General features: G+C 43.1%; 6 protein-coding genes and 1 pseudogene across 10 annotated transcripts; 1 reads left to right on the forward strand and 6 right to left on the reverse strand.

The window, feature by feature from the left end:
* Positions 1-1,344: 1,344 nt before the first annotated feature.
* On the reverse strand, positions 1,345-7,109 carry ELOF1 (elongation factor 1). The gene is made up of 4 exons (XM_045853305.1): positions 6,988-7,109; positions 2,468-2,601; positions 2,274-2,344; positions 1,345-2,029 (listed from the first exon to the last, which is right to left on the reverse strand). Exons 2-4 carry the CDS (start codon positions 2,581-2,583, stop codon positions 1,965-1,967), a joined length of 252 nt encoding a protein of 83 aa, XP_045709261.1. The 5' UTR covers positions 2,584-2,601; positions 6,988-7,109; the 3' UTR covers positions 1,345-1,964.
* A 4,112-nt stretch (positions 7,110-11,221) lies between these two features.
* Positions 11,222-14,982, reverse strand: ACP5 (acid phosphatase 5, tartrate resistant). 4 transcript variants are annotated; one of them, XM_045852834.1, is made up of 5 exons: positions 14,865-14,982; positions 12,838-13,098; positions 12,515-12,642; positions 12,052-12,397; positions 11,222-11,660 (listed from the first exon to the last, which is right to left on the reverse strand). In XM_045852834.1, the coding sequence occupies exons 2-5, from the start codon at positions 13,096-13,098 to the stop codon at positions 11,409-11,411; spliced, it is 987 nt and encodes a 328-aa protein (XP_045708790.1). In that variant the 5' UTR covers positions 14,865-14,982; the 3' UTR covers positions 11,222-11,408. The 4 variants fall into 4 exon arrangements, with proteins under 4 accessions (XP_045708790.1, XP_045708791.1, XP_045708788.1 ...); XM_045852835.1 differs by lacking the exon at positions 14,865-14,982 and adding an exon at positions 14,486-14,844 and having other exon boundaries at positions 12,838-13,134; XM_045852832.1 differs by lacking the exon at positions 14,865-14,982 and adding an exon at positions 14,486-14,841.
* A 9,233-nt stretch (positions 14,983-24,215) lies between these two features.
* On the reverse strand, positions 24,216-70,166 carry LOC123828181 (zinc finger protein 791-like). 2 transcript variants are annotated; one of them, XM_045852830.1, is made up of 8 exons: positions 70,011-70,166; positions 64,878-65,137; positions 41,192-41,321; positions 37,229-37,301; positions 36,920-36,957; positions 35,086-35,126; positions 33,075-33,125; positions 24,216-26,032 (listed from the first exon to the last, which is right to left on the reverse strand). In XM_045852830.1, exons 2-8 carry the CDS (start codon positions 65,094-65,096, stop codon positions 25,940-25,942), a joined length of 645 nt encoding a protein of 214 aa, XP_045708786.1. In that variant the 5' UTR covers positions 65,097-65,137; positions 70,011-70,166; the 3' UTR covers positions 24,216-25,939. The 2 variants fall into 2 exon arrangements, with proteins under 2 accessions (XP_045708786.1, XP_045708785.1); XM_045852829.1 differs by lacking the exons at positions 24,216-26,032; positions 33,075-33,125; positions 35,086-35,126 and having other exon boundaries at positions 35,133-36,957.
* A 3,743-nt stretch (positions 70,167-73,909) lies between these two features.
* On the reverse strand, positions 73,910-76,813 carry LOC123828527 (annotated as a pseudogene).
* Positions 76,814-80,919: 4,106 nt separating this feature from the next.
* On the reverse strand, positions 80,920-89,791 carry LOC123828416 (zinc finger protein 709-like). The gene is made up of 4 exons (XM_045853362.1): positions 89,644-89,791; positions 83,707-83,833; positions 83,448-83,508; positions 80,920-82,811 (listed from the first exon to the last, which is right to left on the reverse strand). The coding sequence occupies exons 1-4, from the start codon at positions 89,644-89,646 to the stop codon at positions 81,131-81,133; spliced, it is 1,872 nt and encodes a 623-aa protein (XP_045709318.1). The 5' UTR covers positions 89,647-89,791; the 3' UTR covers positions 80,920-81,130.
* A 9,934-nt stretch (positions 89,792-99,725) lies between these two features.
* Positions 99,726-110,234, reverse strand: LOC123828417 (zinc finger protein 709-like). The gene is made up of 4 exons (XM_045853363.1): positions 110,102-110,234; positions 102,753-102,879; positions 102,485-102,545; positions 99,726-102,088 (listed from the first exon to the last, which is right to left on the reverse strand). Exons 1-4 carry the CDS (start codon positions 110,102-110,104, stop codon positions 100,528-100,530), a joined length of 1,752 nt encoding a protein of 583 aa, XP_045709319.1. The 5' UTR covers positions 110,105-110,234; the 3' UTR covers positions 99,726-100,527.
* Positions 110,235-117,379: 7,145 nt separating this feature from the next.
* On the forward strand, positions 117,380-131,523 carry LOC123828619 (zinc finger protein 791-like). The gene is made up of 4 exons (XM_045853697.1): positions 117,380-117,525; positions 127,367-127,493; positions 127,690-127,762; positions 128,403-131,523. The coding sequence occupies exons 1-4, from the start codon at positions 117,523-117,525 to the stop codon at positions 129,391-129,393; spliced, it is 1,194 nt and encodes a 397-aa protein (XP_045709653.1). The 5' UTR covers positions 117,380-117,522; the 3' UTR covers positions 129,394-131,523.
* The last annotated feature ends 11,783 nt before the right edge of the window (positions 131,524-143,306 follow it).

Here is a 143,306-nt window from a genome sequence, read left to right on the forward strand (position 1 = left end):
GGACCTGCCCCAGGCTGGTGAGTGTCACGACCTCCGTACCCAGGAGAGCATCTGAAGGCAGCACGCAGCACCCAGATGCTCACCATCTGCCACACTCAGATGTGGGCCTTTTCCAATGCTACCAAGCAACAAACTCAGTTCTCACCCTACCCACCTGCAGATAGTGACGGATGCCACAGAATAAAGGCTCAGTCCTACAAGGCGGTCTTCCCCACTTCAGCTGCAGCTCCAAGTCCAGGTGCTTCTGACCAATGGGTTGTAGATCGTGTTTTCTTAGGATTCCCTCCTTGGGCTTGATTAATTTACTAGAGTAGCTCACAGAACTCAGAGAAGCGTTTTATTTACAGACTATGGATTTCTTGTAGGAGGACCGTGACTCAGGGGCAAGCAGATGGAAGAGCTGCACAGGGCCGGGCACAGCCTCTTCGTGTGCACCACCTTCCTTGCACCTCCCCGTGTTCACCGACCCAGAAGCTCATCAGATTTTTTCATTTTTTTAAGTTGAATTTATTGGGGTGACACTGGCTAATAAAATCATATAGGTTTCAGGTGTCCACCAAATCTTGTTGAAGTTTTTAGGGAGCTTAATAGTCTTCCCTATTCCCTTCCCAGAGGTTGGTGGTGGGTGTGGCTCCAAGTTCCAAGCAGCCCCATCTGGGGCGACCATCCTGGAAATTCCAAGGGTTTTAGGAGCTCTGTGCCAGGAACAGGTACAAAGACCCATATATATTGTCTCACACTCCTGCATCTGGCACCACCTCCAGCCTTGGACAAAGGTTCCTTTTGTGGACCCTTACTCCAGAGCTCCCCAGCCCCCACAAAACCAAGAGCTGTCCCCTTAGCCTGGACCCTAGGTTGTGAAGCCAGGTGTCCGGTGTCCTGTGTTTAAGGACCAGCTGTGCTGCATTCTGGCTGTGGGACCTTGAGCCAGTGAACGCCCGTCTCAGGCCTGTTTCTCATCTGCGAGCCTGGGGCACTTGCCTTGCAGGGTGGCTGTTGGGACAAAGGGGTGAGGCAGGCGGGCCTGAGAGCAGCAACTGGCACAGGGCAGCCCTTGGGTGTTACCTCCTTCAGGCCAGGAAGCCCTCCCTGACCACCCTGCCTTCCACCCCCAGGCTCTGTTGGCCCTATTTCTCACTGGAACTAAATGCTTGCTCAGATGCCTGTGGGGTCACTAATGTCCCCGGCACCCAGCAGTGGCCTAGTTTCACCCTGAATGCTTGACTAGTGGACAAGTGTTGGGCAGTTTGGAGGACCGACCACACTCCACTTCCAATGGCCTGCCAGGTCTGTCTTCCTCCCTCCGCTCGCTGAGCAGAACCCAGGAAATCAGAGAGCCAGGAGTTTCAATCAGCTGCTTTATTTAAAGGTTCGTGACTAACAGTTGACCCAACCCAGCTCCTTCATCCTCTATAAAAGCAACTAAACATGAACCAGAGCCGCCCTTCCGAGGGCGCAGACGAAGGGCCTGTGGCTTTGAATCCCAGGCCACAGTCCTGGGAAGGCAGAGGGCAGGCAGTCCAGTTCAAACGGGCAAGTTACTGGGGAGGTGGGTGAGGAGGCTGGAGAGTACTGAGGCTGTCTCTGAAGGGCTTGCCCTCACCCAGGACGTTAGGACATTGACCCCTGGAGAAGCCAGGGCCCTAGAGCCAGGGCAGTCAGGGGCTGAAAGAGGGAGCAAGTCAAAGGCTTTTGGACCCAAAGGAGGTAGTTCAGGCTCCCAGAGTCCAGCAACCCCTCAATTCCAGCGCCTGCCCATGAGCACACCCCATGGCAGCCACACACTCACACTCACATCCACTACACACACACACACACACACACACACACACACACACACACACACAGAGAAGGCTGTAAGGGCCCTGGACCCACACCCTGGACCTCAGGAATGTCTCTGGAATGGTACCCAGCGGGCCGGTCCATGGCAACCGGGCTGCCAAGGGGGTGGGTCCTCTGCATTGCTACTGATTGGCTGCCTCGCAGGCGTCTATCCAATCGCTGTACACGTCCACTGGTTCTGACAGATCTGAGCCACTGAAGTCAAGGGTGACCGCCAGCATCGGACCCCTGCCCTGCACACTGTCACCCCACCTAAGCAAGCAGGTTGCACCCATTCCTATGAGAGGCTGTGGCCTGGCACAGAGCAGGGGCAGAGCTGCACTCTACCCCCTTCCCCTTAGCCAGGTGCCCTCGAGCAGCCTACCCTGGGCAGGGCAGCCCTGAGCACCCCATCCCCACCCCTCGGAAGACAGTAAGTTTCCCAAGGATACATGTGATGGGAGTCTGGAATTCCTCTAGGCACACGGTACAAGAGATGACACCGGTGTTACGGGCACGGTCCCTGGAATGAGAGAAGACGAAGAGACTGTGAGCAAAGAGGCCTGTGCCTACGAAGGAGCCAAGTGCTAACTGAGGGCGGGGGAGCCCAGTGAGGCAGGATTCCTGGCCCCCATTCCGTACTCACATTTTCACGTCACAAGATTTCTCATGGTTGCAGAAGGGGCAGGTGAACTGGGTCTCTAGGGTGCCTGTCATCTTCTTCTTTGGGGGCGGCTTCCGTTTTGACTTTCTGCGCCCCATGTCTGCAGGAGGGTGAACCTGTGGGGGGAGGGAAAAGTCAGCGACTCACGAGATCCATGAGGAGTCCTCCAGATGCTCTGGGAAGCAGGCTGGGAAGATGGTCCTGCTGGCCCACAGTGAAGGGAGAACCTGCATCATGGCACCCTCTGGGGACGGCCGACAACCCCAGTGCACTCTGGGTAGAATGGGTGAGAACAGGTTCTGGATTCTAACTCCGGCATCCTCACTTACTACATGACCTCGGCTAGGTTATTTAATCTCTGTGTGCCTCAGTTCCCTTCTTCATAAAATCGAGATGAGGTCGCCACCACCAAGGGGCTGGCACGACAAATTGTAAGCACCTGCATAGTGTATGGCCCATCCATCTTCAGCACCTGAACAGGAAGCCACAGTTCCTGGGAAGGGTGACACAAGGGACTCTCTGACAGGCCAGTTGCCCAGGGCTGGGCAAAGCCTAAGTGCTCAGGAGCCAGTGGCTTTATTGATTTTAGAAGCGGCTGCTCCTCTTGTTGAGGGACATGCAAGTACCACCCAGGAGGAACGGTGCTCGAGGGACTTGACGGAACACGCCTCCGGTGTGTTTCTGGGCGGCCTGCCCACAGAAGAGGGGATACTGAACAGAGAAGGGCTTCGAGCAGAGAAATGCCATGTGCAAGGCTGAGGGGCGGGTAACTGAGTGCTGGGCTGGTGGCTGGGGAGCACTCAGGTGGGAGACGGGGCAGGCTAAAGAGGGAGCGGGTGGGGTTTCAGCTGGATCCAACAGCCATGGGAGAGATGCAACATCACTGTGTTTTTAAGGGACTGAGGAGTATGGGTCAAAAGTCTGGATGAAGATGAAGTCGGAACTGGGACAGGACTGTTTGGGATGGAGAGTGGGCAGCTGGCCAGACTGCAGAGACAAGTCAGTGGAGTGTGTATAGCTAGAGAAGTGTCCAGAACGACTTCCAAGGCTGTGGTGGGCAACAGAGCCGGTGGGCAGGGGGAGAAGGCTGCATCACTCTGATGTGTCCGAGGGAGAATAAAAATGATGGGGTCGGGTGCCATCGGGACATATGTCCTGGAGGCAGCAACCACTGAGCACATCTCCATGCCAGACTCTGGGCTCAGGACTCTGTCTGTGTTCGCCCTCTCTGAACCTTCCAAGGAGCGCCTTCCACCCCCAATCACACTCTGTCCTCCTCTCTCCCACTGCTGGTTCTAGCATCATCCCTCCATGACAGGGGAGGACAGCAGTCTGCTGGAAGGAAGACCAGGGCTTCATTCATGTTTAACAATCACTTTCTATGTGCCATCCTTACTCTTAATTTTTAAAAACTTTTTCAATTATAGTTTACATTCAATATTATTCTGTATTAGTTTCAAGTGTACAGTCAGGGGTTAGACAATTATATACTCTACAAAGTGTCCCCCTGATATTTTCGGTACCCACCCGGCACCACACATACATATTACAATATTATTGACTATATTTCCTTTGCTGTACTTTACATCCTATAATTATTTTGTAACTACCAATCTATACTTCTCAAATCCTTCACCTTTTCCACCCATCCTCCACCTCTCCTCCCCTCTGGCAACCATCGGTCTGTTCTCTGCATTTAGGAATCTGTTTCTGTTTTTGTTTGTTTGTTTATTTTGTTCTTTAGATTCCACGTTTAAGTGAAATCATATGGTATTTATCTTTCTCTGACTGGCTTATTTCACTTAGCATAATACCCTCTTGGTCCATACATGCTGTTTCAACATTCTCATTTTTTTTTTTAAGATTTTATTTATTTATCTTTAGAGAGGGGAAGGAAGGGAGAAAGAGAGGCAGAGAAACATCAATGTGTGGTTGCCCCTCACGTGCCCCCCACTGGGGACCTGGCCCACCACTCAGGCATGTGCTCTGACTGGGAATCGAACCAGCACCGAGGTTTGCAGGCCAGCGCTCAATCCACTGAGCCACACCAGTCAAGGCTCAACACCCTCATTCTTAAGTGAGGATGCTTCCAAGTCAGAGTAAACAGAAGTAGTTGGCAAAGAACATCCACAGGTCCCCAGGACCACCCATTTGGCTTCCCTTCTTTGCCTTGGAAGAATGTCGGTGGTGCCCACAGAAATGATCTGTGCCCTGGATCCCTCCCTCACACTCTCTCTCTCTATTGGATCAATACCAAACACACTCTTTACTACCCCTCCTGTCATTAGAAAAACGAAAACAAAATACCTCCTTCTCTGCAGGTTTTTCTAGTACAGCTGTCTGCATTTACCCTCGGTGTTCCCTCCCATTCTCTCTCTACCACCTGCCCCATGCTACCCACCCCAAGGGGCAGTCCCCACTCCTCAGGGCACTGGACGCACACACTGGTTCCCTGCTGCCCTTCCCTCACAGCCCTCAGAACCCTGTACTCTCATGCCCCTGACTCATTGGCAGTTCCTTTCACTCTATGCTGCTGACCGCCCCCCACACTGATATGAGTCCACAAGCTCAATCTTTGGGCCTCTTCCCTCTCCCTCTACATGCATCTCCATGGAGATCTCACCCAGCCTGAGAGCTTTAAATGCCTCCTCTACAATGATGCCACCTGCCTCTCTGGCTTTGATGTCTCCTTTGAACCACAGACTCGCCTGTCTACCTGTCTTACTTACATCTCCACCTGATGCTAACAAATGCTTAAATGTAACCTGTTCAAAACTGAGCTCCTGACACCTCAACCTGATCTCTTGAAGTCTTCCCCATCTCAGCAGATGGCAAATCCACCTTTGCCAAAACTTTGGACTCATCCTTGATTCCCCCCTCTCTCACACAGCCCTTATCTGACCCTGATCTTGCTGACCACTTTTCACCATCTCCAGGGTCAGTGCTCAGGTCTGAGTCTGGAGCCCTGGTCATCTCTTGGCCCCGATTATCACAACAGCCTCCTCAGTGGTCTCCTTGCATCTCCAACTCGCATTCCACAGGTAAATTCCACAAAGGTGGGAACTTTTGTCTTTTCTTTGTATCCTCAGAGCCAAAAACTGCTCATGGCACAGAGCTGGCACTCAACAAATGAACGAAAAAACAACGCCAGGCCTTACGCCAAGCCACAGCAATGCTGCAATCAAAGCAGGCAAGGTATCTGCTCTTGTGAAACTTTCTTGTAGTGGATGAAGACAGACCTTTAACAAGTTAACTAAGAAGAGAAATCATTCCAAATATTGTTAAGTCCTATGAGGTGAATACCAGGGCTAAGTGAACACTTCCAGAATGGGGCTACTTCAGATGAGGGTAGAGTGGGAAGCACCCTTTGGGTAAGTCACAAGCTGAGGCCTGAATGAGGAGAGAAGGCACCATGCAAGGTAGTCCAGGCAGAGAGAACAGCAACTGCAAAGGCTCTGAGGCAGAAGCTTTCCTTGAGGAAGAGCAAGAAGGCTGTATAGCTGAAGTTGGGTGAACAGTGGGGAGATGGATATGAGATGTGACAGAAGAGGTAAGAAACAGACCCCACAAGAACTTTAAGGCTTTTGTAGTCAATTCTGTAACCCATGCTTTCACCAGCCAGGGCTGGTTTTCTTTTTTCCAAAGCCTGGCCCTGGGTACCATCTACAACAGAATCACCTGATTGGGGTTGGGGGGTTATCTTCAAAAAAGGCTGATTTCTGAACATCCCCCCAGACTTCCCCCGACTGGAATGTCAGTTCTGGAAGGCGGGGATGGGGCATCATTTGCACACTGCTGAAGCCCCAGCACGCATAGTGCCTAGTATGCATTAAGTGCTTAATAACTACTTTTAAAAATTTATTGATTTGAGAGAGAGCAAAAGGGACGGGGGGGGGGCGGAGAGAGAAACATCAATTTGTTGTTATTTATGCATTCCTTGGTTGATTCTTTTATGTGCCCTGAACAGAGACAGAACCCGCAACTTTGGCGTGTTGGGACCCTGAGTTACCAGGCCAGAGCCTCAGTAACAATTTCTTGAATGAAAAAACAGTCACCTGAATCAGAAGCTACAGATGGGCCTCCAAGTGTCAATTTACCCGGTCACTACAATACCCCAGCCCCACACTAGAAAAGGAGGCTGGCTGGCCTATAAAACCCCAGGGGTCTCGGCCCGTCCCTTCGGTAACAGCGACGTAATTCCCAGCGCGCCCAGGGAGGCATGGTAAAGGGGTCAACCCCGGATCCCGCCTCGACTCAACGAGGCGGGAGTGTGGGCGGTCCCACCAGGCTCTCCAAAGCTTTGGAGGCTCCTCCCGCCGGTAGAAGCCAGGCCTCCGAAGAGCCGCGCTTAGCCGGCTAGGACCCGGAGGAATCAAGCTCCCTGAAGGACCAGCCTCCAAGCTCGGGGCCCTGGGCACCTCCTCCAGGACCCCGTGAGCGGCCCCGAGTCGAAGAGCACCCAGTCTCGCTTGGCTCCAACACCCTCCCGCGCGAACACTCACCAGCACTCTCCTTCCCTCGTTGCGACAGCCGCGTTCACCCAGGAGACAGTGACTTCCGGCTCTCAGCGGAAGTGGAACCTCCTCCCCTCTGCTCACGTCTCACCCATTTGCAGCCGGGACAGCCCATCGAGCAGAGCCCGCCTCCTCCATCTCTGTGCGCACGCGTACTCACGTCGCGGTGGAAGGGGGTTGCCTGGCGGGAATTTTGCAGTGCGCCTGCGCGAGGACTAGAGCGTGTCCGACTGTTGTCAAGCAGAAGCGTAGTACTTCTGGTCACATCCCGGGGGTGGGCATTCCTGCGTTTCTGGGGCGATGGCCAAGGCAGCCCACAGGTGGAAAGGTATCTTTGTCCGCGATCGCATCATCTTCCTGAGGATTCTCACTTGACTTTCCCGATTCAAACACCCGCCCCTCGCAGCCCATCTAACTCTCTCCAATGTGGGATACATTAATATATCCCGGTGGTAAGGAATTGTAAATACTAGTATGGCTGAATCAGGGTGAGGGGAAGCTTGTAAAGCCCTCTTCTCAAGATTTAACAAGGACCTGAGGATCTTACTACAATTCAGCGTTTGGTCACTGGTGACCGTGATAACAGCTGTTTCCTTAGTGTTCAGGAATATAACTTGTAAGGGTGTATATTAATAGACCTATCTCCAGGACTTCCACTAGAGGGCAGCGTTAGCCGTGGAAGTGGCTTTCTGGCAGACCTCTTCTTAGTGCAGGTTACAAACCTGGACACACAGGATGGGATCATACAATAAACAGTGCTTTGCAACTTGCTGTTTTCACTTAATGGTCAACACACATACGGGTAACTTTTGTTTCCAGTAGCTACACATCATAGTGCAACTCTGCCACAGTATCCGGGCAATCCTCTATTTGCTGAAGAGTGCCAGGTTATTCTTCCCTCCCTCCCTCCCTCCCTTCCTTCACAGCTTTATTGAGACATAATTGACAGACAATGAACTGCATGTATTTAAACCATGAAATTTTATGTCTTCAGAAATGCATATACCCATGAAACCACCACCACAATCAAAATAGTGAATGTTCCCATCACCCCAAGAAGTTTCCTCCTGTCTCTTTGTAGTCAATTCCTTCCCTGCCCCCAGCCCCTGGCACCAACTGATCTGTTTTTAGTTCCTATAGCTTTGTATTTTTTCAGAAAGTCACATTAACAGAATAACACAATGTCTAGCCTTTCGAGTTTAGCTTCTTTTACTCAGCTTATTACCTTCAAGTCCATGTTGTGTCTCCGTAGTTTGTTTCTTTTTATCGTTGAGTTGTATTCTGTTATGAGGACATACCAGTTTGTTCATCCTTTCCACTGTTGATGGACATTTGGGTTGGTTTCCAGTTTTGGGGACAATGATGAACAGAGCTCTTGTGACCCGTCTCATTCAGATCTTCGTGGGGATGCTCATGTTCATCTCTTGTTCTGTTCTATGTTTACACTGCAATATGTGATCCCTCTGGAATTCATTCTTGTATACGGTTGGAAGTAGGGTTCAGGCTCTGTCTCCCTCTGGGCAAATCAACAAGGCAGATTATACCTTTTCTGTGAAATTGCAATACCACCTTCAACCTACATCATATTCTGGTGTGTTCTTGAGGTTTTTTCCTGGATTCCCTCTGCATGTTTTCTCAGAGCCAAAGTCGTGCAGGTCTCTCACCTTCTTATTCATAATTCTTGGCCTTGGAAGCACGTGAGGAGGTGGGTGTGGCATGATTCTCCTGGGAAAACCTGCTTGCTGCTTGAGGGTGCTGGTGCCCAGACCAGCATGTGGTGTGAAGAGTAGGGTGGGGGCGTGATAATAGTTGTGACGATTGAATCAGATGTGCTCACTTGGGAAGAGTGAGAAAAGATGAGTCCCTGTGACTGGGCTTGAGGAACTCTGTCAGTTCAGAAGGCATCTTTATAACAATAGCTAGATGCTGGTTGGCATTGTTCCCTGAACCAGACAGAGGTCCTCTGAGGGTGAATGTCTATCCTGCTTTATTGTTTTTTGTGCTCCTGTGTCCCCTGTCTGGCACAGGCCTTGGTCTTTGGTGCTTGGTCGTTGTGGAGGAGGGGGCCAACCCCATCCCTGCCACACGTTCCCAGTGTCAGCTTTGATGTGTCACTTCTCCTTTCCAAGCTCTGGGCCCTGTGAACTGGGACATTGGGCTGATTCCACGCTTTGAGCCCTGCCAATGGGGATATTGGGCTGACCTCTGATTCAGACGCCTTCCTGCTCAGAACCTCTGAGTCAGTGGGAAGAAGCAGTGTGGCCGTGAGCTGCTTTGACTGCCAAGGTGAAGACTAAGAGTCTGACACTTCCTGGACATGACTTTGGGTACTTAATCTGTTCAGTTTCTGTAATGTCCTTTGAGAAGCAAGGCTGATTATGGCCCTTCCCTCGTGGGTCAGAATTAGAAATGATGGTGGTTCTTTGTTTGTTTGTTTGTTTTTGCATAGAGTGTGGCTGGTACTGATGCCAACCAGGTAAACGACAGCTAGAAGGAGCTCAGAGCTGATCTTTGGGTAAGATAGCTTTGCTTAATTTTAGCAGTAACACTTGCACCTTGTAACAAATATGAGACTATGGATATCTCTAAAGTAGTGAATGGAAGGTGCCCCTTCACCAAATTCCTCTCCCCAGCAGTAACCTCAATTAGGTTTTGTCCAGGCGATTTCATTTCATTCAGCTGGGCTGGCAGCTGAATGACAGTTGAGGTCGAGCCAAGGGAGAGGTTTCTGTGACTCATCTGCTGCTGTGGGTGGGTGTTACTCAACTCTCCCCAGAGGGGGAACTGGGCTGCCCTGCAGCTCAGCTCAGGATGCACATTCTGCTTTCAACTTTCATGGTAAGGAACAGGCCCTGAAATAATTCCACTTCTGGAAGTTTTCCTACATACATAGTTGCACAGGTGTGCAAAAGCGTGGGTCCAGGAATGCCCACTTTAGCCATGTTGGTAAAAGGGAAAGATCGGAGATTTCAACGGGCCCCAGCAAGGAGCTAGAGACGTAGGTGGAAGCTCCATGGCTGTTAAAAAGAAGCGCAGTCCTACTCTTGTTTATCCTACAAACATATTTGCCCATGTAGGTCACAGGGACAGGATCACTTGTTGCAGCATTCTTTGAGGATAGCAAAATTACTGGAAGCACTGCTGGCGATCCTTACAGGGGTGTCCAACCCGAGGTCTGCGAGCTGCGTGCAGCCCAGGGTGGCTATGAATGTGGCCCAACACAACATCGTAAATTCACTTAAAACCTTTTTTTTTTGCTCATCAGTTTTCGTTTATGTTTGTGTATATAATGTGTGGCCCAAGACAACTCTCCTTCTTCCAGTGTGGCCCAGAGGTGCCAAAAGTTTGGACACCCCTGTTAGGAGATGTCTGGTCAGATAGGCAGTGGGTCAGGCACACAGCGGGGCTTCCATAGCTGCAGAGAAGCCAGAAGCCACAGAGCGTTGATGGACAATCTCCAGGTAAAACAGACAGGAACAGGAAAGCACAGAGAGCACTTTTGGGGGTGTGGGGCATGCTTGTATCTTAATTGTGGTAAGGGTTTGTGGGTGTGTATCTTTGTCAAAACTTACAGAACTGTACACTTTAAATGTGTCAATTACACCTAAATAAAGTTGTTTGGAAAAACGACAACAAAAAGCAAGGTGCGGATCAGTGAGAAGGGAGGGAAAAAGTCGTTTGCGTTTGCTTTTATTTGCACAGAGAAATACTAGAAGGGAAAAAAAAGCATTTATAAAAAGTTATTCCTAAGAGAGGGGGAGGGAACGACAGGGAAGGGGTGAGAGAGCTCACCTGGCTATAAAAGCCGTATAACCATGTTAACAATCTCGTGTTGAAATGAACGAAATGAGCATCCTGTCAGGAACGGCTGAGTTGTGGTTTAAGTAGAAAGAAGAGTTGTGGTTAAACACGTGCAGTGGATATTGTGTTGCTTTGCATAAAGAAGGGATGTTTTTGTGATGGAGGCGTTCAGCTGGGGAAGGAAAGGAAATGCTGGTGGTGGCTGCCCCTAGGGAGGGGAGCTGGGAGAGGAAGGCTTGTGTGTTGTACCCCTTTTCTGTCTGGTCTTTACTTAAAGTCATGTCCCTGTTTGGGGCCAGCTGGTTGTGGAAGGCAGGTTAAGAGGTGGAGGTACAGGCCAGCAGGGCGGGGAGCCAGACACTCGAGAACCCAGGTGTCTCAACTCACCAGACGGGTGAGCAAAGGGACACTCATGACGCACTTGCAGCCTTGAATCTGTTCTTTTATTGAATGTTTGGCAACGACAGAAGGATGTCAAGTTCAAGAGCATATGTGGTTTTCCTTCTGGCTCAGATGAACTACAGGCCCCTGAGAAGGCCTGTCAAGGGACAAGGGTCTCAGCGGAGCCCCCTGCCCCCGGGCAGGGAATGCCCTCTGCTGCAGACCCCTCACAGGCGCTCGAACCTGGCTCGCCTTGGCAGCCTGGTCTTGAAGAGGGACTTGCCGGAGGCCTCGATGTAAGTGATGCTCATCTCTTTGGGGCTGATCTCCACGTAGGCAAACCCGCCCAGTGAGTTCTCCACCCCGTAGTGGAAGCGCAGGTAGCCACTGGGAACCTTGCGAAAGTGCCTCTTCGAGGGGTCCATGAAGTTCCCAGCCCCACTCAGTACGTAGCCGATGCCGTTCTCATCCTGAAGGTACTGTGGACGGAGGGCTCAGGGTTAGTGGGGCCCCAGCCCCTCAGTGAGGTCGATCCTGGGCATTGTGCCCACCTGTCTTGAGTCCAGGGTCTTGGGTCACCTTGGACAAGGAACATAAATCCCCTTTGGGTCTCAGTTTCCCCACCTGTAGGAGTGTATTGATCCTGCTTCACAAGCCTGCACTAAGCAAGCTACTGGCAACTGGTAGCTATTATGATGACTTTTAGGGAAACTTGGGTTGTTTTCCTGGTTAAAAAGCATGAAGTCTGAGGGGGAGTGACATTTGGGAGACCTCCAAACACCAGGAGGATCCCAGTGTGCCATGTGGCACATCAGCTGGGGTGGGACCCCTTACCTGGCTCCCCACCCCAACCACCTGCAGGCCCCTCACCTGCAGGTTGTGGTCATGGCCACACAGGTAGGCGGTGACCTTGTACGTGTCCAGCAGTGGCAGCAGCTGACGGACCAGGCAGTGGGTGGGCCCGTGCTCGGCAATGGACCACACTGGGTAGTGGCCGGCCACCAGCACATAGTCCTCCTTGGCCGCCGCCAGCTGCTTCTTGAGCCAGGACAGCTGCGACCGGGCCATCTTCAGGTCACGGGGCCTCTGCGGCTGCTGGCTGAGGAAGTCATCCGAGTTGCCACACAGTGTCACTGTGTCCAGCATGAAGATGGCCACGGTCACATTGGACCGTGGGATCTTGAAGTGCAGGCGGTAGTAAGGGCTGGGGAAGTTCCTGTGGAGGAGACGCAGATGGCAGGTACACATGCTGGGCGGTGAGGCCCAGGGTCCTCACAGGCCGGTGGGCCCCTCTGTCCACAGGGCTTGGGGGATGGGAGGGGAGCAGACTCACCAGCGCTTGGAGATCTTGGAGTAGGCGATCTGTGCTGAGACATTGCCCAGATGGTCATGGTTGCCAGCCAGCACGTACCAGGGCACATTGCGGAGGGAAGGGTCAGAGAACACATCCTCAAAGGTCTCCTGCAGCAGACAGAAAGAGCACCCCCACCCCAGGGTCAAGCAGCCACTTCAATACTCCCAGCAAGCCAGGAGCCAGGGACAAGAGAGACGCCGAGTGCTCTATGTCCCCATGAGTGTCAGCTTCCCTCTGCCTTCCTCAGTCAAAAGGTTGAGTGGCTTCTCCCATGTCCCTACCCCCACCTCAGTGGCACACACCTGGAACCTCTTGTCGTTGGCATCCTGCACGCCTGTGAAGTAGAAATTGTCTCCCAGTGACAAGATGAAGTCTGCACCCAGGATCTTTGCCGTCCTAGCAATCTCCTTGGCATTGGCTGTTTCCCGGGCTGTATAGAATGGGGCATTGGGGACCCCTCCCCAGTCACCCACAGCCACAAAGCGCAGGACGGGGGCTGTGCCATCAGCCAGGGGGAGCACCAGCAAGGCTTGCAGGATGAGTAGCACTGTCCTTGTGTCCATCTGGGAGAGGAGAGACAAGCGTCTGGGGACCTGGGGCTGAGGAGTGAGCAAGAGGCTCTTGAGACACCCACTTGCCCTGCTGTGGCCCAGTGGGAAACCCTGGGGGTGCCCTAGTTCCCAGGACTTCAGGGCAAAGTTAGCCAGGAGGGTGAGCGGCGGGTGGGGTCCAGCCAAGGGCCCGGAAGGGTGGCCATGCAGGCTCACCCTGCCCTCCCTCATCCCGGACCCAGCACTCACCCTGGTGGAGGCACAAGCCAGTCGGCTGGGTGCTCCAAGAGGCAGGTGAGTTACAGGGCAGAACTGGCAAGGGCCACTGAGCCTTTATTCTCTGGGATGGAACTGGATCATCAGTGGGGATGATGCAGTTTCTCCGGGCACTGCAGCCCTCCCCTGGGGTCATGTGAGCCTTGGAGTTCCCCAGCCCTGGACGGCCGGTCGGGGTCCGGTCGAGCACACATGTGCCGCCCCGCCTACCCCCACGGCTTCTGTCCACAGGAGCTCGTTTGCGGGGCGGGTTGCGGCGCATTTCCTGCGTGTGCTCTGTGTGTCCCAGCCAGACGGATCTTTTGTGCGTCCACGTTCTCCAAGGACGTGTCTGTCTTTCCGTGTCTGGGTGTGTCCGAGCTGCTTGCTTTGTGTAGCCAGCGCGCCCGCCCGGGTCACACGTCTGCTGCATCCCCATGGATGCGGGCGCTGAGCCGGCGTGGCCCGCGTGTCCGCGGTGTGCAGTGGAGTTCTCCGCTGAAGCTGTGTGGGATGACCACTTGGGTGTCCCAGTTCTGCGCCTGGGTCCTGCTGTGTTGTCTGCGTTGTGTCTCAACGTGAGTTGTGTGTATGGTGTGTGTGGTGTGTGTGACAACATGTGTGTGTCTAAGTGTGTGACCCAGGGTCACCCCCCCACCCCAGTCAGCAGGGTCTCCCTTTTCCAGGAAGTCCTGCCCACACCTTCCTCGGCTCCCCGCCCCCATTCCCGCAGGGGGAACCCAAACAGGAGGCAGCAGCTGACTCTGGCATGTGACCACAGACTTTTGACTTTGATCCCCGCCCTGGGCAGCTGCCTGTAGGCTCCCCAAGTGGCTCCAGCCTCTGAGGGCAGGTGGGCCGGCACTGGGCACTGGGACCCCCCCACACGTGTGGCTCGTTGGACCTGCCTCTCGCCTCCCTGTCTCCCTCTTCCCTCCTGATTAGTGCCCTGCACACTTATGCTGGTCCCTACAGTCCCTTTCCGGGGTGGAGAGGGGCCCCTCATTCAACGCCTGGGTCACCCAGCACCGGCGGGCTGTCCCTCGCTCCAGCCTAGTGAAACAGGAAGCGGGTCACGAGAACAGGGGCAGACCCCTCCCATGGGAGGCGGCCAGCACGTCTGCACCTGCAGGACCGGTCTCACCTTCGGTTGGCCTGGTTGGCAGGGGCCGGGGTCGAGGTCAACGCCAGGCGCCGGGGAAGCCCAACTGCCGAAGTGCGGGGCGCTCGCAGTCAGAGGCTGCCCGCTTTCGGTGGCAGCGGCCCACCCGCCCTGCCTGCGGACTCACGGCCGACCCAGGTGACCTCTGGGGCCTAGCGCTTTCCACCTGGCCCGGCTGGCCACGCCCCGGAATCCTGCTGGGTCACCCAGCGCCGCTCCACCCCTCCTGGCTCCGGCTGCTCAGTTGGAAAACCCGGCGAGCCCCTCAGAGGGCGGCCCATACCCAACTACTGGGGCCCGGGACCACGCTTGGGGGACCCAGTTTCCTCCCCTTCCTCTCACGCAGGCCCAGAGTCACTACCTGCCTTCACACTTGAGGCGCCACAGCCCTGATCCAGCTCTGGGTGGGGCTTCACCCTGGGCCGGGCCACCCTCTAACGAGGAAGTCTGTCGTCTTCAACCTCAATCTCTGGGTCTTTAAAATGGGTGTGAGGGCAAAAAGAGCCAAATCTTCCTTAGAAAGAATTCCAAATCATGTTAGGTTGAAAGGCCCCTCTAGGAGCTAGAACTCAGTCCTTCTAGCCTCCTTTTGAGTGTGGACAGGAATGAAAAGAGTTACTGACTCTCATCCAATGAATCAAGTATGGAAAAGGAAGAGGTGGGACCTTTACAGTGGAGACACCTGGCAGACACCACAACCGAATGGCCCTGCCTAATACTCTAGTAGTGGGTGGGCTTGATATCACGTGGCCCCGACGTATGGAAGTGAGAGGGGCATCTCCCCTCTGTGGGTTTCTTCCAGCAACAGGTAAGCACAGGCTAATGATGAGAACAGTATCAGTTACACCCCACCTGAGGGATATTCCACAGAAGACCTGCTCAGCGCTCTGCAAAACATGTCCCAGTCATGACAAAGACGAAGGTCGGAGGAGCGGTCGCAGACTGGGTGAGGCCCAGCAGACGTGCGGACACGATGGAACGTGGGATCCTGGGCCAGGAAGGGAGCATCGCTGCAAAAGCTGATGACACCCAGATAAAGCTGGGAGTGTCATGATCTATAACACAGCTCAGAAACCTAACTTCTTAGTTGCAGGTGGGTCATGGTCCAGATAGTGAAGACAGAAAGCAGACCAAAGCAGGGGGGAGAAGGGATACATGTCCCGCTCACTGACTCAGCAGTCCTTGAAATTCTACATCTTTTCCATCATCTGGGAAAGAGAGCCTTCGAAACTGTGCTGCATCCCAAGGCCTGAAAGGCTGGAAAGGGCCCGTAGTGCCTAAAGGAAGAAGCCCATTGATACTTTTGGGTATACACGCCCCTTCCCGGAAAGCTAGCACCACATTTACCTGTCAACCAATATGAAACTGCTTCCCCCTCACCCCATCCGCCAACTGTGTAAGTCCTCAGGACAAAGGCTTGGAGGGCTTGGGGCTCTGGGCTCTCTGGCCTCTGGCCACGGGGGTGCTGGCCACCCCAGCCCTTGGCCTCCGCCACCCCTGCACTTGCCACCTTGGCCTTTGGCCGCTCTTACCTTCGCCACCCTCACCCTGCTACACCCTGAAACCGTGCCTTTCGGCCTCCCACCCCAACCTTAGCCAGGAGAGAACGGATCGCCGATAAACCCTGCTTGCACGCTGATAGACTGGCTGGGCTTTAATTCTTTACTGCATCGGTGAGAAGAACCTGGCTTCTGGGAGTTTCTCCAGGAACAGTTCTAGGAGATGTTAGCCACAGGGGAGACAGCGGGGAGCATGTCCGAACTCTTTGTAGTGGTCTCTGCAACTTTCTGTAAATCAAAAACATTCCAAATTAGTGTCACAGGTTCAATTCCCACTCAGGGTACATGCCTGGGTTGCAGGCCATGACTCCCAGCAACCGCACATTGATGTTTCTCTCTCTCTTTCTCCCTCCCTTCCCTCTCTAAAAATAAATAAAATCTTTAAAAATATATTCCAAATTAAAGAAGTTTACTTGAAAATGAGTATAATCCAAGCAACTGCAAAGTGTTTTCAGCACGTGTTGAGCACCCCATGCCTGCCCAGTGCTGGGTGACACGGGCCAGACGGGAAAACCCACCCTGCGGGGCCGGGCCCACGGGCTCAAGGCGTTTGTGGGGCAGCTGTTAGCTACACTCCTTTCTTTGGAGGTCGGGCGGGCGCTCTTTCTCTATTGTATAATTCATGCACTGTCTGGGGCCTTGTTAGAAAGCGCTGTTGGTTATTTTGCCAGCAGAACGAGTACAGACTTCCTCTTAGCAAGATTGTGGTCAGATGTAAACACAGGAAATGGGACCTCACTACAGACTCAGGGCAGTGGTTGGCCTTGGGGGGTGGGGATGGAATTGGGGCTTGGGGACCAAGGGTCTTCAACTCCATTTTACTGTTTTCTTTTACAAAAAAGGAAAAAGATGATCAGAGCCAATTAGGACCAGATGTTAACATTTGCTTCTTCATGTGGCTGGTACAGGAGTGTTTTAGGGGTAATCTATGCTTTCTATACATTTTTTAACATCTTATTGTAATATGTGGTTTTTATTAAAAAGTTGCAAAATGCTGAAAAGTGAGAAGAAAACAATTATACTCTCCAGTAATATTTCTGTCTGGAGAGTAACTATCCATTAATTTTTCTTTTCTGTTGCTTTCTCTGTACTGACATTTATCTTCAGAAAAATGGGATACTACTGATACCATTTTATAAAATCTTAAGGTGTTCATATTTTCTATATATATATTTTTAAATTGTTATGTTTTCACTTTGGCTGGTGTGCCTTAGTGAATTGAGCACTGGACTGCAAAGCAAAGGGTCACCAGTTCGATTCCCAGAGTGTCAGGGCACATGCCTGGGTTGCAGGCCAAGTTCCCAGTAGGGCTGTGTGAGAGGCAACCACACACTGATGTTTCTGTCCCTGTCTCCCCCTCCCCTCCTCTCTAAAAATAAACAAATGAAAAAAATAAAGTTAAAAAAATTATTTTTCATCACCCAAGGACATATTTTTTTTTTTTGCTTTTAGAAAAAGAGGAAGGGAAAGAGGAAGGGAGAGAGAGAAATATTAATGCAAGAGAGAAGTATCAGTTGGCTGCCTCCCAGTCACGCCCTGACCAAGAATACACCCTTCGATTCCAGGAAGACATCCCACGAACTGAACCACACGGCCAGGGACTCCATATTTTTTTAATTAAAAACTTTACAAATGAGCCCTGGTCGGTGTGGCTCAGTGGATTGAACACTGGACTGTGAAGCAAAGGGTTGCCGGTTCAATTCCCAGTCAGGGCACATGCCTGGGTTGCAGGCCAGGTCCCCAGTGGGGGGTGTGTGAGAGGCAGCCACACGTTGATGTTTCTCTCCCTCTCTTTCTCCCTGCCTTCCCCTCTGTCTAAAAATAAATAAAATCTTAAAAACAAAACTTTATGAAAGCATGAATAAAACAGATAAGATTTTGTGCAGAGCATGCAGTGAAATTTGTGAATTTTTGGCTATATTTCTCTGGCCATCTCCAGGGTACTGAAGAAGCTATTCTCCCTGAGTCTGCCCAGGGGAGCCCTACTCTGCTGATTTTCTGTGGGGGTGGAGTGGGGTATGGGGGTGGGGGATGGGGATCAGGATTTGGCTCAGAGCCTCCCTCCCCCTCCAACCCTGCTTTGCTCCCCAACAGCAAGGTCAATCCCACGGTTGAGTGACACCCATGCACCCTGCCCACTCCGCCCGCTCCCTTTGCTCTCACCACTCCTCTGGCCTTTCTGGACTAGGAGCCCGCTCTGACCCCAGGGTCTTGGCACTTGCTGGTCCACTGTCTAGAAGGCTCTTCTCCAGATTCCTCCCACCTCAGCCTCGTGTCTCCCTTCCCGTTGTATTCAATTTTCTCTAATTTATCTAAAAAGCACACCCCTCCACCCACATCTGACTCCCTCTCCAGCTGCATTTTTTTGTCACCCTTATCACAACTTGATAAAACACACACCTTTTTGGTCTGTCTCCCCACCAGACTGATCTCCAAGGGGACAAGGACTTTTTGGTCTGGCTCCCTGTCGTGTTCCTCTGGCATCTAGAATCCGGGCACACACAGGTGGCTGTTCAGGACTTCTCTGGGGGGTGACTGAGTGAAGGGATGCCCTTTGCGGGCCCCTCTTCCCTCTGGTGCGAATGTGAAGCCTCTCCGCATCCCTCCTGGCTTCCTCCCTCGAATGGGTCCCCCCACCTCCTTCACAGCTGGCTGCAGCTCCAACATGGTGCTGCGGTAGATAATCTGCCCTAGACACAGCTCTCAGAGAGACTGACAATCCCTGATTAGATTGTGAGTGCCTCTCCCACCCTGATCACAGGGCTCAGGTCACACTAAGGATAGCACGTTCCCGCCTCAGGCCTTTGCACTGGCAGTTCTCTCCCCAGGACCACGCCCCCCACCCTCCTGTCATCCAGTACCTGGCTTAAATGCCACCTCCTCAGACCACCTGACACCATGGCACCCCACCCCCAATCCTCAGGCTCTACCGTGGCCAAGCACCCCTTCCCCATCCTCCCCACCAAGAGTTCCCATAAAAGCAGGTCTGAGGGGACACACTGCACACTCAGTGTGGGCAGGAGTGGGCTTGGGGCTAACGCTGCTTCTGACAAGCGCAGGTCAGTGAAGAGAGGGGGGCACCAGGCTGGCACCTTGGTGTGAGGAGAGCCTGAGGGCGGGGGCCAGTGGAAGGGATGGGGGTGGGGTGGGGAGCAGAGCTAAAGGGGCCAGAGGAACAATGGCCTGGAGCTATGGAGAGGGGATTTGATTTGGAGGGTGACAGGTTTGGAGGATGGGGTCCCAGCTGTGTTTTTAAAAGATCAGTCTGGAAAAAACAAGTAAAAAGACAAACCTATATATATCATTGTCTGTCTGTCTCTCTCTATCTATCATCTATCTACATATCTCTGTCTACCTCTATATCTATCACTGTCTACGTCTCTCTCCCTACCTACCTATCAGTCGATCACACGGTGTCTTGACACAAAAGGACAAGTGCTCGGCTCTGCACACCAACAAGAAATTCTGGCGCTGGCAGGAACCAAATTCAGAGTGGTATCCTTGGGGAGCGCTGCTCTGAGAAATTATTTCTTTCTACTTTGTTGATTTCTTTATTGAATTCCTCTTTAAAAAGTATAAGCTGGTAATATTTTTGTAACCAGGACAACCATGTCTACCTGAGTAATCATTCGGATGAAGGCGTGGATGGTTGTTGAGGGGGGTGAGCCTGGCACCCGGAGTGGGCGCGCTGCGTGGCTGCTCACGGCTGGGCGAGCCTGGGTGCTCTGCGGCCGTCTGCCTGGGTTCAGACTCCAGCTCCGCTGCTGTGGTTTGTCCGTAGGACTGTGGGCTAAGGGCCCTACCTGTCTGGGCCTCATTTCCTCATCTTTGACATGGATGACATCACAGTCACTCCGTGCAGGGTGTGGTGTGGGTCAAAAGACCTGCCACCAGTGGAACAGGCCTGTAGCCATCGCTTGCTATGCTGCTGCTGCTGCTGCTGCTGCTGCAGCTCACCTGCATCACCTGCCACTGCTGCTGCTGCTTATTATTATTATTATTATTATTATTATTACTATCACTATTATGTGTATTATTTTTAAAGACTAGAGCAGCGGAAACTTGAGTAAACTGAACATGTCAAAAGAAACAGAAATGACGGCTGGGAAATCAACTCATGCCAGTTTGCCCAGGACTTTCCCGGTTTCAGCACAGAAAGTCTCGCATCCCTGAACCCTCTCAGTCTTGGGTAAACTGGAGGATGGTTGGTCGCCCTAAGATAAATCCTGGGACCCAGTGGTGACAGGGAGGAATCTCCAGCAACTTCCAGCTTTCGGGCCTGGGGAGCCAGACCCCACTTGAAGGAGGACACTCGGAGACAAACCATTCTGCGGGAAGCAGACGAACCCAAGTGTGGATGCATCCAACGTGAGGGAGCTCTGGCCTGTCCAGGTGGGAGTGTCCAGGTGGGAGAAGACAGGATTTCCCATGGGAGGTTCAGGACAGATGTTTCATTCTGTGTTTTATTCTGAAACATTTTAAATATACAGCAAAGTTGAAAGAATTATACAGCGAACACCCAGCTACTCCTGGGCACTACAATAAAAATATGAATATGTTTGCTTTGATACCTATCCATTCATTGACCTTGCTTTTCACCCATGTTAGTATTAGTCACAGACGTCTGCACACTTCCCTCTGAGCATTTCTGTGCTCATACCACTAACTGAAGTTTAATATTCGTTCGCAGTTCTTCTCTCTGATGTAAAATTTACATATAATGACAGGCACAACTCTGAAGTGTGCCCTGCCTGAGTTCTGATCAACCTTAAGCAGAGACTTTAAGGAAATTAATATTGTTATTTCCTTAGACAGAGGGGAAGGGAGGGAGAATGAGAGGGAGAGAAACATCAACATGAGAGAGAAATGTCAATCGGTTGCCTCCTGCAGGTGAACTGAACCTGCAACCCAGCTATTTGCCCCGACCGGGAACTGAACCCAAGACTCTTTGCCTTGCTGGATGACACCCAACCCACTGAGTGACACCGGTTAGAGCCAAGGAAATTGTTTACACATTCCCGGTGAGGTTCAAGCAAAACTGAATGATACCAGACGCAGCTCAGGCTCTACCATGCGCCAAACTCTGAGACGGGGAGCATGTAGCTTAACCTTTCTGGGCCTCAGCTTCCCATCTCTAAAATGGGAACAGTAAGGGTGCCTCTCAGAGATCTGATGTAACGGATGTTGTGGCTATTAAAGTAGCTAATCTGTGTACAAATACTGAGGGGTGCCTAGCACCTAGGAAGTGCCTTAAAAACACTCATTTTTCATATTACCCATCTGAAACAGTCAAAAAAGTTACAGAAGAAGAAATAAAAGGGCAAAGCATGTTGCTGAAAAATTTCAAAGACGGCCAGAATCTACACCAGTGTGGGGAGACAGGTGGGGGAGAGCGAGGCTGTGAGCTAAGTCCTGATCCCCTGCCCCAGTAAAGCAGCAGACTGGGAAAGAGAGCGCACTCAGAGCCTTGGAGATGACCAGAGAGAGAAGGTTGAGACTCCACAGGTCAGGCCCTGAAAAATGGCTCACGAATTTTAATCACGTGCACATGCTTTTGTATTTTTAATTTAAATTTCACTTGAAGAACAAGGACAAGATTCTGGCATGTGCTACCACATGGATGACCCTCAAGGACCTAATGCTGAGTGAAATAAGCCAGCCACAGAAGGCCTGTGTGATTCCACTTACATGAGGTCCCAATGGTGGTCAAATTCACAGAACAGAAAGCCTGTGATGGGTTACAGGGGCTGGGGGAGGGGTGGGTGGGAGTTACTGTTTAGTGGGGACACAGTTTCAGTTTGGGAAGATGAGAAAGTTCTGAAGATAGATGGTGGCAATGGTTGCTACTGAACTGGGCACTGAAAAATGGGAAAGATGGTAAATTTTATTTTATATATATATATAATATATATGTCCTAAATTAAAAAGAATCAAAAGCACAGAAGATAATCCCTAAAACACCCCTGTACCACCACATGAAGAATTGGATTTATCATTTGGTTTTAGTAGCTTCAGATATGTTTTCCTTTTAAAAATTTTATTTACTTATTTTAGAGGGGAAAGGAGCGAGAAAGAAAGGAAGAGAACAATTCATAGTTGCCTCTTGCGTGCCCCCTACTGGGGAACTGACCTGGCCGGCAACCCAGGCATGCACACTGGTTGGAAATTGTACTGGCGACCCTTTGGTTTGCAGGCCCGCACTCAACCCACTGAGCCACACCAGCCAGGGTTGTTTTGCTTTTAGTGAAAGAAAACAGTAGGGACAAAGTTGAAGGCCCCCTCCTGCCCCATAATTTCAATACAAAAACTCCCAAATAGTTTACAGTGAGAAGCCTCTCTCCCACTCTGGTCCCCCAACTTACTCCTGCTACCACTTTGGAGGGAACAAGCTTACTAGGTTTTTGTGTCTCCTTCCAGATGACTAATTGATTTCAGGCTGGTAAGTTTAAGTTGAAAAGTGTATGATAATTTGGTGAGTTTAGAAGCAGCACCAGAATGTTTAAGAGAACACATTTTCTTCATTTATATGTTTAATTTTTGAATTTATAATAACTGTTAAGGACTTCAGAAAGGTTTGCTTGGTGGAGGCATTTAACAGATGAAAGAATAAAATATATCACTTTAAGAAAGCTCCTACATTTCTAAATGGACCCCAATATGGATCCAATGCCTTCTAGGAAAGCAACGGTCCACTTTGCCAGGTGTAAAAGTAACATAATAGCTGTAATTGAACTACAGGCAGAAGGGAAACCATGTTTCTCAAGGTATAATGTAAGTGGACTATACATTTACAAAGTAACTGCAAAGATGGATTTTTCTAGGCACCAAGGCTGTCCCCCAACCCAGACACTGAATTGAGGAACTGGAAGGCTAGTGTGGCTGGAGCAGAGGTGGCGAGGGGGAAAGTGGGAGGACGTGAAGGCAGGGAGGTGAAGAGGGGGTGTGTGGGGCAGATCGCGTGGGCTTGGAGGATTGCGGGAAAACGAGCTTTTATCCCCAGAGAGGTGGCTTAGTGGAGAATTCAGAGGAGAGGAGGGACTGATCTAATTTAGATTTTGCATAACTTCCACTTGCTGTTGCGTTGTGGGGCACGCCACTGGGTAGCTGGAGCAGATGGGAAAAATTGGATCGTGGGGGGTTTTCTCCCTCTTCCTCTTTACAAAAAAGAAAAAAAAAACAAAGAAAAAGAAAAAAGAAAAAAGAAAAGAAAAAAAAAGAAAGGCGCGGAAAGCCGGAGTGCCTTTCGGACCCTTGACCTGTTTGTTGCTGCCCCCGTGTGGCGACAGCCTGAACTGCAGCAACACTCTGCAGACCGCCCTTCTTTCTTGATGAGCAAAGGCTCTTCCCAGGCCAACTGTGATCAGCGCGAAGGGCCCGGCACTGAATCCAGCCAAGGAGAAACTCAAAGAGGAGGGATAAGTGAGGTACACGGGGAATCAGAGATTTCCAGGATAACCTGATGAGCTGATATCTCAGGAAATTGCAAATTGTGTCAGCCCCAGAGAGATTTTCAGAGGAGTGGCCTCCAGCAGCATCTTCAAGAACCAGTAGCTTTTCAGGAGGACCCAATGGGAAAATTCATCATAGACAGAAGGGCGCATGCCAAGGAAGGTCAAAACTGAACTTCTGATATATCTTCCATCTCCCTAAACCTCTCCTTTCAACCTGGGTCATGGAGTTACTATTTGAGGACCACACCGGGTACCCAAACACCTGAGTCACACTGGCTGTGGCTTATTTTTATTCTTTTTTCTTTCCTCTTCTCCCTCCTCCCCCTCCCCAGCCTCCTCCTTCCTCACCTTTTTAACATTTCATGTAATACCGGTTTGGTGGTGATGAACTCCTTTAATGTTTTCTTGTCTGTGAAGCTCTTTATATGTCCTTTGATCCCAAATCATAGCTTTGCTGGGTGGGGTAATCTTGGTTATATTTCTCTGCTTTTCATCACTTTGAATATTTCTTGCCCATCCCTTGTAGTGTGTAAATTTTTGTTAAAAAATTATTAAAAAATAAGCTGACAGTCTTATGGGAGCTTCCTTGCAGATAACTAACTGCTTTTCTCTTTCTGCTTTTAAGATTTTCTGTCTTTAACCTTTTGCATTTTAATCATGATGTGTCCTGGTGTGAGTCTCTTTGGGTTCATCTTGTCTGGGACCTTCTGTCCTTCTTGGACTTGTATGTCTATTTCCTTCACCAGGTTAGAAAAGTTTTTCATCCTTTTTTCAAGTAGTTTTTCAATTTCTTGCTCTCTCTTCTCTACTTCTGGCACCTCCATGGTGTGAATGTTGGTGTGCTTGAAGTTGTCCCCAAGGCTCCTTACTCTATCTTAATTTTTTTTGCTTCTTTTTTTCATTCGGTGTTCTGATTGGGTGTTCTTTGCTTTCCTGTATTCCAAATTGCTATTTGGATTCTAGGCCTCATCTATTCTACTGTTGATTCTTCATTTCAGTTAGTTTATCTTTCATCTGTGACTGGATCTTTGTATGGTTTCCATGCCCTTCTTTATGCTGTTGAAGTTCTAAGTTCATCTACTCTTTCCTCAAGTTTGTTGAGCATCTTTATACCCAGTGTTTTGAACTCTGCATCTAGAACATTGTTTGTCTCCATTTTGTTTAATTCTTCTGGAGTTTTGTTCTGTTTTTTCATTTGGGATGTGTTTCTTTGTCTCCTCATGTTTACTACCTCCCTGTGTTTGTTTTTGTGTATTAGGTAGAGCTATGTGTCCTGGGCTTTGTAGAATGGCCTAATGTAGTAGGTGTCCTTTAGGGCCCAGTGGCACAACCTCCCTGATCACCCAAGCTGGGCACTCCAGGTGCACCCCCTCCAATGTGGGCTGTGTACACCCCCCTGTTATAGTTGAGCCTTGATTGCTGTTGGCACATCAGTGGGTAGGATTGACCCTCAGGCTGACTGACTGTGAGGACTGGCCATAACCACAGTGGTGGCTGATCCCACAGAGCAGGATTCACCCCAGTGAGGCTTTGGTGCCTTCAGAGACAACCCTTTGGGTGTGCTGTTTGTGTAGCTAGTTGGGTAGTGCTTTTGTGTCTGAATGGCTTGCTGGGTCTGTTGGTTCTGGGGCCTCTTGGTAGGGGATCCAGGGTAGGCTGAGGTCGGTTGCTGCCTGTGCCTGGCCCAGGGTCACCTGGTAGGAGCTACAAAGCAATCTGCAGTTGGTAGCTCCCTGTGCTGAGATTGGAGGCATGTGGAAGAGGCACCCTGCAACCCAAGGCTGACAGCCGCAGTGCCAGGCTGGGGCCACTTAGCAAGAGGTACAGGGCACACCAAAGCCAGGAACCGCCAGCCTGGGTCCTGCGGACCTAGGAGAGTTATAAAGAAATTCTGCAGTGCAGGGCGAGGCTGGCTGCCCATGAGACACAGCTGCTGAAAGAGCCAAGTGCAATGGGTGGAGTGGGGTCTCAGGGGGTCCCCAGGGTGGTGTGAATGGCATTCACCAGGTTAGTGCGCATTGAGAATTGGTGCCCACCTGTGCCTGCAGGCTGTGTGGGGGAGGGCTCAACACAGGGATAATGGCACATGGCCATCAAGCCTGTGCCCTGAAGCCACACAATTTAATTTCTCCCTGTAAGTCTCTGGCACCTTTCCAGCTGCTGTCCTTTTGCTGGAGCTTAGGGTGAGTGTTTATGAGTGAGTGAGTCTGTGTGTGGGCAGAACCTCCGCCAGCTCTTCCTGGCACTGGGGAGCCCTGTATGGGGCTGGGACCCCTCGCTCCTCAGGGGGGACCTCTGCAGCTGATACATGACTCCTGATTCTTAACCTCCACAAGTGGGTTTGGGGAGTGTCTGTTTTGTGTCTCTGTTTCTCCTAGCGGTTTCAACATGGCTTTTTCTTTATACCCTTCGTTATAGGAGCTTGTTCAGCTAGTCTTCAGATCGTTCTCCAGGCTGACAGTTGCATAACTTAGTTGTAGTTTTGATGCAGTCTTGGGAGATGGTGAGCACTCTGCCAACTTGACCAGAAAAAAAACAAACAAACCAAACAATTAGATTTTGAAATTAAAAACACAATAGCATTTACAATAGTATAAAAAACCCTTCAGTGTAAATCTAACAAAATGTATATAAGATCTATGTGAGGAAAACTATGAAACTGATAAAAAATCAAAAAAGATCCAAGTAAATGTAGATATTCTGTGTGTATGTACAGGAAGGCTCATTATTGTTAAGATATCAGTTGTCTCCAGTTTGGTCTATAGATAACTGTTTTGTGGATATTGGCAAATTGATTTTAAACTTTATAAGACAGAATACTTAGAATAGTCAGCACATGCTGCGGGAAAGAAAACAATCTGATTGGCACCAGATAAGTTCCATACTAACTCTAAAGCTACAGTAATTGAGAAAGTGGGGGTGGGTGTTACCGAAAGAACAGAGATCTAGATCAGTGGAACAGGATAGAGAGCTCAGCAATAGAGTAGACCCACACAAGTATAGCCACTGATCTTTGAAAATGGGCCAAAGGCAATTCAATGGGGAAAGAACAATCTTTTCAACAACTGGTGCTGGATATCTACATGGAAAGAAATGAATCTGGACATAGACTTTACAATTTTCACAAGAAGTAACTCAAAAGATATCCTACACTGGAATGTAAAATGCAAAACAAATAAACTTTCAGAACATAACATAGTGGAAAATCTAGGAAACTTTGGCTTTGGTGATGAGGTTTTAGATATTAAGATACAAGACCAAAAGGAAGATCCAAACAAAAGATAAGTTGTAAGATGAACCTCATTAAAATCAAAAACTTTGGTTTTGAAAAAATCACTGGTAAGAGAATGGAAAGTCAAGCCAGACATTGGAATAAAACACTTGCAAAACACATGAAGGACTTGAATCCAAAATATTTTGAACAGTATTTACTGAACAGTAATAAAACAACTCAAAACTATGTATATGAAATCTGAACAGAAAGCTCACCTCAGGAGATACACTGATGGCAAATCCAACATATGAAGAGGTGATTGACATTACCATTAATGTTACTAGTGAATTGCAAGTTAGGGAAACTTTTGTTAGGAGCAAATAGATTAATAATTATTATGTGTTATTGGAGAATTGGTCCTTTTCTCACTATGTAATGCCCATTTTTATCCCTCTTTTCTGTGTTTTGATGTCTGCTTTCCATGAAATTAAATTCCTGTTCTGTTCATTCCAAAGTCTCTGCCATATGTGTTGTCTTGTTAGTTAAGTTGCTGGTGGCACCCTGCCAGTGTACCTACCCATAGGCAGCAAGCGGCCCTTTTACGGGAACAGAACTCTCTGACTGCTAATAGTCCAAAGCCAAGCAGTCTTCAGCCACCATGAGAGAGTTTCCTTTCATGGAAAACCTCTTCAACATTAGCTGTCTGCTTCATGTATAGAGTGTTTTGGATGTTTCTTGATTGGGATCAAGGGTGCAAGCTTGTTGAACAGAATGCCCAGGAAGTGCCAGGGCCTCCTGTGACCATTGGTACGACAACAGCACGTTTATGTTGAGACGGGCCAGAGGGTGTTTTGAAGGTGGGTGCCTAAAATGAAGTATCGATACGTAGGGCACAGAATACAGGGGATGTTAGAAGAAAGGTCCAGGGCTAGGATGAAAGTGTGTATGTCACTGGGCACTATTGTAATAAACGAAAGACCCGTGATAATAACCACTGTGACAGAAGAGTCTGGTAGAGTAAGCCTGATGATCAGAACAGAGTAGTGGGTCCATATATAGAGGCTGGGGTGGGAGAGGTCTAACGAATGCCTCAAACAGCGTAAGACTTATTTAGAAGTTAGCAGGGTTTGCCTTAGGAAGCCATTCCAGCTCTGTGAGGGCAGTAGCCTGGGGTCATTAGGAGGCAAAAGTCTTACTGAATGCTTTTTTCTAGAACCCTCTGTTTTGCTTTTTAGAAATGGGCTGATCACATCAATGCCTAGAATGTCTTGGTGAGTCCTTGCATTTTGGCTTCATTGGTGGCAAGTCTGATGGGTGAGTAATGTCTATAAAAGGATATACCATGGGCGCAGCATGGCGAGTAGCCCTGCCAAGGGGGTGAGGGGCCCTGCAAAGTCTATTTTCCATCAGTTGTTGGGATCCCTTCCTTAGCCTGGGAATTATGTCCATGGATTATATTACCAGTAGCATTTTCTCATGTCAGGTGCATTGGTCACTAAGTTAGCCACGGCAAAGGAGGCAAGTCCCTTACATTCTGCCCTGAGCTTTAGGTAGAGAATATCTAAATAATTTCATACTTCATGGGCTCACAGGGCTATGGTTAATACCATCAGGTCTGAGCTGTTGGTATTAGTTTCAGGAATCTGAACCAAGTAATCACCCTGAGCTTTGAAATGAGCCTCTGCAGTTTGAGGTTTATTTTAATATGTGCAGTTAGGAGTCACCTTGGTTAATTATGAGGAGTGAACTTTGATGAGCTTTTTGATATTGGAACCTCAGAGCAAGATCACTGGCAATGGGCAAAGGTTCTGTAAAAACACGCAGATGAGCCCTGGCTGTAGCTCAGTTGACTGAGCACAGGCCTGCGAACCAAAGGGTTGTAGGTTCGATTCCCAGTCAGGGCACGTGCCTGGGTTGCTGGCCAGGTCCCCAGTAGGGGGCACTCGAGAGGAAACCACACACTGATGTTTCTCTCCCTCTCTTTCTCCTTCCCTTCTCCTCTCTCTAAAAATAAATAAATATAATTAAAAAAGCAGATGAGTGTGACTCTTGGCCATTGGCATCCTGTAGTGCAAGCACAGTTGCAGGAATCTAAGTGAGCTGATGTTTGGGTGCAACCTTTGATCAGGGTTGGCCTATTTGATCTGGGGACAGAACACGGCATCTCTCCATTGGACTCTGTCAGGTGTGGTGGTGGCACAGGGTCTGTAAATGATGTGAGCTCTCCTGGTCACTCCTGTGATCCCAAGGAACTTCCCAAATGGCCAGCGAGTCCAGAACATGGGGGATTCCCTCCAGAGCAATTGCATCAGTCTGAGGACAGGGGAACACATTTCCTTCTGTAGGAGGGATAAAGTAGAGGCCCCATTTTTGGCTCTATCCTGTGAGTAACAATATCTTTTCAATGAGCAGGCCTCTGTGGTGAAGTCAGGACTATGTAAGTGTATATATGAGGGGTCCTGGCTTCATGACCCAAGGCAAAATGAAAGGCTGGCTGCACTGAAGTATCAGCTCAGGGTCAGTGACAGCCTGCATTTCCAGGATTTTGTTGCCAGCGGGGGCTGCTCTAAATGTGTTTAGCCCTAGGCTGAGCCGAGTTACTGGAGCCTGAGTTCCATGGCCATCACGGGTGGTTCAGAGACTCTGGGAGCATGAGAGGAGGCTGCTAAAGCATCTGTGGTGTAGGAGTCCAAGTAAGGAGACACTAAGGGAGGGCCCATTATTTGGTCAGATTCTAGGGTCACTTGTTTCCCATTCAAAGTCAATTTTAATTTAGTTTGTGACAAAGCTAGCAGAGCTGATAATTACACAATACCTAGGACTGTTGTGGCCAAGAGGCATGTGTCCCACAATATGATTTCTTCTACTGGTCCTTCCACCCTCTCACTGCACAGCCCCCTGGTGTTACCACAGAGAAATATTCCGGAGTAGAACAGGTGTGGATTTCTAACAATGCTTCCCAGTAAGCTGGCACAGAGTGGGCTTGGGCTGAGAAACAGCTGTAACAGCCTCCAGACGGTCATGGGAAGACATGATGCTGATGCCTATGAACTCAGATGTCCCTCTTGGGAATTCTGATATGCCTTTCAGAACCATGTGATTTAAAACCACTGAACCACAGTATTTCCAAAGATTTGACCGAGGAATCTGATTTAAATGCAAAGATTCTTGGAGGCTTCTCACTTCTCTCCTGTTCTGAGATGAGGACAGGTGCACATCTAGAGGGTGTTTCCTAAACCAGGATGAGATTTCAAGAAAGGCCCAATGGGGACCAAGTTCTCCTTCCGCCGCCCTTCAGTCCTTTGGTTCTATTCCAAGGTGGTGGAAAGAAGTGTTGCACATGTAAAAATCAAGGTTTGGCAAAGTCTAGCATTCTCCTGGCATACGAGAGCATTCTTGTTGTTTTCTAGTAATCAATTCGAATATATACGCATAGTAGTTTGTGTCAATTTTCACAAAGGTACAGTAATACTATCAAAAGATGGAGAACACCCCATCACCCCTAAAAAACACTCTTGTGATGCCCCTTTGTACCAAAACTGATGTTTTAGGTCCCTGTTTGCCCTTCCCAGAATGTAATATAAATAGAACATATTACCATGAGTCATTTGTGAAATTTGTAAAAGCACACAATCTTGCAGTGTTCTTGAGTTTAAAATTCTGACGGTGCTCAGTTAGGTAGTGGCACATACCAGGCTTTCAAAACCCAGACTCCATCTCTATGAGCTCTGTGAGTTTGGTGCCAACCTGTTCTGTGCAGAACTTCCTCATTTGTAAGATGGAAGGAAGGACTGGCACAAGCATCAAGGGAGAGACTAATAATTGTGAAACAACAACCTATAGTGCTAACAAAACAGAGGTTGGCACTAAAAAATGGATGAGGATCAACTTTCCTTTGATCTTTAATAAAACTCAAAAGCTGTTCTTTTTGTGTCCTCCCAGGTCATATCGTGTGCTGGAAGGCAAGCACATACAAATGGTAGCTGTGAACAGGAAGGTGGGCCACGGGGCTGTGGGGCTGAACAAAAAGCTCGCGGCTACTCGTCTTACAGAAAGGCATCGCAGACTTCCCATATCTCCTTCTATGTTAAATTAGGACCATACTCAAAATGATACCCTCTCTCTACAGGGCAACTCACTTACTCCTTGGATGACTGCCTTCTAAACATCTGAAGCTCTTTTTGGTGTTTCTAGGAAATCATAGGGGATTTGCCTAAGTATCCACTTATTCACAAAAATAAATTCAGGGTGGGCCAGAACAGTGCAGATAAACATAACCTTTCTTCAAATTGGAACTCTAGGACTTAATGGGGCCCGTATTGTATGAGTCAGTATAGAAGCAAAATGAAAATGCCAAAAGCTACTAGAAAACTTTTAAGTAGTTAAAGGTGAATGAAAATTCTCTTAAATGATAAACACAAAAAGACACTGCACATATCTGTGGCCTAAATCAATGGGAAGTTTCAAGTCCCCGATACCCATGTCCAAACTCATGACCACATTATACAGGAAACTGCAAAAAGTAAAGATGAACCATGTCTGTCTCTTTATAGGGAATCTTTCCTGTTAATCACAGGAATGCAGGACTATCTACATTGCTCCCCTCTATTTATCTCCACACCCAAGCAGTTCCTGAAACAAAATGATAATGGCACTGTCAGTCAGAGGCTCCCACCTTCACAGCAAAGATACATACACACCCCAGCTGCCCTAATAGCTCACATTCACATTCCATCAAAGCCCTCACTTCCATCTTATAAACCAAAGCGTTACCATTTGTTAACCACCTCTCCTTCCTCACAAAAATATGAGCACCAGGACTTCGAGACTTGTTTTGTGCCTCTCTATCCAAGTCCTACAGGGCCTGGATTATTTTTGCTAAACTGGGTATGTTTTGAATCTCCAGTGTCTGGTAGACGAGGCACGCTGAAAAATTACAATCAAGAGTACAGTCTCTGAGCAAGAAGGTTGGACTATAATAGTGGTCCTGTCTTCCCCCCTTGATAGGCTTGTGTTCTCACACAATTTACCTTGATGTACAGGTCTCATCTGAGACATAAAGGAGACAACAAAGGTTTTATGTACTTTACTAACAAATTTATATATTTTTACTGCAGTACTTTATAATAAATAGTGTCCACCCAATACACACAGGAAATAATATACCAGTACTTGGATAATGAGTAGACAAAAGCTGTCCCAATGGACTGGGAGCTGGCCCTGCATGCTCTTATGGTATTAAAGAAAAAAATGTCAAACACCTCCATCAGCAGACAAAGCTATTCGGTGATCATGATGAATTGAGACAAAAATAAGGATATTTTGTAATCTTTCTAAAATTACTAAGATTGCTAAGAGAACCATTTCAAAGCATAGCAATGACCAAAATTCCCCACCTAATACAATGACTGACTAGAGCTTCTTATGAGCTAGGTTTATACCTCTACTACAGTTTTTGCCTTTTAGAAAACACAGTGCTTATGGTTGTCAATGAGAGAATTAAGTTCACTTCCTCACAGCATCCCATACTTCCAGAAATGTCGTTTCCTTGAATAGCAATCAAATCACCTGTTTGCTAAAAGCCCAAATCATGAATGTCACTTTGAGTACCCTCTTAATGACAAATCCAGTCATTTAGGGTTTTCATTCTTTTTAAAATTATTTTTAAAGATTTTATTTATTTTTTAGAGAGGGGGAAGGAGAAAGAGAGGGAGAGAAACATCAATGTGGGTTTGCCTTTCATGCACCCCACACTGGGGACCTGGCTTGCAATCCAGGCATGTGTCCTGACTGGGAATTGAACCAGCGACCCTTTGCTTTACAGTCTGGCACTCAATCCACTGAGCCATACCAGCCAGGGCTTACATATATATATATATATACACACACACACACACACACACACACACACACACACATATATACACATACATATATACACATATATACACATACATATATATACATATATACACATACATATATATACATATATAAATTTATAAATATATATATTTATTTTTTAAAATTTTAAAATTTTTAAATTATATTTATAAATTTATATATAAATTATATACATTATATAAATTTATAAATATATTTAAAGATTTTATTTATTTTTAGAGAGAAGGGAAGGAAGGGAGAACAAGGGACAGAAACATCAGGGTGAGAGAGAAACATTGACCTGTTGCCCCTCATACATGCCCCACCTGGGGACTGACTGCACCTGCAACCCAGGCATGTGCCCCAATCAGGAATCAAACTGGCAACCTTTTGCTTTGAGGGATGATGCCCAACTGAGCCACACCAGACAGGGCTTCAGTCATTCTTAACAGTAAAATACATACCACTTCTTGTTGACTGCTGGTGTGGTCCTGGTGGGTTTTGACAGGACAGTACTGACAAAACAAATGAATGAAAAATTAGTTTTAAGGTAAAAACTATAACTATAAAAGGATAAAAAATATATAATTTACCTAAGGAAAAAATAACTAGACATGTATAGACAAGATAATACTGAATGAGAATATAGGAATATTAACTGGACAAAATACAAAGTTGATCTAAAAATCCATAATTACAATGGGATATTTTAATATGCTATGTGACAAGGAAATGAAAATCACAGTTGTTATATGCAAACTGTATAAACAGTTAATGAAATATTTCTAAGAACTTACAAAATATTTTGTTTGACAAAAAAGCAGTTTTTTAAAAAAAGATTTTATTTATTTATTTTTAGAGAGGGAAGGGAGGGAGAAAGAGAGAGAAACATCAATGTGCAGTTGCCGTGGCCTGCAACCCAGGCATATGCCCTGATTGGGAATCGAACCTGCGATGCTTTGGTTCACAGCCCACACTCAATCCACTTAGCTATGCCAGCCAGGGCAAAAAAGCAGTTTTTAATGACAAACACACAACTGAAAATGTACTGCAGACTAATGTACAGCTGTGAGCAATGGGAAACATCCATAATTTGCCTGATATGAGAAAGGCGCTTTTTCTCACAGGGATGGAATGAGTTGGAGAAAGTACTGCACAGGGCAGCAGAGGAACAAATGCCAGCATAGTTCTTTCAGACTGCACCACTGCAGCTGTCAGAGTGGAATCAGGAACACGTGGTCACTAGCAGTATCACCCGAACGAGGTGATAAGACCTCATATGAATACACTTTAGAGATGATGGAAGTCCAAACATCAGAATACTCCAAACTATGAAAAGTCAAGTTAGTTGCCTGGTGGACACACAAATGATTACAGGAAAACTGAAACAATGGATTTTCACGTAGACCTTAGGAAGACATGCGTGGAAACCTATATCTCCGAGAAAATGGGAGTTATGCACTTGATTGCGGTTTTGGTTATTGGCAGACCAAGAAGTCAGAAAAATAGGCTGGAGGCAGGTGTCCCTGAAGCTCCTGCGCATCTGTCTCCCTGCCAATATGGTGGGTCCTAAACCTGCCTCCTGTACTTCTGTATTCCAAATCTCACCCAAGTGAGGCTTTTGGTTAATTCTAACATGGAACCACAAAAACAAAAACAAAAAACCAGATCCTAGAAAATGTCATGTTACCCAGGTGACAAAACACAATTTTAGGAGAGCCATCTCCAATTCTACATTTTATTGTTCAGTAACAGGTCTATCCTAATGTAGTCTATTATTCAAGGCCTAGCATGAAGGAATGACAATGAGCAAATAGCCAAAGATGTAAATACAGTTAACCCTTGAACAACATGGGTTTTAAATGCGCAGATCCACTTATTCACGGAACTTTTTAAGTGACCTACACAGTCCACGCAACAGCTCCGCAGCTGGGAATTTGTGCATGCAGAGGGCTGACTGTAGTTATACTCGGATTTTCAACTGTGCAGTAGGTCGGCACCCATAAACCCTGCATACCATTATTCTATCGGACTCTACGACAAACCCTGCAATATTTACAAATTTATGCCATATTTTATTAGCAATAAAAATGGAATAAGGGTCTTCTTGCCAAAACAAAAAAGTAGATTTTCTCATACAATGGACTACACAGGGTGTGACACAAATAATGCTCCCTTTTTATTACAAAATCATAAACATATAATTCTGTAACATAACAGTATCACACTCAGGCACACCATATGACATTTTAGGTGACATGGTCAAATTGCTGTCTATCTTGCGTGAGACATTCACGTACCCTACCAACCACACTCAGGAAAGCCTTACTTCTGCTGGACCCCGTACAATGGTCAAGGGATATACAGTACTTGGCCAGGAGGCCAGTAGGAAAATCCCAACAAATATCAAAATAGCATTTATTTATTTATTGACAGCTCATTTACAAACAATGGAAACATAAAAATTAAACCTACCTGTTTATTAGAAATACACTTTAATTTACCTATAGATCGGTCTTCAAAATGGAAAGAGAAAATGTTAGTAACTGATCTAAAAAGAAAATACCTATTAATCTTATGTAGTGTTGCTTACACAGTATTGCCTCAATGTTCATTTTTGGAAGTAGTAAACATCCACAGTTCAGAGGTCCACTTTAAAAATGAGGCACTGATAAAGAGAATATATTTACGACTTTTATAATGGTTCTTTCATATAGTTTTTCTGGAACATTAACATGGATTAATTTGTATCAGGCTTTCTCATATTACTTATATTCATAGGGTTTCATTTCAGTGGGAGTTTTCACATGTAAGGATGAAGGCCAGTTGATATCTTTTCCACACTGCTTACAGTCAAGATGTTTTTATGCAGTATGAGTCCTTTCATGCCTCCTGAAGGAACTGGGACGACTAAAGGCTTTCCCGCATTCTTTACATTTGTATGGTTTCTCGCCAGTGTGCATTCTCACGTGCCCTCGAAAGGTAGTACGGTAAGTGAAGGCCTTCCCACATTCTTTACACTCGAAGGGCTTCTCTCCAGTGTGAGTATTTTCATGTGTACGAAAGGATGTGTAACAACTGAAGGCTCTACCACACTGTTTACATTCATAGGGCTTCTCTCCAGTGTGAGTTCTTTCATGTATTCGAAATGAACTGGGAAAATTGAAGGCTTTCCCACACTCCTTACACTTATAAGGCCCATCTCCCGTGTGCACTATCATGTGTGTTCGAACACTCGAGGGAGAAATGAAGGCTTTCCCACATTCTTTACATTTATAGGGTTTCTCTCCGGTGTGCTTTCTCATGTGTCCTTGAAAGGTTGTGCGATAAATGAAGGTTTTCCCACATTCTGTACATTCGTAGGGTTTCTCTCCAGTGTGGGTTCTTTCATGTATTCGAAAGGAACTGGGCCAGCTGAAGGTTTTACCACACTGTTTACATTCATATGGCTTTTCTCCAGTGTGAGTCCTTTCATGTGATCGAAAAGAACTGGGACAACTGAGGGCTTTGCCACATTGCTTACATTTATAAGGTCCATCTCCTGTGTGTGTTATCATGTGTGTTCGAATGCTTGAGAGAGAAATGAAGGCTTTACCGCATTCCTTACATTCATAGGGCTTCTCTCCAGTGTGAATTCTTTCATGTATTCGTAAACCTAGAGGAGAACTGAAGGTTTTGTCACACTGTTTACATTCATATTGTTTATCTGCAGTGTGAGCCCTTTCATGTCTTCGAAAAGAACTGGGACAACTGAGGGCTTTACCACACAGTTTACATTCATATGGTTTTTCTCCAGTGTGATTTCGTTCATGTATTCGCAAACCTAGAGGAGATCTCAGAGATTTTCCACACTGTTTACATTCATAGGGTTTCTCTCCAGTGTGAGTTCTTTCATGAGCTCGAAATGAGGTGGAACAACTGAAGGCTTTCCCACATTCCTTACACTTATAAGGAGCATCTCCAGTGTGTGTTATCATGTGTCTTCGAAAGGTTGTGAGCCATGTGAAGGCTTTCCCACACTCACTGCATTCATAGGGCTTCTCTCCAGTGTGAGTCCTTTCGTGTCTATAAACAGATTTGTGGTAACTGAAGGCTTTCCCACATTCCTTACATTTATATGGTTTCTCCTCGTATTCATGATATTCATAAGGTTTGTGTCCAGTGTGAGATCGGATGTGCCTATTAAAGGATGAAGGACGCACAAAGACTTTTCCACACACATTGCATTTAAATGGTTTTACTACAAAAGAAAGGTGCTCGTTCAGATTAAAATTTAGAATCTGGCTGATGGTTTCTCCACACTGATTACCTTCTTGGATTTCATAGAGTTTTTCTACCATATGACCTCTGTAAGAAAATGAAAAGCACATTATTAATGATTTCTTTGTTAATTTCCTATTAATTAGTATTGTACTGGAATCATATTTTTATAATTTACAAAAAAGTGAAGGTTTTCTGACCCAGGACTTGAGCATAGCTATCGTGAAAACAGTGATATTAGTATATGAGGTTAAAGGTAAGTAAATTTGAAGTAGGAGTTGTTTTATTTGCTCATTTAAAAAAATCATGACATTCTAGAATCCTCATGTGGAACACTGCTGTCTATTGAGTGACTCACCTTAGTTTTTCTCCTTGGGTTTTGTACTGATTTTCAATGTTACGATCTTCCCATTTTTCCCCTAAATGCAGACCTAGAAAAACAATTCCACATCATTATATATTGGAGAAAAATGATTAGATTCTAGGTACATGATGAGTTGTAATAATGCTTAGTTTATTTACTAATATATTTTTCCACATGTTGAAACAATATTGATGCGCAAGAAATATTTGATCTCCGTCAGAGGAATGGTGGCATGAGAGGTCCCCTTGAAGTTTCAACAATTTGAACAGCTATAATTCAAGAAAGGATTCCCTGCTCACTGCACGAACACGTTGGTGAGACCAAGTAATGAAACATATGAAGGTGGGCAAGTGGGAGCAAACTGAGGGGGTTGGAAGGGAGAAGAGCTGAGATGGTGCCAGGGATGAAGCCCAGAGCTCACAGCCCGGAGAGGGCAGGAATCAGATTGTCAGTAGTACTCCCTTCAGCAGGGAGGACCAAAGAGATTCAGTGAGAATCCTGCAGGAGTGGGCAGTACATGCTGCAGGTGAACTCAGTGACCTGGGCAGGGATGAAGCACAGAGGTACAGCCACAGTTGTCTGGCAATTGGCATTCCATAGAGACAAAGCCACAGAGCCTGGCTGCCTGCCCTCACCCTCCCTTCATCCTCCAAGAGCTAGCAACAGGCCCTAGAAGTAGCTGTAGCAGTGAGTGTTGGGTTGCAGAGCACATTATCTGTAAACCTGAGAACTGGTACTACAGAAACATTTTCCTTTGCAACTAATCCCAGGGTTAGGTGGAAATACAGAGGGGAAGCTGCTAAGATCTGCCAGTTACCATTACTGGGACAGCAAAGCAACCAACGCAGCAGCCAGCTTCCCCCAGCTCACCCTACCCCCACTCATCACAGCTGCATTGCCTTAGTATTGGGCTGCAGGGGACAGCACTGAGATTTCATTACATTTCCCTGCAGGGTTAGTCCCTAAAATGAGGTGGACACAGGGGAAAGCCCACCTTCCCAGGGAACACATTTTCCACCACTCTGAAGAACTGTTAAAAGCTGGAGCAATACCAGAGATCTAAAACCTTGTGCTTCAGTGTCACCTACTAGAAAACAATAGAAACGCTTCTTATCAATCTACTAGAGGAGTGCCACTCATACATACATGCCTAGACAGAGACGGAATCCATCAAATGCCATGAATAACCAAGGTTACAAGGCAGCTAAGAAAGAAAATGAAAAATCCTCAGAAAATAAACTTAAAGGCATGGAAATGTGATTTAAATGACAGAACATTCAAGATTGCAATTCTGAAAAAACTCAACAAGTTACAAAAAAACACAGGCAGTTTAATTAACTCAGAAATAATATGAGTGAACAAAAAAGGTATATTACCAAAGAGATTGAAATTTTAAAAAAGAATCAAATAGAAATTCTGGAGATGAAGAATTCAATAAAAGAGATAAAGAACCAGTGAGGCCCTGGCTGGCTTGCCTCAGTGGACTGAGAACTGGCCTACTTCCAATACAAAAGGTTGCTGGTTTGATTCGCAGGCAGGGCACATGCCTGGGTTGCGGGCCAGGTCCCCGGTTGGTGGTGTGTGAGAGGCAACTAATCTATGTTTCTCTCACACACTGATGTTTCACTCCCGCTTTCTCTCCCTTCACTTTCCCTTTCTCTAAAAATAAATAAATAAAATCTTAAAAAAAACAACAACAGTGAATTTAGGAAATAGAGCTGACCAGATGGGGAAAGAATTAGTGATATGTAAGACAGAAATCTAGAAATGGCACAGATAAAAGAGAGAGACTTAGGAAAATTAAAGCACTCTACAAGAACTATATGACTCCCTCAGAAAGAGCAATATGGAAATAATAGTCATACCAGAAGAGAAGGAGAAGGGAATGAAAAGCCTAGTCAGAAAAATAATCAATGAGAACTTCCCAAACCTATGGGAAAGAGCTAGATACTTGAATCCAAGAAGCAAACAGAACACCAAATTACCTCAATTCAAAAAGACTTCCTCCGATGTGCATTGTAGTAAAACTGTTAAAAATTAACAACAAAGAATTCTTAAGGCAGCCAGGGAAAAGAAGACAGTAACCTATAAAGGAAAGCCCATTAGATTATCATTGGAGTTTCAGCAGAAACCCTACAAGCTAGGAGAGAGTGGAATCAAATATTTAAATTACTGAAAGAGAGAAATGCCAGCCAAGAATAACATATTCAGCAAAGTTATCCTTTAGATACAAAGGAGAAATAAAGACTTTGAGGACCTGAATTGCAGGAAATACTCAAGGGGGTTATTCTACATGAAACAAAGAACAAAAGGTCCCAAACCTACAAGTAAGATCACTAACAGTCAGACCCTGTCTGCCTGTTATAACCCTTTTTTAGAATAGGGTACTATACACTTAAATATCACATAAAGGTTAAAGGAGGTGTGACATTAAAAAAGAGGAAGAGCCCTGGTTGGGTGGCTCAGTTGGTTGGAGCATTGTCCTGTACACCAAAAAGTTGGAGGTTCAATCCCTGGTCAGGGCACATACCCAGCTGCTTGTTCAGTTCCCAGTCAGGGTGCATACTAAGGGCAAATGATCAATGTTTGTCTCTCTCTCTCTCTCTCTCTCTCTCTCTCTGAAATCTATAAGCATAACCTTACGTGAGGATTTTAAAAAAAAGAAGATGAAAGCAATAGCTACTGCAAGTTGGAAGTAAACTCACAGCATAAATAGGCATTATTTGTGACGACAAAAACATAAAGGGGGAGTGGGTAAAGGTCGGAATTTAGTAAGGCAGACAGAGATTAGATGCATTCAGAAGAAAGAGGACTAGTATATGCATATATATGGAACTTTCTTTTATATAAACCAAATGGGAATCAAACACAAAAAACCCAAAACAGATGTGTAACTTAAAAAAAGAGGAAATGGAAGGGAAAAGTATAGACCACCACCAAACAAAAACAACAGATAGAAACACAAAGGAGGAGAATCAATGGAAAACAGAGTTATCAGAAATCAAAAGCTAAATTAAATGGCTGTAGGAAATCCACATATAATCAATAATTACCCTAAATGTTAATGGACTGAATTCACCAATGAAGAGGCACAGAATAGCAGACTGGATTAAAAAATGAAACCCAACCATATGCTGCCTCCAAGAGACACATCTAAGTTGCAGAGACAAAGGCAGATTCAAAGTGAAAGGGTGGAAAAAATATTCTTCAAGCCAATAACATCCACAGAAAAGCAGGTGTAGCCATACCTACACCTGACAAAATAGACTTCAAGATGACAAAGGAAACAAGAGACAAAGAATGGCATTTTAAAATAATAAAGGGGACACTACATCAAGAAGATATAACACTTCTTCTTAGCATATGTGTACCCAATCAGGGAGCAATGAAATATATAAAGCAACTACTCATAGAATTGAAGGGAGAAACAGACCAAAACACAGTAACAGTTGGAGACTTTATTCCCTTGACAGCTCTAGATAGATCATCCAAACAGAAAATCAATAAAGAAATATTGGCCTAAATGACACAGGAGACCACATGGACATAACTGACATTTACAGAGCCTTTCATCCCAGGACACCACCAGACTATACATTCTTCTGTAGCGTACATGGAAAATTCTCAAGGATAGACCATACATTGGGACACAAAACTAGCCCCAATGAATTCAAGAAGACTGAACTTATACCAACATATCCTCCCATGACGATGCTTTGAAATTAGAAACCAACTGCAAACACAAAGCGAGAAAACCTAAACATGTGGAGATTAAACAACATGCTACTAAAAAATGATGGGGTCAAAGAAGAAATAAAAGGTGAGCTCAGAAGATACATAGAGACAAATGAGAATGACAACACAACATATCAAAACTTCTGGAATGCAGTGAAAGCAGTAATTAAAAAATGCGTGTTCTCTAATTGACAAATTAAGTAAGAATGTCATTATCCCTACCTATTGAGGCCAGGTTCCTGTAGGTTTCTCGCATCACATTTCTATAAAGTTTCTTCTGTGAAGGATCTAGTAAAGCCCACTCCTCCAGGGTGAAGTTCACAGCCACATCTTCAAAGGTCACCACTGAGTCCTAAAACATTGTAAATATGTGTATAGTAGGATTCATGAGTCTGACAGCACTGGAGATTTATATTCAATTTATAGGAAGGTTACATATGATTCTGTGGTCTCTGAACATTTGTTTTATGCCTTGCTCAATAGAAACCTACTCTGTCCACACTTACTTCCTCATAAATTTAACAGCATCACAAATTTTACAGCACATGCAATTTATGCATTTTTGCTGTGATCACTTTAAATGTTATTGCTCTCTACTGGCAGGGCCTACAGCATCTTAGAGAAATGACAGAAATTCTACACAAATGAAACAAATATCATTTTAAGCACATCACTTCCTTGTGAGAAAAACTCACCTCCTCATTGCCTACTACTTACTCAGCACTCCAATATGTACAGGATCAAATCTACATCAAGTTTTAATGAATAAAAAACAGTGAAAAACTGGAAGCTTTTTCTTCTGTTCCCACCACCAAACATGAGTCCAGGCAGCCTGTGTAAATCCAACTTGTAACAAGGATTAGCTTGCCATATCAGCCTGAAATATCCTAGGCCATTAAAAGTAGCCAGATCCAGCTGACTAAATGAAAATATTCTTGTAAAGAAGTAATATTTTTAACTTTTGTAATGTTTATCACAGACTCAGTTTTCCCATTCTTTGTTCTGTTCCATGGAACTGGGAAGTTATTCAGAAGTTAGGGCTCAGACAACTCAGCATGATACGGCATGCTGAAAGAGCAAGAAAACTTAGACGTCCACAAACATCCTACACTCACGAACCTCGGGGCTGCTTCACACCAGCTTTTAGCATACATCCTGAGATAATAAGGTGCTCGAAGAGCTCTTTTGGTCAAACCCTAACAGTGTTCCCTGGCTCTTGCTGACCTGGAAGAACAGGTTAAGAGCTGCACATTGCAGTGGAGTTCACTGAAGTCCACAATGGCTTGATGGGCTACCTGTAATTATAAAACTTTATTAAAAAATTCCCAAGGACAAACACAAATCTTAAAGGTCTTCTCTAAAAATGGTAAAAGCCTTAGTCATCTGAACAAATAAATTTATTTCAACTGTAATAAATTAGTGAAATTTTTGCCTTATTCTACCTGTTTCATGGTTGAACTTTTTAAAATTTCATTTATTTATTTATTTTTAGAGAGAGGGGAAGGGAGGGAGAAAGAGAGGGAGAGAAGCATTTACATGTCAGATACATCAATCAGTTGCCTCTTGGATGGCCCCAATAGGGGGCCTGGACCATAACCCAGGCATGTGCCCTGACTGAGAAATGAACCTTCTGGTTCACAGGCCAGTGTTCAAACCACTGAGCCATACCAGGGCCCATGGCTGAAATTTTAAAAATGAAATGATCAGATCTCTGGTTGCATCTGACTATATATGTGGATGTGTGTCTACCTTCAGAATATACTAACAAAATTGATATGTAAAAAGCTCTGTTTAATTAACTTAAACTAAGCCAAATATTTTTTCAGGCTCTGGAATAATACTCGGTATTGAAGTTCATTAAAATAGGCAAGTCTTTAGAGTTACCAACAAAAACAACTTAGAATGATGGATGACTTGAACATCTCATAAAATTTTTTTGTGGGTAATCTAAACATATTATTGAGAACAAGTAAAATAAAAAGACGTAGGTATGGACAAAAGTTTTTAGGTGAAACTTTTTAGCAACAATTATATGTATTTAAAAATAATTTCCTAAAATATTTTGTTAACTTGAAACTTTGAAGTTTTGCTAACTAAATTAACTAATGGATTTAACTGAATATTTAGATCATTTTCAAGTAAGATAAAATACTGAAAATACTTTCGGGCTTCTTATTACAGAGAAACTAAAAGAAATTTGGGCTTGTTACTAAACATGTCACATTAAAAGACTGTACGATTTATTTATTTTTAAATTTATTTTTGGAGAGGGGAAGGGAGGGGGAAAGAGAGGGAGAAAAACATCAATGTGTGAGAGAAACATTGATTGGCTGCCTCTAACAGCCCCCAACCAGGGACCTGGCCTGCACTGGCATGTGCCCTGACTGGGAATCAAACTGGCAATCTTTTGGTTTGCAGGATGACAGTCAACCCACTGAGCCACACCAGTCAGGGTGAAAGACTGTACAATTAAAAGGGGCACATGTTTCTTGAAGTTATGAAATATATGAATAAATTTGCCAATCTAAAGATAAAAACTGATGTAACAGTTCACAATAGCTTACTTAATTTTCATTAGAAACTGAGATTTTTAAGGGTGGAAATTCCAATATATGTAATTACTAGTAATTTCATATATGTAATATGAAACTACTAGGAATAGTAAGGGAAACAACCTTGAATGCAAGAAAAAAATATGTTTTCAGTAAAAGAAGGTATAAGGTATGGAAATGCATTTTTGAGGGAATTATAAGGGAAGTTGTACAAGATTTGGGATGCCTAATGCATAGTATTAGAACTCTTAGCCAAAGTAATCAGGCAAGAAAAAGAAATAAAAGGCATCCAAATTAGAAAGAAGTAGAACTGTTACTATTTGTAGATGGCATAATATTATTATAGTATAAGCCCTGATAGCTTAATTTTTTTTTTTTTTTGTAATGAAAGTGCCAGACGTAAAGCTTTGATTGCGGAGGCATCCATATCAACAACTTATCCACTTAGAGCAAGCTATCTTGAATAAACACATTGCCAACCACGCAAAATTAGATAAAATGCCAGGCTACCTCCTTCCACTAAAGATCCCTTGTTTTAGAAATCTTAGTTGATTTTGAATACTGATCATTGGAGCCATTTGTTTTTCCTCTTCCTGCACTTTAAATGGTCACTTTTTTGTTTAGAATCCACCAAAGCCCTAGAGCTTGCAAGACCATAGGTCTCCACATTTGATCCCCACAAAAAGAGGGACCCCAAGGTCTGTGTATGTTCTCCCTGACCCTTCATCTGTTACTGAGCTATGTGGCCGCAGGTGTGCTGTATAATTTCCAGGGCCTATCAGTAAGAGACTCATATTTTTTCAAAGTGTTCTGGTGGTTATTCCCAAAGGGCATCTTGCAATAATAAGAACCACTGGGGCTGGTACAACCACAACATTGGTTATTGATAGGCTGAGACAAGCACAAAACAATTATATATAGAAAAACCCTGAAGAATCCACAAAAAGACTTTTAGAACTAATAAGTGAATTCAGTAAAGCTTTAGGATACAAAAATCAGTCTGCAAAGACCTGTAACATTTATAGACACTAATTATAGACACTAATAACAAACTATCAGAAAGGAAGATTAAGAAAAAAAAATCTACTTGTAATTGCATCAAAATGAGTAAAATAGCCTGGGATAAATGTAATGAAGAAAATGAAAGACCTGTGTACTGAACTATACAAGACATTGACCAAAGAAACTCAAGACACAAATAAATAGAAAGACACTCCATGGTCATGGATTAGAAAAACCAATATTGCTCAAATGTCAATACTATGAAGCAATCTACAGATTCAGTGCAATTTCTATCAAAATTCCAATGGCATGTCCCACAGAGATAGAACAATCATAAAATCTGTACAGAACCACAGGTGAATCCGCATAGCTAAAGAAATCTTGAGAAAGAAAACAAATCTGGAGGCACCATGCTTCCTGATTTCAAACTATATTACAAAGCTGTGGGAACTAAAACAACATGGTATTGGCATAAAAACAGATATATAGATCAATGGAAGAGAATAGTCCAGAAATAAACCCATGCTTCTATGGTCAATTAATTTATGACAAAAAAACCAGGAATATAAGGGGGAAAGGACAGGCTCTTCAACAGTGTTAGGAAAACTGGACGCCAGATGCAAAAGAATGAAACTGGACTACTATATTACACCATACATAAAAACTAACTCAAAATGAATTAAAGATCAGGAGATCAACAGTAGCCTTATGCTACATTGTAATGCCCATATCATCCACCTCACTTCATTTCATCATGTAGCCACTGTATCATCTCACATCATCACAGGAATGGTAAGTGTAGTGCAAGAAGATTATTTTCAGAAAGAGAGAAACCATTCATATAAGTTTAATTATAGTATATTGTAATAATCATTCTATTTATTATTAGTTATTGTTAATCTCTAAGTGCCTAATTCATACATTAAACTTGCTATACTCTATGAATTCCAAGAGTGATCTTGGATGCCTTCAGATGTTTACATAGAAAATCATGTCATATTCAACAAAGTCTCGCCATTTCATACCTTAAAAAACGACTAGACTTCTGAACTTCTGGCCAAGATGATGATATAGGTAGATATACTTTGCCTCCTTGCAAATCCAAAAGAAGGACAACAAATTTAAAAATAAAAAATAACCAGAACTTCCAGAAAATCAAACTGTATGGAAGTCCAACAGCCAAGGAGTTAAAGAGGGCACATTCATTTAGACTGGTAGGAGGAGTGGAGTCGGGCAGGCAGGGAGGAGAGGACACCTGGTATGGAGGTGGCTGGAGGAGCGAGTGGGTGAGGGGGCGGCTGGCAGACTGGGCGGTCCCACATTTGTGTGCGAACAAACCAGGAGTAACAACTGGGGAGAGAGACAAACCACGCTTGCAACCCAGGATTCCAGTGCAGGAAAAGAGCCTCAAAACCTCTGGCTGTAAAAATCTGTGGGGGTTGTGGTGGGAGAAACTCCCAGCTTCACAGGAGAGTACACTGGAGAGGCCCACAGGGTCCTAGAATGTACACAAACTCACCCACCTGGGAGTCAGCAGCAGAAGGGCCCAAATGCTTGTGGGTAGCGGGGGAAGTGACTGAAAGCCTGCTGAGAGCCGAACAAGTAGCACTGATCCCTCTCAGACCCCTCCCCCACAGACAGTGCCACAATCCAACTGCATGGGTTGCCCCGCCCTAGCAAATATCTAAGGTTCTGCCCCTTACAACATAACAGGTGTGCTGAGTAAAAGAAATAACAGCCCAAATGAAGGAAAAGATCAAAACTCCAAATATAGAAATAGGTGATAAAGAGATAGCCAACCTATCAGATGCAGAGCTCAAAACAAGGTAATCAGGATGCTTACAGAAATAGTTGAGTATGGTCACAAAACAGAGGAAAAAGTGATGGCTATGAAAAGTAAAATAAAGGAAAATGTAAAGGCAACCAACAGTGAAGGAAAGTGGGACTCAAATCAACAGTTTGGAGCAGAAGGCAAAAATAAACATTCAACCAGAACAGAATGAAGAAACAAGAATTCAAAAAATGAGGAGAGGCTTAGGAATCTTGGGGACAACTTTAAACGTTCCAACATCTGAATCATAGGGGTGCCAGAAGGAGGAGAGGAAGACCAAGAAATTGAAAACTTTTCTGAAAAAATAATGAAGGAGAACTTCCCCAATCTGGCAAAGGCAACAGACTTCCAGGAAGTCCAGGAAGCTCAGAGAGTCCCAAAGGAGTTGGACAAGGAAGCATATACCAAGGCACATCATAATTACATTATTCAAGATTAAAGATAAGGAGAGCAACTTAAAAGCAGCAAGAGAAGAGTAGACAGCTACAAAGGAGTTCTTGTAAAACTATCAGCTGATTTTGCGAAAGAAACCTTACAGGGAAGAAGGGGCTGGAAAGAAGTATTTAAAATCATGAAAGGCAAGACCTACATCCAAGATTACTTTATCCAGCAAATTTACAATGAAAGGGCAGATAAAGTGCTTCCCAGATACGGTCAAGTTAAAGGAGTTCATCATCACCAAGCCCTTATTATACGAAATGTTACAGGGACTTATCTAAGAAAAAGATGATGGTCAAAAATATGAACAGTAAAATGACAACAAACTTACAACTATCAACAACTGAACCTAAAAACAAAACAAAACAAAGAACCACAACAAACCAAGCAAACAACTAGAACAGGAACAGAATCGCAGAAATGGAGATCACATGGAGGGTTTTCAGTGGGGAGAGGGAGGGGGAGAATGGGGGAAAAGGTACAGGGAGTAAGAAGCATAATTGGTAGGTACAAAATAGACATGGGTAAGTTAAGGATAGTAAAGAAAATGGAGAAGCCAAAGAACTTATATGTATGACCCATGGACATGAACTAAGGTGCGGGGGGGTTGAAATGCTGGTGGTGGGGGGCAAGGCAGAGGAAAGGAGAGGAAAAAATGGGACAAATGTAATAGCATAATCAATAATATATACTTAAAAAAAGACTAGACTTCAAAAAAGTACATATGACTTTTTAATCCTTCATATGCATTGTTTATTTAAAATAGAGAAATTTAGATATACCACATTTGGCTGTTTGTTTTTAATTAATTTTTGCTGCTTTAAATTTAATTTTAACTTTTCTCAGATTAAATTATTTAAACATGAATATGTATATAAGTGCAAACCATAAAATATAAAAATTTTCAATTCTTTTTCTAGCAACAAAAATGGGAGAGACATAGTTTGTCTCTTCAGTTTATTTCAAATTGGGGATATTGTAAGAAGTGAGTAGTTCAGGGGTTTGCATTTAATCCTGAAACCTACTAGGATTGTCAAAGATGTACAAAGTTCAAGTTGTTTTTCTCAATCAATTCAAATAAAAATTAACTTGCTTTAAGAATATAAAAGTTCTTTAGGGACATGTACATACAAAAACTGCTTTTAAATTGAAAAATGTGCCAGAGAACTTATGTATGCCCATCTCATAGCCCGAGATTCTGTTGCCTAAAATGAAACAAAAATTATTTTGGTTCCAGGATTTTCTTGTTTTACAAAGTTATTTCTCAATCAATTTACATTTTCAAAATCTAAGAAACCAAAAATCTTATATATCATACAGGAAATAAAATTGTGTACTGCTAAAAGAAACTACAGTTAAATGACTGATATATTCAACAGACAAAGATACCTAATGAAAAGAAATGCAAATATTAAAATCAGCTCAGATAAAGCAGCTAGCAGTTAAGAAGAAAAATCCACATTCAGAAAGTTAAACACATTCCCAAGCTTGGAGTCTAGACACTGCTCGTTGAGCTAGGACCTCTAAAGTGGGTCGGTCCCTGCGGAAGGACCATAGGTGACATGGGAGCAGCCCCAAGAGTGACTTCTGGGAACTCCATCCACAACCTTACCTTTCTCCCCCAGGCTTCCATTCTCCAGTGAGGAACCTCTCAGCCTGATTCAGTTTAAGGGTCTGACCCAAATAAAGTCCTAAATTCATAAACCCTTTGTCCAGGAAACAGAACTCCTGACCTTCACATACTTTCTCCAGTGTCACTATCCGGTAGAGCCAGGTACTTATATACAGACTTTGTCAATGTCATGGATGCAAAAAACATGTCAAAAATGGCTTGGTTTGGAGCCACTGGCCTCAGGCCCCTGCTTTCTTGTCACAATGTTTTGGACACCAGTTGTATTTTAAATGACATTAATCCAGTGTTCCAAGAATCCAGCAAAATCACTTAAGCCCAGGATTCATGTGTAAGGAGGAAATAAAGTTGTAGGGGACTTTTACTAGTTCAACAAGGAAACCCACAAATACCTATTCCTACCAGAAATAAAAATGTCAGTTAATTATTATGTCGAAGAAACTGATTTGTAAACAACCATATTGGAACCCTTCTAGGTGCTGTAATTCTAAGCCCTGACGTGCCATTTGAAATCACCCGAAAGATAATGACATCAGAATACTACTACACCCATTGGGGGGTGGGGAGGGAAACAAAAATGTTAACTAATGTATGCAATAACGAAATATTTTTTTCCCTTAAGTTCACCTCTTTCTTGCTTCTTTGGAAATGCTTTTTACTGTACCCCAAGCTCTATTTTATTGAAAAACTGTTTCTAATAAATAAACCCTTTCCAAGTGACAAAAGTAGGGAGGGGCAGTCCTGGCCTGGAATTGTGCTGAAAGCACCCATCACCCAGCAGCTTCCCAGAAAGACCTGCAACGGACTTCCCAGAGGGTGCCTGTTCCTACAGGAACAATCAGGGTTTGGGGGTGGGGGGCTCGCGGATTTCATACAACATATTCCAGGTGGTTATTCCTGGCTTTCCTCTCATGTAAAATATACACAAAAAGAAGTCTTTGAAAAGAGTCATCCGTGACTCAGTGGACAAGTGATAAAACACTGCGTCTGTGGAAATGCACTGTGGAGGACAAACAGTTAATAATGATGCTCTGAACTGCAGAGGGGAAGAAGATGGCGTCTGGGAATGCGGGGAAAGATCCGGAAGTTTAGGGCTTCACTGCCAGCCTTAGGAAGAGGTATGCCGGGGGACGGGTCGTGTATTTGAGGCCTTGCTTCCTAAACATTTGGAAAAGTGAGGGGAAACAAGGCTCCTGGGCAGAAAAGAGGAACTGGGGACTCCACAGACCATAGCTGCTGCACACGGAACCCTGGAGACTGAGTCACAATGGTCCCGATGCCCCTTCCCGTGGTCACCGCACAATCTAGGGGTGACGCGACCAAGCGCAGGGATAAGACGGATCGCCCGGGTCCGGCCTGCCGGCAAAGCCCGACGCTGCGTGCCGGAGCGGCGGCCGTCCGAGCCAATGTGGGTCCTCACACTCCAGAGCGAACTCTGGGAAGCAGACCGCACCTCAGCGGCTTCCAACCAGCTCCCTGTCCCGTCTCCCGACACCTGCCCCTGCGCACTCACCATTTCTCGGTCCCTGGGGTTCGCCTTCCACATGACAACTCCCTCCCGCGGCAAGTTCAGGCCACAGCCACAAGACGTGTTGTAGCCACTTGAGGCCGTTGAGAGAAGCGCAGAGGACCAGAACGCTGCAGGAGCGCGGAGCCACCAGCCCGCAGTTCAACCGGTCCAGGCCAACCTCAAAGCGCCGCCCCCACAAGTGGTACCAAGGACTCCCCTGATTGGACAGTTGCAAGGCCCCGCCCTGTCATGACTGAGCGACTGCAGCCGAAGTCTCGTCTCGGAGCCGAGGTTGTCTTGGCACAGGGTTAGAGTCTGTCCTTTCAAGGGGACACTGAGTTTAACCATTAGGCCACTAGGCCACTCACGGAACTGTGACCTTTCTTTGCAAACACAGGCTCTTATAAGTGACCTGTCCATGTTTAAGGATGACTCTGGCTCCATTTTGATGGTTGACATTTCCTGCGGGGAGACGCCTGCCCTTCCCACTCATCTGGGTACTTTAAAGAATCCTGCGGCCTCGGGGGCACTTAGCTCTGGTGGGAAGGAGGTTTGAACCTCATAGTCCTGGACCAGGCCCCCAGCCTCAGATGCAAGCATGTGTGAAACATATGGGGCAAAGTAGCCACCGGAAAACCTCTTCAAGGAACTCCATTAATACCCATATGGTGAAAGATCAAAGGAGGCAAAACTGAAAGAACACTGCTTGGTGAAAAATAGTAGATGGCAAAGGTATGAAGAACAAAGAATCAGGACAGTGGCCATCTGTGGGGCAGGACAGATGAGTCAAGGACAAGAATATCAGGAGACTCTCACCACTGCCCATAGATTCCACAGGTGTTCATTATTACTTAATGGTAGGTACCATGACACAATTTGTATATTCATTTCTGAGTATATCTGATAAAATTTTTAAAAAGCAATTCAGTTTTTAAAACAATTTGTATATGTTTGTTTCCCTGTAAAGTGGCAATTTGTTTCCTGCCAAAATATGTTGCTAATTGTGTCATTGGCTTTTCCCTCATCTAGTATTAAAGTTTAGAAAAGCTTTGATTGAACAGAAGATGGTTTTTTCCCCTAAAGATTTTATTTATTATTTTTAGAGAGAGGGAAAAGGAGGGAGAAAAAGAGGAAGAGAAACATCAGTGTGTGGTTGTCTCTTGCACACCCCCTACTGGGGACCTGGCTCACAACCAAGGCATGTGCCCTGATTGGGAATCAAACTGGTGACTCTTTGGTTTGCAGGCAGGCGCTCAATCCACTGAGCCACAGCAGCCAGGACTTTCTTTTTCTTTTTTAAAAGAAATCTTAAAAAATCTAGCATGGACTGGTTTATATCAGATCCTGGCAGATAATAGGGAGGGGAAAAAACTCATGAAATATGTGACTTCAGTCAAAAGCTATAGCCCAAGCATGTTTTTATAAGAATGCTGTAAGGACAATGGGTCTTATTCCTGCCTCTCCCTTCAGTTTATTTTTAATTATTGATGTCACTCTTTCCTTTCCTCTCTTCCCCAAAATATATAACATTTAAACATGAAAGAGGCCAGAGAGTCAGTGACTTAATAAAAGAAAGAATAAATGACTTAGAGAAATAGAATGTTAAATTTGGTTACTCCGGACTACAATTTGTTTCCTCACTTTTCTCATGGGAAGGAATTTTCAACATGCTGCCCTATCAGAACACTGTTCACCCCATCCAAGCAGCTCTAAGGGCCACAGCAGAAAGAGCAGCAAAAGGAAATGTGTATGTTGATGGGAGTGTCCTGTCCTTGGGTACCGGCCCCAGCTCATTTCTTTCTCTCTCTTGACCCAACTGCTTTCTGTATGTTTTCTTAGAGAGTTGGAGCTAGAGTTTCATATAAATAAAATATATAACAACATTATCATGTATTGTAACGGGGCATGTAACAGGATTAACATTTGTATGTGTGTTTGGCATTGAAGAAAATGGTAATTTCTCTGTATATACATTAAATTGATGGATTTTTTTAATTTTTAAAAAAGATTTTACTTTATTTTTAGAGAGAGGGGAAGGGAGGGAGAGAGGGAGAGAAACATTGTTAAGTTGCTCCTTGCACACCCCTGACTAGGGACCCAAATGGCAACCCAGGCATGTGCTCTGGTTGGGAATAGAACCAGTGACACTTTGGTTCGAAGACTGGCACTCAATCCTCTGAACCACACCAGCCAGGGCTCCTGTGTTACTTTTTAAAGTGGAAAGCTATCCTGGCAAGTGATTTTTACCAGAAGACTAGATCTCTAGATTAGATTTTGCAGATGCTCAAATACAAACTTCAAAACAGATCCACAGCAGTATCACAGACAAGGCTCTGCTCTTAATCCTCTGTTCCACTTAGGCACACACACATGCTAGCACACGAGCTTCTCTGGCAGTACTCCGAGAACAGAGAAGTAAAGTTAGCTGAGCCCATCAACCAACTAGGCCAGCTTCCTGGGATCCTTACTCTTCTCCGAACACTTACTAGCTCACAACCTAACATCTGACCATGCACCATATCATCAACTTTGAATGCATGCATTTGAAGGTCTCTTACCCAACCAGACCATAAGATTTTAAAAAGCAGCACATCTTAGAGCTGGCTTATTTTCTCCTTTATGCCTAGCATAAAACTCAGTAAGAGATTGATAGGTATTAATCAAAACAGAGCCCTGGCTGGGGTGGCTCAGTGGATTGAGTGCCAGCCTGCGAACCAGAGTGTCACCAGTTTGATTTCCAATCAGGACACATGTATGGGTTGCAAGCCAGGTCCCCAGTAGAGGGTGTGCAAGAAGCAACTACACATTGATGTTTCTCTTCCTCTCTTTCTCCATCCCTTCCCCATTCCCTAAAAATAAATAAAATCTTAAAAAAAGAAGAGTAAAACAAAGATGACTGTCAGACTGAATCCAAAAAACAGAGCCGCCATTCTTGGCTCAGGTCACCAGTTATATCACTTCCGCGGGGGTTTGACAGGCCCATTGTTGAAGCTTCTCTGCTACCCAGAAGCTGTATTTATGTTTGTATTTCAAATTACTATCATATAAAGTGAAGGTAATTCTATACATTTCACCACAGCCAGAGTAGGGCCAACTGCCTATATCCTTTATCAGAATCCAACTCATTTCAAAATGGGGTCGAAAAGAGACTTTGCTTGGGGCAATGGGTGCACGATGCAGGGTGCATGATGCAGCATGCAGATGAGACTTCATTGAGTTGTACCCTTGACAGCTGTATGGTTTTGGGAACCAGTGTAACCCCAGTAAATTCAATAAGAAAATCCCCAAAAATCAATAAAGTGGTGATCTGAGCTTTCATTCATGGTTCGGCAGCAGAAATTGCTAACAAGCCAAGTGACTATTTAGGAAAATAGGTTACATAAATTCATCATCATATGTACCTTTTAAGAACAAAGGCTGAAAATGTATCGATTACGTAAAGATCTGGAGTATTTATGTCAGAACAATTAAGTAAAGTGTACTGCATCATACAGGGCCTGGCAGAAGTAACGCCTGCTTGAGTGTGGTTGGTAGGGTACGTGAATGTCTGGCATGGGATGGACAGAATTTAAACATTTCACCTAAAATGTCATATGGTGTACTTGAGTGTGATATTGTTATGTTATAGAATTATATGCTTATGATTTTGTAATAAAAGATTTTGTAATAAAAAAGGGGTGTTATTGGTGCCAGACCCTGTATATACCATATTACTTTCTCTACATCTGTTATGGTCACCTGCAGACCCAGGTGAGCCCTTGCTCTAGATTTGCTTGACAACATATTACTACCAGGAACATATCAAAGGGTTTATACTTTCCATAATGGATGTGTCTGGGAGAGCAGGGCAGGCCTCTCCAGCAGGTGGGAAATGCCTTGAGACAGCAAGGAAAGGAGCCTGGCCTGTTTTTCTTTTTTTTCTTTTTGTTCGCTTTTTAAAATGAGGTTAGGGGTGGGCTAGGGTGAGATTTTGTACATAGGGCAGGGGCTTCCAGGGATTGACTCTCTTGCCAGTGCTAAAGGAGGGAGTGCTCAGGTTTCCTGATCACCTGTGCAGATGTGGGGCACAGGGGAGGAAAGTGGGTGAGGCTTTTAGAGCTGTCAGCTGTCAATCATTCACTAATGGAGTCAGAGACTTCTGATTAATCCTCTGGCATGAAAGGAGCTTAAAAAGTAGCATTCCTAGTCTCACCAGGAAAAAAGGTAACAAACTTAAAACCAACAACTCAGCTCTGTCAAAGCATTGATTCTAGGGCAAACTGCTGTCTTCCAAAACTGGAAAGGAGAGAAAAATAGCCAGACTGAAATATGCCCACAATATTCTGTTCTAACAGCACCTGTCCTCAAAGATTCTGTTTCACCAGTGCCTGACTGACTGGGTGTTACTGGCCAAACTGACATGGGGAGGAAAATAGGCAACTCCCCTCTAGTCTTTCTGCCTGCACTAAGCTGAAGGTGGGTGGAACTCTGAAACACTTGTGAGACTGAGAGATTTTTTTTTAAAAACTCCTGACAGCAAATAAGTGGCATGTCTTCCAAAACCACTTGTCCAGCTCTCTGACACCAGCTGGGTGGCCTACAGTTCAATTCAATTCTAACACTAACCAGAGTTAACATTAGACTCCACAGTTTAAGGTGTCAGGCCCACAAGACGGCCTCCACTTCAGATGTTCGTAGCCACAAGGGAGGCTCAGGCCACATATGTGTCTGGATGGTGGACTACAAATTTGGAGGTTCACTGGACACACCCTCATGCTTGTTAATTTAGTAGAACCATTCTTAGAACTATGAAAAGTACTCTATTATTATTGGTTGATTGTAAAAGATACAAGTCAGAAACAGCCAAATGGAAAGTAAGCTCAGGGCAAAGTGAGGGTGGGAGGGTGGGAGTTTCCATGCCTGGTGCAGGTGTGACAGCCTCCCAGCACACTGGTGTGCTCACCAGCTCGGATCTCTGAATCCAGAGGTTTAGGGGTTTGGATGCAGTTTCCTTACCAAGGCATGACTGCACCACTGGACAGTGGTGATTAACTCAGCTGTAGCCCTCTCCCTCCCCAGAGGCTGGGGGCTGGGTGGAAAGTTCTAAGCCTCTAATCAAAGTTTGGTCTTCCTGGCAACTAACACCCATCCTGAAACTATCTAGGAGTGAGCAAACAGTCTCTTCATGGGAACATAAGACGTTCCCATCATCCTTATCATTCATAAAGTCCAAAGGCTTTAGGAGATCTTTGCTAGATCACATATCTTCGTTATTATTCCACAGAAGGTCACAGCCCAGGACAGAAGCACATTAAAATACAGATCCCAAATCATAAGACTATAGACCACTTCCTCTCCACCCACAACACAGTGCTCCAGCGACACTCCTATTTAACCACAGTGGAACACACTGGAAGAACTTGAGTTTTAGAACTTATTTAAGAAGCCTCTGCAGAACCCTAAAGATGACGTGGAGAAAAAAAGCAAGAATGCCTGAGTACACTGTAGCCTCTGTTTTAGCAATTAGTAAGCACAGCTTAAACCCTAGTCAGGCAAACAAAACATCTCATACTAATGGCCTACTTTCCTCAGCTCCATTTTCACAGCACATCAAATCCGGCATTCATGAAAAAATTAAAAGGCAGGCTAAAAGAATTAAAAGACAAAGATGAAGAGATAGAACAAGCAAAAGAACATAATTCAAATGTAGAACATAATTCAGATGTGACAGATATGTTGGAATTATTAGACCAAAAATGTAAAGCAACCATAACAAATATGCTAATTGACCTAAAGGAAGTAATGGGCAATATGCAAGAACAGATAGGCGATGTAAGCAGAGATGGAAACCCTAAGAAATAACCAAATGGGAAATGTAAGAAATAAAACACAACAGTACAGAAATGTAGAATTTATTTGGGGGCTCATCAATAACAGTGGAAATACGTGAGGAAAGAATCAGTGAACTTGAGACATCAATAGAACCTTCCAAACTGAAAAGGGAAGGGAAAGGGGAAAGGAAAAGAGAGAGAGAGAGAGAGAGAGAGAGAGAGAGAGAGAGAGAGAGAGAGAGAGAGAGAGGGAGAGGGAGAGAGAGAGAGAAAGAGGAGGAAGGGAGGAAGGGAGGAAGGAAGGAAGGAAGGGAGGGAGGGAGGGAGGGAGGGAGGGAGGAAAGAAAGAACAGGCCCTGGCTGTTGTGGCTCAGTGGGTTGAACACCAGCCCACAAACTGAAAGGTTGCCAGTTGGATTCCCAGTCAGGACACAGGCCTGGGTTGTGGGCCAGTCCCCAGTTGGGGGGTGTGCAAGAGGCAACTGATCCATGTATTTCTCACACATTGATGTTTCTCTCCCTGTTTTTCTCCCTCCCTTCTCCTTTCTCAAAAATAAATTAAAAAATAAATAGTACGGTCTTTCAGTGTGATGTGTTTACTAAAAACCCAAAGTTATCTTTTAGTTTCTCTGTAATAAAAAGCCAAAAAGTATTTTCAGTATAAAATCTTTAAAAACCCCCACAGAGGTCCAAGAACTTTGGGACAATTACAAAAGATATAACATACACATAATGGGAACGCATAAAGGAAAATAAAAGAACAAATAAGTAAACCAGTAATGAGTGAGACTTCTCCAAAATTAATGATGGCCACCAAAACAAAGATCTAAGAAGTTCACAAATAAGATAAAAACCTGAAAATGTACACCTAGAAATATTATATTCAAAGTTGAGAAAAATAAAAGACAGAGAAAATCTTAAATGAAGGGGAAAACACCTTATAGAAAAACAAGGATAAGAATGAAATTGGAAAAAAGAAGAATGAAATTGGACTTTGTCTCAGAAATCATGAAAGCAGGAAGAGAGTTTTGTGAAATAAAGTGTTGAAAGAGAAACTATCCAACTAGAATTTTGTGTCAAGCCAAATTATCTTTCAAAAGTGAGACAAAAATTGAGGGAATTTTCAGCAATCCCCTGCTTTGCACAGAATGTTAAAAGAAATTCATCAGGAAGAAGGTAAATGATAAAGGTGGAGTGTTAGGGAAGGAATAAATAATGGTAAAATAAGGTCATTTGTAGTTGTTATTCTTAATGAATCTAACAGACAACATTTTGTTGAAAATGATACAAGCAGCAATGTATTCAGTGATTACAGCTTTTGGATATGTGAGACAAATGACAGCAGCGTCACAAGGAACAGGGAGAGGGAAGTTGGGGAGGCTCTGTTATGGGGAATTTGCTCTCCCAGTGAAGTGCTATGGTGTCACCTCAGAGAGGATGTGGGTTAGTTGTAAATGTATACTGCAAACTCAAAGCAATGACTGAGAAAGTAATATAAATAAGGTATGATATACTAAAAGACAAAAAGTGGAATCTGGTAAAATGCTCAAGGTAGATGTGGAAGAAAGAAAGAAAGAACATCAACAAAAATGGTAAAAAAAGATATGGTAGATGTTAATCCAGCGATACCAATAATGACTACAAACATCAATGGTCTAAGTGCAGCAAGTGAAAGACACAGCAGCAGGTGGTGGAATGTGAGTTTCCTACCAAAATCTCGCCAGAGTGTGCTGATTTTAACAACCATGTAAAGATGAGAGTATCTTTTGTTGGGAGTCCAGTGGAGAAGTTCCAGCACTGGAGCAATTAAACTAACAGACACACTACAGGCAGTAAGAATAACAGTTTCAGCCCTGGCTGGTGTGGCTCAGTGGATTGAGTGCTGGCCTGAGAACCAAAAGGTTGCTGGTTTGATTCTCAGTCAGGGCACATGCCTGGGTTGTGGGCCAGGTCCCCAGTTGGGGGTGTGCAAGAGGCAATTGACCCATGTATTTCTCGCACATTGATGTTTCTCTCCCTCCCTTTTCTCTCGAAAATAAATAAATTAAAAAAAGAGAATAACAGTTTCACTTTACCCACATCACCCCTTTCCCAAAGCAACATACCTCACAGCCAAAAGAGAATCCCTTGCTGGGCCTGTGATTCTTCCCCCTAGTGATTAAGCATTTATTTATTTGGCTTCTCTAGTGATATGGGACACTGCCTGTGAGGCTCACTGCTTTCTTGTTTCACTCCCCGCCCCCCCATCAACATTATAACAAAATGACCTTAAACAAAACCACATTAACTGAAGACCTGCTCTACTTCAGGAAAGGGGGTATTCTCTCTCCCAGTACAGGCATACTGCTGACATATTGTGGGTTTGGTTCCAGACCATCAAAGTGAGTACAGCAATAAAGTGAGCTGTAATCTTTTTGCTGGTGGAAGGTCTTGCCTTTGATTTGTAAAAAATGCAACATCTACCCTGGCTGGTGTGGCTCAGTGGATTGAGTACTGGCCTGCAAATCAAAGAGTTGCTGGTTTGATTCCCGGTCAGGGCACATGCCTGGATTGCAGGCCAGGTTCCTGGCAGGGAGTGCATGAGGTGCAACCACACATTGTTGTTTCTCTTACTTTCCTGTCTAAAAATAAAATAATCTTTAAAAAAATTTAAAAAAGTACATAACATCTGTGAAGTGCAATAAAGCGAAGCTCAATAAAGCAAAGTGCAATTAAACGAGGTATGCTTGTATTTATAATTTTTTTATTCCTGGGTGCCTCTAGCCAGTGCCATCAGGGTTAGGAGCCTCCCCCATGACACCTGGTTGCTTTACAGAGTTCAAGGACCTTAGATGAAGTAAGGTCAGGACTAGTCCCTTTGCTGTGCCACAGGATGCCATGGGCAGTGTCCCTTTAACTTCAAGAGTCAGGATTTTTGTGCAGTAGAGGAAGGAACAACAGTAGTAGAGGTAATTTAGAGTCCTGGGGAGCCCTTGGATATTAGGGGGGTGGACTCAGTTGGACACTTACTCCCTTTTGCCTTCTCTTCTTTCTCTTTTTAAATAAATGCTGTTTCAGGAGTGACCACTGGGTGGGCCCACCTTTCACACAGGTGCAATCTTGCTTTCCCATCATAATCCTGAGGGTATGTTGGGGCCAACCCAGCCTCAGCTACAGCTTCACTCTTAACAGAGATAAATCCCAGCAAAGACATCGACCCAGGATCACTTTAAGGAGGGCCTCGATCCCACACTCCTACTCCCAAACACCTAGATATTCCCAAAACTGCCCACTCTGGTTGGCAGTGCACAGCACTGAGGTGTGGCAGGCCCAGTACCAGCTCTCCAACCCCCCGCCCCACCTGTGGCCACAGCACAGGCCACACCAGGAGCAGAGCAGATGAGCAAGTTGGAGCAAGGGAAGACAGACCTGGGGGTGCCCTTGTCTGGACACGCTGCTCACACAGCCAACTGTTACATTCACCTGCAGAGGCGTGATTCATATGTTGAGACTGATTCCAGCATGGCCAAAGGTTAGGAAAGGCTTACACATAATAGAAGTCTCTGAGAAGCACAGGACGGCCTCTCAACAGCTCTGAAATGGCGTCAGGAAACAATGAAAGGAGCCTGGCCTAGGGTGTTCACTGTGGTTGGGGTCGGGGCCAGGGCAAGAGTTCTGCTCACAGAAGGGCTTGTGTGGCTGGGATCTGAAGCCAGTGCCAGAGGAGGGAGCCCCGGACTTTCTCATCTGCCTGTCCAGGTGCGGACACAGGGGAGAGGGAGGCGGCGGCCTAGCGGCCAGCTAACACCACAAAGTGTGGAGTGTAACAGTTTATTACAAGGATAAACATGTGTAATAAAAATATGTATTTGCTTGCAACAGCTTGTTTTTTTATAAAGAAACACTAGTCCTGGCCGGGTAACTCAGTTGGTTAGAGCATCGTCCGATACACCAAGGTTGTGGGCTCGATCTCTGGTCAGGACACATGCAAGAATCAACCAATGAAGGCATAAATAAACAGAACAAGCTGATGTATCTCTCTCTCCCTTTTCCTGCCCCTTCCTCGTTCTTTCTCTAAAAATCAATAAATAAAATTTCAAAGAAACACTAACAGGAGGCTCAAGAAATTATCAAATCTGAATTCGGGGGTGGTGGGGTAATAGTGCTGGATGGACTAGACCGTGTTTGCAGGGGGCCTGTTTACCTTAGATTTTTCTTACAGATTTATTTAAAATAAACACAGAAATTTATATACACCATAATTTACTAATTACTAACCACTCTAAGATTTACACCCTTTAACACTGATGGTTATGAAAGTGAGAACCATACAAAGGAAAATCTCCAAGCTCTTGCGGACCGAGAGGGCACGACAGGGTGTTGTGGCCCCTCCCCTCGCCTCCCAAGCATTTTCAGAAATAAGCAGCACATTACAATGCAACAGGGGTTTGAGTTTAGTCCTTTAAATGTGGTAGGATTTTAAAGATTTACAAAAGACTTGATTCATTTTTCTCACATTAATTAAACAGAAATTCAGCCGCTTTAGCCTTTAAAATGTTAATATTCTCTAGGGGCACGCACATACAAATGCTGATCTGAAAATGAAAAGCATGCCCCCAAACTTCAATGCATTCATCTCATATCTTCACATTTTCTTGCCTAAGAGGAACGAAAATTCTATTTGTTCCCATAATTTTCTTGCTTCCCTCACCTCATACCTATCATATCACAGTTTCACGGCCCAAGTTCTCAATGGGGCCAAAGGGCTGCACTATCAGTGGATAAAGGATCCAAAGGAAAGAAACAAGTTTGGAGTCAGCTCAGAAGAGCAGCCTGCTTCCCACAGGGCAGGAGGAGAGCCCCTTTCAGAAGGTTCCACATCTAGACTCTCCAGGTTGAGTCAGAGCCCCTGAAGTGGGCCAGTCCCTGGGGACAAGGGGAAGGAGGACACCTGAGCAGCCCCAGGAGTGAACCCTGGGAGCTCCAACACCCTCCTCTCCCTGGGGAATAATGGAAATGCTCCCTCCCTTGGGCTTCAGCTCACAGCAAAGAAACACTCAGCTGGATTCAGCATCAGGTTCTGACCCAAATAAACTCCAAGTGCACAGACCCTAACCAAGGTCACAGACTCCTGACTTTCACAGACTTTCTCAATGTGCATGAATTACACTGAATGCACCCACACTGTGGATGCAAAACTCCATCCTATGTCTAGAAACAGGCCCTGGGGAGCCACAACTTAAACCTCTGAAAGAGCATCATCCCCCTCCCCCATGTGCACATACGCCCCAGCTTTCCAGGGCTGCAGCTTCTCAGTGCACGGGCTCCTTCCATGGGGGTGTGAGCAGGTAGGACTCCCAGGAAGAATAACTGAGCTTTTAAGTGTGTACTTCTTTTTGCAGGTCAAAGTTGGGGGAGAGTTCTTGGCTTAGTGACACAAACCTCAGGCTCTACTCCCCAAAGGGATAGCTGTGGACCACCATTGGTATTTTAAATACATGAAGCCAGTATTTGAACAATTCAGCAAAATCACTCAAACCCAGGATTTATGTGTAAAGGAGGGAGTAAAATCGTAAGGTGTTTTGATAGCTCAACAAAAAAACCCCTCAAGTGTCTACTGCTTTCAGAAAATAATGTTAATTCATTGTTATTTCCATGCCAAGAAACTGTTCTTTAAACAATTGATTACGGTATAATTAAACACTCTGGTGTGAATCACCCAGAAATAATGAACCCCCAGAATCACACCACACCCCTAGGGAAAGAAAGAGAAACAAATTCAATGCATGTAATGCAATGCTGTATCAATGTAAGAAATGTCCAACCCTGTGGAGAATTTTTATGAGTTTATTTAAGCCAAACTGATGATACATCAATGGAACAAGAACCCAAATGCTCCTTCTTTTGTGCAGTTTCTTTTATGTGTTTTAAATTGAGGAGGGATGTAAGGAAGATTGGAGAAACTAAGGTGGGGATTGGATTATAAGAGAGTTAACAAGATTATGTGCTCTCTTGAGGGGTATAGTACTCCCACTTCTGGAACTTCAAAGGTGTTGACGTAGCTGCGGAAGAACAATGGGCAGAGCTGCCCTAAAACCCTTCACTAAAGAAGTTCTAGGCCCGCATGGTGACCGACCATCATGACTTGCCCAGTTAGGAATTTATGACATCATCCTGTGAGGTAACTTCATAAAACCCCCCTTTTCCTCCACAGTTCCCCTTTTTGGTCATAAATCAATCCGAAAGATGCACTGATGACCAACCTTCTGCTTGGACAGTGTGGTCTCACAGCACTAGGAAGGCTCAATCCTAGGAAATCTCAGTTCTGATGTTGTTTTGTTGACCACAGGAATGGGGCGATCCTGTAATGAGGGGATCTGAGTGGAGGCAGGATTTTTCCCCAAAACGGGAGGGGCGGGGAAACAGAAGGTTGTGGCCTTCGTTGTGGGAAAAAACAACAACAACAACAACAACAACAACACAACAAAAAAACAAAAAAAAAACAAAACCCACTCTGGATCATTTCTGTCCTATGAACTATCACAGTCCAAGTTTTGCCTTCTCATCTTTCTATATTTGGCATTTAGTATAACATTTACATGAGCATGAAAAGAGCATTAACAGTTATCTTACACATGTGCAGTAACCACAAGCAGTTGGACTATGTGTGGAAAAACCCAAAGAACAAGCATAACTGTTGTTATGACTAATGTATTAGCAGACAAAGATAATCAGACAAAATGGATCCTGAGTTCAATATCCGTCTGTAGATGTACAGGTGACAGTAATGATCTGTGAAGCCTTTTCTGGGAGCTCGCCATGAAAGAAAAGTTACTAACTTGGCATATTCTTGAAATAACTTTATCAAGACAGGGCATTAGTGTAAGTTGTTTCTTTTTAATAATTTCAGCTCATAAATCCTTCCATCTAAGTGCAGCTTAAATGCTTTGTGATGTATGAAGGAATCAAAGCACCTGAAAATGGGGAGGCAGGGAGCAGGGAAGAACCAGCTCCAACTATTCTGTAATGTACAACCATTGTTTACTCACACCATATACCCTAGGAGTGTTTCATTAGTTATTTTAAATGTTTCCCATGCAATTTCAAATCTTGAGATGTTTTGGGGGCTTTTTTGAAACACTGCAAAGTTACTCCTAACATATAATTGAGATTTTAACCCTTAAAACCTCAATTTCTACTGAAGACTAAGAAGTAATCATTTAGCATTCTTTTTTTTCAAACAAGCACAGACTTTTTTTTTCTTCTTAAGATTTTATTTTTTCATTTTTAGAGAGAGGTGAAGAGGAGGAGAATGAGAGGGAGAGGATTATCAATGTGTGGTTGCCTCTAAAGTGCTCTGTACCAGGGACCTGGCCTGCAACCCAGGCATGTGCCCTGACTGGGAATTGAACTGGCAACCCCTTGGTTTGCAGCCCACGCTCAATCCACTGAGCTACACCAGCCAGGGCTCATTTAGCATTCTTTATCTTGGACATTTTTAACTGCTAGAAATGCTGTTAATAGACACAAAAGTCATTATTAACATGGACTTTATTTTGTAAAACCTAGGCAAAATGAAGACATGTCTGTTTCACTCAAACCAACAAATATAAGCCAGCTTTTATTTACTAAGAATTAATCTCAGATCACGTGAACTTGAAAAGCTTTTGAGTTAGTTTCTGTATTTCTGAGAACTGTATTTATTTTAAAATTTTATTGAATTAATTGGTGTGGCATGGATTAATAAAATTACATAGGTTTCAGGTGTACAATTCTATATGCATTACCGGTATGCTGTGTTGTGTGTTTACCACCCAAAGTCAAGTCTCCTTTTGTCACCATGTATCTCCCATTTACCCTCTTCTTCCTCCTCCCATCCCTGCCTCCCTTTCCTCTGGCAATCACCATACTGCTGTTTGCATCTATGAGTTTGTTTTTTTTTTTGCTTAATCACTCCACCTTTTTCTTCCAATCCTCCAACACCCCTCCCCTCTGACAGCTGTCAGCCTGTTTATTTCTGAGAATTTTAGAGTACCTGATTCTTACAAGAGCTTGCCTTTAAAATAATTTTGACAATACCATCTACAGGTAGAAAATTATCACACATTTACAACATACGTATATAGACACACGCAGGCAGACAAACAGAGCACAGATGGATTCAAATTTTGTTTTGGAGGCATTTACAATTTACATGTGTCCTTGACAAGTCAAGTTTCAAATGACCTTCCCCTTTTCAAGTAAGGACAGTAAAATACCCCAAAGAATTGGGTTGACACCCAAACAACATCATAGGTTATCTATTTATCTGAATGGAAGCTGAGAGACCAATTTAACATTTCCCATTCATTCTGCCTAATTTTATAGCTAGCTTTTTCTAACTGTGCATGCAAAAATTAATTTAGAGGTATCAGAGGATCCTCACCTCAGCTATCTTAGTATTTATTAATGGGAGGCTGACTGCCATGGGGCTTGTCAGGCTAAGAGACACAATTTCCCCTGTTGATTTTGAGATATGTAGGGCCAGAACAAACTTCTAGGGGAAACCAGCCCTCACATGCATGTCTCTAAATGAGCCAAATTCTGTGGATGTCCCTATAGGATCGCTTTACACCCTAGAAGAAACTTCCTTAGGTAACCTCACAAAGATTCTTAGTCACTTAGGAATACCTGAGCAAGGCCAGCACGAGCTTACTGGACACCACCTAAACTGTGACACTTCCCAAGGCACGGGCCCCTCTCTCAGCCTTCACCCTTTCCAGCAAGCCCTGCCCTTCTCCCCAGGCCCCTGTCAGCTTCTCCGAGTTCGGCTGTGTTACTGCACTGGATAATTTGTGGTACCCATCTCCGCCACTCCAGATTCGGGGCTTGTTGCCCCATTGGCTATTGATGTTGGGGAAGCTAGTGTCCTTTCTGTTTTGCAGCTAAAGAGAGTTTGGTCTCTCATTTAACCAGCGAAGATTACGTTCAGCTTCTCAGTAAGCAATTCAATTAAAAGGCAAAATTAAAAGCAGCAAACCATTTTCCTCCCTTTCCCTGGGTTATCTCAACCCTTATATACCTTGAGGATTTTCTGAGAACAGCTTAAATACAGTCATGGCCTGCTCCTTAAAGCAAGGAGACCCACAATTCTGAGAGAAACTCAATCAAATTCACCTGATGCAGAGCAAGAAGCCAGTGGGGCACGAAGGGCCCTTGCTTGCACCTAGCACTGGGCCCAGGTCCATGGGGTGGCCCTGGGTGGGCTTCTTCGCATTCCTGCCAGCTACCAAGTAAATGTTGACGCAAAACCTGTGGAGAATGTTTACAAGAGTTTATCTGAGAGGTTGCGGTTTGATCCCAGGTCGGGGTGCATGTGGGAGGCAATGGATCCATGTCTGTCTGTCTGTCTGTCTGTCTCTTCTCCCTTCTTCTCCCTAAAATCAACAAATATACCCTCAGGTAAGGGTTCAAAAAATAAAAAAGTTTATTTTAACCAAACTGATGATATGTACTGTGGAGCAAGATCTCAAACGCTCCCAAGAATAACAGTTTTGAAGTTTCTTTTATGCATTTGAAATTAAGGAGAGAAGTCAGAAAGATTACACAGAAGTGGGGGGAAGCAAGGTGGACACTGGATTACAGGACAGTTAACAAGATTATGTGCTCTCTCGAGGGCTAATGCTTACTCCCGCAAGGGCATTCTTTCTTGGTATTCAGAGATGTGTTAACATGGATGCCCCTGAACACAACAGTCTGGCTTAAAGCCTTTCACTAAAGAAGTCAGAGGGCTGGACTTTGAATTCCTGGCATAGGTAAACACGCTTCACCTCCTTATACAACTACAACAAAAAATACAACTAGACTACAACACCCATATCACCCAGATTCATTAGAAAGTTGAGCTGTGTGTGAATCTGACAACCAAGGACTTAAAGAAGCCGATTTAGGGCTGCCTTACCCTGGAGAATACCTAAAGTTCTGCCCCTTACAATGTAACAGGTGCACTGAGACAAAGAAATATGGACCAAATGAGAGAACAGATCAAAACTCCAAAAAAAGAACTAAGTGACTAGGAGATATCCAACCTATCAGATGCAAAGTTCAAAACACTGGTAATCAGGATGCTCACAGAAATGATTGAGTACAGCCACAAAATAAAGGGAGAAGTAAAGGCTATACAAAAGTGAAATAAAGAAAAATGAACAGGGAACCAACAGTGAAAGTAAGGAACTGGGACTCAAATCAATGATTTGGAACAGAAGGAAGAAATTTACATTCAACTGGAACAGAATGAAAAAACAACAATTCAAAAAAAATGAGGAGAGGCTCATGGAACCTCTGGGACAACTTTAAATGTTCCAACATCCGAATCATAGGAGTACCAGAAGGAGAAGGGAAAGACCAAGAAATTGAAAACTTATTTAAAAAAATAATAGAGAAAACTTCCCCAAGCTGGTAAAGTAAATAGACATATGAGTTCAGGAAGCTCAGAGTCCCAAAACAGTTGGACCCAAAGAGGAACACACCAAAACACATCATAATTAAATTGCCTAAGATTAAAGATAAGGAGAGAACTGTAAAAGCAGCAAGAGGAGAGAGGTACTTACAAAGGAGTTCCCGTAAGACTATCAGCTGATTTCACAAAAGAAATCTTACAGGCAAGAAGGGGCTAGAAGGAAATATTCAAAGTGATGAAAAGCAAGGACATACAACCTAGATTACTCTAACCAGCAAAGCTATCATTTAGAATGGAAGGGCAGATAAAGTGCTTCCCAGATAAGGTCAAATTAAAGGAGTTCATCATCACCAAGTCCTTATTATGTGAAATGTTGAAGGGACTTATCTAAGAAAATGAAAATGATAAAAAATAGGAATAGTAAAATGACAACAAACTCACAACTATCAACAACTGAACCTAAAAAACAAAAAGAAAAACAAACTAAGCAAACAACTAGAACAGGAAGAGAGTCATAGACATGTAGATCACATGGGGGTTATTGGCAGGAGGGGGAGGAAGGAGAATGGGGGGAAAAGGTACAGGGAATAAGAAGCATAATTGGTAGATACAAAATAGACAGGGGGAGGTTAAGAATAGTATAGGAAATGGAGAAGCCAAAGAATTTATATGTATGACCTGTGGACATGAACTAAAGTGGGGGATAATGCTGGAGGAAAGGGGATACATGGAGGAAGGGGATAAAGGGGAGGCAAAAAAGGGACAACTATAATAGCATAATCAATAAAATGTGCTTAAAAAAAAGAAGCTACATTCATCCAGATGGGTAGGAGGGGCAGAGACACAAGGCGTGGAGAGGCATGGAGTGGCACAGAGACCCAGAGTGGGCAGTCCCACATTCACGTGTGGTAGATAAAAATCAGGAGGGATACCTGGAGAGTGAGGGATCCCAGCCCCAGACCAGACCACCCAGCCTAGGGTTCTAGTGCCAGGAAGATAAGTCTCCATAACTTCTGGCTATAAAAACCAGTGGGGCCCTGGCTGGTGTAGCTCAGTGGATTGAGCTCAGGCCTGTGAACCAATGGGTCACCGGTTTGATTCCCAGTCAGAGCACATACCTGGGTTGGGGCCAGGTCCCTGGCAACCACACATTGATGTTTCTCTTCTTCTCATTCTCTCCCCCTTCCCTTCTGTCTAAAAATAAATAAACAAAATCTTGGGAAAAAACAGTAGGGGTTAGGGTGGTAGAGAAACTGCAAGATTCTAAGGAGACTCCTCTCAAAGGGCCTGCAACAGACTTAGGACTTGCATAGACCTGCCCCCATTGGAATTCAGCACCAGGGCAACAGCTGGAAGGGCATCACTGACATACAGGGAAAAATTGAAGTGACTGGCATCAGGGCAAGTGCTGGGTGACAGCTTCCTCCCAGACAAAACTCCAGAGGCTAGACAGCAGCATTGTCCTCTCTCTAAGCTCTGCCCAACACAGAACCACAGAGTGGTGACATGGGTTGCCCTGCCCTGGCGATTAACTAAGGCTTCGCCCCATTCAACTTACAGGTGCACTTTTCTACAATAGGCCACACTACTAAGTCAGGGAGTCAAAGCGGCTCTACCTAATACTCAGAAACAAACACAGGGAGGCTGCCAAATTGAGCAGACAATGAAATATGGCCCAAATGAAAGAACAGAACTCTAGAAAAAGAACTAAACAAAATGGAGATAAGTACCCATCTGAGATGAAGAGTTCAAAACACGGTTATCAGGATGCTCAAAGAACTCATTGGGTACTTCAGCAGCATAAAAAATACCCAGGCAAAAATGAAGGTTACATTAAGTGAAATAAAGAAAAATCTAGAGGGAACCGACAATGGAGGGGATGAAGCCAAGAATTAAATCAACGATTTGGAACACAAGGAAGAAAAATGCATTCAATCAGAACAAGAAGAAAAAAGAATTTTTTAAAAGTGAGGAAAGACTAAGGAGCCTCTGGGACATCTCTAAATGTACTAACATCCAAACCATCCCCTTCTGGTGTGCCAGAAGGGGAAGAGGAAGAGCAAAAAATTGAAAACTTATTGAATAAATAATGAAAGAAAACTTCCCTAATTGGGTGGAAGAAAGAGACATACAAGTCCAGGAGCAGAGAGTCTCAAACCAGTTGGACCCAAAGAGGAACACACCAAGACACATCATAATTAAAATGCCAAAGGTTAAAGATAAAGAGAGAATCTTAAAAGTAGCAAGAAAAAAACAGAGAGTTGCCTACAAAGGAGTACCCATAAGACTAAGAGCTGATTTCTCAAAAGAAACCTTACAGGCAAGAAAGGACTGGCAAGAAGTATTCAAAGTGATGAAAAACAAGGACCTACAACCTAGATTAGTCTATCCAGCAAAGCTATCATTTTTAATGGAAGGGCAGATAAAGAGCTTCTCAGATAAGGTAAAACTAAAGGAGTTCATCATCACCAAGCCCTTATTATATAATATATTAAAGGGAATTATATAAGAAAAAGAAGATAAAAAATTAGAACATTAAAATGGCAATAAATTCACAACTATCAATAACTGAATCTAAAAAACAAACTAAACAAACAAGCAATACAGGAACAGAATCATAGATACGGAGTTTGCTTGGAGGGTTATCAGCTGGGAGGGGGAAGGGGAGAATGGGGGAAAAGGTACAGGGATTAAGAAGTATAGACTGGTAGGTACACAAAAGACAGGGAGATGTTACAAACAGTCCAGGAAATGGAGTAGCCATATATATGATGTTAGAGGCCTGGGTGTGTCTACCCACCATGACCTGCTCAGTTAGGAATTTATGATCAGATACCCTGTGAGGTTACTTTCCAAAGAATCCCTTTTCGTGGTTCACACTGAAACAATTTTTTTCCTGAAATTCACCTTTTTTGTGTGTGATGTGGAAGTGTTTTATACTGTCTACGATCAATTGGTTAAATACATTTTACATATATTGTTTAACATTGATGTAAAAAAAAAGTGAATGAATCTTTTAAAGGCAAAAGACCCAGGGAACAGGCCTGCTGACCGGAAATATTACCCAGGAGTCAAGTTTCCAAAGAAGAAGCTCCCTACCATCCCCTTCGGCTGTTTGTGCCCAGGAACGATCGATGGTAGGTGATAGGAACAGCGATGTTCTACAATCTGTTTCAGGTGGTTACTCTCATGTAAAATATCCACAAACAATATATAACCTTTAAAAACCTGGCATTCATTGACTGTGAGAAAACAGTAAACAATTAAAATACTGCATTTGTTTGAAATGCATCACTAAGGACAAACAGTTCATAACGATGCTGTAACTGGGAGGGGAACTGAAGTTTGGGAATGCCTGGAGGTTGTGGAAATTTAGGGATTACCACTCCTAGGAAGAATCAGGCTGAGGGGCAGCGTCGTGAGTTTGAGGCTCTGCTCCCCATACACTGGAAAAACTCAGGAGAAAAGGGGTCCTCTGGCGTGAAAGAAGGGCCTGGGAACGCCACCGGCCACAGCTCCTCCAAGGAACCAACCCCACAAAATGAATCACGATAGTCCCCCCACCGCGATGGCTTTTCCGGAGGTCACCGCACCAACTGGGATGACGCGGAGCGGCTGGCATAGAGCTGCCCGAAGAAACTCCGGGTCCGGGCCCAAACCACCACGCGCAGTGATGGGACAGGATGCCGGGAATCCGGCTGCCGGCCCAGCCCCCGCGCTGCGAGCCGGAGAGGACAGAAGGCGGAGAGGCGGCCCAGAGAGGGCGCAGACTCCTGAGGTGACCGCGGGAAGGCCGGGTCCCGCCCTCAGGCCCTCGACCCGTCTTGGGTCATCCCGTTCCTTACACTCACCATTTCCCGGTCCCTGGAGTCCCCCTCTGTCCTCCAAGAGGCTTCCGTGGCTGGCACAAGTCACCCCGGGTCGTAGACAGAAGGCGAGGAACTAGGCGAGTAGACGTAGGTAAAACCCTACCCGGAGGTGCCAGGAGCAAACCGGCTGTTTGCGGAGCGTCGCCCCACCCACCCGGCCTGCGGCGCCCCTGATTAGTCTCTGGGAAGGGCCCGCCTCCCCGATTTCCGAGTGCGGACCTGGGCAGAACCAGCTTCCGCTCTCGGGCGGGAGAGCGTCTCTGTCAGGGACCTTTGCTTTTTATTAAAATGTGTTTCTGGCCTGTTAAAGGGGCAGTGGGGTCCTCCTGTAGCTATTTCTCAATGCAGGACCAGGTATGCGTTGGAAATTCCAGACCTGAAACCAGAAAAGCTCGTGTTCCAGCTTCCTGTCACGACCAGTAAGTAGAGACAGGGAATCAATCTTTATGGGCGTTTTGTTTTTTTAATTTTTTTAAAGATTTCTTTCATTCATTCATTCATTCATTCACTCACTCATCCATCCATCCATCCATCCATCCATCCATCCATCCATCCATCCATCCATCCATCCATCCATCCATTCATTCATTCATTCCAGAGAGAAGGGAAGAAGAAAGAGGAGGGGGGGAAACATCAGCGTGTGGTTGCTTCTCCTGCGCCCCCTACTGGGGACCTGGCCAGTAACTCAGGCATGTACCCTGACTGGGAATCCAACCGAGACCCTTTGGTTTGCAGCCTGCACTCAATCCACTGAGTCATACCAGCCAGGGCAATGGGCGTTTTATTCAGATGGCGGGGGAGCAGAGAAGACGGTGGGTTATGTACCCTAAAAGACCATCTTACATTCCATTTCCAACCACCCGCTGTTATAAGGAGACCAAGAGTGTACGTAAGGGTTTTGGAATTCAGGGAAAGGTTAATCAGATAAAAGCTGCAGTCTGCCAATTTTCCTAGCATCCTTTAATCTGTTCATCTGTGGTTCTTTATCTGTGTCCTGGGTGGTGGACAGATGTACCTCCCTGAGCACAATGGCTCAAATACCACTGGATTGCTCACAGTGCTCCTAGGGCACAAAGGTCGAATTGCTGCGGTCTCCTGGAGTCAGGGTGGGTCACACCTTTAGTTTCTGAAACAATAGCTTTTTACATGCATTAATTACTAAGCTTATTAACTACTACTTAAAACTAAAATTTTCCAACTCTTGAGTTCTTCCATCAGACTCATTTTCCAGATAGAGGGATGACCTTGTCCTGAGCAGGAGGGGCGTCCAGGCCAGGCCAGCCTGGGACCAGAGGGTCTGAGGTCCTCCCCAGGTTAGGGGTTGACATAGGTTGCAACACCACTCCTGGAACTGTGATCCTTGTTTACACATCCATTTAAAAATGACCTTACCATATGTAATGAAGAGTCTGGCTTCATTTTGATCTTTGCTTAGAGTGTTGGGGCTTTCACCCCTCCCTTCTCTACCTCCATACGTTGTAGTAGGTACTTGAGTGAAAGCAGCCCATGGCAGTCAGGGTATGGTTCTGGCAGGAAGTTTGAAATTCCCAGCCCTCACTGGGCACAGGAACCCTTCTTTGGCCAACTCTAAGCTGAAATGTGTCCAATAAAACTCTCATTTCTTTTTGCTATTCTGTGATGGTTTTTGCTTCCTTGTATTCTAAATCGCTGATTTAATTCTCAGTTTCATCCACTGTTGATTCCCTGTAAATTGTTCTTCATTCCACTTAGTGTATCCTTCCTATCTGAGGTTAGGTTCTGGTTCTTTTTTAAGGTTTCCATGTCCTTATTTATGCTGTTGAAGTTCTAAGTTCAGGTGCTCTTCCACTGCATAAGTTCAGCGAGCATCCTTATTACCAGTGTTTTGAACTCTGCATCTAGTGGATTGCTTCTCTCCATTTTGTTTAGTTCTTTTTCAGTTTTGTTCTGTTCTTTTATTTGGGACATGTTTCTTGTCTCCTCATTTTGGCAGCCTCCCTGTGTTTGTTTCTGTGTATTAGGTAGAACCATGACATATCCTGGGCTTGATGGAGTAGCCTAATGTAGTAGGTGTCCTGTAGGGTCCATTAGGTCAGCCTCCCCTATTACCCAAGATGGGCATTTGCACAACCTCCTTTGTGTGCTATGTACACTCCTATTTTAGTTAAGCCTAGATTGCAGTTAGCAAGTCAACGGGAGGTATTTACCCCCAGGTTGATCAGGCTGTATCCATTGATTCCAGAGGAAGGGGGAAGGAGGAAGAGAGAAAAAGAGAGGAGAGAGAGGGAGAGAGAGAGGGTGAGAGAGAGGGAGAGAAGCACGATTGGTTGCTTCCCAAATGCACCCTGATAGGGGCTGAACATGCAACTAGGCCTTGATCAGGAATCAAACCCAGGACCTTTTGGTTTACGGGACAATGCTCCAACTAACTGAGCTAGACCAGACAGAGCCCTGCTGATTTTCACAGCCAGAAATTATAGGGACTTCTCTTCTCAGCACTGGAATCCTGGTCTTGGGAGCCTGGTGTGGGGCTGATACCCTTGCTCATGAGGTGGGACCACGAAAGCAGATATATCCTTCCCTATTTTTATTCACCACACCTGGGACCAGCACTTTTAGCATTTCCACCCCCCAAACTGGTGTCAATGAGGTTTCTTCTTTAAATCTCTAGTTGTAGGACTTCTATTTGACTAGGTTCCAGGTAGTTATAACAGTGATTGTTCTGTAGTTTAGTTCTAATACTGACACGATTTTGGGAGGATGCGTATACTGTTTACCTATGCGGCTGCCATCTTAACCAGAAGTCCCATTTCATTCACTTTTATGGCTGAATAATATTCCACCGTATGGATAAAACACACTTTGCTTATCTATTCATTTGTAAATGGGCATTTGGATTGTTTTCGCCTTTTGGCTATTATGAATACCACTGCAGTAAACATTGCTGTACCAGATTTTTAGTGAACATGTATCTTAATTTTTCTTGGGCATACACCTATGGGTGAATTGTTGGGTCCTATGGTGATTCTAAGTTCAAAGTTGAGGAACTGCCAGACTGTTTTCCAAAGTGGCTGCACCATTTTATATTTTTACCAGCAGTGTGTGACTGTCCAGTGTCTACAGATCCTCAACAAAATTTGTTGTCTCCCTTTTTGATTCATGAAGTGGTACCTCACTGGGGTTTGTATTTACCTTTTCTTGATGACTAATGGTGTCCATCATCATTTCATATGCTCTTGGCCATTTGTACATTTTTGGAAAGTGTCTGTTTACATCCTTTGACAATCTAAAATTATATATATGACATTTTATTATTGAGGTATAAGTACTCTTTATTATTTTTGTCAACAGAGCCACATTTATCTTACTACAAAGGTAATAGAAATATAACTTCAACTTAGTCATTTTTCCTGATTTTCATATACTTTAAATTATGTTTAAAGTTTTATTGATAGCTTGGGAGAAAATGCTCTGTTTGATCTTTTTTTCTTTTTTTCTTTTTTCTTGTCTTACATAATTTAATTTACCGTATATATGCAGATGTTTTATGTACAATGCTTAGTTCTTTCAGATAATCATACCAAGGCAATCTTTCCACAAACAGATTCAGGAAAAATAGATATTTCTGCAGTTCACAGACTATCACAACTTGAGACTTCGTTACTGATTTCAATTTTGAGGCCATACACAATGTTCAAAATATACATAAGTGAAGGACATAAAAGTGAGCCAAAAGATACCACAGAATTCAGAACAATTAAACTGTGTATTTTGCTTGCATCAGGGCCGCAATGATGTGTATATCTCACAGCTCTTTTACTTTAGTGCGAGGAGCTTCTGGAATCTACCTTAATTGCACAGCAGGTAGGCAAACGTGTGCTGCTGAAGGCTTCATCAAAGGCTCATTTCTTCCATGTCTTTCCTTTCTCGGGTTTTTGTTTCAGCTTATAATCAGCCAGGGTGGCCTTGGTTGCATCTTCAGCCAGCAGGGAGCAGGAGGAAAGCATAATTCCTTGGCGATATCTATCTATTTCTTTCTTTTAATCCTCACCCAAGGATACATTTATTGATTTTAGAGAGAAAGGGAGAGAGTGGAGAGAGAAATATTGATGTGAGAAACATTGATCGGTTGTTTTCCATATGCACCCTGACTGGGGATTTTTAAAGCAGCATTTTTGGTGTAGGGGACAATGTTTTAACCAACTGAGCCAGTTGAGCCACCTGGACAGAGTGATGATCTGTGTTTTTGATGGTCAAGGCTTCCTTCACCATCTTCCCTTGTCTTCCCTTTCACCCACCTAATGGCTGGCTAATGAACTGGAGGCAATTGCAGAACCATAGCTAAGTGTTTTAAATCTGACATCCATGATCTTCCCCTTTTAATCCACTTGAATCTGTAATTTCATTACATCACCACATGTTGAAGCCCCCATCAGTCCTGTTCCAACATTTTTAGATATTGAGACCCCACATTTTTACGATCTTCATAACGATCAACAACCTGCTTGTGATAGAGCTGGGCTGGAGCTGGTAAAGCCCCCCAGGCTGGCAAGTGGGGGCTCAGGGCAACAAACTGTGTGCACACTCAGCCCCCACCATCCTGTGGCACAGCACCTGCGAGGCCGAGCACCAGACCAAGGGCAGGGCTCCTTCCTTCCTTCTTGCTTCTCTTTTTAAAAATTAAACTGATTTTGGATTATACTGGTTAATAACAATATAAAAGTTTCACATGCACTGTTCTATAATACATGATCTGTACTTTGGCATGGTGTGCACACCACACAGAGTGAATCTCCTTCCATCACCCTATATTTGACCCTCTTCTCCCTGTTCACTCTCCTCTCATCTCCCTTCCCCTCTGGTAACCACTATTCCATTCTGTCTATGAATTTGTCTGTTTTGTTTGTTCATTTGTTGCTTTTTGTTTTATATCCCACATATGAGTGAAATCATATGATTCTTATCCTTTTTAATTTTTTTTGCTTAGCATGATACTCTGAAGATCCATCCATGTTGTCACAAATGGCAGTGTTTCATCTTTTCTTATGGCTGAGTAGTGTTCCATTGTATATGTACCACGTCTTCTTTACCCAATCGCCCATCAAAGGACACTTAGGTTGTTTCCATGTCTTGGCCACCATGAATAATGCTGCGATGAACATAGGGATCCATATATCTTTATGAATAAATGTTTTTAAAATTTTCAGGTCAATACCCAGAAGAGGGATTGCTGGGTCATATCATAGCTCTAGTCTTAATTATTTATTTATTTACTTTTGATCAGTTTACACTCTATATTATCTTGTATTAGTTTCAGGTGTACAGCATAGTGATTAGATAATCACATACTTTATAAAGTGTCCCCTGATATTTCCAGTATCCACCTTGTACCATACATAGTTATTACATTATTGACTATATTTCCTATGCTGTACTTTACATCCCTCTGACTATTTTGTAGCTACCAATCCGTATTTCTCAATCCCTTCACCTTTTTTCATCCAGTCCCCCAATTCTCCTCCCTCTGCCTACCATCAATCTGTTCCCTGTATCTGTGAGTCTGTTTTGTTTATAGTTATTTAGATTCCACTGTAAATGAAATCATATGGTATTTGTCTTACTCTGATTGACTTATTTCACTTAGCACAATACCCTTTAGGTCCATCCATGTTATTCCAAATGGTAAGATTTCATTCTCTTTTTTTAAGATTTTATTTATTTTTAGAGAGGGGAAGGGAGGGAGAGAGAGAAATATCAATGTGTGGTTGCCTCTTGTGTGCCCCCCACTGGGGACTGGGCCTGCAACCCAGGCATGTGTCCTGACTAGGAATTGAACTGGACACCCTTTGGTTCACAGGCTGGTGCTCAATCCACTGGGCCACACCAGCCAGGGCAGATTTTGTTCTTTTTCATGAAAAAGTAATATTCCATTGTATATATGTACCATAGCTTTTTTTATCCACATATCTATTGATGGGCACCGGTTGCTTCCATATTTTGGGTATTGTAAATAATGCTGCAATAAATATAGGGGTACATATATTCTTTTGAATTAGTGTTTCTTCTTTCTTTGAATATACATCCAGAAGTGTAACTGCTGAATTGCTGGGTCATAAGGCAGTTCCATTTTTAATTTTTTGAGGAACCTCCATACTGCTTTCCACAGTGGCTGCACCAATCTGCATTTCCACCAACAGTGGAAAGGGTTGCCTCTTCTCCACATGCTCACCAGCATTGTTATTGATTTATTGATAGTCATTCTGACAGCTGTGAAGTGATATGTCATTGTGGTTTTAACGTGCATTTCTCTGACTAGTGACATTGAGCATCTTTTCATATGTCTATTGGCCATCTGTAAAGCATGTTCTTAGCCTTGACTCCTCCCTGTTTGTCAGAGTATAAACCTGAAGGGTCTAGATGATGTCTGACCACTCTTTCACCACGCAGTCTTTGGCAAAGTAGTTTTCTTTGAGGGATAGCCTGTGTTACAGAGAACAGAATGCTTTGTGTGTGTGTAAAAATATTTCCCATTACTTGTAAGAAGCATGAGGCATTTTTTTCCCCAAGATTCACTATTAGAATCTGTTTGGGTTTCTGCAAAAAAATTCATGAACTGTGGGGAGCACTCTAAAGACAGGCCTCCACTTTGAGTTTGTAAATCTTAAGCTAGTTTTTACTGTCTCAGCAATTCGTCTACTATAGTTCACACTTTCCTGGCGGTTGCTGGCTCCATTGGCCTCCGCTTTCAGTGAGCAGCAGTTCTCCACAGTCTCCAGCCTCTCGTTTTGGGGGCACTGCTTTGCCATATAACCTTAAACTTCTTGTAGATCTAAGAAGAAATGCTGTTCTTTAGATTTTTCAGTTTTTTATTGTTGTGAAGAAGAGAATGGGCACTCCAAGCTATTTACATGTTTGGACAGAAACCATTCATTCACTTGTGTTGCTCTTTATTTCCGTTATGACACTATACCATTTTTAATGATTAATCCTACTGCTAGTGCCCTTGTGGGTGGTTTCAAAGGTTTTCTTTTGTAGCCACTGAATCTAAAAATATGATAATAGAATCTCTGCATTTTGAATTTTTTCCCCTCATCATCTCAAAGTTCCCCACAGTGGACAGCTATTTGTCACCCGAAAAACCTTTCCCATTGATTACCTTGTTTTATCATTGTCCTTCAGAAAAGTATTTTATTTATTTATTTTTAGAGATATGGGAAGGGAAGGAAAAAGACAGGGAGAGAAACATTGATGTGTGACAGATACTTCGATGGGTTGCCTCTCGCACACCCCCACCTGGACGCCTGGCCTGCAACCCAGGCATGTGCCCTGATGGGGAATTGAACCAGTGACCTTCTGGTTCACAGGCACTTAATCCACTGAGCCACACCAGCCAGAGCTATCATTGCCCTTTTTAAAAAAAGTTTGTTTATTATTAGAGAGAGGGAAGTGGTGGGAGAAAGAGAAGATGAGAAACGTCAGTGCAAGAAAGTTTAATTGGTTGCCTCCTGTACGCACCCTGACCGGGTATCAAACCAGCGAGTCTTTACTTTGCAGGATGATGCTCCACCAACTGAGCACACCGGTCAGGGCTATCATTGCCCGTTTGAGGGCTGGATACCTTACTTAAAATAGGACCAAATGTCAAGACTATGTGTTACCACATGCATCAAATGAAGAGAAAAATTATTACTCAAAGGTATCTTCTAAAAGGTACCTTCATATAGGTGGCTTCCACAAAGAAGAATGGGTTGGCCCTTTAAGATGTGTAGGATTAGAGGCTGGAAATATTCAAGGTTAGACTCTTTTACCTGCTCACTCAAAGGGAGACGTGTCAACATCATAGGTTTCCCTACGCGGGTCGAGCAGGGTGTGCTGGTGTCTACACTAATTAAAGGTCAAATATCAAAAGTGAGCTCAGCACCTTTATTAAAGCTCTCTCCTGGGCTTTTTTTTTCTCCTGAGCTTTGTTGACTGAACTGTGTCACATCTCCTTTAAAAGAATCTGAACATAAATTAAAAGGCAGGTAAAATGCACCAATGATATATTATAACTAAGCTGTGAAACCTAACAAAACCCGTTTGAGTCCAGTCATCCTCGGGTGTTGGAGAGATCCAGGAGAGTATGGTTCCAGAACGGTTCTAATCGCTTAGTAATGTTATTTCGTCTGTGTTGTGGTTTTGGTGGCACCTTCCCAGGGTAGTCCACCCACGTGCGGCCAGCAGCCATTTTAGGGGAACATGACTCTCTCTGGTTGCTACTAAATACACCAAATTCAAGATGTCATCACCAATGCAGGGTTTTCTGTCAAGGAAGCCATCTGAATCATTAGCTGTGTTATGTATTTTTTTGTGTGTTTTTGACGTTACCACATTGGCATTAATGGGTTGCTTGCTGAATGATCGTCACGTGTGCCCAGGTCAGCGCCAGTGCCTCCCAGGACAATGAGTGCATGAGCATAATTGGTAGGAAGTCAGCCCGTTTGTGGTGGGTGGGTGAAGGGGCTTTGAAGAAATGTGGCGAAAATGAAATAGATACACAGGACATCTCAGGAGTGGGATGTAGGAGTTGTGGCTGGGACACACTGTTCCAATAAACCAAAGATCTGTAGGAGAGACCATTCTGACTGAAATGTCTGGTAAGCCTGATGATCAGAACAACAGCAACAGGCTCTAACGACTGAGCACTGAATCTAAGTAATGCCTCAAACAGCAGGAAGATCCATTTAGAAGCAAGGTTCCTCCTAACAATTAGGCCAACTGTGAGAGTGGAGGAGGGTCATAAGAGAGATGCAAGGTTCATGGAATGCCTTCTTTTAAGAGCCCAGTGTTCCATTTTAATTTATAGAGTGTCTTTCTTAAGTGCCTGCTTTTTGACTTCAGTAGGATCATGTATGATAGGACGAGTAATTTGTCTATGAGTTTCTACCATGGTGTGAGTGCAGCAAGCAGCCCAGCAGATGTGGTGAGGGGCTACTAAAAACCATATTTGCCGTTAGCTGTAGGTACCCTTTCCTTGGTATGGAAAGTATGTTCATTATATTACCAGTGGTGCATTTTCTCACATTAGGTGTATTTGTCAGTCACTAAATGAGCCATGGCAAAGGAAGGAAGTTTCTTCAATTTTGCCTAGAACTTTAGGTATGAGGTCTTTAAATGGCTTAATATTGTGTGGGCCCACAGAGCCAAGGTTAACAGCATCATATCAGAGGTGTCAGTATATGTGTCAGAAATCTAACTCAATTTATTTCCCTGAGCATTAAAATGAGCCTCTACAGACTGAGGTTTGATGTATGCAGACTTACAAGTGGACTTGACTTGACTTGGTTGTTGTGAAGCAAGATATCCCCAGAGCCCTGGGCAGTGTGGATCAGTTGGTTGGAGCATCATCCCATAACTGAAAGGTTGTGGGTTTGATTCCCGGTCAGGGCACATACCTAGGTTGCAGGTTTGATCTTTGATCCCCAATCCCTGGTCTGGGCACATATGGGAGGCAACCGATCGATGCTTCTCTCTCACATCAATGTTTCTCTGACTCTCCCTTCCTTTTTCTAAAAGTGGTGAAACAGAAAAGATATTCCCAGAGTTTATGCCAAAGAAGTGACATTAGTAAGGAGTTGTTGCTATTGGTGGGATGAGACAGCTACATATTGGCAGAGGCCAAAGGAGTTATAAAATTGTATACATGAGTTCAATTCTTGGCCAGGGAGTTCTCTAATCCTAACGTGATTGCCTGCAGTTTAACTAACAGATCTGCTGTTTGTGTCCAGTCTTTGATCAGGGATGGCCTGTTTGAACTAGGGACAAAATACAGCATCTCTGCAGGGAGTCCATCAGGTGTGGTGGGAGCACACTGTCTATAAAATTTATGAGTTTTCTCATCATTCATATGCTTCTCAGAGACTCCCAAAGTGGCCAATATGTTTAGAAAAGGGACCTTTAGAACAGACTACACGAATGTGAAGGAAACACACTTCCCCCTGTAGGTGGGATATACCAGGGGCACCATTTTCAGCACCGTGCTGTAAGTACTGGCATCTCTTCAATGAGAACTATAGTTAGAAAGCCTGAGGGTCCTGCATTCGTGACCCAAGGCAAAATTGGTAGCAGGCGACAGAGCAGACCAACTGAGGGCCTGGGAGGGACTCCATGACAAACAGATCTTGTCAGTTGTCAGTGTTGGCTGCTCTAACTGTATGTGGCATGGGTGGAGGAAAACAGTCTTTGAATAAGAATGCCCTGGGTAATTTATGTCCACCATGGCTGGTCTGCAGAGTCTTGGATGCTTCTATAGTAAAAAGCTTGGGAGAGAAAGACTAGCGGAGTGACTTATGTCAACAAATTCTAGAGCCATTTGGAAGTGTTGTGGGATTAAGTGAGGAAGCAGATCTGGTAAACACGTGACAGCTGTGACTGAAGGGAATCAGCTCATCACCCATGTCCTGCCACTAACTGTCATTCTTCTGGCTCTCAGCCTCCTGGTGTTGCCAAGGAGAAATCAGTATGAAAATAGTAATTCACATAAAACTATCATATACTCTCACACATAAAAAATGTACTATGATGGTTTCTTAGTGTGAAAGTGAAAAAAAGGCTCCTATACCCACCAGTCCCCAAAAACAGCTTTCTCAGTAAGAAAGGTAGAGTATATACATAAGGGACTAAATATATCTAGAAACTGTCACAAAACCAGTAGGAAAATCCCAACAAAAACCAAACTTAGACTTTTCAATGTCCCCCTAACACTCAACAAACAGAACATTATCACAAAATTAAACTGTATATTAGAAATACACTTCAATTCACCTATGACTCTAACAGATTTCAAAATGGAAATATAAAATACTATTCACTGACTTAAAGAAGAAATACTACCTATAGTCTTATATATTATTTATTGTTGAATGATGATTCACAGAATTATCTGAATATTCAGTTCTGAAAATAATTAGTAGAAATCCACAGTCCAACAATGTACTTTAAGGAGGCTTGATAAACACAATATACTTACATTTATAATAACCTTTTCATGTTGAAAGTCTTCCAGAACATTACACATGAATTTCCACTGAGCTTTCTCATGTTACATTTATATTTCTTTTTTTTTCCACATGTAGGAATGTGGATCAGATTTTCTTACGCTGTTTACATTCAAGAAGATGAATCCTGTGAGTCTTTTTGTGCCTTCGGAAGGAACTGGGATAATTAAAGGATTTCCCACATTCTTTGCATTCATATGGTTTCTCTCCAGTGTGACTTCTTGTATGTACTTGGAAACCTAGCTGAGAAGAAAAAGCTTTACCACATTGCTTACATTCATAGGGTTTTTCTCCAGTGTGACTTCTCTCATGTATTTTTAAGTAACTGTGATCTCTGAAGGCTTTACCACAGTGTTTACATGCACAAGGTTTCTCTCCAGTGTGAGTCATTTCATGCCTGCGTAATGTACTGGGAAAATAAAATGCTAACCCACATTCCTTACATTGATAAGGTCTATTTACATCATGTACTCGCATGTGTGCTCGAACGCGTGATGGATAAATGAAGGCTTTCCCACATTCCTTACACTGATATGGTCTATTTCCAGCATGTATTTTCACATGTGACCGAAATCCAGATGGATTCCTGAAGGCTTTGCCACATTGCATACATTCATAGGGTTTCTCCCCTGTGTGCAGTCTCTCGTGTATCTTTAAGGCTTTGCTACTGCCTAGGGCTTTCCCACATTCCTTGCATTCATAGGGTTTCTCTCCAGTATGAGTTTCTCTGTGTAATTGTAAGTAATGGTAATAACCAAAAGCTTTACCACATTTAATTTCAGAGGATTTCTCTCTCTTGTGATTTCTTTCATGTAATTGGAAACCTCGATGACAAATGAAACCTTTACCACACTGCTTACACTCGTAGGGTTTCTCTCCCTTGTGATTTCTTCTTACATGTATTTCAAAACCTTGATGAGAACTGAAAGCATTACCACATTTCTTACATTCATAAGGCTTCTTTCCTTTGTGATATCTTTCATGTACTTGGAAACCTCGACGAGAATTGAAAAATTTATCACATTGTTTACATTCATAGAGTTTCTCTCCTGTGTGAATCTCTTCATGTGCTTGAAAAGTATGAGGATATCTAAAGACTTTTCCACATTGTTTACATTCATAGGGATTCTCTCCTTGATGATATCTTTGATGTGCTTGGAAACCTCGTTGAGAATTGAAAGCTTTTCTACATTGCTTACATTTGTAGGATTTCTCTCCTGTGTGAGTCCTCTCGTGTGATTGAAAAGCACGGTGATATCTAAAGACTTTTCCACATTGTTTACATTTATAAGGACCATATATATTGTGCATTGCCATGTGTCTTCGAAAACTTGTGAGCCACATGAAAGGTTTCCCGCATTCCTCACATTCATATTGTTTTTCTCCTGTGTGAATCCTTCTGTGTATTTGCAAAGTTGCACGAAAACGGAAGGCTTTCCCACACTCCTTACAATGATAGGTTTTCTCTTCAGTGTGCATCCTTTGATGTATTTTAAATAAACTTGAAAAAATAAAAGCTTTCCCACAAAGCTTACATTTATATGGCCTCTCTCCATATTTCAGATACTCATATGGTTTTTGTCCAGTGTGACACCTGATGTGCCAATTAAGGGAAAAATGATGCGTGAAGACTTTCCCACATGTATCGCACTCATGTGGTTTCACTCCAGTGGTTTTCTTGTTCAGACTGAGATTTGAGATAAGGCTGAAGTTTTCTCCACATTGACTACCCTCTTTACTTTCACAGAGTCTTTCTACCATTTGATTTCTGCAAAAAAAAAAATGAGAAGGACATTACAAGTAATTTTTTAAATAACATTTTTCACAATGTTTATTAGGGTTTTAGGACAAGTGTAAGTTTCCTGCCTTGTCTGAATTCTCCGAAGCTGAATATACTAAATGCTCTCCAGGAGGACTACTCCCTTGCAATGATCAAAACAGTGATATTCATATATAAAGCTTATTAATAAGTTTCCAAGTAAACTATTTTGCAAACACTGAATATTTATGTCACATATAAAGAAAATATTTCTGGTAAAAATTCTTAAGAATAACCAAATTTGGCCCTGGCAGGATGGCTTAGTTGGTTGGAGCATCATCCCGTACACCAAAAGGCTGCAGGTTAGATCCGCAGTCAGGGCACACGCCTCAGTGGCAGTTTCAATCCCTGGTTGGGGTGTATATGGCAGGCCACCGAAGGCTGATTCTCACATAGTTGTTTCTCTCTCTCTCCCTCTTCCTCTCACCTTAAAATCAGTAAGCATATGCTTGGGTGAGGATTAAAAAAGAACAAAAAACAAGAATAACTAAATCTGAAGCAGGAGTTATTTATCTTGTTTCTTTAAAAAAAAAATTACACCAGGATTCTCCTATGAGACTGTACTTTGTTGTGACTGTCACTCACCTTAGTTTTCCCCCCTGGTTTTTGTCCTGATCTTCAATGTCATGATCTTCCCATTTTTTGCCTAAAATGTAGACCCAGAAAAATGATCACAAATATTAAAAATTGTTACAAAATTATTAGATTCTATGTTGTTAGCTGTGACCATGCCTAGTTTACTTACCAATGTCCTTTTCCACATTTCACATCTTGGAAAAAAGATGACGAGCAAAGAATACTTGTTCTCTAATTGACCAAGTCAAGGAAAAGTTGTTATCCTTACCTACTGAATCCAGGTTCTTGAAAGTTTCCTGCATCACATCTCTAAACAGTTTCTTCTGTGGCAGATCCAGTAAGGCCCACTCCTCCAGGGTAAAGTCCACAGCCACGTCTTCAATGGCCACAGCGTCCTAAAACATCCCAAGCATGCTTACAGTAGGATGTGTGAGACTGACTGAACATGACAACTGGACTCCACTTATAGGAAGCTTATGTATGATTCTGTCATCTCCAAACCCTTATGCTATGATTTGATCATCAGAAGCTTACCCTCTGTCCACACTTACTTCCTTATAAATTTAACAGCATGATGGACATAGGGAAATGATTTACATACATTTACTGTGATCACATTACATCTTATTTTTCTCTAATGGCAGGGTACAGAGCATGCTAAGGAGTGACAGAAATGCTATACAGATAAAACAAATATTTTAAGACCATTGTGAGAAAAACTCTTTCATCTCCTTCCTCATTACCCATCATTTATAGTCCTGCATGAGGCAGAGGGTCATGTCCGTATTAAAGTTTAATGAATAAAAAAAGGAAGCCCTTTCTTCTATTTTTATCACCAAACATGACAGTCCAAGAGACCAGTAGAAATCCAACATTTAATGAGGTGCAGCTGGCCATTATTGCCCCTAAAGTGCACCAGGCCTCTAGAAGTGGTCAGACACAGCTGGCAAAATTGAAATATTTTTGAGAAAAAGTATTGTTTTTGCCTTGTATAATCTTTACCCCAGACTCAGTTCTGCTTTCTCAGTCCAATTCGATGGGCTAGAAGGTTAATGGGAACTTTGAGTTCAGACACTAGGAAAAAGGAACAACAGCTGAGACTACAAAATCCCTATATTCATGTGTCTCAGGGCCGCTTGGAGACAATTTTTGGCAGATATCAGCACATACAGTAACAAATATGCCAGAAGTGCTCTTTTTTAAAAAAAAATTATTATTTTTTTATTTTTAGAGAGAGGAGAAAGGAGGGAGAAAGAAAGGGAGAGAAACATCAATGTTTGGCTGCCTCTCCCATGCTCCCCACCAGGAATGTGGCCCACAACCCAGGCATGTGCCCCGACTGGGAATCGAACCAGCGACCCTTTGGTTTGCAGGTCAGCACTCAATCCATTGAGCCACACCAGCCAGGGCCAGAAGTGCTCTTTACGGCAGAAACAGACCGCCCTGCACCTTCTTGACCTTGAGGATCAGTTTGAGAATTAAAATTTGCAACTGTGTTCAGTGAAATCCACAAAAGTTTGAGGGTAAATCTGCCTGTGAGTATAACATACATGGATGGGAGGATTCAGCAGCGCTCTCCTTTAAAAGGACATAAGATCTCCGTTTTTACTTTGCAGGAGTATGTGTTTCCTGACCAGCCACCCTAGAGACTGCACTCCTATGTTGTCTAGTTCCCAAGCTCCCACGTGGAGTGAGGCAGCATGGTACCTCGAGCCCTGAGCATATGTTGCATCCCTTTGGTGTTGACAGCACACATGGTCAAGAGTTTATGAAGGGCTTATTACCTCCACAACTGAGGTGTGTGGGGAAGAAAAGGCAGGCCTCTCCAGTAGTCATGAAATGGCTTGAGAGAGCAAGAAGAGATGCCTGGACTTTTTGTAAAGTTGAGGTCAGGGGTTGGGTTCGTTATGGTTCACATGCAAGATCAGGACCTCAGAGGGCTGAATCTTCTGCCACCTTTGAAGGAAGGAGCACCAAGGCACTCATCACTTTGTGCAGATGTGGGTCAAAGGGGAATAAGGAGGGATGAGACTGAAAAGTTGTCATCTGTCAATCATCAACTGAAGTCAGAGAATTCTGGTTTCTGATTGGACATTTCAGGAACTTGGAAGCCATCATTACTGACCTTATGGGAAAAACTTGAACAACTTTTCTTAGATCCATCAGAGCACTGAGGTCACAATCAAACCACTGTCTTCAAATTTTTGAAAGAAAATAAAACAGCATTTTATGTTATACATATATTTATTGGTTTTAGAGAGAGAGGAAGGGGGAGTGAGAGAGAGCAACATCCATCAGTTTCCTTCCATCAGCTCCCCAATTGGGGATTGAATGGCAACCTTTTCGTTTATAGGATGGTGTTCCAACCAACTGAGCCATCTGGCTAATGCAAAATAGCATTTTAAAATATGCCCAAAATATTATGTTCTTATCAAAGCCTGTAATGTAAAGACAAAAAGAATAAACATCACAAAACACAATACCCATGAACTACAGAGCAATTACAAAAGACTGAAATATACATAATGGGGATACCTGGAGGAAAAGACAAAGGAATAGAACAAAATAGGTAAGTAGTAATCACTGAGCTCTTAAAATTAATCATAGTCAGCAGATTGTATAATTAAAAAGCTCAGTGAACTAAACATGAAAAACACCAGAAATGCAAACCAAGTATATCATGTTCAAACTAGAGAAAAATCAAAGATGAAAATATATTGAGAAAAGCCAGAGGGGAAAACATACTTTAGGTATAGAGAAAAAAAGATTATAATTAAATCAGACTTCTCAGAAACCATGCAAGGAAGAAGAGAGTAGAGTAAAATGTTTAAAGTGTGAAAGAAAAAAAAACTTTCCTAGTTTGGGAAACCAAAAGTTGGTCCATTGAAAAATATTAATAAAATGATAACCATCTAGTCAAAATAATTGAGAAAAAAGAGATTACTAACATCAGAAATAAAAGGGCAAATGAACAAGACAACGAATTTAATGCCATCCAACATCCATTTATGACAATAATCTAGTAACAGAGGGAGAATTCTCTCTTCTTGAGAAAACATCACTGTACCTATTGCTAATATCATACTTAATCATGAGAAAGTAGATGCTTTTCTGGTAAGATGGGGAGAAGGGCAAGGTTTCCTTTCACCAATCCCATTCAACACTGTACTGGAAGCCCTGGCCATGTAATAAGAAAAGGATATAAAAGGTACACAGATTGGGAAGCAACAAACAAAAATGTCTTTGTTCTATATGACATGACTGTCTAGGTAAAACATCTGCAAAAATCCCACAGTAACAGAGATGATGGCTGAAATAGCCAGGTGACTGATCTTTGACAAATAAGTAAAAGCAATTATAAGAAAAAAAGAAAGTCTTTTAAACAAACCATGCTGGACATAATACATACATACACACACATGCACATACACAAAGTGAATGTAGACATAGAACTTAAATTTTGCCCAACAATGAACTCAAAATAGATCATATATCCAAATGTAAAATGCAAAAGTAAAAACAATTCCTAGAATGTAACATATGAGAAAATTTAGCCCTTGCTGGTGTGGCTCAATGGGCTGAGTACTGGCCTGTGAACCAGAGGATCACCAGTTTGATTCCTAGTCAGGATACATGCTTGGGTTGTGGGCCAGGTCTCCGGTGCAGGGCACACAAGAGCCACACATTGATGTTTCCTCTTTCTCCCCATTTTCCCCTCTCTAGAAATAAATAAATAAAATCTTAAAAAATAAAAAGAAAGAAAATCTAGGTGACCTTGTATTTAGTAATACATTTTTAGATAAGAACTAAAAAAAGTTTCACTTTATTAATATGAAAAACTCCTGTGTGTGAAGAGTGTTAATTGAATGAAAAGACAAGTCACAGAGTAGGAGTAGGACAAAATCTTTTGTAAAAAAGTTATCTGATGAATGACGGGTATCCAAAATATTCAAAGAACTCTTAAAACTGAACAATGAGAATACAAAGAAGCCAATTAAAAATGGACAAAATACCCTGGCTGGGTAGATCAGTTGGTTAGCGTGTGTCCAGATATGCGAAGGTTGCGGGTTCAATTCCTGGATCAGGGCACATTCAGGATCAACCAATGAATTCATAAACAAGTGGAACAACAAATCAAGGCCTGTCTGTCTGTCTGCCTCTCCAATGAACAAATTTTAAAAAGGGGACAATTCACTAAAGAAAAATACAAGTGGGAAATAAGCAATATGAAAACATGGTCATTACATTGGGGGATTACAAATAAAACAATGAGATATCACCATATACTTATTTTCTGGCCTTATTCTCTCATTCAACTACATTATAAAAGCCCAAGTTCTAATGGGAACTAGAATCAAACAGCTGCAATATTCAAGGGAGAAAGGAATTTAATGGAACCCTCCTCAAAAACATGAGAATGAAAACAGATGAGCAGCCTGCTTCCCTACATTTCAGAAGGAAACTCACACTCAGGCAAACATAATTACTGACTTGGGGTCTAGGTGCCCCTGATTGAGGTAGAACCACTGGAGTAACTCCCCAATTCATAAACTCCGTTGTCCACCTGATCTTCACAGACGTCTCCACGTGCAAAAAATACGCCTTGAGCACATCTAAACTGTTGTTGCAAAATTCAAACATAAGTTCTAAAAATGTCTAGACTTAAGAAACAACCTCAGAAAGGATGCCATCCCCACTCCCCCTCCTTGGGCATGTGCATTCCCAGCTTTCCAGGTGTCTGCAGCTTTCCTCAGTGTACCAGCTCCTTCCATGGTGGGTGTGAGCAGGAAAGATACCTGCAGGGGGAGGCTCCCCAGGAAGAACAACTGGGCCTTCCAGTGCTTCCCTGTGCAGGCTCAAAAGGGGCCTTAGCATCACTGGCCAAGGGCCTCTGCTCCCCACTGAGAAGCCTGGTACCACCCGATCAATATATAAATTACATAAACCTGACATTTGAACAAGCCAGCAAAATCACTCAAACCCAGTGATAATGTGGAAAGGGGAGTAAGAAAACAGTAACTCGCTTTTCTTAGTTAAACCAGAAAAGCCCAAGTATCTGTTCCATGCTGGAAAAAAAAGTGTCAGTTAATTCTGTTTCTATGACAAGACATTGTTTTGTAATAATTAATCACACTTGAACACATCTGCTCTGCAAGTCTAAGCTCTGGAATTTCATTTGAAAGCACCAAAAAGTAAAGAACATAGGAACCTCAGAAACTCACTACATGCTGAAGGGAAGAAAACAGTGAAATCAGAATTCTTAACAAATGAATTGGTAATACTGGATTTTTTTTTCTGAACTTCATCACTCTTTTGCCTTTTTGAAACTAGTTTATACTATCTTTCAAGCTCTATTGATTAAATACATTCCACCCTCACCGAAAAAGGAAAACTTAAATCAACAAATTTCACCAGGGTGTCATACCCAGGGAGAAGCAGGGCTAGCAGGGTAGATTACCCAGGAAAGATTTTAAAAGATCCTCCACCCAAAGGACTTCCCACAGGATGTCTGTGCCCAGGGAAGGTCCTGGGGGTGAGGAACGGGGATCTCCTCTCATGCAAAATATTCAGAGATAAAAGTATGTCTTTAAAGGATAGCCATTCATAACTACGTGGAGAAAAGGTTAAACAAGGAAAATACTGGAGTGTTTCAGATGCACCACGGATGACATTGTAGATCAGGTAAGGGACGCGCCATTTGGGAACAAGGAGAGGGACCTGGAAATTAAGGGATTTATCACCAGCCCCAGGTAGAGCTTAGCGAGGGGAACTGGGTCGTGGATTTGATGCCCTGCTCCCCCAACCTTTCGAAAACTCGGGAAAATACGAGTGTTAATGGGAAGAAAGCAGGAACTCAGGATGCCACCACCACAGCTCCTCCCACGCACAAACTCGGGAGTCGGACTTAACGACTGCCCCCCTACGACCCTCGCCGTGGCCGCACCATCTGTGAAGAAGCGGGGCTGCAGGCTTAGAGCTGCCAGCGCAGCTTCTAGGCTGGGCCGAATTGGACGCGAAGGGACGGAACAGGACGCCCGGGGTCTGGGCCCGCTGCCAGCCAGATAAGATGCAGGTACCAGCGGTGGCCTGGGACCCTGAGGTAGGCGGACTCGAACCTGACCGCTGGGAGGCCGGTCAGCTAGGCAGGTTCCAGCGGTTCCGACCAGCCCCAGGTCTCCATCCAGTACCCTGCCCTCATACTCACCATTTCTAGGTTTCCTGGGTCTCCCTGAGTCCTGTCTACGCCTGGTGCAGACCACAGCGCCACAGAGGCTACGCCAGGGCCTCCGGGAACCGCTCACGGTAGCCGAGCAACGAGTGGACTAGAGCGTGGCCTGAAGGTGAAGGGACATCACAACGCCTGTACGGGCCGTCACCCCACCCCTCTGCCCCAGAGAGGCCTCTGATTGGACAGCTTATAAGTCCCTGCCCCCACGCGCCTGAGTGACAACCACCGGGAGGACCTGTGGCTTTGCTGTACCAGCTCTGTCGGAGGCCCAGAGTCGGTCTGTTCCCTCCCTCCCCATCCTGCGTCCCGCCGACATAAGCTTTTAAACAGAACTTGTTCCTGGCCTGGGGCTTATTCCTTTGTCTTTTCCACAGTTCGTCGGAAGGCGTGGTCAGAGATGCTAGCAGAATCCCTGATTCAGTTTCAAGATGGAGCAAGTACACTCGAGGGTGGGGCAGGCCAGGCCACCCTGGAATGAGAGGGTGTGATACCTTGTAGAGGGTCCGGGATTCGGCGTAAGGCTGCGATCTCACTCATAGAACTGTGACCCTTGTTTAGAAACACAGACAATCTGACCTCACCGTTTGTAACAGTCTGGCTCCATTTTAGTCTTGATCCTTGCAAGCCTTGAACTTCCCACCCATCCCTTTCCCAGACCTTCTCATCTGGCCCTTAAGAGAAAGAATCCTAGAGCTCTAGGCTCTGAAGGGAAGCTGGAACCCCGCCGGGCACGGGGACTCTTCTCAACTTAGTCACAAGGTGTGAGATGTGTTCATTACATTCTCAGGTGTATGTTGGACACTAAAAAAAATTAATTTTAGGTCAGTTTTTCCTTGTGACCCTAGAAAACTTAAAAATGTAAGCAGATTTAATATCTCTAACATTTAATTCCTATTTTTATTGCTATAAGCAAAACTATTATAAATCATCATGTAATTTTGGGATGCACTTGGGAACTTTCCCAGTTTTACTGAGGTATAATTAACTAGTAAAATTATATTTAAAGATTACACCATGATGATTTGATATACATATACTACAGTGTACACTTTATACAGCTGTCACTCTCAGTCTTCCCATCTTCCTCCTCCCATACCCTCCCCTGGACAATCCCTAATTATCTTCTGTCTCTACAGAGTTCCCTATTAGGTTCTTTCATATGCATGCCATAAAAAATATATGGTCTTCATGATTAACTTCACTCAGCATAATTTTTTCAAGGCGCATCCCTGTTGTAGCTTATGTTAATATTTCATTTGTTTTTATGGTTGAGGAATATTTCATTGTGTCAACTGAAAATCAGTATTGACTAAGTGTTTCTGTTACTGGCCTGCTGGGTTCTTGTGATCTCCTAGGACAGAAATCAAAAGAGATCGCCCAAAACCAATATACAGTTTTGGCTGGGAATCAAACCAGGGTCTCCCACATGGCAGGTGAAAATACTACCACTAAATAATCCTGGGTTCTTAAGAAACCCCAGGATAGAAATTGAGAGAGTTCATCACAAGAATTAGGGCTCAGGTGAAGGTTTATTAAATAGCTCATATACCAAGGGAGACAATACTGAAAGGGAAAAGGAGAAATGCTGCTCTCCGACAAAAGCCAAGGAACAGTTTTGAGGCGGGAAAAGTGATGTCTGTGATGTTTAAGTATATAGACTTTGGGTGCCTTCCCAGTGGAACTAGGTGCTTCTCTTGGCAGGGTGTATCTCATTAGCATGGGGTTAAATCTTCATCAGGATGTGTTTTTTAGCATTTAAATAAGAGAGGGTCACCAACTGCCCCCCCCAAAACAGTCTTTTTTGCAAGTCACATGTGTGACTTGAAAGACACAAAATTTAAACTCGTCAAAGTAAATCTTGCAGACAGCAGTGTCCTTCAGTCTAGCAGCTAATTGTCTTTATAGCACAGGTGGCAAACACAATGCCCTTGGGCCAAATCCAGCCCTCCGCCTTGTTTTATCCCACCGGAAACCTTGTTTCTACCAGGGGGCAGCACCGAGCTCTTGCTTAACTGTTAAAGAGTAGTTATATTTATATAGTCCTAAAATTACATTTGGCCCTTTGAAGGCAAGGCTGCAAGGCTGATGTAGCCCCTGGTGAAAATGAGTTTGACACCCCTGCTATAGAGGGAAGACCTTAGGATTGATTAATGAATGAGTTTTTGGATTCCTGACAGCTGGCCCTGGGGAGTAGCCTGCCTACTTCGTTTTGTCTCCAAAAAGGATTTATTTGGGACAAAAGAAAGAAATGCAATGCAGTATAAGCAGACACGGCAAGCCATGTGCACACCTTGCCCAGCATGCCAAGATGGAGAAGTATTTATAGATAGGAAAAGTGAAGTTAAGGGGAGAGGCAATTACAAACAGAGCTTTGTTGTAAGCAGAGCTATTGCTGGAGGCTTCTAGGGATGACCTAGAGTGCAAGAACTCCTCCCATAAGCCCAAGCTCCTCCCACAGAGGCTCCCGACAGACCTGTTCTTTACAGTCTCATTATCATCTTTATCATCCCTCCCCATTGATCAAGATCTTTCTCTGAAAGCCTCACTGACCAATAGGCAGGTCTTCCAACTTCAGCATCCTTTTGTCCCTTATTATCAGGAAGGACCTTTCCTAGGTGTTGTCTCTCGGATCAGATGGAAGGTGTATGGACCAGCAACAGCTTGTGTCCAAGGTTAACAAGCAACAGGTACAGAGCTTAATAACAAAAATTTAAAACAGAATTAGAACAACATAGTAAGCTTAATTTATATGGTGAATTTAAATCAGGAGCTCAAACCTGCAGGTAATAAAACAAAAATCATGCTTATCTTGGATAGATAAAAGTTTTTTTTAAAAAAACATTTTATTTATTTTTTCAGAGGGGGGAAAGAAGAAAGAAAAAGGAGAGAAACATCGATGTGTGAGGTTCGGTTGCCTCTCACATACTCCCAACTGGGGACCTCGCCTGCAACCCAGGAATGTGCCCTGACTGGGAATCCAACCAAAGGCCAGTGCTCAATCCACTGAGCCACTCCAGCCAGGGCTAGATCAAAGTTCTTGATGACACATTCAATAACCAGAAAACCAGGAAACCCTCCTTTCAACAATAGATTAGGAAATGTGAACAAGGCCATGTTCTTTCCAAGGAAAATAAAAAATTAAGAATAAATAGTAAGAAAAAGGTTTGTATAGGCCTGATTCACTGTTCAGGGAAAGGTGTTTCCTTCAAAGGTCACCTGCTTTAAATTTTGACAGTTTTAAGTCATGAGAGTATGTATGGTTCCAGCCAAGGTTCGGTGACTTTTTTAGGTGTGTCGCATATCCAAGACTCTACTCCCTGGGGTTTAGCACTACAGGGTTTAGTCAATGGTACCTAATAGAGGCCCTTCCAGCAAGACTCCAGGCGCGGGTCCTGATAGGGAATTGAACCAGCAAACCTTTCAGTTTTGGGGATGATGCCCAACCAACTGAGCCACACCAGTCAGGTCTGGAGGGAGTCTTTTTTTAAGGTATCTTTTTCAGTATACAAAATCTCTAGGTTGTAGGATGTGGGTTTTGAGTTTTCATTTCCTTGGAGTGCACTATACAAAGATTTCACTACTAAAGCATGATTACTTTTCCATTGAAGCAATTAAGCCTTTAGAGTATGTCCCCCTTTATCAGCTGTGGGTCAAAAGGAGCAGGAGCCAAATGCATGGGGCATCTTGTAATAATCTCAAAAGGTGAGCGCTTATGAGTTCTGAAGGGGTGGGGCTGAGGGTTTTTTTACTTTTTTATTGAGGCGATACTGGTTAATGAAATTATATAGGTTTCATGTGTACCGTTCTGTAACACATCATCTATATACTGTGTATTCACCACCTCAAGGCAAGTCTTCCATCACCATTTATCTCCCCTAGATGAAATTTCAAAGGATCAACAGCAATGCTTTTGGCCAAAGTATTTGAAGAGTTACTACACATTTTGCCAATTGAATTTTAATAATGCCATTAGTGCATTGAACTAAACTGCAGGATTGAAGGTGGGAAAAGAAAGCACAGGGAAAATGTTGCAGAACTGGACAAATAGCACAGACTTGTTGCAGCATCTTATCTGTAAAACGTGTTCCTCAATCAGTGTGGAGTTTCCTAAGCAGAAATAATCTTCTCTAAATAGGACTTCAGCCACTGTAGAGGCAGTAACTTGTCTACAGGGGAAAGCCTCAGTCTGTGAGAAATCATATATGCCATGAATAAATATACTTATATCCATGAAATGAAGGAAGATGTATAAAATCTATTTGCCAAGCCTCAAATGGTCTTTTAAGCCATTTAAAGTGAACAGGGTTGCATTTTGGACAGATGAGATAAAGGTTGGTGCTTTTTGCAGCCTTGTTCATATCTCCCCACCAATACTAATGTGGACCGTAGTTTTGCCGGTGGGCTGTGGTTTGATGCATGTGCAGTAGTCAGGTGTGAAAATTTCAGTTTCGGGTAGGAATGGGTTGTTATTTGGTCTGGTTTCTGTTTTTATCAAACCAGCAATTGTGGGACTTTCAATCTTGTTTTTCTTTCTCTGAAGCTGATTGTTGAGCTTCTCTGGTCAATTTTTCTTTTCTTTTCTTTTAAATTTTTATTTACTTATTTTTAGAGAGAAGGGAAGGGAAGGGAGGGAGAAAGAGAGAGAGAGAGAAACATTGATGGGTTGCCTCTGGTACAATGTGGTTTATTGCTCAGAGATCTCAGACAAACGTCCACCCTAATCCTCTGGGTTTTTCTCATAGGTAAAATGGGAATGTTACAAGGGCTAGTGCAAAAGATAATAAGGCCCCAAGTTAGGTAATCTGCTATTATTGGCTTCATACCTTGAAGGGCCTCTTTATTTATATGATATTAATTCTGGGAAGAGGTTTTAAAGGATCAGTGCTAATCTTAATAGGAGATGCACTGTGGATTCTGCCAATGTTAGTTAAATTTTTTTTTCCATAAAAAAGATGGCAGTTGGTCTGACTGGAACAACCCTTAACAATGCTCCCGTATTCAGCTGCTGAACTGTCATAAACAGAATGAAAGATGTTGGAAGGCCATTTAATTCACCTAATTGTCCATTCTGACAGTTACTATCAAGTCCTAAGTGAGACAGCTGAGGGACCTCAGATTCCAAGGGTGCCTGGTAAGGAAACTGAAGAGCTGCCACTGACCTGCTGCCCCTTGCCCAGATGCCAAGGACACCAGATAGCCAGATAAAACACTGAGTAAGCCCACCACAAGAATGTTACCACCCCTCCACTCCCTGCTTGACAAAAAAGTTTGCAGAATTTTATCTCCTTTCTAACTGCTTGCTTCTTGACAGACATTAAAATCACTGCTGTGTATGCCTAGTTGAACAACCACATAGGCACAGGGATCGTTGCCAAGCAACCCAACAGAAAAAGGGAAGTGCACACGAGCTCTCCGCTCCCTTGCCAATAAAAGCCTTTCCCTTAAGGCATTCTGGGAGCAGCCTATTCCCTTTCCCTTTTCAGTGCTGCTTCCCTTTTGCACAACTAAACCTTTGTCTATTCCGGTTTCTGGTGATCTCTTGATTTCTATCCTAAGAGACTGCAAGAACTCAGGGTGCTGTAACACAAGGTTATTTTCCTCTTTCAATAGCAGGATCTTCCAACCTGATACTTCTCTAGGAAGTCTTGGCCTAATAAATGGGTGGGGCAGAGGAAAGAGGAGAGGGCAGTATGTATCTCTTAAAGGGTATAAACAAAAATGAATAGGTTCAGAAACATGAACCTGTTTATACGAAATCCCCACTATTTGAACTGTTTTATTACTCTGAGGCAGGGGCTGTCTTACGACAGTGGGGCTGAGCACTGAGAGGGTAGCACCAGTGTCAACAGGAATAGAAATAGTCTTCCTAGGAAACTGAAGAGGAGTTTCTCCAAGCTGATTAAGAGAGGGACTGGGAAAGGCCCCGGCATGGGGGCGAGGAGAACCTTGGGAAGGCGGGTTAGAAGACTGACGGCAGCCTCTGAAGCACTGGGACCTAGGGCAATCCATGTCCCACGGTCCTGGCTCTTCGCTATAATGGCCAAGTTTGAGGTCTTTGGGTTTAGGGCCTCTCCTCTGCCAAGGCCAAAGATGAAAAATCTTGGCAATCTTACTTCCAGGTGGCTCATCTAGAGAATGGGCAGGCTAATGGGCCAAATTCACTCAATCTAGAGTGGAGGTGGTTTCCTATTCCATCCTGGTCTTCTTACCCTTGAGGGTAAGATCTCTCTGTTCAGCCCACTGACAGTAAAAAGTTACCTGAATGGGATCAGCATCTGCAGAAAGACCAGAATTTTCCTTAAAAAGGACCTGAAGTTGATTGTAATAGTCATGAGTGGATTCACGGGACTTTGGTGAGCAAGTCTGAATATTGCTTCAATCAACGGGCTTTGGGAAAGCCTTAGGAATTGCTTGGTGTAATTTTTGAGCAAGTTTTCTAGCTTCTTCCCAACAATTGGAGGTTTGCTTTTTTCTAAGTCCCATTCAGAATGTTTCTGCCTGGCAATTTTCATCCAGTGTTGAGCCTGGCTTCCACCAACCACCATACAAAATAGCTGATAAAAACCAGAAAGCCCAGGCTGACAGGTCTGAATAACAATTATCAAATTCCTCAGAAAACTTGGGATGATCTTTAGTTATCTAAGGAAATTCCTTAACAATGGCTTGCAACTCAACTTCAGTTGAGGGTGCTTATGCAATTGAGGTCTATTAGAATCCAAAAAGGGTTTAATTTGAAATGGGAAAGTACTGGTAAGTTTAGAGGAAGAAAGAGTGGGAGAGGATTCAGGAGAAAATGGAGCCAGAGGTGGGACCACTGTGGTAGGGGAAGGCAAGACGCTGTGGGAGGTGGGCAAGAAGCCCTTGTACACGCTGGAGAGACCCAAGGCAAATCTCCAGAGAAGTACGGGGGGACCAGGAGATCCTGAGACAGTGGAGTAAATGGGGAAGGACGAGACAATGCTGTAGAGGGGGAAGACGTGGCTTAGAAGGTATTCTCTCTCTTTTAATATTTTCAGTAGCCTCTGCAAATTCCAAGACTTTATTTCACAAATGGGTAACTTCAGATTCTTGGTGTCATTTGGAAACCTTAAAATACTATTCTAAATAAGCATTCCTCTCAGTGTAACCAATTTTAGCATTATTATTATCCACTTAGTTTTAAGAAAATTAAGTTTAGGAATCTTAGAAGTTCCCCATTGTGGCCACTGATTTTCTGAATTACTTTAATGACGACACTCCATAAAGAGATACACAGCCACCCCCACTTTCCTATTTTGTCACTTATCATCATTTCCTTTTCTTTAATGCCTTTATTTTCTGCTTAGAAAACAAAGCTTACTCATTTCACCATCTCTTTTCCTACAAAAATGTAAACACCAGGAGTGCCTGCAAGAACTTCTTTCCTTGAAGCCTATTTATCCACACCCTAGAGATCCTGGAATAATTGTGTTATGTATTTTTAATCTACACAGCGTGGCATATGAGGAATGTTGAAAAATAAGCATGAAGAGGATAGCCTCTGAGCAAAAAATGCTTCATTGGAAGAGGCATCCTGACTTTGCAAGGTATATGATAAAAGTCTTAAGTACCTTACAAAGAAGTAATTAGAAATTCTTGTTTTTATTAACATACTTATGGGAAAGGATTGAATACCCTGCAAGAAATATTTCAGTATTTTGATAACAAGAAAGGCAAAAGCTGTTCCAGAGAACTGGAGCTGGCCTGGTGCCCCCTAAAAGGGTTAGCTATATCCTGTTGACGAGAAAAATGTCACACATGTCCCCGACCAGACAAAGCTACTCCATGGCCATGATGGATCAAGACAAAAACAAAGGCATTTTGTAACCATTTTTCTGTAAGTGGTGAATGAGAACAGATCCCAAAGAAGAATAAAAATAACTAAAAATCCCCTGTTTTAATATTGCAGATTGGTGCTTCTCACAAATTAGGCTTAGCATCAAGCTATTCTTTCTGCCTCCTAGGTAAGCACTTATGATCACCCAGGATAGAATAAATTTACTTCCTCATAGTATCCAATCCATAAAAATATCCTGCTTCTTTGACCAGCAATTAAATCACTTAACACAAGTCAAAATCCAATAAGAAATCCCTTTGCTGCTACTGTTACACCCAATAGCCGTTTGTGGTTTGTGAACATTATTATTACTAGAATTCATTACACCCCAATTTTTGACTAGAGGTGATCCTGTGTCTTTGGCAGGAGGGGACTGAAAAACATATGATTTAAATTTCTGGTATTATGAATGAATAAAAAACTAGTCTCATGACAAAAATTCTAACTATAATAGAATACAAATAAAAATGTTTAAGATAAACTATCTATCCCTTACTGGTGTGGCTCAGTTGGTTGGGTGTCATCCTGCAAAGTGAAATTTGCTGGTTTGATTCCCAGTCAGGACACATGCCTAGGTTGTGGGTTTGGTCACTGGTCAAGGTGTGTGCTAGAGGCAACCGATCGATGTTTCTCTCCCTCTCTCTCCTTCCCTTACCCTTTCTCTAAAAAAATAAGATAAAATATCTAAATTTGTACACACATGATAATTTTGATTCAGAATATATATAATTAAATGGAGAAAATGATAGGTTGATCTGAAAATATATAATTACAATGAGACATGCAATACATCCTCTCAGGAAATAAAAAAAACAATAATATTTCTCAGCTTACAAGTACTTGTAAACTAGTTAATATAATATTTCTAAGAAAAAAACTACAGAACACTCATTGGAGAAAACAGTGCCCATACGTTCAATCATATATGCTCAAAGATAATTAAAAGCATATGGAGAGCTAACATTCTGCTATAACAGGAAACACCCAGAATGCGCCTGACATCGGAGAGGTGCCAAGTCTCACAGGGAGGACAGGGTCAGGGCAGTCAGCACGCAGCACCGGAGCAAACTCCAGCACGGTTCTTTCGGACCGCACCACTGCGGCCGTCAGAGTGGAATCAGGAACACGTGCTCACTAGCGGTATCAACAGAACAAGGGGTTTACTATACAAATTAGACCTTATACAGATACAATGTAGGGCTGAGTAGAGTTAGTCTTCAGAGAGCATTCTCTATGATGAGTCTACATTTTTTGCCTGGCAGACACACGAAGTCTTGCAGAACCCAAACTGCACTCACTGGACCTTCAACTGTAGAAGCCAAAAACTGAAATCAAATGTGAGGCAACCAGCCACTCGTGGTTTTGAAGATACTACTTTTTCCCCAACTATAGTTTATATTCAATATTATTCAGATGTATAGCGCAATGGTTATATAACCATATACTTTACATTGTGTTCCTCTGATATGTCCAGTGCCCATGTGGCACTGTACAGTTATTACCACAATATTATTGACCACATTTCCTATGCTGTACTTTACATCCCCCTGCCTATTCTGTAACTACCAATTTATATTTCTCAGTCCCTTCACCATTTTCACCCAGTCCCCCAATTTCCCTGCCCTCTGGCAACCATCAGTCTATTCTTTATATCTAGAAGGTTTTAATTTTGTTTCTTTTGTTTTTTAGATTCCACATATAAGTAAAATCATATGGTATTTGTCTTTCTCTGACTGACTTATTTCCTTTAGCATAATACCCTCTAGGTCCACCCATTTTCGACAGCAAATGATATGATTTCATTCTTTTTTATGATCAAGGAGGATATTCTTGATTGGTAGGGCAAAGAATGAAGAAAATGGTCTGGAAGCAAGTGTTAGCAAAGGCCCTATGCATCTGTCTGTCTTATCTGTATAGGTGGCTGCATAATCCTATTTCACTTTGTGCTCCAAGTTCATGTGAGATAGACTCTGGTGAATTCTAACATAGAACGTAAAAGCAACAGATTCTAGAAACTGTAGTTCACGATATTACTCATGTTGCTATATCAGTCAAGAAGTGTCATCTCCAACTCCAGATTTTTTTGTCTCAGCACAGATCTCTCTTCTTCATGCTAACCTCACTGCCCAAATCCCAACCACAGGAATGATAAAGAACAAGGGGCAGCAGATGAGAATAATTCACGACACTATATTCTATGATGAACTGTGCACACTTACAAATTCATTTATTTACAAGGAAAACAAAATAAAGCTCTTCAGGCAAATGAAAAGGTAATTTTCTGTTAAGAAAGGAAGCTGGAATATATATATATATGAGATATGAAAGGGTAAAACATATCCAGACTTGCCATAGGAGGCCAGTAGAAAGAAAAAAAAACCCAACAAATACCAAAATGTCATTTTCCAATGGTCCTTTCCTTACAGGTCACTTACAAAATGATATAAAAAATTAAACCTACTTGCATGTGAGAAATACACTTCAATTCACCCACAAATCTACAATTCAGTATTTACTTGCAAAATTAAGTAGAACTCCATAATATAGAAAATTACTTAAAGAACAGGTCAGTAATAAAGACCATGTATGTATGTTTATAATATTTTTTTCATGTCATGACATTTCTAGAGTATCCTACATGAATTAATTTTCAATAGGCTATCCATATTAATTACATGAATATAATTTATATATTTCCAATGCAGTTTTCACATTACTTTGAAAATATTTGATAAAATAAAAATTGTCTTATTTTTCAGTTACATAATTTCTACCCAGTATACACTCTCACATGGTAGAGATTTGAGATGTGAAAGTTTTCCTATATTGTTTACATTTAGTAGAATTTTCTCCACTGTGAGGTTGTGTGTATAGCTTCCCAAGGAAATGAGAAAACTAAAGGCTTTTACACATTCTTTACACACAAAGGGTATCTCTCCAGTGTGATTCTTACATTTTCACAAAAGTCTCTCTCACATTCCTTGGAGTATTCATAGATTTTTTTCTTAGGTATGAGTTCTTTCATGATTTCGTAAAGAACTGGGACGACTGAAGGCTTTATTACAATCATTACATCGATAGGGTTTCTCTCCAGTGTGAGTTCTTTCATGTGTTCTTAGTGAGCTAGGACAATCAAAGGCTTTCCCACATTCCTTACACTTGCAAGGCCCATCTCCAGTGTGCTTTATCATGTGTCTTTGAACATTGGAAAGAGAAATGAAGGCCTTCCCACATTCCTTACATTCATAGGGCTTCTCTCCACTATGAGTCCTTTCATGTTTTTGAATGGAACTGAGGTAAGTGAATGCTTTCCCACATTGCTTACATTCGTAGGGCTTCTCCCCAGTGTGACTTCTTTCATGCTTTTGAAGGGAACAGGGAAAACTGAAGGCTTTACCACATTCCTTACATTCATGAGGTTTTTTTCTAGTATGAGATCTTTCATGATTTTGAAGAGACCTGGGAGTACTGAAGGATTTACCACATTCCACACATTCATATGGCTTTTCTCCACTGTGTGTGCTTTCATGATACCGAAAGTAATTTGGGCAATCAAAGACTTTCCCACACTCCTTGCACTTGTAAGGCCCATCTCCAGTGTGCTTCATCATGTGTCTTCGAAAGTTGGTGAGAGAACTCAAGGCTTTTCCGCACTCCTTACATTCATAGGGTTTCTCTCCAGTGTGATTCCTTTCATGTTTTCGAAAGTAGCTTGGACAACTGAAGGCTTTGCCACATTCCTTACATTCATAGAGCTTCTCTCCAGTATGACTCCGCTCATGTTTTCGAAAGTAACTTGGACAACTGAAGGCTTTACCGCATTTTTTACATTTATAGGGCTTTTCTCCACTGTGTCTCCTTTCGTGACTTCGAAAGGATCTAGAACAACTGAAGCCTTTACCACATTGCTGACATTTATAGGGTTTCTCTCCAGTATGAATTCTTTTATGTTTTCGAAAGTAACTTGGACAACTGAAGGCTTTGCCACATTTTTTACATTCATAGGGCTTTTCTCCACTGTGCCGCCTTTCATGACTTTGAAAGGATGTAAAGCAGCTGAAGGCTTTACCACATTGCTTACACTCATAAGGTTTCTCTCCAGTGTGAGTTCTTTCATGTTTTCTAAAGTAACTGGGACAACTGAAAGCTTTGCCACACTGCTTACATTTATACGGTTTCTCTCCTGTGTGAGACAGTTCATGAGTTCGACAATAACTGAGGCAACTGAAGGCTTTATCACAGTGCTTACAAAGATAGGGTTTCACTCCAGTGTGAATCCTTTCATGCCTTCGAAAGGATTGGCGATACTTGAAGGCTTTCCCACATTCCTTACATTTATATGGCTTTTCCTCATATTCCAGATACTCAAATGATTTGGGTGTAGTATGAGATCTCATATGCCTGTTAAAGAATGAATGATTCATGAAGATTCCACACACACTGCATTCACATAGTTTTATTCCAGTAGAAGTTTTCTTTTTCTGGTTGTGATTTGGAATCTGACTGAAGTTTTCTCCACATTGACTACCTTGTTTACTTTTACCCAGTCTCTCTACTATGTGACTGCTGTAAAAAGCAAAGAGGATATTGTTAATATCTTGTTTATTAATAATTTTACATTAATAGTTATTAGAATAATATTTTTACCATAACCAAGGGAAGTGTAAGTTTTCAGTGCTTTCTGATTGTTTGAAAGTGCCAAATGCTTTGCAAAAAGAGGGCTTGATCATTGCTATTATCAAAACAGTGTATTCATAAATGGGATTTCAAAATACTATTTCTAAATGTACTAATTTTGAAACACTAAACATCTAATTCACATGTGAGAAAAAAACTTTGATGAAAATATGGCAAGAATAAATAAATTTAAGACTTGGCCAATTTGGTTTATGTGCTGTTTAAAAATCTTCATGACAAACTCAGATTCACGGGACACTGTTCTCTCACATGAATGTGACTCACCTTAAATTTGTCCCGTGATGTTTGTAGTGATCTTCAATGTCACGGTCTTTGCATATTTCTCCTAAAATGCAGACCAGGAAAAATAATAAACTATAAAACCTTATAGAAAAACTGTTACATGATAAGTCCATGATGAGCGGTGACCACGTCTGGTGTATTTACCAATGTATTCCCTTTCCACATTCCACTCCTTGGAACTCCACTGAGGAGCAAGCAACATTAGTTTTCTACTGACTAAGCAAGTAAACGAGAACGTTGTCATCCTTACCTATTGAGGCCAAGTTCCTGAAGGTTTCCCTCATCACATCCCTGTAGAGTTTCTTCTGTGAAGAATCCAGTAGAGCCCACTCCTCCAGGGTGAACTTCACACTCACATCCTCAAAGGCCACCAAGTCCTAAAACACCCCAAATATGTATACAGGAGAATAGGTGAGATGAACAGCACTAGGAATCCGTACTCAATTCATAAGAAATTCACATATGACTGGAAAAAAGCCCGCAAATATGTGGAGACTAAACAACATGCTGCTAAACAAGCAATAGATCAAAAAGAAAATATAGGATGTCAAAAACTATCTGAAACAATACAAACAAAAACACAACTTTTCAAACTTTATGGGATGCAGCAAAAGCAGTTCTAAGAGGGAAGTTTGTTAACTACACAGACCTACCTAAAGAAAGCAGAAAACTCTACATTGAAAGGAAATAGAAAGAATAATCTAGCTCTACACTGAAAGGAAGCACAAAGGAAGAACAAATACAACCCAAAGTAAACAGAAGGAAGAAATAATTAAGATCAGGGCAGAAATAAATGAACTAGAAGTTTTAAAGACAATGGAAAATATCAGTAAAACTAAGGGCTGGTTCTCTGAAAAGATAAACAAAATTAAAAACTTTAGCCAAGCTCATCAAGAAAAAAAGTGAGAGAGCCAAATAAAGAAAACATAATTGAAAGAGATGTCACAACCAACACTACAGAAAGACGATGACTACTATGAACAATAGCCTAAACAAGAAGAAATATAAACTCTAAACAGACCAATTACTAGCAATGAAATTGAAGCAGTAATAAAAAAAATCCCAACAAATAAAAGTCTAGAACCAACCAGATGGCTTCACAGGTGAATTCTACCAAACATTCAGATAAGAATTAATACATATTCTCCTTACTATATTTCAAAAAATATGAAGATGAAGGAATGTTCCCAAACTCATTTTACAAAGCCAGCATTACCCTGATACCAAAACCAGACAAAGAGATTACAAAAAAATAAAATGACATGCCAATATTCTTGATGAACATGGATGTAAAAATTCACAACAAAATATTAGTAACCCATATTCAACAATACCTTAAAAGGATTACATACCATCACTTAAATAGGATTTATCCCAGGGATGTAAGGATAGTTCAACATCCATAAGTCAATCAATGTGATACATCACATTAACAAAATAAAGAAAAAACTATATGGTCATCAAAATGGATGCAGAAAAAGCATTTGACAGAATTCAAAATCCTTTCATGATAAAAACTCTAAACAAAGTGGTTATAAAAGAAATATGGCTCAATAGAATAAAGGCTATCTATGACAAACCCACAACCCATATCACACTCAATGGTGCAAAGCTGAAAGCTTTTGCATTAAGATTAGGAAAAAAAAAGGATGGCTAATATCACCACTTCTATTAAACACAGTATTGGAAATCCTAGCCACAGAAATCAGACAAAAAAAAAAAAAGAAGTAAAATTAACCCAAATGGAAAGGAAGAAGTGAAATTCTCATTATTTGCCGATGACGTGATCCTATATATAGAAAACCAAAAAGACTTCAACAACAACAAAAACTATTTGAACTAATAAATGAATTCAGCAAAGGTGCAAAATACAAATCAATATACAGAAATTAGTGTGTTTCTACACACCAATAACAAATTATCAGAATGAGAAATTAAGAAAGAGGTTCCACTTATAATTGCATCAAAAGCATAAAATATCTAGGAATAAATTTGACTAAACAGATGAAAGGCCTGTACTCTGAAAACTATGAGACATTAAAGAAAAATATTGAAGAAGATACATATAAATAGAAGGATATACTTTGCTCATGGATTATAAGGATTAATATTGTTAAAATGTCCTTACTACCTAAAGCAATATACAGATTCAATGCATCCCTATTAAAATGTCAGTGACATTCTTCTTATAATTAGAACTACTCTTAATATTTATATGGAACCACAAAAGACCCCAAATAGCCAACAAAATCTTAAAACAACAGGAGGTATCATGGTCCCTGATATCAAACTATACTACAAAGCTACAATAATCAAAACAATGTACTTACTGGCATAAAAACAGATATATAGAGCAATGAAATAGAATAGAAAGCCCTCAAATAAGTCCTCACTCATATAGTCAATTAATCTACAACAAAGGAGGCAAAGGAGGCAAGGGTGTACAATAAGATAAAGATAGTCTCTTCAGTAAGTGTTGCTGGCAAAATTTGACAGATACACGCAAACAAATGAAATTAAACCACTTTCTCTCACCTATACAAAAATAAACTAAAAATGGATTAAAGACATAAATATAAGACCTGAAACCATAAAATTTCTGGAAGAAAACATAGGCAGTCAACTCTTTGACATTGCTCTTAGCAATATATTTTTGGACATGTCTCCTTGGGCATGTGCAGCAAAAAAATAAGTAAGTAAGTGAGACTACATCAAACAAAACACAGTGAAGGGAACCATCAACAAAACAAAAAGACAATTTGCTAAAGGGGAGAGGATATCCACAGGTGATACATCCAATAAGGGATTAATATCTAAAATATATTGAAAAAACTCATAAAACTTAACACCAAAACCCTTCCAAAAAATCCAGTTAAAATATGGACAGAGGACTCCATTTCTCTAAGAAGGACACAAAGATGGCCAACAGACATGAAAAGATGCTCAGTATCACTAATCATCAGAGAAATGCAAATTAAAACTGCAATGAAATATCACCTCACACTTGTCAGAATGGCTATAATCAATAAATTAACAAGCAACAAGTGTTGGTGAGAATGTGGACAAAAGGTAACCCTTGAGCAGTGTTGGTGGGATTATAAATTGGTGTAGCCACTATGGAAAACAGTGGGAGGCTCCTCAAAAAATTAAAAATATAACTACCTCTTGACCTAGCAATTCCACTGCTGTGTATTAATTGAAAAAATCCAAAACACTATTTTGAAAAGATATACACACCCTTATGTTCATTGCAGCATTACTAGTAATAACCAAGGTATGGCAGTAACCTTGATGTCTATCAGTACATGGATGGATAAAGACATGTAATTGCTACACACACACACACACACACACACACACACACACACAGGAATGTCATTCAGCAATAAAAATAAAATCAAATCCTGCAATAAAAATAAAATAAAATCATACCATTTACCCTGGCTGGTATAGCTCAGTGGATTGAGCGTGGGCTGTGAACCAAAGCACTGCAGGTTTGATTCCCAGTCAGGGCACATACCTGGGTTGCAGGCCACGGCCCCCAGCAACCACACATTGATGTTTCTCTCTCTCTCTCACTCTCTCTCTCTCCCTCCCTCCCTTCCCTCTCTAAAAATAAATAAATAAAAATCTTTAAAAAAAGAATTATTGCCCTGGCTGGCATAGCTCAGTGGATTGAGCATGGGCTGTGAACCAAAGTGTCGCAGGTTCGATTCCCAGTCAGGGTACATGCCTGGGTTGCAGGCCATGACCCCCAGCAACTGCACATTGATGTTTCTCTCTCTCTCTTTCTCCTTCCCTTCCCTCTCTAAAAAATAAATAATAAATTAATTTTTTAAAAAAAGAAAAAAAATCCTGCCATTTGAGCATGGATAGACCCGGAGGGCATTATGCTAAGTGAAATATATCAGACTGAAAAAGACAAACACCATATGATTTCACTTATATGTGGAATCTTAAAAAAATAACACAAAAAAACAAATCAAAACAAAATAAAAACAGATCGATAAAGAATAAGCTGATGGTTGCCAAAAGAGAAGTGGGTAGGGCACTGTGATTTAAAAAAGCCAAGATGGCTCAGTTATTAAGGCCGTTATTACTCTCTCTAGATTGCAGAGGCTACCAACTGGTCCTCCTCTTACTTTCCCACTCCCTATGAAAGCATTTATCTTTCCTTAAAGGGATGATTTCTCTAAAACCATATTATGATCATGTTATTTCCCTGGTCAAACCTTTCAGTGACTACTCAGTGTCTCAAGACAGAGTACTATCTGGTCAATGTATCAGTCCAGGCCTTTGAAGACCTAACCCTTCTCTATAAAAATTATACACACACACAGACATATAGTATATGCATATAACATAAATATATTAGTATATAACTAGATAACATGTTATACACACACACATACACACACACACACACAGAAAGAGTACATTAAAAGAACTAGATGTTTTCCAGTAACATAAAGAAGAAAGCAAAATGTCCCCTCTCATCACTCCTAGTCAACCTTGTACTAGAATTCTTAGCTAATGCACTTAAACAAGAAAAGGAAATAAAAGGTATACAAATTGGGAAGCAAGAGATAAAACTGTCTTTGTGGCATATGGCAAAACTGTTTAAGGCCCTGGTCAGGTGGCTCAGTTGGTTGGAGCATTGTCCCATAAACCAGGGTTGTGGGTTTGATTCCCAGTCAAGGCACATGCTTGGGTTTTGGGTTTGATCCTCAGTCAGGGCACATATGAGAGGCAGCCAGCTGATGTTTCTCTCTCTCCCTTCCTCTCTCTCTGAAGTCAATGAATACCTCCTTGGGTGAGGATAAAAAAAAAAAAAAAGACTGTCTAAGGAAAAATTCTCAAAAAACCCTAAATAAGAAAACCTCTTGAACTAATAAGAGAAGAAAAAGGTTGAAGATAAAAGGTTAATACCCGAAAGGCAATTATTGCTTTCTGTAGATCTCCACAAATACAATGAACTGATCTTTGACAAAGAACTGAAGGCGATTCAATGGGAACACATAGTCTTTACAACAAACAGTGCAAGAAAAACTGGACACCTATAAGCAAAAAATTCCCCCAAAACAACAACAAAACCCCTATAAACAGATTTTGCATCTTTCACAAAAATGAACTCAAAATGGGTCATAGATTTAGTAAAAAATGTCCGACTACAAAACTTTAGAAGATAACATAAGAGAAAATCTAGATGACTGTGGTTTGGTGATTAATGTTAAGATACAACAACAAAAGCGAGATCCAAGATAGAAAAAAATTATTAGTTTGACTACAATAAAATGAAAAACTCCTGCTCAGTAAAACACTGTATTAAGAGAATGAAAATACAAGCCACAGACTGTCAGAAAACCTTCAGAAATCACTTAATGTCTTTATGCACTAACAGTTACAAAATGCAAAATAAAAATTTTCAAGTCTCTAGCCAACTAAAAAATATGTGGTATTACAGTTTGTTCTTCCCCTATATTTCACACCAGGGGTATTTCTAGAACTAAGTAGCATATTATAAATGCATTAAGGTTTGGGTTTAGCTCCTATACGTAGTAGGATTTTAAAGATTTGCGTGAGCTTTCAGTAGTTTTCCTCACATCAATTAAAATAGAAATTCAATTGCTTTTGTCTTTTTTAAAGTTCTTTAGGGACACACATATATAAAAACTGATGTGAGCCCTGGCTGGAGTGGCTCAGTTGGGTGCCGGTCTGTGAACCAAAGGGTCACAGGTTCGATTTCCTCAGGGCACATGCCTGGGTTGTGGGCCAGGTCCCCAGTTGGAGGTGTGTGAGAGACAACCACACATTCATGTTTCTCTCCCTATCTTTCTCCCTCCCTTCTCCTCTTCTAAAAATAAATAAATAAATTAATTAAAAAAAAAACTGATGTGAGACAGAAAAACATGCATGAGAATTTAAGTACATTCACCTCAAATCTTGAAGTTCTTTTGCCTAAATGGAAAAAAACCCTCTATTTTCACAATTTTCTTGCTTTCCTCACCTCATGCTTCTCTATCATATTACAGTTTCAGAGCCCAAGTGCTCAGGGAAACTGGAGCCAAAGGCTACACTATTCAGTGGATAAAGGATCCAAAGGAAAGAAACGCAGTATTGAAAGCATCTCAGATGAGCTGCCTGCTTCCCACAGGAGAGAAGGAGAGCCCCTTTCAGAAGGTTCTACATTCTAGACTCTTCAGATTGAGACAGAACCCCTGAATGGGACAGTGCCTGGAGACAAAGGAGAAGGGACACCTGAGCAGCCCCAGGAGTGAACTCTGGGAGCTCCAACACCCTCCTCTCCCCAGGGAATAATGGAAACACTCCCCTGTCTTGGGCTTCAGCTCACAGTGAGGAAACACTTCATTGGATTTAGTGTCAGTTTCTGACCCAAATAAACTCCACGTTCACAGACCCTATCCAAGGTCACAGACTCCTGACTTTCACAGACTTTCTCAATGTGCACGAATTACACTGAATGCACCCACACTGTGGATGCAAACTCCACCCTATGTCTAGAAACAGGCCCTGGGGAGCCACAACTAAACTTTCAGAAAGAGTATCACCCCCTCCCCTATGTGCACATGCACCCCCAGTTTTCCAGGGCTCTAGCTTCGCAGTGTACAGGCTCCTTTCATGGGGGGTGTGAGCAGGTAGGACAACTGCAGAGGGAGGCTCCCCAAGAAGAATAACTGGGCCTTCAAGTACTTCCCTGTGCAGGCCCAGGGGGGCCTCGCTGTTCACTGACCACAGGCCTCTACTCCCCAATGGAATAGCTTTAGGGCAACCACCAATATTTTAAAGGGTACAAACCCAGTGTTTGAACAATCCATAAATAAAGATATCTTTTAAAGGTGACAAATCCAGAGGGTCACCGCTGACAGGACAGATCGCCCAAGAAAGTTTGCCAAGAGGAATCTACCCAGACATCCAAAGGCCTTCCTTCCCATAGGATGTCTTTTCTCAGGAACAATCCTGGGGGATCCAGTACAAGTATTTTATAGGACGTAGTTACAAGTGAGTATTTGCTTTAAAATATGGGTCTGCTTGAAATGCACTTAGGAAGACGAATAGTTGATTTTGATGCTTGAATTGGAGAGGGGAAGTTGACGTTTGTAAATTCGGGAAGGGATTTGGAAATTTAGAGTTACTGCCCCTCTTAGGGAGATACTGGGGTGGGAGTAGGGTTGTGGATTTGAGACCCGGCTTCCCAAACATTTGGAAAACGCAGGAGAAAATGGGCGCCCCCTGGGGGGAAAGGAGGTACTGGGAACCCCGCAGATCAGTTCCTCCCACGCACGGACCCGAATAAATGTCACGATTGTTCTCTGATGACCCTCCTCGTGGGCGACCCTGGGCTGCAGGGGCAGAGCTGCCTAGAAGGCGCCGGGGCTGAAATCACCGCGCAGTGACGGGACAAGACACCCACGGTCGGGCTGCTGGCCCAGCGCCCCCATGCTGTGTGCAGGAGGGGACAGAGGTTCGAGAGACAGCTTCGCGGAACCTGGACTTGACCTTGGCGAGAATGGGTCCCGCTAAAGCTGGTTATAAGCAGCACCTCGCCCCAGTCTCCGCACCCCGGCCCCGCACGCTCACCATTTTTAGGTTTCCTGGGTCCCTTGGCGTCCTCCCTACGATTCCTGGTAACGGTACAGGTCCCAACGCGATAGAGCCTGCGCCAAAGAAACCTGGGGCCTTTGAAGGCTGCTGACCCAGCGCTCTAGGATGACCGGAGCAAGCAGGACGTCCGGGCGAGTGGAGGGCCGTCGCCCCACCCACCTGCCCTCGGGCTACCCCTGATTGGACAGTTCGAAAGGCCTGTTCTTTCGCGCCTGAGTGACCGCCGGACAGGTCTTTGGAGAAGGCCAGTGGGAACTCTTCCACGGCGAGACTTTTGTGTTGAAAGTAAGACTGCGAGGCACTACAATCCTTCGAATTTCCAAAAATGCAAATCAAATTTTGGCAATAAAAACGTTTAATGGTTATTATTACTAGAAATTAATTTCAGGGAAAATGTGACAAGAAGAGAGTTTCCCCCCACATATCTTCAATATTCTTGCAGTTCTATAACTGATATCCCTTTGCATACAATGACCACCCATAGAAATGATGCATAATTTGCAATACATAAAAGTATGGAATCATTTTTTGGTGTCACTATGTGATTATTTATAATGATGCAATTTTTGTCCAACTCCCATGATTTTTTTTTAACTTTTGATCCTCTTTACCTATTTCTTCTCACCACCAGACTGCGGCAACCACCAGTCTGTTCTAGGTATCCATGAGCTTTGTTTTTGTTTGTATTTTTAAAGTTTCCACCTATAAGGGAGAGAGTATGAGGTATTTTTTTTCTCTTTCACTTAGTGTAAGGCCTCAGATCCATGCATGGTGTCACAAATGGCAAGATTTCAGTCCATCTAATAGCTGAATACTTTTCCTTTGTGCATAAAAGTATCCCATTTTTAAAATTGATTGCTCAGAGAAAGAGGAAGGGGGGAGAGAGAGAAGAAAATGTTGATTTATTGTTTCACTTATTTATTCATTCACTGCTTGATTCTTTTTCTTTTTTAAGATTTTATTTATTTATTTTTAGAGAGAGGGGAAGGGAAGGAGAAAGAGAGGGAGAGAAACATCAATGTGTGGCTGCCTCCCATAAACCACCCACTGGGGACCTGGCCTGCAATGCAGGCATGTGCCCTAACTGGGAATCGAACCAGCAACCTTTTGGTTTGCCGGCCTGTGCTCAATCCACTGAGCTACACCAGCTAGGGCCATTGCTTGATTCTTGTATATGTCATGCCCAGGGATTGAATCTACAACTTTGTGCTCTAACCATGTGAGCTACTGGCTAGCAACCACATCTTCCTTATCTATTCATCCATCTAGGCACACTTAGCTTGTTTCCATATCTTGGCTATTGTAAATAATGCTGTAGTGAACATAGGGACACATATATCATTCTGAGTTCTCATTTTCTTTGAATAAATATCCAAAAGTGGAATTGCTAAATCTTACGGTAGCTCTATTCTTTTTTTTTTTAACATTGTTATTTATTTTTAGAGTGAGGGGAAGGGAGGGAGAAAGAGGGAGAGAAACATCAATGTGTGGTTGCCTCTTGTGCACTCCCTACTGGGGACCTGGCCCACAACCCAGGCATGTGCGCTGACTGGGAATCAAACCAGTGACGTTTCAGTTCACAGGCAGGTGCTCAACCCACTGAGACATACCAACTAGGGTTGGTAGCTCTATTCTTAATTTTTTGAATAATGTCCATACCTTTTTCCATAGTAGCTGCACCAATTTACATTCCCACCAACAGTGCAGAAGGATTTTGTTTTTTCCACATTCTCACCAACATTTGTTATTTCATACTTGTAGATCTTTAGTAAATTTTAAAAAATGTTTTGCGCTTCTCAGAGTACTTATTTTCTACTTTTGATTATATTCATATATAAGAAAAAATCATGGTGGTGGCATATCTACCACCAAATATTTAATTGACACCTTCATGGAGGTGCAGATTTCCACTGATGTTTTCTCAAGATCCACATGAAAGATCCCTCAGAGTCTGGATTTTTCTGTAAGCCCTCTTGTGTCCACCAGAAAACTGAGTCAGACTTCACACTCCTGTCTGATTCCCTCTTCTCACGATTACATCCACATAAGATCTAATCTGTATGGGGAACACCTTATGCTGTGAACAGTGCTGTCCAGTGGGCTTTCCCGACTCACCATGTGAGTGTTGCTGCCTCTGCTGCGTGTGCAGTGGCTGCCTCGACCCGCCCCTCCATGTGAGATCCAGCACCTCCCTCCTGTGGGGAGGCTGTGCGTGTTTCCTGTTCCTTGTAGCTGCGTGTAATCCCTCAGTGTGTTTTCAGTTATGTTGGATTGTATGTGACCAAAAGTATGTGCTCTTTTTGGTCAGAATAATGCTTCTGTAGTTGTTTCATAGAAGTATTTTATCAACCATTTTCTAAGCTGTTGTATGCCACCAAAGAATTGTTTTTCATTTCCTGAGAGGATATACGAAAATGTCCCCTTGTGGATATCTGTGGTTCTCCTCATTTAATGATTGTACCTTGAGTCAATTTTATCCTGTGCAGTCAGGTTCACGTAATTTTCCCCCAGGCATACTTTACTCTTTATTCTTTTACAGTTATAACTTTTGTTATGAAAGTCTCATTGATTCTTAGTAACCAAAAATTTCAATCATGGTTTTTCAGTGCCTTCTTGCCAGTGACCTGCAAATCTCAAATCGTACCTGTAGCCAATAGAGTAACGAATTCCAATAACGACTGTGACCACAAAGTGGTCACCTGACCGAGGGGCATGACATGAAAGGTTGCTCGGAACTGTTATGGGAGTTTGACTTGTGCTAGATGACATGATGACTATGGAAGTCGTCAAGCTGTTTCTGTGTATTGAACGTGTGCAGTGGTAACCTGATTGTTTTCTAGAAGACAAAACCAACGTAGTGGAGCTAAGCTTATTCTGTAAGAAGCCCCAGTCACTCATTAGTAAGAAGAAGCCTGTAAGTTTAGGTAAATTTTGAGGGTACGCAATTCTAGCAAGGGAGAAAGGGTCCAATCAGGACTTCCTTGGTGAAAGACTATACTCGATGCTAATGTTTCAACGTCCCTTGTTATGTCACCCACTTGGGGTCAACACACCCGATTCAGCACAAATAAGACACTGGGATTTGGATGTGAGGCATGAAACAAATGAGTTCTTTCAATCCTGGAGCTTATACTTCTGTGAGAATAGAGAGGTGAATAGCACACTGTAAAGCTTTGTTTTGTGATATGGTGATAAGAGCTTTGGAGGAAAGTGAAAAATGACATGTGACATAGTAGGGAGTCGGGGGTGAATATATCCTTACATGACGGTATAGCCTTGTGAGTAAGGATGTCATCATTAAGAACTTGTATTTCCGCAAGGTGAAAAATGGTAAACACTGTTTCAGGAAACACGAGGGTGTGAAAGTAAGTAGAAGGTGGCAATACTCAATGTCCTGCTCTTTGATAAACAATAGTGATTCCCAATAAAGATATAGACATGGTTCCTCATCACTTTTGCCATCATTGCAAATTTTGTATATGCAATATGTGGTTGTGACTTAGGACATTGTTATCTGGGGCTCGAGGCTTTGTATTGATTTGAATCACAGGTATTTGTGGTGTGCTTTTACGTTTAACATTGTTTGAGAGGAGTTTTCATTCATCTTCAAATTTGCAAACATTGAAGTATTTTGCATTTTCATTTTGCTGCTCTACCCACTGAGTGACACAAACCATGGAGTCCTCCCAATTGGAGAGTTACCTTCTTCCCCTCTGCTCTAGCCCCTCCTGAGTTTACTCTACAGCACAGACCCTACACCCACACCCAGCACAGTTTCAGTGATAAAAAGGGATCCAGGTGTATGAGACACCCTGAGCTAGGGATGAGGTCATGCACCTTGGGGTCTTCAAAGGGTCTTTGCAGGGTGATAAGAAGAGCAGATGTTTAGTAAATAGAAATTTGCCCTGGTAATAAGCTCTATGTAGAGGTGGATCAAAAAGAGGTTATTGCTGATAATCTTTTATTATGGCCAAGGCCCCTAATTCAAGTTCTTCTGGGTAGCTAAAGGGAGGGGCAGAAGCTTCCCTTCAGCCTGTTGATAAAATTGTCTTTAGCTCAAAATAACCTGCATCCGACTGCGGCACAACTTGCGGTGGCTCGTTCTGAACACACTTGGGATGGTGCACTCTGAAAAAAGATGTGTACACACTGGAGCCTCGCTGTTATGTCACATGTCATTTTTAACTTGCCTTCAAAGTCCTTATTTCCATCTTACAAACAAAAGCTCTGCTCCCAAGTGCCTTCTATGAATGCTGGACTGCCCTGGCTGTCACTGTGCTTGAAGTGACCACGGGATTTCAGCACCAAAAAGGGACAAAAAATTCTGTGGAACCCACTTCAGATTTCAACCAAGGCCCAAGGAAATCTATTCTATAGTGTGGATCTTAATAAGGGCTTGTGAGGAATAAACTTTTTCTGCTTCACACAAAGGAGTCTGACCTTATCAATGAACCATTTGTCTTAATTTCATAATAAAAGGTGAATTGGGCTGCGTGGCAGTGCTTGACTTTCGAGTCCTGGTGATGAATCTGAGTGCCCTACTGCCTGCTGCTGTGAAGTGACACAATCCATGTAGCTCCCCCCAGTGTCAGTTGCCTCGGTCAGCAGATGAGAGCATAGTAGTGCTTCCATGATTAGAAGTCTGAGCCGATGAAAACAAATGAGCCAATCCACACATGGTGCTGAGTGCCTTCCAGTTACTAGGCCTTTCTAAAGTGGTTTGAATTACTGTAAGAATTACTGTTCCTTTCTCGTTGTCATTATCATTTTACACTTAAAAACAGAACTTCTCTCAATGGAATCTACAACATTCTACGTTACTTAGAGATTTTGAAATGTGAGAAACTGACCTGTAAAATGACTGAGAAGTAACACTTTTAATAAAGTTCCTTGATGACTGTCTTGTTTTCATTATGGGTGCTTATTTTCCATACTTCCAAATCTTTAACATAAATGCTGAGATGATTATTTATGGTAATTCATGCCTTCCCCACAAGATAGAAGAATTTGGTTGATTTTTTCTCCCACCATTACCTCAAGCTTCATGTTAATATTTTAGCAGACCATGACAAAAAAAGTATTTTTAAGTACAAACATAAATCTTGATGCTTTGCCACTTACAGTTAGTTCATGCTCTGAACCACAGAAAAGATCAGTTTCTTCCTTATTCTTTTTCAGAGCCAAGAGCACCTTCCAGAACTTTGGGTAATTTATTCCATTACAGTCACTTTCCAAGATCATGAGGCAAAGGTCTCCCTCTCCATGCATTCAGAGGACTCCCTGAGCTCCTTCAGTGGAGCGCTTTGCCTGAGAGGACCATCTTGCAGGACGTCCTGAGCTCTCATGGGTTTTCTGTGGTGCAGGTGGATGCACCAACACCCAAAGTATCTTCTGGCCCTTGTATTCCCATGATGAAAATCACAGGAACCACCTCCTCTTACCAAACACAGTTTGAAGATATCACGTCGACAATGATGACCATAGTGACTGAAGGACTTCTTTTTGAGAATTTTTATCAGCGTTTATTTGAGCCAATCTGAGGACAGCACGGGAAAGCAAGATTTCTAATGTTGCTAAAGAACCTGTGACAACCTGGTTGGCGTAGCTCAGTGGATTGAGTGGGGGCTGTGAACCAAAGTGTCGCAGGTTCAATTCCCAGTCAGGCCACATACCTGGGTTGCAGGCCATGGTCCCCAGCAACCGCACATTGGTGTTTCTCTCTCTCTCTCTCTCTCTCTCTCTCCCTTTCCTCTCTAAAAATAAATAAATAAAATCTTAAAAAAAATAACCTTTGACAAGCAGAAGGATTCACGGCCATTAGTGCAGGAAGCACATCAGCATTTTCTGCCCAGGGAGGGCCGCTGCTGGACCGTTCAGTTCCCACAGGTGCAAGTAAAAGTGGGATGTGGAGGGGCAGGGATGAAAGGCGATTTCCTCAGCATCCTGTTTCTGAAGTTCAACAGTGTGAGAGAGGAGACCACACTTGCTCATCTTCCCCAGTGAACACACATTCCTAGTTCAGAAGGTCCTTTATTAGGGAAGATGAAGAGTTAGGAGATAAAACAAAACAAAGCAAAACGAAAAACCCAGAGGTATATTGGGCATTAGAAAATCAGACTAATTTCCAGGAAAACTGTTTCGAGGAGATTGTTTTCCTGAGAGCTGTTAAAAGGAGGACGAAGAAAAGAGTATGAAACAGAAATCTCTTCTCCGTTTCTCAATTCTTTATGCCGAATATCCACAGACTTTCCTTCCCACTCTGTAGGGCGACACACAGTGATGCTGCTGTTCTCGCGGCGGTCCACCTGGTGTGATGAGTCCTGGTTGCAACCCGAGCCCTCCTTGTCTCTCTCCACGGAGCTCACCCGTGGCTCTGGCTCTGTCCCTCGGGCTCCACGTGTCCGATGGCCTCCAGGGTTTCTTCTGTGTCCCCAGGCATGACGAGTTATTGCTGCAGTTTGGGTGGACTTGGGTGGGGCTATTTGTCTCTGAGAATACTAAGGACGAGCATTCCTGGGGGAATGGAGAGGAGATGGTTGGAAACGGTATCTGTGACCACCATAAGGAGAGGGTGCCTGGTGGGGGATGCCATCGTTGTCAGAGAGAACATTATGCTAACAACATCACAGACTCACCTATCGGGGATTACTATTTAGACAAAACCCAGTTTTCTGGTAAGTTTCATTATTTAGGAATTAAATACTGTAACTGCAAGTAAGAGGTGGCTCAGGACCTAGGAGAGTGCTTGAATCACCACTGAGAAAACAACCACCTGCTTGTATTTTCAATGGCTTTTTATTTTCAAGTCAGAAACTTTTTCATGTCAGAAACACTTCGTAAACACCTAAAGACATTTTCCCCCACAGAAATGATGGCTTGTTCTTGATTTCAAGGCACTTTTCCGGAATCTGACTGACGTTCTGGAAAGATCCCCACGGATTGCATCCCTGGTGTCTGAACCTGTGCATCTTTTTGGCAAAACCACCGAAATGGGGCCATATTAACTGTTGCATGCAGTGAGGTGCCTTTTAGTGTCTGTGTTTGCAAGGAAGGATCCCAGTTGCCTGGTGGACTTTCAGCAGTATGTTTTCAGTGCAAATGTCCCTGCACGGGATGAGTGCTGGCTGTTTTGGGCTGCGGCGACTGTAACTCAGGCACCCGGGGCGTTGCCTTGGGAACTGTCCTTCAGATCTAGAGCCTTGGGGGCAGGTGGGCAGGGCTGCCCTTCCCAGTCACCCGGAAGTACTGCTGGCTCGTTCGCCCCGCCCTCGGAGTTGGGGGTCGCACCTCTCTTGCACTGAAAGCTCCACGTGTCTCTGCCTTCGTTTGTCGAGCTGTGATATGTACTGATTGTGGGACTTGTCGGAAGGACTCAGGGAGACTCAGAAAACGTGGAAATGGTGAGTGTGCGGTCGGGTGCAGGTCCCGGGAGGAGGGGCTGGTCAAATTGCCGTGGCGGGATGGTCTCCGCGGCAGGTCTGGAGTCTGGGTATCCAAGTCCCTTGGGGACTGGGCTCCAACCTCAGCCCCCTCGGGCTCGCAGTGTGGGCGCTGGGCCGGCAGCCCTGACTCCGGGCACCTGATCTGTCCCTACTCACAGCGACTACGTCCCCGGAGCGTCTCAGAACAGCACTGCACCCGCATTGCCGTGTATCCCCAGTTGGTGCGGTGTCCATGTGGAGGTTTATTAGGGACAGTATTGACTCGGTTTCCGGGGTTTGTGCATGGACGGAGCTGTGGTCTCGTGGGGTTCCTTATCACTCCTTTCTTCCCGAGAGAACCGGTTTTCTCCTGAGTTTTCATGTTCGTGGAGCAGGGTCTCAAATCCACCACCTGTCCCCCAGGCCTAGTTGTGCGACAAATGCCCGCATTTCCAATCTCTCCCCTGAATTCCCAGACGCCATCTTGCCTCTTTGATTTACCGGACCGTTATGAACTATTCGTTTTTGTTGTGCATTTCAAACTGTTAAAAAAAAAATTCAACTGAGTAAATTTGAAGAAATAATCGGCTTTATTCTCCATTCATGAATGGAGTAGCATCCTATCTAGTAAATAGAATCTCCCAGGAACTGCATAAAATGGAAGGCTTTTATAGGCAGAAATGCAATTGAAGAGGTTATTAGGAAAAGAGGAAAAGATTGTTTGAGGCAAGATCACCTTTCCTTAGGAGAAGGAACAGCAAGAGTCTTACTATGCAAGTTAGTGTCGATCAGGAAATTCCAGGCTGGTTGGTTTAAAATTTTATTCCTGGGAGAGGCTGAAACTGCAATGAAATAGTCATACACCCCTTAACCTGGAAAGTACATCCTTAGGCAATTTTGTTGTTTTGAGTTCAGGTACACAAACTCACATCGTGTAGCCCTGACCCAGTGCTCAGTTGATTAGAGCATCATCCTGATCAAGGTTGATCAAGGTTGCAGGTTCGTCCCTGGTCAGGGTACATACAAGAAGCAACCAATGACTGCATAAATAAGGGGGGCAACAGTGTTTCTCTCTGTCTCTGCCTCTCTCTCTCCCTACACCTTCGTCTCTCTAAAATCAATAAAAAATAAAATATCAAAAATACCATGGTGTAGCCTAATACACCCCTAGGTTGTATGGTATAGCCTATTATCCCTAGGCTACAAACCTATACAACATGTTAGTGTACTGAATACTGTAGGCAGGAGTATGTATTTGTGAGTCTAAACATACAAAAGGTAGAGTAAAAATATAGTGTACAAAGTAAAAAAAATGCTACTCCTTTATAGGGCACTGCAATAAATGGAGCTTGCAGGACTGGAGGTTGCTCTGCCTGAGTCAGTGATTGGTGAGTGAGTATGAAGTCCAAAGACATTACTGTACACTACTGTAGACTTTATAACACTGTACGCTTAGGCCACTAAACTTATAAAAACAACAGATTAAATCAAGCACAGGAGAAAATGATACAGTCAATAGGCACAGCAGGCTTCTGGTCAAGATGGCAACATAGGCAGACATGGCTTGCCTCTTCACACAACCACATCAAAATTACAACTAAAATATAGAACAGCCATCACTCAGGAATGTCAAAAGTGGAGTTGAATGGATGTCTGACAACTACAAAATCTAGTTGAATTGAAGTCTGACAATTACAGAATTGAGGAAATCACATCCATCCAGACTGGTAGGAGGGGCACAGAGGTGGGACAAGCTGGCCCCACACCCATGTGGGTAAAAATTCAGGAAGGATATCTCGAGGGCGAGAGGTCCCACACCAGGATACATAGCCCAGGATTCCAGTGCCAGGAAGATAAGTCCTCACAACTTCTGGCTGTGAAAACCAGTGGGGGTTGAGTGGGTGGAGGAGGCTGCTGGAGCCCTAAGCAGTTCCTTTTAGGGAACCCACACATGGACTCATCTACTACGACTCTCTCCCTCTGAGCTCCAGCACCAGGCTGGCAGCTTGAAGGGCACCAGTGCAAGAGACTGAAGTGTGTCTGGCATTGGGGCGAGCACAGGCCATTGTCCCTTTGCTGTGCCCTCTCCCTGCAAAGCTGGTAGGCTGATGCCATATCTGAGATTCCATCAACCTGGCTAGCACTGTGTGACCCACCTTGGAGATCCATAGAGGCTCTACCCCACCCAATTTATGGGCCCACCCAAGTTGTTTTTCCATAGGAATGGCTGGTTTGGGCTCCTAAAGTCTATCAAACAATAGCTGGCTTCAGTAAACCCTAGCGGCAGCCAGATTAGAATCACAGTTTGGCTTCACCTGGGAATCCCCAAGACTAGCACAAGTAGTAGCCATCTCAGATTGCTTTACAGCTCAGACAGGGTGCCCCAGGCAAAATATAGGTGGGGGCCGACCTTGGCCTGCACCACTGAGAAAACTCCAGGGCAAACACACTCGATGGAGAGCTATAGACCACTACCCTGCCTCTGCACAGCAGATTCTCCATGGAGAGTACAGGTTGGTGGTCACAGCCAATCCTTGCAGCTGACTGGCCTGAGTAAATATCTCCCATTGATCTACCAACAGCAACCAAAACTCAACTACAGGAGGTGGGTGTACTCAGCCCACATGAAGGCATGCCTTGAGTACCCAGCTTGGGAGATAGGGGAGGCTGTGCCACTGGACCTTATAGGACACCTACTACATTAAGCCACACTGTCAAGACAGAGTCAAAGCAGCTCAACCTAATACATAGAAACAAGCACAGGGAGGCTGCCAAAACAAGAAGACAAAGACACATGGCCCAAATGAAAGAACAGATAAAAACCCCAGAAAAAGCTAAATGAGACAGTTAAGCAATCTCTCAGATGCAGAGTTCAAAGCACTGTTTATAAGGATGCTCAAGAAACTTAGTGAGGACCTCAATTGCATAAAAAAGATCCAGTCAGAAAGGAAGGGTACAAAAATTGTAATAAAGAACAATTTACAGGGAAACAACAGTAGAATGGATGAAGCCAAGAATCAAATCAATGATTTGGAACACAAGGGAGCAAAAAACAACCATGCAGAACAAAAAGAAGAAAACAAAGAATCCCCCCCCCCAAAAAAATGAGGGTAGTATAAACAGCCTCTGGGACAACTTCAAGAGGTCCAACATTCACATCCTAGGGGAACAAGAAGGAGAAGAGAAAGAGCAAGAAATTGGAAATCCATACAAAAAAATAGTAAAAGAAAACTTCCCTAATTTGGCAAAGGAAATAGATATGCAAGTCCAGGAAGCACAGAGTCCCAATTATGATGGATGCAAAGAGGAATACTGCAAGACACATCATAATTAAAGTGCCAAAGGTTAAAGATAAAGAGAGACTCCTAAAAGCAAGAGAAGTTAGTTACCAGAAGGTTGCCAGATGGGAAGCGGGTGTGGGCAAATGGGTAAAGAGGTGAGGAGATTGAGAAGTACAAATAAGTAGTTATAGAATAGCCATGGGGATGTGAAGTACAGTATAGGAAAGGGAGCAGCCATGGGTCATATGCATGACCCATGGACATGAACAGTGGGGACAGAGGGATTGCCTGAGGGAGTAGGGGGCACTAGGTAGAGAGGGGTAAATGGGGAAAACCAGCACAACTATAATAATCAATAAAGTATTATGCAAAAATAAAATAAATAAATTACGATTAAAATATAAATTTTAATTAAAATTAGCCCTGGCTGGTGTGGCTTAATGAATTGAGTGCTGGCCTGCGAACCAAAGGGTCACTAGTTTGATTCCCAGTCAGGGCACATGCCTGGGTTGCAGGCCAGGTCTCCAGTAGGGGTCGCATGAGAGGCAACCACGCATTGATATTTCCCTCTCTCCCTTTCCCTCTCTAAAAATAAATAAATAAATAAATAAATATAATTTTAAAAATTGAAATTAAAAGAAAAAGACACAGTGAACACAAGATCTGTGAGGCTGCTGCCTACGTAAAACAGCATACTGTTTTCCAAAGAAATGTTTAATAAGTAGAAAGAGTACACTTTAAAATAAAGGGAAAAAGTGTCCAGCCTGCAGCCCTCACGAGGCCCAGGCTGGCTTTGAATGTAGTCCAACACAAAATTATAAATTTACTTAAAACCTTTTTTTTTCTCTCATCAGTTTCATTAGTGTTTATGTATTTAATATGTGGCCCAAGACAACTCTTCTACTTCTAGGGTGGCCCAGACACACCAAAAAGTTGGACACCCCTGAAGTATAGTATTATAAATACGTAAACCAGTAACATGCTCTTTTATTATCATCAAGTATTATGTACTGTACATAACTGTATATGCTATACTTTTCTAGCCCTACAGCAGAGTAAGCTTTTTTACACCAGCATCACTATAAATATCTGAGTAATGCATTGCCCTATGATATGATGGGTATGACATCACTGGGTGATAGGAGTTTTTGAAATCCATTATAATCTTATGGGACCACCATCCTATATGTGGTCTGTTGTTGGCCATATGTTGTTACATGGCTCAGTTATATGACTGTATTAAATTTTGGCTATGGTCATGTGACTTAGCACAAGTCCATTGTCGGCCTCTTGTCTTCTTTTAAATAAAATAGAGTCAATATTTTAATTGTTTATTATTTTCTCACAGTCAGTGAGTGACTTTTTTAAAAGGTTTGTGCGTGTGGATACTTTACATGAGAGAGCAGTAGCTAATAACCACCTGGAACTAGTTTGCATAAAATCTTTGTACCTCTCTTTCCAGGATCTTCCCTGGGCACAGACATCCTATGGGAAGTCCTTTGGGTAGAGGTTCCTCTTGTATAATTTCTCTGAGTGTTTTAGATCAGCACTGCCTCTCTCTGAGTTTGTTACCTTAAAACATTTACCAACTTTATTTTAGTCTTAGGTTTTCAGTGAGTAAAAATTTATTTAATCACTACAACTGGAAACACAGTAGAAAATATTTCCAAAGATGCCAGAGAGAGGTGACTTACAGGAAAAGTAAAATATTTCTTTGTTACATTGTGTGTGTTAAATTTTTGTTTCCCTTTTTTCCTCCCAGTGTAGGTAGGGATATTAAAAAGTCTATTCTTTTATTTTGGGAGAGTCAAATGGATTTTCAGCGCTTAGGCCAGAGGTATTGAAGTATGATTAACAACTTATAAAACAAAATCTTGCCATGTAAACTATAACATATATATATATATATATATATATATATATATATATATATATATATAGGCAATGCAGTCTTGTGGATTTTTTTGTTGAGCTAGCAAAGTACCTTATAATTGCTGCTTGTTCAAATACTAGCTTTGTGTCATTTAAATTATCAATGGTGGTTCAGAGAAACTTCAGTGGGGAGTAGAGGCCTGGGACCACTTACTTTAAGCTAAGGAAGACCCTCTACCTTGAGCCTGCACAGGGAAGTACTTGAAGGCCCAGTGGTTCTACCTGGGGAGCCTCCCCCTGCAGGTGTCCTACCTGCTCACACTCCCCATGGAAGAAGCCCGTGCACTGAGAAGCTGCAGCCCTGGAAAGCTGGGGCGTATGTACACATGGGGGAGGGGGATGATGCTCTTTCTGAGGTTTTAGTTGTGGCTGTCCTGGGCTTGTGTTTAGACATAAGTTGGAGTTTTACATCCACAGTGTGGGTGCATTCAGAGTGTAATTCATGAACCCCAGCTTTCCTATGAAAGTCAGGAGCCTGGTCTGTGGTTAGAGTCTGTGAACTTGGAGTTCATTTGGGTCAGAACCTGACACTGAATCCAGCTGAGTGTTTCTTTGCTGTGAGCTGAAGCCCAAGGGAGGGAGCATTTCCAGTATTCCCCCCAGATAGGAGGGTGTTGTATTTCCCAGAGTTCACTCTTGGGGCTGCTCAGATATCCTTCCCTCTTTGTCCCCAGGGACTGGCCCACTTCAGGGGCTCTGACTCAATCTGGAGAGTATAGATGTGGAACCTTCCAAAAGTGACTTTCCTTCTGCCCTGTGGGAAGCAGGTGGCTCTTCTGAGCTGATTCCAAACTTGTTCCTTTCCTTTGGATCCTTTATCCACTGAATAGTGCAGCCCTTTGGCCCCAGTTTCCTTGAGAACTTGGATTCTGAACATGTCAATTAATTGAGAGATACAAGGTGGAAAAAGCAAGAACATTGTGAAAGCAAATAGAGATATTTCTTTTTAGGCAAGAGAAATTCAAGGTCTGATGAATGTATTTATGCTTTCAGGCACATTTAAAATTTTTAGATTAATATTTGTAAAGGCAACCAATCAATGTTTCTCACATCAATATTTTTCTCCCTCCCTTCCCCTCTTGCTAAAAACAATGAAAAAATATCCTTCGATGAGGATTAAGAATAGATAGGTAGGTAGGTAGGTAGACGATAGATAAAATCAATAAGCATGTCCTCAGGTGAAGATAATTTTTTTTGTTCTTTAAAATTTTGTATTCAATTTACTGGGATGACATTGGTTAATAAAATTATGTAAGTTTCAAGTATAAGATTCTGTAATACATCATCTGTATATTGTATTGTTTGTTTACCACCCAGTCAAGTTTCCTTCCATCACCATTTATCTGCCCCCCTTCCCATTACCCTCTTCTACGGTCTGCTACGTCCTTTCCCTCTGGGAGTCACCATACAGTTGTCTGTGTCTTGAGTTTTGGGGGGGGTTTTCTTTTTTTTTAAAGATTTTATTCATTTTTAGAGAGGGGGAAGGGGATAGAAAGAGGGAGAGAAACATCAAAGTAAAATCATAATGTATTTCTTTCTCATATCTTTCTCTAACTGGCTTATTTCATTTAGCATAATAATCTCCTGTTCCATCCATGCTGTCTAAAAGGTAAGATTTCCACCCTGGCTGGGGTGACTCAGTATATTGAGCACCAGCCAGCACATCAAAAGGTTGTTGGTTCAATTCCCAGTCACCGCATGTGCCTGGGTTGCGGGCCAAGTCCCTAGTTGGGAGTGTGCGAGAGGCAACAGATCAAGGTTTCTCTCTCTCTCTTTCTCCCTCCTTTCCCCTCTCTCTAAAAATAAATAAAACATTTTAAAGAAGAAAAGAAAAGGTAAGATTTCCTTCCATTTTATAGTCAAGTAGCATTACAATGTGTAAATATACCACAGTTTTTTATCTATTCATTTACTGATGGTCACTTGGGCTGCTTCTAAATCTTGACTGTAATAAATAATGCCACAATGAACATAGGGGTGCATATATTCTTTCACATTAATGTTGCATGCTTCTTTGGATATATTCCCAGAAGTGGAATTGCTGGATCATAAGGCAGTTCCATTTTTAATTTTTTGAGGAGACTCCATATTGTTTTCCATAATGGTTGCTCTAGTCTGCATTCCCAAGAGTGCATGAGGTTTACGAGATTTCCCTTTTCTCCCCATCCTCACCAACTCTTATTGTTGATTTATTGATGTGTGAGGTGAAATTTCATTGTGGTTTTCATTTGCATTTCTTTGATGATTAGTAACAAGCATTTTCTGATATACCTATTGGCCATCTGTATGTCCTCTTTCAAGAAGTGTCTTTTAGGTCCTTTGCCCATTTTTTTTAAAGATTTTATTTATTTTTCGAGAGAGAGGAAGGGAGGGAGAAAGAGTGGGAGAGAACATGCAAAACATGGCTCAGTTACCTCTTGCACACTCTCAAATGGGGACCTGGCCCACAACCCAGGCATGTACCCTGACTGGGAATCGAACCGGTGACCTTTCAGTTTTCAAGACAACACCCAACTCCCCTTAGCCAGTCCAGTCAAGCCCTTCTGCCCATTTTTTAATTGACTTGTTTGTTTGGGGTTTGGAGTATTGAGTTGCATTAACTTTAAAAATTTGAGGTATTAACCCCTTATCAGATATATCATTGGCAAATATATGTTCTCTCATTCAGTGAGTTGTCTTTTTGCCTTGTCATATTGTTGATGGTTTCCTTTGCTATACAAAACCTTTTTAGTTTGATGTGGTCCCATTTGTTTTTTTCTTTTGTATTTCCTTGCCTGAGGAGATCTATCAGAAAAAATATTGCCATGAGAAATGTCCAGAATTTTCCTGCCTATGTTTTCCTCTAGGATTTTTATGGTTTTTGCATGTGTCTGTCCAACATCATTTATTGAATAGACTGTCTTTACCCCATTGTATGTTTTGGCCTCCTTTGTCAAATATTAATTGACCATAAAAATGTGGATTTATTTCTGGGCTCTCTATTCTGTTCCATTGATGTGTGTCTGTTTTTATGCCAGTACCATGCTGTTTTGATTACTATGGCCTTGTAGTATATTTTGATAACAGATGGTGTGATTCCTCCAACTCTGTTCTTTCTCAAGATTGCTATGGCTATTTGGGGTCTTTTGTGGTTCCACATAAATTTTTGGAATATTTGTTCTAGTTCTGTGAGATATGCCATTGGTATCTTGATAGGAATTGCGTTAAATTAATAGATTGCTTTGGGTAGTGTGGACATTTTAATGACATGAATTCTTTCTATCCATGAACACTGTATGTGCTTTCACTTACAACTTAAATGTCGGTTACAATTTACATTCAGTATTATTTTGTATTAGTTTTAGGTGTAATGCATAGTGGTTAGACAGTCATGTATGTTACAAGGTGCTTTCTCTGATATTTCCAGTACCACCCAACCCCTCCAAACCCTGCCCAACACCTTATGCATTTTGTGACCATGTGCCAATTCAACATGAACATATTGTGGATTCCAGTGAAGGCCCTTCCTTGCAGGTGCCAGGTGTTAAGCTTTTCCTCAAAGTGAAAACCCAGGTTACAGTGATACAATTCTAATGGAAAGACTTTTTTTGTGTGATCTTATCATTTCAGTATATGTGGCTACGTGTCCTAAAAACTGGTGTGAAGTGGCAGCTCTCTCTACGGAGCACGCCCCACCTTTCCCTGCCCATTTCCCCCAGGCCTGTTGTCCTTGCCTCTCTCCTAAGCTCCAAGGGCTCTCTTCTTTGACTTCTGTAACTTTCTTCCTCAGCCCATTCCTTCTATGACTCACTTCCTCTGCCTTTGTGACATTCTAAATAAACTTTTACTTATAGTTTGACCAAAAAAAACCCCCAACTGGCATGAAGTGACCCTGAAGCTTGCAAATATGGGAATTTCGCAGAGGTCTAAATTGCCCCGCCTTCCTCACTCCTGGGCTCTTAACACTGGTAACTTCCTAGCCCCATGAAATGAGACAGACAAAAGAAGATCAAATGGAGTCAGTAATACGTATTATATAAACATATTATAATTCATACTCCTCCACAGCAATGTTTTCATTTGGCCAAGTGGACCTGACTACTTGAATGGTCCAGAGTACTTCAGGACAATGTGGCCAGCTGCATTTTGTTACCAGTGGAATTTCCACAGACCTCCTGGTCTCTCATGTTTGGTGATAAGAATAGATGAAAAAGCTTCCAGGTCTTTATTTTGTTCATATTCATTAACACTTTATGCAGGTGTGACAGTGTGCTTCATGTAGGGCTGCACCATGTGGTGTTAGAGGAGATGAGAGTTTTCTCACAAGGAATTGATGTGCTTAAACTGGAAATATTTTTTATCTGTATAGAATTTCTTCAAAGAGCTCTGTGCCCTGACATTAGAGAGCAGTGAAGACTTGAAGTGATCACAATAAAAATGTAACAACAAATTAAATGTGTTTCCCGAGGAAGTGAGTTGTGGCTAATAAATATTAGTCTGACAGCCAAGTCATAGAATAAATGTTGGAGACCATGTGTCATATGCAAACTTTGTATGGTTTGTGTGTAGATCCCCAGTGCTGTCTGTCTCACCCACCCTCCTGTATGTACATGTGTGGGATGTTCTAGGACTCCGTGGCCTTGGAGGATGTTAATGTGAAATTCACCATGGAGGAGTGGGCCATCCTGAATCCAACCCAGAAGAAACTGTACAGAGATGTGATGCAGGAAACCTTCAGGAACCTGGCTTCCGTAGGTAGTGATGACAACTTCTTACTTACTCTTTTAGTTAGTTAGAAAACTAGTGTTGCTTGCTTATCAGTGCTGTTTGAAGAAGTGAAATGTGGAGAGAAAATACTTAGATAACTAAATTAGGCATGATCACAGCTCATTGTGGACCTGAAATCTAGCCATTTTTCATATTCTTTAATAATTTATAATGTTTTTTCTAGCATGTATTTTAGAAGAAAAATGGGAAGACCATGACAGTGAAGATCAGTATGAAAAACATGGGACAAATCCTAGGTGAGTCACCCTGACATGAGGGAGCAGTGTCCCACAAGAGAATCGTATTATGTCATCATATGTTAAAAACAGGCAAACAGCTGTGGCTAATGTGGCTCAGTGGCTTGAGCACTGGCCTGTGAACCAAAGCGTTGCCAGTTCGATTCCCAGCGAAGGCACATGCCTGGGTTGCAGACCTGGTCCCTAGTAGGGGTGCTTGGGAGATAACCACACACTGATGTTTCTCTCCCTTTCTTTTTCCCTCCCTTCCCCTCTCTCTAAAAATAAATAAATAAATAACTTTTTTTAAAGGGGGATAAAAACATAGGCAAACAAATCATAGGAGCCACTTTTCAAATTTACTGATTCTTAGACTACTTTCATCAAAATATTTTTCTCAAATGTGACCTAGATGTTTAGTGTATAAAAAGTAAATAAGTATACTTGGAAACAGTACACAGAAACAGCATTAGTGAATATTACTGTTTTTATAATCTCTATGATCAAGCCCAGTTTCTGAGCTATTAGTATAGCCATTCCAACAGTATGTGCAGAAACCCTACACTTTCCTTGAAAATGGTAAAAATGTCATTGTCATACTATTAATAAATATAGAACCACTAATAAAAAAGTATTAATGATATGCTTTTGATTTTTACAGCAGCCATACGGTAGAGAGACTCTATAAAAGGAAAGAAGATAGTCAATGTAGAGAAACCTTCAGCCAGATTTCAAACCATGACGAAAAGAAAGAAACTGCTACTGAAATAAAACTACCTAAATCCAGGTTGTGTGCACAAGTCTTCGTGCATCTTTTATCCTTTACTAGCCACACAGGACCGCTCACTGGACCCAAACTATACCAGTGTCAGGAATATGAAGAGAAGCCTTATAAATGTAAGGAATGTGGGAAAGCTTTCAAGCAGCGCCGATATATTCGAGTACATGAAAAGAAACACCGTGCGGAAAAGCCCTATGAATGTACAAAATGTGGTAAAGCCTACAGGTATTCAAGTAACTTATGTAGACATGCAGTAACTCATACTCAGGAGAAACCCTATGAGTGTAAGAAGTGTGGCAAAGCCTGGAGTTCTCTCACCATATTTCAAAGACACATGATCAAGCACAGCAGAGACGGACCTTTTAAATGTAAGGAGTGTGGGAGAGATTTCATTTGTCCAAGAAAATTTCGAAGTCATGAAATGATACACAGGGGAGAAAAGCCCTATGACTGTAAGGAATGTGGTAAAGCCTTCAGTTTACTCAGATATCTTAGAAAACATAAAAGAACTCATGATGGAAAGAAGCCTCATGAATGTAAGGAATGTGGTAAAGCTTTCCGTTATCCCACTTTTCTTAGAAATCACGAAAAAACTCACTCTGGGGAGAAACCCTATGAATGTAAGCAATGTGGGAAAGCCTTTAGTCGTCCCAGTTACTTTCAAATTCATGAAAAAACGCATAGTGGGAAGAAACCATATCAATGTAAGCAATGTGGAAAAGCTTTCAGTTGTCACAGGTACTGTCGAATGCATGAAAGAATACACAGTGGAGAAAAACCCTACGAATGTGTAAAATGTGGTAAAGCCTTTGGTTACCCAAGTAGTTACCGTAAACATGTGAGAACACGTTGTAGAGATGAACCCTGTTAATGCAAAGAATGTGGGAGACCCTGAATTTATCACTCAGCTCTGCAGTCACATGTGATAGTGCAGATTGGAGATGGACCTGTAAATGTAAGGACTGTTAGAAAGACATGCAGGGGAGAAAAGCCCTGTGTCTCATTTATTAGACACGATGGAAGACTCATTTATGTCTCCCAGTTTAGTATCAAGAATGAAAGAGCTGTCAATGTAAAGATTATAGAAAAGCTTTCCATCATCCCACTTCTTTAGAAAACCATGAAAGAACTCGAACCTGAGAGAAAGCCTACTATGCACATAAGGAAAAGGGGAGAGCCTTTCACAGACATGTAAGAACGCACACTGGAGGCCCATCGTGCACATGCAAAGAACATAGGAGAGCCTTCAGCTGTCCCAGTTGCTCGGAAAGCTGTGACAAAAACTTCAAGTAGAGAGAATTCTATTGACTGTAAACTGTGTAGGAAATACCTCCATTTTGCCTCACATCCCCACAACACCATGTGAGAATGTACACTGGATAGATACTGTATGACTGAAAATGAAAGCAAAGTTTTAATAAATACTTTCAGAGCAGCTCAAAAACTGCCCTGGGAGGAAATCACATTACAGTAACTACTACATGTAAGCCTGGTGCAAATTAATTCACGCACTCCCCAAAATTCACAGCATGGAAGAAATACTATAAACCTTAGACATACACGGTCATTATGACTGACTCATTCTCACAGTGATTTTCTGTAGTATGGAGTCCACTTATTTTTGCAAATATGCACTGAGGTAATTAATTCTGCAGATAACTCTGTAAGCAAGAGTTTCTAAGTTGAATAGGTATTTTTTCCTTCCTGTCAGTTAATAAACACTTTGTATTTCTATATTGAAGTTTGTTAGATCCATGAGTAAATGGAAGTGTTTTACTAATATACAAGTAGGTTCAATTTTTCTGTAATTTTGTAAGTGTTCTGCAAATGAAGGAACATTTAAGTTTGTTCATGTTTTCCATCTGGCTTCCTGTAGCAAGTATTGAATGAATATGCCTTACACACATATATATATTCTACCTTAACAGAAAAGTGCCTTTTCATTGGCCTGAAGAGCTTCATTCCATTTTCTTGTCAATAAATGTTTTAATTTTTCAATGACAGTTGACATTCAGTATTATTTTATTCAATAAATATTTGCCACATATTTGTAAGTGTGTCAAGTTTGTTACAGAGTATAGTCCCATGTGAATGATTTTCATCCACTGTCCCTAGCTTTTGTCGTTGCTTCTGGCTGGGACTTGGACTAGGAAGCCTGCATTTAGAAGAGAATACCTGTGACAGGACAATAAGGTCTAGACTTGGAGGTGACACTTCCTGATTGTTATATGACATGTGTAATGTTGTGAACTACATTTTCCACAATCTGTTGCCTTTATGTTTGCATGTTAGAAATCAGCAAGGCCCAACCTGCATGAAACTTGAATGCAGGAGTGAAACAGGATTGGACTGGTTTTGAAGCCACTTGTGTAAAAGGAGACAGACAGAAGCATGGAGCTTTTGTGTGTGTTGGTTTCCCTCAGTCTTCGCCCTGCCATCAAGAATATCCTCTAATCCACCACCGACTGCCTGACTTCCATTTGATCTCAGGAGTAAGCTTTACAGTTGTTCAGAATTCAACATTAAAGATGCAGCATAGGTTGGATTTTCCTGCAAGCCCATTTGAGCCCACCAGGCTACAAATGTTGACTGTAGCGGTTGAGACTGTTTTCTGAAGGGTACACCACTCTTTTTCAGATTGTATTTGTGTTAGGTTTACTTTGACAAGTAATCACCTTGTTCTGTGGATACCCCTGTTGACTGTGTGATTCTGACTCCACTGCGACGTCTACAGTGGTGCAGTGCAGAGGGCTAGGAAACAGTTTGTTCTTCCACCACACTGTGCAGTGCCTTCTCTGAGCCAGTCCTTCCATGCAAGAACCAGTCCTTTCTCCAGTGCATGCAGTTTCTGGATGTTTGCATTTACTTGTGGCTGAACATAATCTCCCAATGATTTCAATTATCTTTGGTTGCATGTGATTAAACTTGTGTGCATTTTTCCTCTAGTAAATGCTTCTGTACTTTCTGAAGAAATAATAACTTTTTTCCCAAGTACTCTTATGCTAAGAACTATTACTGTGTTTTTTATTTCCTGAGCATATATTTAAATATCCCATGTAATAATGTATTTTTGGGTCAACTTATAGTCTTTTTGACTTAATCATTATACATTCTGAGTCACAGTTATCTTGTATGTACAAAGTCAGATATATTTTCCTCAGGCAAATTTTATTTTATTTTTTTACACTTACAACTTTTGGCATGAGACTACTTTCTTATTCATTCATAATATTAAAATTTTCAATCATTTTTTAGTCCTCTCCAGCCAAAGACCAACAAAATCACATCTGTAGTAAAAGAAACATGTAGTGAAATGAATACTAATAAAATGACCACAAACCATGAATGACTGTGGATGTAAAAGTAACAACACACTTAGAAGGATTTCTTGGGCTTGGGATATGTAATTTGCTATTCAAGGAAGCAACACTTTTGCACTGGCTTCTGTGAGGAAATGAGCTTCATTCTATCTTGGGTAATGATAATCATTTTTATCCAGAAGGCAGAAAGAATGAGGATCCCTGGATACCTAACCTAAGTGGTAAGAAACACAAATCATTAGTGAGAATAGAGGGAAGTTGGTAATTTTATTCTTGGAAACCTGTTAGAATAACAATTTTTTTTAAAAGTTATTCCACTCCTGATGCTTATTACGTTTTTGTGCAAAAAGAGAGATGGTTAAATGAGAAAGCTTTGGTTTCTAAGAAAATAGAGGTGTTGAAAGTAAGGAAACAATGGCAGCTGAGATAATAGGGAACTGGGGTGGCCCTGTAGGGTGTGCCTCAGTAGATTGAGTGCCAGCCTGGGAACTGAAGGGCTGTCATTTCAATTCCCAGTCTAGGGCACATTCCTAAATTGGAGGTGGGTCCCCAGTGGGGGCTAAGCTAGAGGCAACCATATATTCATGTTTCTCTCCCGCTTCCCTTTTCTCAAGATAAATAAATGAAATCTTTAAAAATAAAAAATAGAAAACTAGGGTAGGTCATACATCATTATAGAGGGTAGGGGCCCTAGTGAATGGGGATGTCATTACTGACCATCTTTTCCCCATCTAAAACATCTTAAGGACTTGGAGATCTGCTCAAGTGTTGATTTAAACAATGGACAGCAATACCAAAGGTTCTGCATTCCTGGGATTAACAGCAATGGCCTTGCATAAATGTGTAGACATGGTGCTAGTTTCAGAGCATGTGCCATTCGATTGTGAGTATGGCCATGGGAATGTGGCCTGAGGGACTTCTCACTGCTGTAGGCCGTGGTATTTGTGGTATTTATGTTTCTACTTAACACCAACTGAAACCATTTGAAATTCCCTTTTGAAATGGCATATCGTTTTGCTGTTAAACTGAGTGACACAATTTGTGTACCTTAGGAAACCTCTGGGTTCCTCCCAGTTTAAGAAAGAGTTCTGGTCATTGCACCGCAGTAGCCCATCATGGGTTTTTTATGGTAGAGTGATGTTTGTTCAAGTCCAGTGTGGTTTCCTGGTGAAAACACCAGAAAGCCATTGATGTTTAGAGGACAATGATCTAAGGAGAAACTGAGGTGATCTGCAGACAAAGTATTGGCAAAGGAGGTATATACATCTTCAAATTGGGAAATTTTCTGTTCCTGTTTATCAGATGAGTAGCTGGAAGTTCTTTGTTTCACTGGAATGCACAAAGCTTTCCATGCTCATTTTGGCTGTTTTCGGGGATCATTTCCATATGTTTACACTTTCAGGAGATTTTATGAAACATGGGGTAAATGGTGATGACTTTTATTTCATTAAACAGCAAAGGAAATCCACACTTGATCCTTTTTCTTTTTTAGTGCTAATTTATGTTTTCTAAGCAGTGTAAAGATTATGTGATTTTTACAGTATTGGTATCTCACATGATCCTCTGCCCCCATCTTTCCTTCCATCATGCAAATGAAGAAGGTAAAGCACAAACCTTACCCAAATTTACATAACTCATTATAGTGTAATCTCAATTTTAGTCATAATCTGTGTTCCTCTACTATGCAATGTCAAAAATTTTAAATTCAGAAGAACAATGCTAGGTTCATATAAATATGTACCTTTACAAATGTGGTATCAGAGTTTCTAAACAGGACTTAGAAGACTACATGGTGATCCACTTATGTGACATTCTGGAAAAGGTAAAGGTATAGGAACCTTAAAGATTCATGTCTAAAGGTGGGTTCAGTATAAACAGGCACCACAAGAGTGTTCCTCTGGGCTGATGGAGTGTTTTTGGTCTTCGTGGTATAACTATGCATTTGTGAAAACTCACAACTACTCTGGAAACAGTATGTGTAAATACTAAAAACATATATGTAGAGCGACCAAAATGTTTTCACATGCTGGGAGAATGTTAGAACTGTTCCGAACTTAGATTGCTACATGTGCAACACTTCCCTTCACTACCTTGAGGTCCTTCTTAGAACTGAAAAGTCAGGGCAAGGAGAAAGGTCACAAGAGGACTTTCTTGGTACTGATTTGGATTCTAGAAAACACACTAGGGAAACACCTGCCCTCATTCGCACAACAGGTGAGACGGTGATAGGGCTCCTGGCATCCACCTTTGCGATACCACCAGGTTTCTAGAGTCATACACAGGAAATGCTCTGCTCGGGAACGTAGTGGTGCATCTAACAGGTCCCCACAAGTAAGGTCAGCCTGGGGATATCCTAATCTAATCCTTGGGCATCAGCATCATGTCTTCCCGGCGCAGAGCTGGAGGCCATTTCCAGCTCTTAAATTTCCCATCCCAAACCGACTGTGGTTGTGCATCCTTTCTGGGAAACATGTTTAAATGCAACACCTACTGCACTCTGGAACTTTTTGTTGCAACTCAGAGCCCATGTCTTGAGGAACAGGCTCCTCGAACACAATAATCGCATAAACACCTCTGCACCAAGAAGCACATCTCACAATATTCTCAACCCCACCAATAATGTCAAAAGGAGATGCCCTGCCTTGTCCTAGCTCCGGAAATCCCTCAGGAGCCCACTTGTCCCAGAAGCGCCCTGCCCGAGTTCTGGGGCACATTCCACCCTGTGGTTTGAGTGGCGCATGCACCGACCACACCCTCACTCGAATGTGGCCTTCAGAGTGTGGAGCCGACCCTCCGAGACTGGTGCCTACTCCTCTGGACCTGGGCTCACCCTGTAGAATTTCAGCCCCATGGGCTGTGGTAAATGACATGTCAGCCAGGCCCTCGGCACTCCAGAGGGGTGCCCCCGCACTTCACGTGGCTCCCAAAATGCAGTGCAGTACCACGCCTAAGTGGAGGGAAATGCCAGGGATTTCCGCCTTCCCCAAACTGCGCAGGAGGTGAAGCCTGATTCTCACCTCGTTGGAGGCCGTGCCCACTGTTACTTGAAGGGGAGAGTCAGAAGTGAGCCAAACCTCCTCCCTGCCCTCGCCAGCTTCCAGTGTTTTCTTGGGACCCCAGGTCATCTCTCTGCGTGGTCCTAGGTCCTGAAGCTGTTCCCCATCGCCATCAAGGAACTTGCAATGAGAGCAAGAGATCCAGGGCTTGGGAGGACTGGTCCCCAGGGCTGACCCAGGGAGACCTGAGCACAGGTGAGACCTCAGGGAGGTGATGGACGCCATACCGAGGAGATGGCAGCCAAGTGAGGAACCGTCATTGACCTCCCTGAGCTTCCAGAGGGAAAGCAAAGTGAGGAAGGGTCACGTAGTGAGGGGTGCATTTCTGGAAGTGATTGCAGCAGCATGAGGATTTGGGAGAGGATAACTCCCGCCATTCCAGGCCCTGACGCTCACTTCTTCATGCTCTTATGCTCTTGAGTTGTGTTTCTTAGATGATCTTACAGTAATGTGCAGGCTCAGGAAATTTGAAGGCCCTTTGTCACCAGGATGGGCAGATGGACACTTCTTGGGAGATGAGTTTGAGGACCAGAAGATAAGATACCTTTGTGTCACATAGGATGGAGCTGAGAACAGTTCACTGAAGTGAACTGTGGGCCTGGGATGTGAAGAGCAAGTTCATGTGGGCCCTGAATGAGTTTGTGTGTGTCTATAGGCTAGTTAGTTCATAAGTATCAATCTCCTCTGGTGTAATAGGCCTCCTGGTAGATTCTGTAGTGAGTGAAAGGTAACAAACATCCCTGTCTCATTGAAGCTGCCATTGTAGGGGACGAGAAACAAGGGATACTAACAAGACATGTAATGAGTCAGGTGGTACTTAGCCCTAGGGAGGGAGAGAGAGCTGCGGAGCAGCTCTGAGGGCCTGGGCTGTGTGTGTCTGTGCCAAGGCCTCTGAGGGTTTGTGACTCTGTGTGTCTGTGTCTGAGTGTGTGCATATACATGTTCAATGACAAAGCCTGTGTGATTCTGTATGTCTGCCAGGGGGTATGTGTGTGTGTCCTTAAAATCTGCAATGCTTTTTATTTTATTTTGCCTAATTGCCCTGGTAGTACCCCCCCCCCACCACCACCATGTTGAATTGAACTGGTTGGCACAGGGAAATTCTTGTCTTCTTTCTGATTGTATTAATCACATACTTTATATTCTGTATTTTAAGATATTTTGACACCTTCACTGGGCTTTCAGACATAGGAAAATTCTTCCCTAGGGAACTAGGGGTGTTTAATTCCATGCTGGTGGTGGACAGCTTGCCTGGAGCACACCTTTCATGTGCAGTACACCCCGATCTGGTGCAATGTCCCTAAAAGCTCCTTATTTCCTACACACCAAGACAATATATCCCCTGGTATAAACCAACCCAGGACCAGGTGCCTCAAAACTAAGACAGTTTCTGTGCTCCAAAGCCTGCTGGCATTTTTCAAAGTAGCCAGTCCTAAGGTGCTTACTCTGTGCTGTTTTAGCTCGCCTGTGGAAACCTAAGTAAGGCTCTGGCTGAAGTTTTTGGCTCACTCCCGATTCTGCCTCCTGACCAAACCAGATGTATCCCTGTGGCTGCGCCTGCCATAAAGTCTGCCCTCATCTTGGGAAATGTAAGTAATAAATATCATTCAATGGCATCAACCTGTTTGTGTTGTCACAAAGCCACCTTCAAAATTAAAATTGAGGGTACAAATCAGACACTGATCCTAAAGAGAAAAGTTCAGAAAACACGGTGGAGCCACCATGGGACTGAGGGAGTGAAGTCTGTGGGAATGAGCCCCCAAAGAGTTGATGAGTTGATGTCTGTTGAGGATCCCATGGCAGAGGCAGAGGACATGGATGCTGAGCAAGCACACACTCCCTTTGGTTCCCTCACTGATTCTCAATAGAAAATCAAAGTGACAAAAAGAAAAGTCACAAGGGGCATATATCTGGATGCAATTAGAGCAGTGGAGGGGCTAGAACATCAGAACTCCAGCCACTTCGGACCCTGACTCTGCCATCCACGGGCTCCGGTTGTACATTTGTAGAGATGTGCTTATTATACTCAGTGGCATCAGGAAGGAGCTGAAACACCCTCCTTGGGGATTGGTTTGGGAGCCAGGAGACACTCCTCTCCCTCATGGGTTGGGCGTGAGAACAGTTCACTTTGTTAGGATCTGGGCTTATGATGAAGTTCCATGTGAGAGAGTCTGTCTGTCTGTCTGTAAACTCAGATATTCAGAAAGTATCAATCTCCTATGTTGTAACAGGCCTTCTAATAGGTGCTGAGGCGAGCATAGCTAGCACATATTCTTGTTGGCTTTAAAGCTGACATTTCAAGAGATAAGAAACAAGATATATAAGTAAAACTGTGTCATTTATCTAATGGAAATTAGTCCTAAAGAGAGAAAGAAAACTGAGGAGGGGTGCAAATGACTTGAGATCCGTTTGTCTGTGGCAGCATTTGTGGCTCTGAGCCACTAACTCTGAGGGTCTGTGAGTTTGTGTGTCTGTGTCTGCATGTGTCCACCTGTATGTGCCGTGAAAATGTCTATGTGTGTCTCCCTCAGGAGCTAGTGAGTGCCTGATTTCCTTGGTAGCACCTCCCTTACCAAGCTGAATCCAACTGGTGAGAGACATTCTTGTTTCCCTCTGATTTTGGAAAGTCTTCAGTCTTTTTACCATCAAGTATGATGTCAGCTGTGTGTTTCTCATTTCAGGATGCCTTATTTCAGGATGATGAAGTTCCCTTCTGTCACAGTTATTGATTGTCTTCCTTGTCAAGGGTTATTGAATATTTTCAAATACCTTTTTGTACCTACTGAGATGATCTTGTCATTTTTGGTGTTTGTTCTATTAATGGCATGTTACATGAATTCATCTTCAGATGTAAGACCAACATTTCTTTCCTGGGTAAATTTCACTTGGTCATGGTGTATAGGTCATTTTATACTGCTGGATTCAGCTTGCTAGTATTTTGTTGAGGCTTTTACATCTATATTAAAAAGACATATCTGGGCCCTGGCTGGCGTAGCTCAGTGGATTGAGTGCGGGCTGCGAACCAAAGTGTCTCAGGTTCGATTCCCAGTCAGGGTACATGCCTGGGTTGCAGGCCATGACCCCCAGCAACCGCACATTGATGTTTCTCTCTCTCTCTCTTTCTCTATTTCCCTCCCTTCCCTCTCTAAAAATAAATAAATAAAATCTTTTTTAAAAAAAGACATATCTGCATACCATATTATAAGGTATTATGTAGTGTAAAATTATTGTATCTAGGGACTTCCGGCAAGATGGAGGAATAGGTGGACGCACCGTACCTCCTCGCACAACCAAGATTAGAACAACAATAAATTACGGTCAGCATAACACCCAGAACTGACAGAGGATTTATCTGAATGGAAGTTGGACAGCCAAGAAGTTGAAGTAGACCCGTGCATCCAGACTGGTAGGAGACGACAAGCCAGGCGGGCGCGGGGCTGGTGCGGGTCGGCGGCGCGCGGAGGTTGGGGTAAGTTTGGCGCAGAATTGGCGCGACAGCCATCCGGGGCGCAAGAACACAGTGGGGATCTCTGAGTACGCAAGCTGCGGCTGGCGGACCCTGTGGGGCAGCGATTGTGGACCAGGGCAGAGCTCGCAGCCCAGGAGCCCGGGGAAGGGTCTGGGCCCAGGAGAACTGAACTGCCGCCATTGATTCCCTCCCGTCCCCGCTCCCGCCCCCGCCCCCACATATAACGTCACAATCTAGTGACTGAGGTGCCCAGCCCCAGTGAACACCTAAGGCTCCGCCCCCCACGGTAACAAGAGCGACCAGACCGGAAAATAAATAAATAAATAAATAAATAGGAGAGACAGGGAAAGACATAAGACATGTTTCCAGCAGAACAGATCAGTCCCCCAGGACTCATCCTTTTGAGCGACCAAGAAATAGCCAATCTATCAGATGCACAGTTCAAAACACTGATGATCAGAAAGCTCACAGAATTGGTTGACTTTGGGCACAATTTAGATGAAAGGATGCAGGTTACCATAAAAGAGATGCAGGAAGATACGCGGAGGAGAACCAATAGTGAAAGGAAGGAATCTGAGTCTCAAAACAATACAGTGGACCAGAAGGAAGACAGAATCAACCAAGCAGGAAAGCATGATGAAATAAGAATTCAAAAAATTGAGGAAAAACTTAAGAGCATCCAGGACACCTTTAAACGTTCCAACATCCGAATTATAGGGGTACCAGAAGGGGAGGAGCAACAAGTGGAAAAGTTATTTGAACAAATAATAAAGGAGAACTTCCCCAATCTGGCAAAGGGAACAGTCTTCCAAGAAATCCAAGAAGCTCAGAGAGCCCCCAAAGAAGTTGGACCCAAGAAGAAACACACCAAGGCACATCATAATTACATTAGCCAAAGTAAAAACGAAGGAGAGAATCCTAGAAGCAGCAAGAGATAAGGGGACAGTAACCTACAAAGGAGTTCCCATCAGACTGTCAGCTGATTTCTCAAAAGAGACCTTACAGGCAAGAAGGGGCTGGAAAGAAATATTCCAAGTCATGAAAGACAAGGACCTACATCCCAGATTGCTCTATCCAGCAAAGCTCTCATTTAGAATGGAAGGGAAGATAAAGTGCTTTTCAGATAAGGTCAAATTAAAGGAGTTCATCATCACCAAGCCCTTATTTTATGAAATGCTAAAGGGACTTATCTAAGAAAAGAAGATGAAGAAAAGACATGTATAGAAAAAGGACAGCAAACTCACCATTATTAACAACCACACCTAAAGCAAAACCAAAAGAAACTAAGTAAACAACTAGAACAGGAACAGAACCACAGAAATGGAGGACACATGGAGGGCTAGCAGCAGGGAGGTGGGAGAAGGGGAGGGGGGGAAAAGGTACAGAGAATAAGTAGCATAGAATGTAGGTTGAAAATAGATAGGGGGAGGGCAAGAATAGTACGGGAAAGGTAGAAGCTAAAGAACTCATAAGAATGACACATGGACATGAACTAAAGGGGGGAAACGTGGGTGGGGAGGGGGTACAAGGTGGAGAGGAGGGAAGGGGGGAAATGGGACAACTGTAATAGCATAATCAATGAAATATATATATAAAAATTATTGTATCTAGTGTGTATCCATGTGTATATCTGTATGTACACATTTATAAAATGTAGAAATAGTATGTATAGTGTATGTAGTATATTTGTACAGTATTGGTAGTAAATAGTATAGTATTTTATATTATTAGTATATATTGTGAATAACTAGAATATATTATATACAATTAACATGTCTGATTTATTTCACAGTGCTTATAGCATTATCATTCTACAGAATAGTATTGCAGTCTTAGCCATCTATAATATAGCAGGTGTCATTTCCATGTCTGTCTATGGAATTACTCAAAAAGCCAATTACATCCTCCCATAAGAGAGGAAGGGTAAGAGAGAAAGAGTAAGAAACATCAGTTTGTTACTCCACTTGTGTATGCATTCATTGGTTGATTCTTGTTTGTGCCCTGACTGGGGATCAAACCCATAATCTTGGCATATTGGCACAATGCTCTAACCGACTGAGCTACCAGGCCAGAACCTCATTGTGGTTTTAATTTGCATTTCTCTGATGATTAGTAATTTTGAGCATCTTTCCATTTGTCTATTTGCCATCTGTGTGTCTTCTTTGGAGAAATGTCTATTCAGGTCCTTTGCTCATTTTTAAATTGGATTGTTTGGTTTGTTTTTTTTTGGGGGGTGCGCTAAGTTTTACAAGTTCTTGATAAATTTCGGATATTAACTAGTTTTAGATCGTTGATTGGCCAGAATTGCTAGCGTATCAGTGCTGACATAATAAACATCCATAACTGTAGGGAATTTTTATGAGTTTATTTGAGCCAAAGTGATGACAATCTCCAGGAGTCAAAATCTCAACAGCCTGAGAAAGTGCTCTGGAGAATGGCAGCTTTACAGCTTTCATTACACATTAGAACCAAAGGAGAAGATGTAAGGGAGATTACATAAAATCCATGGGTAGTAGATGTAGGGGATGGAAGAAACAAAGCACAGCAGGGAAACCTCTGAAACTGAATAAAAGGTAAAAACAAGAGACACATGCTTCTTTTATACTGATAGGTATAGAATTTTTAGCAATTAACATTTACAGCACATAGAGGTGGTATTCGGGGAACAAGATGACAATGAGGGGTTGGTTCTGTGGTCTCGTGTTCTGGTGTTGGGTGTATCCGGAAGGGTCTGGGAACAAGGGGATTATTCTGAAATTCCAAGGGTGTGTTATCTTAGATGCAAAAAGACAATAGACCTGACATGAAGTTTAGTGTTTGTCAAGGAAACTAAAGGCCTAGCATATGACTATTACCAGACAGGGGCCTGGCCCTCAGCAGGTCTGCCTAGGGCCAGCTATTGACCTCACGTAGGAAAGATTTCAAAACACAGCACCAGGTGACTATGAGGATGCATTTAACCAGGGGACAGTAAAACAAGGAAGGTCTTAGCATAGAAGAAGCAACAGGAGAGCCTAGGCTGGGCTGCCTTAGCTCCCTGGGAAGTCAGAAAAAGGGGACCTTGGGGACAGATTCAGGGGATTAGCCTGGGCCAAGGTGCTGCTGCCCACTTCTCCGCTGGTGCAAGTCTCGGGTCCCTTACAGTCTAGGAGATGTGTGCTGCGCAGGAAGAAGAATGTGAAGGAAATGTCACAGCTGCTCCCCAGAGGGAGGACTTGCACTGCATTCTTTGTCTTGAGGCTTTGCAGGTGGGAATTTTAGGGGACGTCTCAGGGGAGAGTTTTAGCAGAATATTTATCCATTTTCCAGGTGTATTCTTTCAGTGCCCTGGTCTCTACTGATTGGTCAGTGCCCGGGCAGTGGGTTTGTTAGTGATTGCAGTAGCCTACCTGGCTTTGCTATTTTTCTGGCCCTAGAGCTAAAATACAGCTGAGGCCTAGATGTTATTTCTAGATGGTGACTTCTGTATCTGGCTGTAAATTGCTTGGCCAATGTGTTCAGCTCTCTGTCTCAGTTTCCCTATTCCACTTGCCAAGGAATTTTCCTAACTATTTACTATTCTGCCTCACTAAAAACTTAAGGGAGAGTCCTGAATGTTGTGTGAAAGTGTTCTCAAAATGTTCTTACAAATCCGGTATGGTTTCATCAGATTTTCACTTCCATTGCCAGATTTTCATCCCCTCCAAATTCCCTGGGAAGGCCTCAAGGATGGCTTGGTAAAGCCATTGGGCTAATTCCCTGCATTTTTCCTGATTTGTTTGTCTTAAAAAGTTCCCTATAGATAGTTTCCAGCAAACCTTACTCACCCATTCTGCTCCTTTGCTCTCAGAAACCAATATATTAGTAGGAACAGGTCAGAATAGCTAGGATCATATGTTCTAACAGTTAAATCAAATTCCTTTGTGAACCCAACAGGGCCTTAGAGAAGATCGGGGAAATCTTTAGTTGGATTCCTTAATTCCGTGCTAGTTCAAGGAAAGTAAATTATTGCTGGTTCCCCTTCTCCTGAGACTGGCTTTTCTCTAGAGGGAGCTGCCAGAATATCTGGTTTTTCTAGTCTATTGGGTCTGCCTTTCTGTTCTTAGTTAGCCCTGGGTGAGAGGGGAAACAGAGAAGAAGGGGTGGGAGGGGTGTGGAGGAGAGGGAGGAGAAAGGGAGGACAAGTCCCAACAAGGGACGCCAGAAGCTATAGGATTTCCCGGAGGAGTTGGAGAAAGGGGGAAGTGAGGTGTTGGGACTGAGCAGTTTTAGAAGTCTTCTATCGTTCAGAGAGAGTTTCTAAATTTTTCATTAATTTCCCGGAGAATAGAAAATTTATCTGTGCTTCTTCTAGAGGCTTCTATTTCCCAATCAAGGAAAGTTTCCCATTCATTCAGTTTAATATTAGAGCCAGCTTTTGCCACACATTCCTAAAAGGCTGCACGGACTATGGAGTCAGCTCCTGGGCTGGGACAGGTCCTTGCCCTATATTTAGCTGAGCCAGGCTTGCTCCGGCGGGCTGTCAGGCTGTTGCAATCTGGAAAGGGTCCTGCACTGTGTGTCCAACCAGGGTCTCCACAGAGTCAGGTGAGTGGGGAACACACCCAAAGGGCCTGTAGGGCTACTCCCGCTGCCCAGAGTTCATTCCTGGGGTTGCTCAGGTGTCATAGCATTCATTCTCCTAAATTAACCCATAGTAAGCAGGAAAGTTGTGGACCAATAACTGATAAATTCACATTAAATTAAATTAAGTCTTCACCACTTCCCAATTGGCTTTGCGATGTGGTCCTTAACCCTTAGTTACATCAGTTAATATGGTCTGGTGTAAATTAAAGAACACCCTCAAGAATTGAAAACTGTTAATAAGAACCCTTTTAGGAAGAAGTGATTATTCCCACTGCTTGTCTTTGGAACAACTGAATCTGGTTTTGCTTTTTTAAACCTGGAGAGAATGGATGAC

This window comes from Phyllostomus hastatus, unplaced genomic scaffold (assembly GCF_019186645.2).
Source record: "Phyllostomus hastatus isolate PE091 unplaced genomic scaffold, TTU_PhHast_1.1 phas_contig_98, whole genome shotgun sequence".
NCBI classification, from domain to species: Eukaryota; Metazoa; Chordata; class Mammalia; order Chiroptera; family Phyllostomidae; genus Phyllostomus; species Phyllostomus hastatus.

Coding starts and splice junctions, on each gene's coding strand:
- ELOF1 (XM_045853305.1), bottom strand. CDS start 2,583: ATGGGGCGCAGAAAGTCAAAACGGAAGCCGCCCCCAAAGAAGAAGATG. Junction 2,345..2,467: donor AAATCTTGTGACGTGAAAAT/GTGAGTACGGAA, acceptor CTCTCATTCCAG/GGACCGTGCCCGTAACACCG. Junction 2,030..2,273: donor ATTCCAGACTCCCATCACAT/GTATCCTTGGGA, acceptor TCAGTGGCTCAG/ATCTGTCAGAACCAGTGGAC.
- ACP5 (XM_045852834.1), bottom strand. CDS start 13,098: ATGGACACAAGGACAGTGCTACTCATCCTGCAAGCCTTGCTGGTGCTC. Junction 12,643..12,837: donor CCAACGACAAGAGGTTCCAG/GTGTGTGCCACT, acceptor TGTCTGCTGCAG/GAGACCTTTGAGGATGTGTT. Junction 12,398..12,514: donor TCCAAGATCTCCAAGCGCTG/GTGAGTCTGCTC, acceptor TCTCCTCCACAG/GAACTTCCCCAGCCCTTACT.
- LOC123828181 (XM_045852829.1), bottom strand. CDS start 65,096: ATGGATCCATTGCCTCCCACATGCACCCCGACCTGGGATCAAACCGCA. Junction 37,302..41,191: donor CAGGAACCTGGCCTCAATAG/GTAGGGATAATG, acceptor TTGTTTTTCTAG/GTCTGCATTTAGGGGAAAAA. Junction 36,958..37,228: donor ACCCAAGGAGAAAAACTAAG/GTGAGTCACTCA, acceptor ATTTTCTTACAG/AGGTCATATGGTAGAAAAAC.
- LOC123828416 (XM_045853362.1), bottom strand. Junction 83,509..83,706: donor CAAGAACCTGGATTCAGTAG/GTAAGGATAACA, acceptor TCTACATTTTAG/GCAAAAAATGGGAAGATCAT. Junction 82,812..83,447: donor AACCAGGGGGGAAAACTAAG/GTGAGTGACAGT, acceptor TTTTTTTTGCAG/AAATCAAATGGTAGAAAGAC.
- LOC123828417 (XM_045853363.1), bottom strand. Junction 102,546..102,752: donor CAGGAACTTGGCCTCAATAG/GTAAGGATGACA, acceptor TCTGCATTTTAG/GAGAAATATGCAAAGACCGT. Junction 102,089..102,484: donor CATCACGGGACAAATTTAAG/GTGAGTCACATT, acceptor TGCTTTTTACAG/CAGTCACATAGTAGAGAGAC.
- LOC123828619 (XM_045853697.1), top strand. Junction 127,494..127,689: donor CAGGAACCTGGCTTCCGTAG/GTAGTGATGACA, acceptor TGTTTTTTCTAG/CATGTATTTTAGAAGAAAAA. Junction 127,763..128,402: donor AAACATGGGACAAATCCTAG/GTGAGTCACCCT, acceptor TGATTTTTACAG/CAGCCATACGGTAGAGAGAC.